At 48.5% G+C, this 121,896-nt stretch overlaps 1 protein-coding gene across 3 annotated transcripts; it reads left to right on the forward strand.

Moving 5' to 3' along the window:
* Window positions 1-22,833: 22,833 nt before the first annotated feature.
* On the forward strand, window positions 22,834-116,887 carry CNTFR (ciliary neurotrophic factor receptor). Of its 3 annotated transcripts, XM_036738060.1 has the most exons (11): window positions 32,178-32,246; window positions 32,963-33,125; window positions 37,947-38,070; window positions 65,973-66,054; window positions 81,289-81,519; window positions 100,702-100,819; window positions 101,069-101,235; window positions 103,643-103,806; window positions 114,124-114,304; window positions 115,154-115,322; window positions 115,860-116,887. In XM_036738060.1, coding segments are annotated over exons 2-11 (1,278 nt in total). In that variant the 5' UTR covers window positions 32,178-32,246; window positions 32,963-33,084; the 3' UTR covers window positions 115,861-116,887. The 3 variants fall into 3 exon arrangements, with proteins under 3 accessions (XP_036593957.1, XP_036593956.1, XP_036593955.1); XM_036738061.1 differs by lacking the exons at window positions 32,178-32,246; window positions 32,963-33,125 and adding an exon at window positions 22,889-23,094; XM_036738062.1 differs by lacking the exons at window positions 32,178-32,246; window positions 32,963-33,125; window positions 37,947-38,070 and adding an exon at window positions 22,834-23,094.
* Window positions 116,888-121,896: the final 5,009 nt, after the last annotated feature.

Here is a 121,896-nt window from a genome sequence, read left to right on the forward strand (position 1 = left end):
TCCCCCATTCTTCCCTGCAGTCAGGGACACCCCTCCCTCGCCCCCCCATCCCCTAAACCTTGCTTGGCTCTGCCCCAGGAGCAGTGTCAGGCAGAGCTGAGGGTCCCAGATTGAGATGGAAGTAGAGACAGAGACAGAGAGACAAAAAGAAACAGACTGAAACAGGAAAAGTATGTTGGTTGGTGGAAAGGGGAAAACTTGGTGCATCGAGGAGGTACCTTCCTCTCTCCCAGGGACCCTAAGTACATCACGTTCACTCTCCTGTTCTGGAATGACCAGCTGTGTGTCGTGCGCGCGCGAGCGCACACACACACACACACCCCATCCCTCCACACACTATTGTATGCTTTGAGATCCTCGGGAAAGGCAATTTCCTAGCCTCCATCACTATCCTAGTTCTAGTGTCTCCTCTTGGTCCTGTCAGGAAGACTTTCCTCCTTTCTAATCTTGAGGCCAAGCTCACAGTACAACAATTTAGATTTTAGGAGCAAATTCCCAGCCATTAGTTTGGGGGGGAGGGAGGAATGGTGCAGAGAAATGGGGGGAAGAGGTTGAGAGGAAGTAGTTTGCTTCTCTGAGGATCTCAAAGCACAGGAGGGACAGTTTTGGGGAGGAAGAAGAGTGGGGAACTGTTGGTTTTTAGCCCCTGGGGGGGGGAAGAAAGGGGGTATCTGGAGGGGCAAGCAAGCTTGGACTGATGAGGGATGGGGGGGGGTAACAGAGCTGTCAGCAATGGAGAGGATGGAAGGGAGAGGAAAACCAGGAGCCAGTCCCTTGAGGACAGGGGGAGTGAGGGGGGCCGGCCAGGAGCCAGGGTTATGGTTTCTAATGTCTCAGTCCTGGTTTCAATTATTCCCCCCCCAAATCTCCCCCTGGGTCCCCCCCCCCATCTAGCCCCTCCCTCATCTCAGGCAGATGGAGGCTCTTTCTCCGGTGCTTTGAGATCCCCAAGAAGAGGAGGCTCCCTCAGTCTCCTTCAGTTTTTCCTTGTCTTCTCTTTCCTCCTGTATTTCCTATAGTCTAACCTTCATCTTCTCTACTACAGCATGTGGAAGTTAGGATGGAGTGAGGGGGGAATTGGAAGAAGGCAGAGAGGAGGAGGGGTAGGAGAATGAAGGGAAGGAAAAAGGGGATTGAGGAAAGGGTGGGGAGTTGTTGTGCAATGAAAGACTAATTTGGCTACTAATCTCATATAGTTGATTTCACAGGGCCCTCTATGAGCCTTGTCAGATGGGGGTGGGGGGAACAGGGCTCATTGGGAATCTGGGGAAATTTCAAGAATTATGCAGGAAGTGGAGAAATTCTTCCAGAAAAGAGTCCAGTGCATACTGAAAGTTCTCGGCCCTGCCCTATGCCCTTCCTTACTTCTCCAGGTCCCCAGGCTACCAGAACATTGTCCCTTTCACTCCTCACCTCCCTGGCCCAGGTACATGGCCCCTTGGACTCTCTCATCTCCTGAGCAAGTGTGCTGGGAGTGGGGAAGGAGTGGTGACATTGTACTGACTGCTTGGTTTCCAATAAGCCTGTCACAGCCTGAGGTTTTTTTAGGAGGAGAGAACTAACAACCTTCAGGGCTGGTATTGCTGATTTTTAGACTTCCTCGTTATAGAGACAGGGTGAGATGATGTCTTCCATCTTCTTTAAGATGCAGCAAGAAGGATTTAGATCAGTAACAAGAAAGGATAATTTTGGAGGAAGGGAATGCTACGAATGGAGATTAGGTGCATCCCCTTTCTTTCTCTGGATTGTAAGGGTAGAGTGGAGAAGAGATACTGAATCCATGAGAGACCCCTATCTATGGGAGGGCCCAGTCTGCCTGCAAGACATCCTCCACTACCTCTTTTCTAGGATGATACAGAGTCCTAAATGTCGAGCTGGGAGGGCCCTGCAGATAAACCACAGAGTGAACAGCAATGGAGAGAGGTTCAGCACCTTAAGAGCAAGGTCGCCCTGGACTGAGGAGAAAGAAGGGCAGGAAGGTGGGAAGATGTTGGCCTTACCATTAGGGGTCAATTCAGCACTGTCTGGAAATGAGTTCAGAGCTGAATAATTGGGCAGGGTAGACCCCAGTGTGCCCCACCCTCTGATCAGCAATCAACACGCATTTATTAATCACCTTCTGTATTCCAGGCCTGGTGCTAGGTCTTGGGCATAAAAGACAAAAATGAAATGATACATGACTTCAAGGAGTTTACATTCTAATGAGGAAAAATGATGTCTACATCAGTAAGTTATATACAAAATAAACAAGGCACTTGGTGACACAGAGGACAGAGCACTGGACCTGGAGTCAGGAAGACCTGAGTTCAAATTACATCTCAAAAACTTAATAGCTGTGTGATCCTGGGCAAGACACTTAACCTCTGTCCGCCTCAGTTTTGTCACCTGTAAAGTACAAATGATAATAGCACCTACTTCCCAGAGTTGTTGAGAGGATCGAATGCGATGACATATAAAGAAGTTTGCAAAATCTTAAGGCACTATATAAATGCTACCTATTATTATTAAGTACATGAAATAATAGACACAGTGACTATACCGATGGAAGTGCAATGAACACCACCAACATTGAAACAATGCATTGAAATTATAATAGTTGAACTTGGCGCCAAAGAAGGGATGTGTGAATTCACGTCCCTACCCTTCTTTGTAGAGGGAGGAGAATGCTAGACATGGCACAGCTTTGAGAACGTTCTAGGTAGGTCCATTTTTCATCAGCAGCTTTGCTTGGTTTTGCCACCTAGTGAACCCTGCCCCTTTTTTCAGTTTCCTTTTGTGGGTTGTCTTCCCCCATTGGATGGTAAACTCCTTGAGAGCAGGGATGGTCAATCTTTTTCTTATTTGTATCTCCAGTGCTTAGCGTAGTGGCTGGCACAAAGTAGGCATTTAATAAATGTGTATTGAATTCAATTGGTTTATGTGTTTTGCTGAATTGGGGTTTTCCTTCTTTGCTTTTTTATAAATAATGACTACATGGCGTGGAGGGGATATACTGAGAAATGAAAGTGATTTAAAAAATTTAAAATGCCAATAACAAACTAAAAAATCAAAATAATTTAAGGTGATTTTGGGAGGGAGACAGGAAGAGCTGGTAGGGGCAGGAAAGGCCTCATGTAGAACTTGTCACTTGAGATATACTTTGAAGGAAAATAGGGTTTCTGAAAGGCGGAGGTGAGAAAGGAGTGGATCCCAGGCTCTCCTGCACAAGGGCATGGACTGCAGAGATAAAGTTTAGTGTGTGAATAACAATATCACCAGTCAGACTGGACTAAAGAGTTCACGGAAGGAAACGATGTATAATAAGGCTGAAAAGATAGGTTGGAACAAGGTCACGAAGAGATTTATACGCCAAACAGAAAGGTCTGTACTGGATTCTGGAGATAATAGGGAACCACTGGAGTTTATCGTAAAGGGGAATGACATGGTCAGAGCTGTGCTTTAGGCACATCACGTGTGCGGCAGTGTGGAGCATGGAATGGAGAAGAGGAAGACTTGAGGCAGAGAAACTAATTAGGAAGCTATTGCAACAATCCAGGCTAGTTCAGGCAAGATGTGAGGAGGATCTAAACCAGGCCATGAGAGCAGAGAAAAGGTGATAGATGTGGGATGTTTTAGAGACTGAACTGATGAGACTTGGCAACTGAGTGAATATGAGGGGTGAGTGAGAGTGAGGAGCAGTGGATGAGACCGAGATTTGGAACTAGGGGGACTGGAGGGATTGTTGTACCTGCAACAGATAAGAGGAAAATTTGGAGAGGATTAGAAAATGGGTTCTGTTTTGGATTTGTTGCATCAGAGATGCTAACAGAGCACACAGTTCAAAATGTCCAATTGTTTAAAAAAAGTTAGAAATTGCTTTAGCATGTGATTGGGGAAAAAATAAAATATTATTTAAAAAATGTCCAACTGGCAGTTGGTATTTCCAGATCAAAATTCAGGAGAGAAACTAGATATATATATAGACCTGGGCACCATTTGTGTAAGAGGTGACGATTATACATACATGTATGATGTCACCAAGACAGTATCGAGAGAAAAGATAAGAGGTCCAGGACAATCTTTTAGCATATTCACAGTTAGGAAACAAAATACGAATGAAGAGTCATCACAGTAGCTGGCACATAAAACACACATGAGAAATTCTTGTTGATTGAACGGGACTAAGATGAAGCAGTCTGGCAGGTAGAGTAGTAGCTAGATGGTAGGTGGATAGAGCTTTGGGCCTATAGTTAGGAAAATCTGAATTGAAATCTAGCCCTGATACTAGCTGCATGACCCTAGGCAAGTCCTTAACCTCTGCCTCAGTTTCCTCTACTGTAAAATGTAGATAATAATAGTACCTACCTTGATGTGATGTGAAGTAAGATAATATCTATGAAGTGCTTAGCTCAGTGCCTGGCATGTAGTAGGTACTGTATAAGTGCTTATTAACCCTTCCCTTCCCCCAGGAGGAGAACCAAGAGGAGAAGATGGCTCACCAGTTTCAAATGCTGCAGAGAGTTCAAGAGGGATGGGTATTGAGAAAATTCCATTGAATTTGGCAATCATTGATAACTTTGGAGAATGTAGGTTCAGCTAAGTGCTAAATGTGAAAGATAGTTTTTAAAAGGATCATAGGGTCCTAGGATCATAGCTCTAGGGACAGAAGGGAACTCAGAGACCCTTTAGTCCTTTGCCCTCAGAGAAGGGAAAGGAAGCAAAAGCAAGAAGATTGGACTTTTCTCTGGGCCTGACTGTGAAAGGGAAGACAGTGTCTTGAGGGGATGGCAGGGTCAAGTGAAGACTCTTTTTTTAAGGATGGGAATTTTCTGGATGCGTTTTTTAGTAGCAGGGAAGGAGCCACTAGAAAATGAAAAATGAAAGATTAGAGAAAGGGGAGGAATGATTTTGGGGGCAATCTGCTGGAGGAGACTTGAAAGGAATAGGATCAAGGATACAAGTAGAGGTACTGGGCTTATTGAAAAGGGCCACCTCTTCATCAGATCCCTGAGTAAATCAAAAGGGAATGGGGGGATGGTATCAAAGGGTTTTGAGATACAGAGGAAGGGAGAAGAGGGAGTTTACAGCAGTTAACTTCTTTTTGTTTTCAGTAGAGATCCTCTGCTGAGAGGGTAGAATGAGAAGGTTTGGAGTAGAAGTAGGGCTGTGGGCAATGAGAAAACCATTTAGGGAGGAATAAAAAGATTGCCTTGTTGAAGTGAGGGCTATGTTAAGATTAAGAGAACAAATTTGTAGGGAACTTAGTTAATATAGTTTGGGTTATTTGACTTCTTTTTAACATAGTTCATTAGGACAAGGTAAGAGGTAGAGAAGGAAAAGGAAAAGACAGGAAGGGGGAAGAGGAAAGGGAAAGAACAGGAAAGAGCAGGGACAGTGTCTCCTTTGGGGCCTCCAAAGCTCTCAGAAGTTTTCATTAGATGCCTCTGCTTTCTCATTACTACTCACCCCCCAAACCTTTACAATCTGACCTCTACTGAAATTGTCATCTAGGGTCAGCAATGATCTCCTAATGGTCCATGCCAGGTACTTCGTCTTCATACTCCTTTAATATTGACACTTTTATCCATCTTCTCCTTCTGGATACTATCTTTTATTCCTCCAATTCCATGACACCTAACTTACCTGGTTCTCTTCTTTCTCCTCATTCTAATCCATTCTCCACTCAGCAGCAGAATGATTTACCTAAAGGACTCATTTGACTTTGTCACCCCCCCCCAAACTCTAATGGCTCCCTATTACATCTAAATGGGATAGAAAATCTGTATGGCATTTAAAGTCCTTCAGAATGTGAATCCCTTTTGTCTTTCCAGTTTTCTTAATACTCCATTCTCCTCCATGCACTTTGCAATCCATCAGCACTGTCTTGTTCTTCACCCATGACACCCCATCTCCTACTTGCCCAGTCTGTGTTTCCCATTCCTGGAAGGTTCTCCCTTCTCCTCTCCAAGTCCTCATCTTGATGGCTTCCTTCAAGACTCAGTTCAGATCCTAGCCTCTGCAGGAGATCTTTCCTAGGCCCCCCTGCTCCTAGCACGTTCCCTCTGAGGTTACCTTCTATTTATACTGTGTATATCTTGTATGGTCATAGTTATTTGCAGATTATCTCCCTCATTATAATGTGTGCTCCTTGAGAGCCGGCAACATGTTTTTGCCCATTTATTATAAATGCTTGTGGACTGACTGCTTACTTCTCTTACCACTATTTGCTGTCTTCCACTAGGTTCTCTTTTGCTCATCTCCACTCTTGTTCCCATACCAAACCATAGGCATCCCCCAAGACCATGCCCTGCGCTCTTTTCTCTCCTCTCTCTACACTCTCTCCTAAGTAGGGGGAGGACTCTGCCTTCTCTTGGAAGACCCTAAATGGGTCTTTCCTGCTGGCCTCTGCCCCTACCCCATTGCCTTCTACTGTGTAAAGTCTACACCATCCTTTCCCCACCCCCAACTGTTCTTGCCCCAGTAGAAAACATTCCTCATTACTTCTGCCCTGAACTATGACTGTATTCTCCTAATTGGTGCCCCTGACTCCACACTGGAAGAGTCTCCCCTCCTACACACTGATGCCAAGATGCAAAACATTTGGCACTGAGGGAGCATAGGGGGCCTAGTTATCTTTTCCTTCACTGGAGTCTTGTCTGCCCAGCCAGATTGTGATCTGCCTGAGGGTAGGGACAGGGGTTGCTTCTCAGCCTCTTCCATGACTGGCCCATACAGGCCTTGGAACACTACAGGAGGTCCAAAAAAACAAACCAAACCAACAAACAACAAAAACCTAGTGAGGAAAGTGTAAAACAGTAGAAGGAGTTGGCCTGGAGTCTGGAGACATGAGTTCAAGGCCCAGTTCACTTATCCTCATCCATAAAATGACAGGGTAGGATTAAGGTTTCCTCCCAGCTCTCATGTTCTATGATTCTTGAGAAGAAGGTAGAGGAGGGGGATGGGGCAGAAGAAAAAGAAAACAGGAACAGAAGGAATAAGAACCTTATTAAGCTCTTGTTATAAGGAGAAGGTAGAGAACTTATTACAGTATGGCATTAAGTGGCAAGCGCATTGGGCTTCTTTCTAGGCAAGGAGACCTCGGTTTGAGCTCATGCTTTTGCCACTTGCATGAAGTTATAACCTCTCTGGCTTCAGTTTCTTAATCTGTTAAATGAGAGGGTTGGATTATATGATGCTAAAATCCCTTCCTGTTCTGAAATTCTATAGATATGATTTTAGTAATTTGTTACTGTATTTGATAGGGGGCTGGCCTTGGAGTCAGGAAGATCTGGGTTCAGTTCTTGCCTTTAACACATTCTAGCTGTGTGACCATGGGCAGCTTACTATGTCCTTGGCAACTGGCTAAGACTTCGAGTTCTAAGGGAGCTTTTTGCATTGGTGGAAGGAGTTTTCTATGGCCAGTATTCCCTACAGTGACAAAACCCGAGGTCTAGATTCAATCAGTCAATAAACATTTCATAAGCCCCCCACAGTGTGCTAGGCACCGTGCTAAGCCCTAGAGAAGGAGGGGGAAAGGGGATGGGGAGCAGGGGTGGGGTGATGGGAGAAGGTAAAAGACAGGTCCTGCTCCCAAGAAGCTCTAATGGGGGAGACAACATGCAAACAACTACGTAGGAACAGGCTACATACAGGATAAATTGGAGATAGTCAACAAAGGGAAGGTACTAGAATTAAGGGGCATGGGGAAAGATTTCTTGTAGAGGACTTTTAGTTGGAGTAGATTTTTTTTGTCTATATAAAAGATTAAATATCTACCTGTGGCTATTCCTCCCTTTCCTAGTCTTTCTTTGCTTCTTTCAGCTGCAGTCCCTTCCTTTTCCTTCCTTTCCTCCCTTTCCTCCCTCCCTCCCTCCCTCCTTCCTCTTTTCTCACTCTCTCCCTCCTTTCCTCTCCCCCTCCCTCTTCCCCTCCTTCCTTCCCTCCCTCTCCCCACTTTTCCCCCCTCCCTCTCTCTTCTTCCCTCTCTCCCTCCCTCCCTCCCTCCTTCTTTTGGATAGGTGGGTGGTTCTGCCTGCCTGTTCTGTATTCCCCTCAGCCCCCTTCCCCCTCCCCTGTGTCGGTGACGGTGACGAGGCTGCTCCCTGGAGAATCCCGGCTAGGCGATGGGGAAGGAGCGCTGGGCCAATCGTTCACGTGCTAATCTGCGCCTGGATCGCCAAACAACCTCAGCTTTCTTTGTCCAGGCCCGAGGCCGGCTCCCGCTCTCCGACTTCCCCCTCACCACCCTCCCCCCATCACAGTCCCCCTCTGCCTCCCTGGAGGAGGCGTCACCATGAGACTGACTGACTTTGGGAGCACGGGAGCCGCTTCGGGTGAAGGGCGAGGGAAGGTCGGATCTTCGATTCCCGGGAAGCTCGAGTGCTGGCACTGAAGAGATGTGGTGGGGAGGGGTGAGGAAACCTCCTCCTCTCCCCCCACCCCAGCTCTCAAGGCCTCAGTCCTGGAGGTAGGTCCCTTTCTTTGTCTGTTAAAGACTCATAGAGTCACAGAGGAACTTGGAGATCACATAGTCGGGCCCCTTTTCTTGACATATGAGGATATTCAGGCACAGGGGGTGATTTGCCCAAGGTCACAGAGCTAGTGTCAACCCGGTTTCAATCCTAGGTTTTCTGACTCCAGGCCACTTTAGCACCAGCCCATGACACCTCTTTCACTCTACTACCAATTGAATTGCTTCTCCTGGGCTCTGGGTCTTCTCTACCTGCAGTGGAAATACAGAATCGGAGCCCTGGGGATTCGGGCCATTCTTGCTTTACCCCTTCTCTTCCCCTTGCCCCAGCCTCCCACCTCAAACACATCCTGGTAGGGAAAGGAGGGTAAGAAGCAGCAGAAGGGATGGAGGTTAGACATAAGTGAGAACTTCCTGCCCACGTAGAGGAGGAGGGGAGCATCCTTCCTGGATGGCCCTTGACCCAGTCATGACCTATTTCTATTAGGATCTGAGAGTGTCTAATTGGGAGAAAGGAGCATAAAGATTATATAATCCTGACCCTTCATTTACCAAATGAGGAAATGGAGACTCCTATAGACAAAATGATTTACCCACTTTCTACAGGAAATCTTTCTTGTCTTCCTGGTTAGTAGCATTGTCTCCCTCTTCAAATTATCTTATGTTTATATATTTACTTCTTTGTATTTTCCCCCTCCAATAAAATATAAATTCCCTGAGGTTCATTTCTGACTTTGTGTTTCAGGTACCCAGCACAGTGCTTTTTATCAAATTAAACTGAATTGAATTGTCCTCAATTGTATAGGAAGTGAGACCTGAACCCATAATCTGTCATTTAGTCCTGTTTCTAATTCTATCCCAGCCATTGTGTGACCTTGGCCTAGCCACTAAAGTACCCTCCAGCTCTTGTTTTCCTCATCTCATGCTGCCTTTTAAAAATGCTTCACATCTGTATCATTTATAAGGTTTACAAAAGCCAGTATACAGCATTCATTAGATTTGCACACAATCTTGTTCAAGTATAACCTTTTTTTTAACAGATGAAGAAACTGAGGCCCAGAGAAGAAAAGTGAGTTTCCCAAGGTCACAGACTAGTGAGTGGGAGAGCTAAGTCTCAATCTGGACTCTCTGATTCTAGGGCTCTTTAAACTCTGAGAATCTCTGGGAAGAGGACCTGAAGATTAGGGGCATCCCAGACAGTTAAGGCAGAAGGTGACAGGCAGGGCCAAACAATTTCCCCTCCCCTCCCCTCCCCTCCTCCTCTTTCCTTCCCTCTCCTCCCCTCCTCTCCCCTCCCCTCCTGTCCTCTCCTCTCCTCCCCTCCCCTCCCAATCTCCTACAATATTTATATACCACATTATGAAATTTGCTTCTGTGATTTTTGAAACAAACACTAGCCTCTTGGGGATCCCAATTGGATACCCTAGAAGACTGCCCACATCCATATCCTTTGTGATGACCTTTGTGTTGAGGCCACCCTATTCTACAAAGGTAAGTAGGTGGTCCAGTAGATAGAGTCCTGGAGTCAGAAAGATTCATCTTCCTGAATTCAAACCTGGCCTCAGACATTTACTAGCTGCGTGACCCTGGGCAAGTCACTTAATCCTGTTTGCCTCAGTTTCCTCACTAAAATGAGCTGGAGAAGGAAGTGGCAAGCTATTGCATATCTTTGTCGAGAAAACCCCAAATGAGATCACAAAGAGTTGATGAAGGACAACTACAGCAACGAACCGCACAAAGAGAGGAGAAATGAGAAATGCCCGGGATGTGGGCATGGGGAATTTGTGTCCCAGAATCCCCATAACCCCCCCCTTTTATGAATGATGAATGTGACAGACTTCAATGGGGTTTTTCCATGGTGGAACAGATCGAATTCCAGTTCAGCTGCTGAGTAATAACTGACATTAAAGTACTTTAAGGCTGGTGAGTTACTTTGTATGGATTATTTTATCTGAGCCTTATGATAATCCTGTGAGGTAGGTATTACAGTTTTCAACCCATTTTCTAAATAAAGAAATGGATGCAGAAGTTGTTTGGCTTGGCCATGGTCACACGTCTAGTAAGGATCAGAGGTAAGGTTTGAACCTACATTTTTTCTTATTTCAGGTTTAGTGCTCTCTCCCCAGTACCATATTGTCTCAATACTGGTGTGAACATGGACTGCAGTTGCCATCCAATCCAATCTGCAGTTATTAAATGTCTATGCAAAACTTAGTGCTAGGCACTGGCGATAAAAGAGATTAAAAAAAAAAACCCTGTCTCTGTCCTCAAGTAGGTGCTTCCATTATCTGGGAGGAATACAAAATGACCCTAGTATATTTGGGTACATGAGATCATTTGGGGAGGGAGAGAGTACTGTCACCTAGTCGCATCAGGAAAGGCTTCATGTAGGAGCTGCACCTTGAAGGAAGCGAGAGATTTTCACAGGTTGGGATGTGGAAGAACGTGTTCTAGGCACAGGGGCAGCCTGTGCAAAAACACAGAGATGAAAAGTGGATTGCCAAGTCCAGGGAGAAGCAAGCAGACCAGCGTGGCTGGAACACAGCTTGAGTTAAGGATAATGATGTTGAAGTAAACCTGGAAAGTTAGGTTTGAGCCAGCTTGTAAAGGGCTTTCAATGCCAATCTGAACTCACTTCCCCTGGAGTTGGTTTCCTCATCTGGAAAAAGAGGGAGTTGGACTAGATGATCTCCAAGGTCCATCCCTGTTGTCCAAGCCAGGAAGTCCTTGGCTGATGCAGGCTCACTGTTCATTAAATTATTTTAGTTATTTTAGTGTGAGTCCACAACTTGAGGCCTCAAGGAAAAAGACTTCAACCCAGGGCTCTCATGGGCGATATCTGGATCTGAAGGGATGGCCATGGGGGAAGGCTTTTGAGCCATCAGAACAGAGTCTGGAGGAGATATTGATGTTGTACATACACCCTTGTTTGAACAGTGAGTGACCACTGACCTTACTTAGTGACTGAGATGTTGGCCCATGGCAGAGTACCTTCAGCCACATCCATTCATTCCTTTCTTGGGGCATGAGACCTTGAGGTCAGCTCCCCCTCTGCCATCTCAAAATCCTTCTCTGACTAGTCCAGCACTCACAGGGTTAATTGTGCCTTCCTTGAGGGCTCACAGGATACTGGATTTAGAGTTGCAAGGCACCTTCAAGATCATGTCATCCAACCCTCTTACTTTAGCGATGAGGAAACTGAGGCCCAGGGAAGTTCTAGGGTAGGTTCAGCTCTGCTACTTTTATCACCCTGGTTACCTAAGTAACCTTATTTAGGTAACTAACCTAAGTTACCTAAATCCTCTGGATCTTGGTTTCCTCATATGAAAAATGAAGGGACCGGAACATGATCTCTAAGGCTCTTTTTAGGTCTATGATCTTAACTGCTACCAAATCCTTGCATGATCTTGGGCAAGTGACGTTTGCCCCCTCTGAGCCTCAGTTGCCTCATCTGAAAACCAGAGGATTAGGTTAGATGATCTCTCAGGTCCCTTCCAGCTCAAAGAGTTTGAGTTCCATGTCCCTGATCCCCAGCCCTAGGGTGGGGTCGGGGGAGGGGTGGGGAGAGAAGGTATGGGGGAGGGTCAAGGCTTGGCCAGAGAATGTGGAAAATGTGATTAATAATTAAAACAACATCCAGGGGGAAAAATCAGGAAAACAACAACAAGGAGATGGGATCCTTGTCTGGAGAGGAGAGTGTGTGCCCAGAGCCAGGGCTTCTCTGGCCCTTTCTGGGAATCGGCCACACCAGTGGGTATTTTTAGCCAAAAGCAAAAAACAAAACAAAAAAAAAGTAAAAAAAAAAAAACCAACCAAAAAACAAACACACCCCCAACCTCAAATAATCAAATGTAGAAAAAGAAAAAAATATCCCCAATCATATTTATTTCCTCTGATTGGAAGGGGAGGAGGACAGAAAGGGAGGGTGTTCCCTTAGCTGCCCCCCAACAACTCCATAGCCTTCAGGGAGTAGAAGGGCCTGGAGAGTAGATGGGATAGGGGTGGGGATAGAGAAGGATTAGGTTCAAATTGAAATGTTTTGTTCATTAAAAGAAAAAGCACGGGAAAGAAATTTCCCTTCTCTCTGGCCCAGGGACAGCTTCAACCCAGAGCATTGAAGTTTGTTGTAAAAAAAATTGAACTTCGGTTAGGGCAGTGCAAGTGAAGAGAGAAGGCCAAGGGGTGTGGGGCCAGAGAGTCAAGAAGCTAACTTCAGGAACCAGGGAACTAGTTATCCCAGGACTATCTTCCCTCCCCCTGGATTTGGAGTCAGGAGGACCTAAGAGTCCTTTCTTCACTATTACTACCTCTGTAACCTTGGGAAAGTCACAGCCTTTCTGGGCATCAGTTTTCACTTCTGTAAAATGAGGGGGTTAGACTCATGGCTTCCAAGGTCCCTTCCACATCTAACTTCATGATCCTATGTCTAAAGTTCCTTCCAGCTAAAAGCCTTTTTTTGATCCCCATTCTCCCACTCCCCACATAAGAACCATCTTGGTCTGTTAGTCAATTGACTTGGTAAGGGACCTGATGTGCCTTCCAACCCCCCAGTCCCAAAGGACCCAGCCTATGATCAGATTGATGGCAACAAATCCCTGAGAACTACCTTAGCACCTAACTGTCAGGGAAGAGAAGGGAAATGATTCCTGTTCACCCCCTCCCCCAGAACTCCCCTCTTGAACTGCCCATGAGACTTCAATGGCACTGAGTGGTTGGACTGAGGCAGAGGAATGTGAAATGCCACCAGGATGTTGTTATTATTATTAGAAAGGTAAGTGATGATCCTCCCAAATCTGTAATGACAGGCACCTTCACAGGTTTCCAGTTTTCCCCTAATCTTTGTACCTCTCCTAGCACAGTGCCCTAAACATAGTTGGCACTTAAACATTTGTTGAATTGCATTTGATTTTGCCATGTGGCTTCAGTGAGTGGAGGAAATAGGGCAAAGGTTGGATGAAGGGGGGAAGGTGTAAAATATTGGGGTGGTCTTGATCAGAAAATGTCCTGGGTAAAGAGGCCTAGAGTAGGAAGGAAATATCCTGGGGTGGGTGAGGAGGGCCCCAGAGTTTTGGAGAAAGGTTAATCTGGTATTAGGGGCAGGGAGTTGGAAAGCTGTAGAAAGAAGTCCCAGTTGAAGTTAGGGGTCAAAGCCAGGGACAGGGGGACCCTGGACAGGGGAGAATCCTAAAGGGGTGGGACATCCACTTTTGGCTTGGGCACTGGGGCTGAGTCGGATCGAGTTTCTCGGCGCCTGGAGGCTCGACGAGGCCATCCTGTTCCCTGATGGAGTCCAAGCTGCCCCAGGCCCTGGCACTGAAAAGAGGCCGTTTATGTAACTAGCTGAGCTCCAGGCGCCTGCCCGCCGGCCTGGACCCTGCAGTATATGTGTGTGACTGCTGGTGTGTGAATGTGTGAATATGCATGTGTGAGATTGCCTGTAGGCTGCAATGTATACAGTGTGTCAGTGAATGTGAGAGTAGCTTTTTGTGGGTGCTGTGCTACTGTGCTTTTTTCACTTTTGCCCCTTGTGAGGTTCACCTTTATGTCTTTGTATCTGTCTGTGTTAACTATGTTACTGTGTTCGTTGGCTAGGTTTTTAACTTGTGTTTGTTGTGAAGTTACTCAGCATGTATTTGTGTATCTGTGAAAGTGTTTACCCTGTATATGTGTGTGTAAGTCTGGAAACAGTTTTCATTATTGAGAAATTTCATTATATGAGAAATCAAGGCCCCAACTCTGACCAAGGCTCAGCACCTGATGTCAAAGTTTGAATCAGAGAAAGAACGAAAGAGAATTGTGACTGATACATCCATCCACTTTCCCTCTTCCCCCTTCTACCAAGAGAGAAGACTGAATCGATGGGGGGAAGGTTGCCCTCTGAAAATTTCTGGGAAGACCCTGGGGATAAGGATCAGCTAGACCAACATAGGACAGAATGGGAGGGAAATGGGCTGACATTTGAGCAGGAGAGGCTGAGGTTAGACTTCATGACAGTGAGGGATAGAACAGGCCCAGCAAGGGAGGCTAGCAGGCCTTATGACATATGACAGATACTTGGAAAGAACCTCAGAAATCATTTAGTTCAGCTCACAATTTTACAGCTGAGGAAACTGAGGCCTAGAATATTGAGATGACTTCCTCAAGGCTTCAGCAGGTCTGGGCCTAGAAGCTGGCCAGGCACATAGTAGTCAATAAATGTTTGTGTTTGCTTGCTTGATTTGGCAGTCCTCTTTGCACTACACAATGGAATTTGTCATCATCGGGGTCTCTCTAGAAAGGAAAGGGACTCTTCCTGTGTGTGGCCCTGGGAAAGGTCTATGCTACCCAGAGGCAGAGGCCTGGATGTGATTTACTTTATAATCTATAGCTCTGAGGGGTCAAGGTCCTCGAATCATATGTTAGTGGAGCTTTTACCCTTTCCTATCTCTTTCCATGAGTGCTTACAGGCACAGTTTCAGGGAAATCTCTGTATTTCCATCCAAGAATATACCCTGCCAGTACTGGTAGCTGGGAATTAGGCCCAGAGGGTGGGAAGCAGGCCTGCAAGGGTAGGTGAAAGGAGAAGGGTGGAATGAGTCCTGCTTCTGCCCCCTTCATCACTCTAGCCAGATTTCCTGTGTTTGGTTCACCTGGACCATGGGAAAGGTTGCAATGGCGGCAGTTCCAGTGGCACTTTCAGCCAGAGGATTCAAGGTTGTCTATTAATACCTCTCTTTGCACTCTTTAATTCATAAGGTTTAAAGCTCACCCAGGGAAATTAAATGTAAAATAATTCCTTCTGAACCCTGCAGGGCTTCTCTTCTCACCAAAGGCCTGGCTGGTCCCCCCAAACATACACACACACACACAGAGCTAAGTCACTCATTCTCAGCGTCTATTCTGACTTGGGCAATTTGGAAGACTCAGAGGAAATGGTTGTCCTTGTTCTCGTCCTTGGAGAGATTGGAGAGGGAGACATAACCCAGTCCTTGGGGAGCTCCAGTCTCATGGGGAAAAAAAAAGCTCCGAGTCTGGGGATCGTCTGTCTGAGGGAGGAGACACAACCTATTCTTTGGGCAGCCACCAGAACAAAAGCACAGAAAGAGGTGAACTGAGTACAAGGGTGCTTAAGTCCCTGTGACTATTTCTGTCTTTATGTCTGATTATGTGATTTCTAGGTCTGCCTAATTTTATCCCTTCTTCTGTGAGAGACAACCTTAACCCTCCCCCTCCCCCCCCCCTATTTTCCCAATGGAGCTCCAGAGATAGAACCCTTCAAAAGGGCCTCTCCAGTTCGGACTCCCACCCTCCCCTTCCCATCTCCCTCCCCTCCAACCAGCAGCCCTCCCCAACACCAGCCCTGCCTAGACGCTGCCCCAGCACAGGCCAGCAGGTGTCGCTGTGGCCCGGAGAATGCCCATCCAGGACCCAGCTGGAGGGAGGGAATGGGGTCGCGCGGACTGGAGGTCTGGCTCCGCCCTCTTGGCTGGGCTGGGCTGGGCCGGACCCGAGCCCAGGCTGGAGATTCGGGATTTCTGACCCCCAACTTCCTAGTCTAGACCATCCCGAAGACTGAGATTGGGGCCGGGCTTCCATGATGCCCCCAGGTCTACTCGCTTCTGCCCCTTCCACTGGGGACCTTCCTGGACGCATGGACATGTGTGCGTGTGCGTGCGCTTGTGTGTGTGTGTGTGTGTGTGTGTGTGTGTATGGGGGGGTGGGGCGCCGGGGTGTGGGTACAGGGGTTCGACAGGAGAAGAGTGGGGCCGATAGGGAGAGGAGTTGGGGAAAGGAAAGGGACCGATGTCTCCCTTCCGAGAGACTCGAGACTCCCTCCGGGTTAATTGGTCTCCATCCAGGTGGAGTATCCCGGGGCCGTGAAGGACACGAGAGAGACTGACACAGAGGCACTTCCTCCGCCTTCCACCCCCTCCCAGGGAATCACACGAACAGACTCAGACACTTCCAGTGATGCATTCAGACAGATACTGACCCCACCCCCACCCCCACCTCCAATATCCTGTATCAGTCGATCCCACCACAGACACGGGCAGAAAGACACACAGTCACGGACACACGTTCACAGGCAGCAGCCCTTTTCCTCATAGGCTCACATGGACACACTGACTACACTGTACACTCTCCCGGTTCGGTCTCTATGGCAACCCCCCTCCTCTGCCACACGCAGACCGGGGCTCAGCATCGCGTCCCCCCTCTATGACTCTACATAAAGAGGACGGGCAGGAGGTGGGTGTTGGGAAGGACAACGGGACATAAGGTGGCCAGAGTCTTTCCAGGCAGCAGCCGCCAGCGTCTTTCCTCTTAGTGGTGGAAAAAGAAAAGGTGTGATTGATTTTCCGGTAGGAAATTGGAGATGGAAATGGAGCCCTTTTCTTCCTCCCCGACCCCCACCTTGTGAAAGTGAAGAGACTTCTAGGTTCCCAGACTGAGACCCCAATCTGATGACTTCATAAGACACAACCCAGAAAGCAGATACTCCACCCATGGGTACTGGAGAGTGGACTGCACCTGAAAGGTACTTTGAGCTCCTCAGGAAAGAAAGGAAAAAGAGGGAGGACACTCACTACTAGGCTGTAAACTCCATGAAGATAGTGTTTTCTGTAAACTTACCTCTTCCAGTGCCTAGCATAGTGTTCTGCACACAGAAGGGGTTTAATAAATCTTGTTGATTGAACACACATTTTCCGCTCTGTGCATTTCTCTCTCACTTCCATAGGAATATTCATGGATGCTCCTTCTGGCCCATAGATATAGACTGACCTATGCTTCCTGGAATGTCTTACAAATGAATATACTCCTAAATCCACAACCATGGCCCATTTATCCCTAAGGATGCCCTAAAGCTAACTAAACATATATGAACACCCATGACACAAAGCTAATACACATGTACATGGAAAGTTTGGGGATCTCTGCCTTGGTCTGCAGCCTGAGAAACACACCCAAGAGCCCTTCAAGTTAGTGCTTCTTGACAGAGACTATGTACACACACATAACACTCAGACTTGATGCAATGAGACACACGTGCACACAATCACAGAAACACACTCAGACACATACACACTCCCCCCTCCCTTGGAATCCCTCAGAAGCTGTGTGTGGGGCCAGCTCTAGTGCAAATTCCTACCCCTCAGACCCTTTCATGTCCACCCACCCCCCTTCCTCCCACATTTCCTGTGCTGAGAAACCCTTCTCTGGAATGTCTGTGAGCAGCATCCCCCCATAGTCCCTCTTTTCTCCTCCTTCCTCAATCCATCCCTCTTTCCTTTTTTACCCCCACCTTGTTCTTCCCTTATCTTAGAGTGAGGACATCTGAGTTCTAGTCTAGCTCTGCCAAGGAAACCTTGAATCACCTTGGCCAAGCCGGTGAGGCAATCATATGGCATTTGCCAAGGTCCCTTAGGTTCTTTTCTCTGTGCTTAAGATCTAGTTAAGGAGACCCAATTTCTGCACAGGAGGCAATTAAAGGGAAATTATGTGTTAAGCTGTATGTGGTAATAGTAGTAATGCTAATGATAATAATAATGATGATAATAGCTAAGATGCCAGGCACCGTGATGAGTGCTTTATGAGTATTACGTCACTGGATCCTCACAGCAACCCTGGGAGACAGGTGCTATTATTATCTCTATGTTATAGATGAGGAAACTGAGGCAAACAGAGGCAAGTCATTTATCCTGGGTCACACAGCTAGCAAGTGGCTAAGGCTAGATTTGCCACCTAACTGCTGCTACTAACTCTAAGCTTAACAGTCAGTTCATAGGTAATGTGGGAAAGCTTCTTGGAGGAGGTACAACGAGCTAGGCCTTGAAGGATGCTAGGATCTGATGAGGGCAAAAAGAAGGACCTGTGGAAGGAGTAAGCTTGGACCCTTCTGGATACATTTCCGTGCCTGGTCCAGTGAAGGGTTTGTGTTGGATGGCAGTGGTTGGATGTACTTGGAATGTTCGTGGAGAGTTTGTAATGCTCGGCAAAGGAGTTTGGACGTAAGCAAATATAAAGGCAAAGAATGGTTGGGAATTTTTGAGCATGGAATTTCTGAACCTTAGAAATCAGTCTGTTCTCTTCAACTTACAGAGAGACAGACTTGCCCAAAGTTACAAAGCTAGCTACTGGAACAAATAGGACTAGAACCCAGGTCTCTTGGCTCCAAGTGCAATTCTCTTTCTGTGGCACTATAGTCTTTTCCAACAGATTAAAGGTTAGGTTGGTTCAGTTATACAACTGTTTATTAAGTGTCTATTGTGCCTGATTGACAGTATTCACAGTCAAAATGGAAAGGGTGAACCTAAGAGATGTTTTGACAGGCTTTCTGGACAGCCAGCTTCCTCATCTGCAGAAGGGGACAATTCTTTTTCCCACCTTCCCACTACCCAGATTAGTGGGGAGGAGGGGCTCAGGAGAATCAAGGGCTCATCCAAACCACTATGACCCTTTATGCTTGTTTTCCTATTTTCTATTTTCTGCCCACATTCTTGTATGATCCAGGGTTTTACCAACATTTTGCTGCCAGAGACCTGGAGACCTTAGCTGGTCTGGAGGTGAATGGTGTTGGAAATTTTTGTAGGGGAGAGGAGGATACAAGTTAGCTAGCTGTCTAGCACCTGATTTCTGGTACCATCTGTTAAACTACTGCTGACCTCTGGGCTTTATGCCCTTACCATCCTTCTGGGTTGTACTTGGGGGAATGTCAAGAGAAAATAGAGAAATATCCATGAAAGTTTCTCCCCTCAGACTAGGTAGGGGCTTCCTAAGGCTAACACTAAATCTGTTTCTTTTTTCCCTTCCTTTCTTTCTTTCTTCCTTTCTTCCTTCCTTTTTCCTTCCTTCTTTCTTCATTCCCTCCCTCTCTCCCTCTCCTTTCCTCTTACCCTTCCTCCTTCCATCTCTCTCTCTCTCTCTCTCTCTCTCTCTCTCTCTCTCTCTCTCTCTCTCTCTCTCTTTCCCCCTCTCCCTTTCCCTCTCCCTCTCTCTCTCCCTCTCCCTTTCTCTCCCTCCATCCCCTTACCTTGCTCAAAATTCAGGTTCCTAGTACAGTAGAGGTTTGGGAAGAAAGTATTGTGGAGGAACCACTAAATTTATAGCTCCTGCAAGAAGAGGGGGTCCAACAACTCTTGTCCAAGTCCTCAAGGAAATACTCTACCAGGTGCTCCATACAATATGCTGAGGGTTTTTCTCTAGACTTATTGAAATTGTGAAGGTAATGATAGAACTCAGAGACTGCTCATCAGTACATGACCAGCCTACCTTTTTTCCTGGTCATACATTTCTTTGCTAATATGCTATTTTAGGCTATTTCTCGGGTGCAATTCTTTGTTGATAAATATACTATAACTTTCTCACATGCACTATGCATTTTCTTATTGCCCTCTGGATAACTCTGCCTAGGATACAGGAGAAACTGAGGTCAGGAGCTGTGTCAAAGCATTGGCTGAAGGTCATTGCTTTCAGCAGGATGGGAGTCAAGTCTGGCACATGGAACACAGAGAAAGTTAAAAACAGCCTCATGTCCTGGAATTTTGTTCCCAGAAATATGGGTGAGGACATGGAGTCCCCATCCCTGCTGCAACTTCTTCCAAACCACTGGGGAAGGAGGAGGAGCAACTCATTGGATGAGGTTGGGAAACCCCCAAGTCCTCTGAGGCTGTTTCTTTCTCATCCTTACTTGGCAGGTAAGTATATAATTGTGAGGAGGAAGGGAGAAAGGGGAGATTAGAGGTGGATATGGAATAATGCAGGCATGGGTTTTGGGAAAGATGGAATAGGGAATTGAGGGAGAGAATGGAAAGATTTGAAAATGGGAATGGACGAGGAGATGGAGAAATGGAGATCTGGAGGATGGAGACTTGCAAAGATGGGGATATGAAAGAAAATAGGTATGGGGAAAGAGAAATGGGAGGGACCAGGTCCGGACAAGCAAGATTTTTCTCCACTAAAATTCAGATCCCATGCTTCATCGTGTAGTGGTCCTCAAAGGTTTTGCCAGCAGAGTGTGACCCTCTTGATGGACATGAAGGTTGCATTTATGGACTGTGTATCTATTATGTGTATACTAGTCTACCTGAATCTGGAGAAACTACTCACCAGGTTTCCCAAAAGGGGGTGAATTTTTCAGTCATAGCAAATTAGGGAGAATAGCTAATCAGTTGTAGAAGGGTTGCCTTCTGCATAAGTGTAAGAAATAATCACAGCAGAGGAAGTTACAGGTCCTGAAGCAAGATAATGTTTTACACTCTCCCTCGTGTGTATTGCCCGCAGATGGGGATGAAGCTTCTTTAGAATGCATGTAACTTGACTTATCAGGCAGAATTTTCTGGCTTTAAAATTCGTGCTTAAAAAAAATATATATGCTAAACGTGTCCCTCATTGCACTCTAGGAGGTTGTCTACTCTGCCAGAGTTCTAGCACTTTTGGGGACACATGAGGTATGTAGGAGATGGAGACAAGGAAGTGGGGGAGGGGGCTGTGGAAAGGAATCTTGGAATATGGAGGTGGGAAAATGGGAGCTATGAGGAGATGAGGGAGGGGATGGAGACTTGAGAGGTGAAGTGACTAGGGTCTTTTCCTTCGAAGTTTCCCTTTGGCCATGGGGGTGGGGGTGGGGTGTATGGTGAAGGAAGAAGGAGAAAGGGAAGAAGGAGATGGAGACCAGAGGAGGGGGTGGGAGCTCGGATTTGCTTTAGGCGTCCTCAGCCCTCCTCTAGCCCCAATCTAGTCCAAAAAGGTGCTCCCCTGCTCCCCCTTCTTCTGGCATTGACATGCTAATGTTTGGTCTCCAGCTTTGAATCTAGCGCTTGGCAGGCGCGTTTGAATAAGAAAAGAAGCTCTCTGGAAGCTCGGTCCTGACCCGAGAGGCCTCTCCGCCAGCCCGAACACCGCACCCTAGCACTCCCAAGTCCACTCTCAACCCAGGTCCGGGGACCTAGCCAATCCCTGCTCCGATCCCTTCTCCCTAGACAGTCCCGTGAGCCGGTAGCAAACAGTGCGAAAACCTCATTTCCTTTTTCCAGATTCTGTCCTGTGGCTCCAGACCCACGACCAGCAGGGCGGGGACCCGGGGACCCGGGAACCCGGGACAAGGGAAAGAAACGTGAACCACAGTGCGAGCACGTGGTCCAGGTGTCCCGACGCCGTGCCAGCCTAGTGCTTGGAGAGGGCGCCTGGGAGCGCAACAGAATGGGAGGGCTGGAAAGGCTGCGAGAAGCCTCCGAGTTCTGCTTCAAGTGTCTGTTTTTCACAGGAGGCAGCGAAGGCCCGGAGAGAGCCGGAGATCTGCCCCCGCCGTTGGCATCTGTGTGTGTGGCATGGGAGTTCCTGTTAGAAAGGGACATGTGAATGTGAGACTGTGTGTGTGTGTGTGTAAGGGAGGGAGCTATGTGTGCACAGAAAGGAGTCTCATTTCAGACTCAATGAGTGTGAGCAAAGGTTTTTGTGCGCCCCTATGCAAGGTTTGAAATTTGAGGGACCTTTATATGTTAGTTTCCCTCCCCTATCGTCTTCACTGTAACAAATGTAATGACAAATTACTTTCCATAGAGAATGCTATTTTATAACATTAAAATGTGCTTTTATTGAAAAAAAAGCTATTAAAATGACCCCCTTTTCCATCTTTTGCGTCTTGTGTCCTAGGTGTCTGCCCTATATTACCTAGTCCTCCTCTTCTGAGTGTGTAGGTGTGAGAGGCTTGATGAGGGTGCTTGTAAGAGAGAGAGAAAGTGTGTATGAGACGGTGAGGGAGGGCTAAGGAGGGTGAGGAATAGAGAGGATGTGTGTGAGAGCAAGCCAGGAAGCTGGTAAGCTTGCACATAGTAGGTGCTTAATACATGTATTGAGTGTGTGCTAGAGACAGGGAGCATGAGTGCTGACAGTGAGACAGAACAGGAGAGAGGAGCCAGAGAGAGTGTGTGAGTGTGTGCGAGAGCCAGGGAGCCTGTGTGAGTGTATGAGAGAGCGCGCCAGGGAGAGCATGTGTGAGTGTGTGTCGGAGAGAGCCAGGGAGCGTGTGTGAGTGTGTGTGTATGTGTGTGTGTATGAGAGACAGCGCGAGAGCACTAGAAGGGGCCAGGGAGTGTATGTGTGCGTGTGTGTGTTAGGGAGAGCAGGCAAACGGGACAGAGAAATCACGAGCCAGTCTGGGAGTGCGCGAGTGTGCGTGACCGTGTGTGCCCGCGCGCTTGGGGCCTGAGCCCCAGCAGCTCCGGCTGCAGCGGCGGCGGCGGCGACGGCGGTCCCGGAGCCGCATTTCTGGAAACACTTGCAGGGGGGGCCCGGCGCGCGGCCGGCTGAGCTAATAGCTGGCGCGCGGGCCCTGGCGGAGCGGGCGGGCGGGCGGGCGGCGAGCGCTCCCTGGTCACATGGGCGAGGGGAGGGAGGGGGGCCGGGCGGGGGGAGTTTAAAGAAGCTTAAAACCCGAGGAGCCGGTGCAGAGCGGGCGGGAGGGCGGCGGCAGTGCTGGCAGCAGCGGCGGCAGCAGCCCCAGTGGCGGCGCGCGAGGAGCCGGGCTCCGGGGAGCGGGATCCAGAGAGGAGCGCGCTCGGGAGCGGGCGGCGAGGGCAGCCCCAGTGCCCGGCGCTGGGGCGGAGAGCGGCCAAGGGAGGCGGCGGCTGCAGCGGCGGCGGCCGCGGCGACGCAGAGCTCCGAGCGCGGTGAGTGTCGGACAGTGTGGCCCCCGCCCGGCCCGGGCCCCTGGCTCGGGGGTGGCTGGGATTCGCGGGCGGCCGGGCGGCTGGCGACCAGACTGGCTGACGGCTGGCAGCCCTTCTTCGTAGAGCTGGTTGGGTGCGGCCCGGGGCGCCGGGGGCCGTCGGGCACGCGTGGGGTTCCGGGCCCCCCGAGGGGGGCTCTGAGCCCCTCAGCCTGGCGAGGGAGGGAGGGGCGAGGAAAGTTCAAGGGAAACTTTGCCCGAAAACTCCGACGGGGGCCGAGTCGACGGGGTGGGGGGGCTCAAGAGGAGAAACCCCTCCTGTGCCCCCCAAACCATGGCCCCCGGAGCTGGAGCGGGAGGGAAAGGGAGGGGGAAAGAGAGCGAGCTAGCGAGCTAGCCAGGGTGTGGTGGCCGGGCCGAGCAGCGCCGGACAATTGGCCTGGGGGTTTGGGATGGGAGGGGGGGGACGGGGATGGGACGGGACCAGCGATCGGAGCTGTTCTGGCATCCTCCCTTCCCCCCTTCGCTCCCTTCCCCCCCACCCCATTCAGGCGCTAGACTTGTAGGATACCCACGGGTACCTACCCTCCCCTCTGCTTTCCCTCTCTCCCAACCCCGCGCCTTCTCTTCTCTCCGCTGCTCCCCACCCCTACCCCCCCTCCAGTTAGCTGAGCCCTAGGATTTGGGAAAACCTCTGAGGATGGGGCGGGGGGGGGAATGTGTGCTGGGGGGTCAAGAAGTGAAGCGGGCAGAGAGGCGCTGTGACCCCGGCCCTGGGCGGGGGGAGGGGCAGGGGGAAGGTTAGTGGGCATGGGGAGGGCTAAATCCGGACATCAAAGTCCCTGGGGGGTGAGAGGGGTCTCGTTTTTGTGTTTTTGTGTTGCCTATGTCTGTATCTCCTTGTGTGTATTTGCGTGTGTGTGTGTGTGTGTGTGTGTGTGTGTGTGTGTGTGTGGCAGAGGGGAGGTCAGAGGACGGACAGCTCTCTCTGTGTCTCGCTCTTCTTAGCTCCCTCAGTCTCTCCCCCCAGTAGCTCCGGGCGGGCTGTTTCACGCCTTGTTGAAGATTCAGGATTTCTTTCTCTTTCTGTTTCCGTCTCTGTCTCGGTCTCTTTCTCTCCCATTTTATAAGAGAATGTTGTCTGTGTGAGGGGGGGATGGGGCTTAATATTGCAATCGACCCCTCCCTCCTTGCAGATCCTATACTTTATCCTCAGAGAAGGCCAAGGTAGAGGATGAGAAATTCAGCAATCTTCTGCTCTGTCTAGAATTGTGGATAGGAAATGATTACCCCGCCTCGCTCCCCCACCCCAGACTCCCACACCCCATGCCTAGGGATCCTGGCAGTGGTCGGAACTTCTTCCACCCACCATGAAATCAGTGGGGAGCGGGGGGCTTACCCTAACACGACTGGACGATAGCACTCACACTTGGAAACACTCAAACATTAGAGCTTGGATGCTGGAGCTCACACTTGGATACATTCATGTATTTGGATACTTGAGCTCACACTTACAGTTGGACACTTAGATACTCACTTTCCTGCTGTTGAGATTCAGGGCCCAGTTCCTTCCAGGGGAAGGTGGGAGTGGGAATAGGGATATTTATTGAGAGCCCCACCACCACTTTCCTTCTAGCTTGGTAATTCAGTTTTCAGCAACTTCTCATTTGGAATCTAAGCTTAATCTCCAAGAGAGAACACTGAAGGATCTCTGACCTTTTTGTTTTTTTCCCTTTGGAGAAGTTTCTGGGCTCCTGGGAAAGCAAACACTTAGATTTGTACATCCATGTGTGGTTTTCCCCCAGTTCTTCTGACTCTTCTCTCGTTTGGGGAGGGTGTCAGACTGAGAATGGGGAAATGGCTATATGGCCTGGGAAGTTTTAACACGTTTGAGTCTTGGGAGGAGTGACCTCATATACATTAACTTCTGTTACTCAGAGTTTCTTTTCCAAAAAACATTTCTCATGATGGAGGTGGGGAGCAGACTGTGATAGACCCAGGGAGAGGTGTTGGGGGGAATTGAAACCAGAGGATTTAAGCTTATTTGGGAAATACAATCAGATTTCCTACAAGCTTGTCAAGAGCGATTTGGTCTGTGGGCTGCTGTACTCTTGACTAGAAGCCAGAATTCCTGGGTCCCAACTCTCTCAGGAGAGGAGGCATTTAGGATATCTTTAACCCCAACTTTTCTTCTGCCGCTGGAAATGAAAGGGAAATATGCTCGTCTTTCATACTACTTCTCCAGGGAGAGACTTCTTCATCTTTCTTTGGTTCTGGTCAGTGTGTCTGTCCCCATTGCCCAGAATCTCTTCTTGAAGATAAGCCTTATTTTCCCCTGCAAAGGAAAAGATTTGTTACTCACCACCACTGCATTTGTTCTAGCCTCTATACGTCCTTAAAGAATACCCCCACTCCCCAGTTGTGGGGACCCTGGTATTGGGATTGGTAACATGGTTTGGGCTCCAGCAGATGATGCATTGGTAGACATTGTGTCTAAGTTGACCATTATTTTCATTGTGATACATTTTCTATGTGATAGTTCTGTTATTGATTAGAATAAAATATCGGTCTCCTTGATATAACAAATATTCATTGGTCATAGGGTGAAATATGGTCTCTTGCCCATGGGACCTTTCTCACCACTTCCACTTATCTACCCCTTCCTAGGAACAAGGGCTGGGGGCCAGGGAAGGGAAAGAAACCCAGGTCTCTGCCCATCTCCCAGTCCATCTCAACTGTTATGTCGTCCCAGTTCCCAGTCCCCCCCCCCCCCACATTGAGAGTTGAAGTGTAAATGAATCGGAAACATATGGATCATATTTTCTTTGAAATGCAGATGGGGCTGGGGAAGGATGGGGATGGACCATGTGTGCCTGGTTGGGGGGAATCCTGGAGGAGGGGGCTAACATTGCCCCCTCCAGCTGAAGGGCTTGAAGGGGGGAGGGGAAACTGAATGAATTTCACCTTCTCTAACTCTTAGATTTCTTTGCCTCTGACCTTTCCAGTTTCTGTGTCTCATCTCTGTGTCTCACTCTGTGTTTGTGTGTGTTTGTGTGTGTGTGTGTGTGTGTGTGTGTTGGGTGAGTGGGTATGTTAGTTGTGTAAATATTATACTTATAGTCCCAGTGCATACCCCTCAACCCCCTAGCCTCCCACCTTCCAGTGAGTAGGTGTTGAACCTCTTTTAGGTGGGGGAGTTTAGAAAGAGAGTAGATTAGACATATGGGCAGGGTAGGTCAGCTCACTTGCTTGGGTACAAATGTCAGGAATCAGGGCACCATGGAACCTTAGAACCAGGATTAGTTCTAGAGTGACCATGACTTTAGAGAGAAGCTAGTTCTCAAGGGATGAGTCATTATTAAGGACCATGACAGAATGTGGGAAGGGGATGCTGAAGCCCGCCCAGTGGTGGTGCTGCTGGGGAAGAATGCTGTGTTTCTGGATTCAGTCTTGTCTAGCAAATTTACAGTATTTGTGAGGTGAGGGACAATAGTCTGTAGAGAGACAGGCATGGAGTCGTATAGTTGTACTTTTAGGAGAGAATGGGGTCATATAGTTGTACTTTTAGGAGAGAAGAATATGTATATATGTGTGTGTATTATGTGTTTATAAGCATGTATGGGTTGCTATATGGAGTGGGCCATACTTTGGGGAAGAAGTGGGATATATCAGAGTTTCACAGATAGAGGACGTATTATATGAGGTAACTTACCTGTGTATGTGTATGTGTTTGGGGGGGTGGGGAATAAAAAGGGGCCATTATATGATGATGTTGAACCCATGTGGGATAAAGAGGAAAAAATATGAGTTCAAACAGTGTCTGATTTTCCTGGGAGTTGGAATTTTCCCAAAGTCAGGAACAGGGAGAAAGAGCAGAGTCCAGACCCCAGGAACTCTCCTAACTAACTCAGGTCTGCACTAGTAAACTTGTTGGGGCTTTAGGCTGGAGGCTTTGAGCGTAGATTTCTTTGCAGAGTGTATGTATGTGGGGCTGAATCTGAGGAGGGCTGGGAGGGGGAACATACTTTCTTCTGCTCTTTCCAGCCTCAGGTAACCTTAGAAGGGAAGAGATGGCCAGGGGCTAGAGATGCCAGGAAACTCACTTGGAGTGGTGGTGAGTACATTGGTGAGGGAGATCTTTTACCTCAGGAAGATGTTGGGGGAGTGGCACCCTGGAAAAGCAGGGTAGTTCAGGGAAAAAGTGCTAGCTTTGGAGTCAGAGGCCCCAGGTCTGTTATCCCGACTGTACCATTTACTACCTATGTGGCCTTGCTTATGCCACTTATCTTATCTGGGCCTTAGTTTCTTCAGTCTGAAGGAAATTGGACTAGGTTCCTTCTTACTCTAAATCTGTGATTCTATGATCTCCAGACTATTTTTGGATGGATGGAGGGGTCTGAATTTACATTATGAGGCAAGGGAAATGCTGGAACCTTCTCGTGGTGTAGAAAGAACACACGATTTAGGTTAGAAAACCTGGACTGAATTTTAGTTCTGTCACTTATTAGCTATGTGACCTTCCAGATTCCTGGTTTTCTCATCTGTAAAATGGGGATAACAGTTCTGGTATCTCCCTGACAAGGCTGTCGTAAGGATCAAATGAAATTATGTCAATCACTGGATAAAGTGCTATATGACTGTAAGTTGTTTTTTCTTATTAATATAGAAAAAAATACTTCTCATCTTTTTGATGAAGTACAGTAAAAAATGGCCTTGAGACAAGTCCCTATCTTGCTATCACTCTTTTATATTTAATGTTTTGAAGACTAATGCATGGTGACTAAAATAGTTGCTTCTTTGCAACTAAATGGGCAGCTAGTGGTACTGTGGATAGAGTACTCAGCTTGGAGTTAGGAAGACTCATCTCCCTTAGTTCAAATCTGGCCTTAGACCCTTATTAGCTATGTGACCCTGGACAAGTCACTTAACCCTGTTTGCCTCACCTTCCTCATCTGTAAGGTGTGACGGAGAAGGAAATGGCAAACCACTCCAGACACAACTGAAAAGACCAAACAACAACAAATTGTAACTAAATATCTTCTGTAGGCATCTTCAGGCCAAGTTCAGGTGGAAACTGTGATATAGGCATGATGTGTGCCTCATCCCTTTCCCTGCGTGATTTTAATGCCTTTGGCTAGGTCTCGGCATTTTGGTTTCACATAGCTTGGAGAATATGCATTTTTGGTATGGGAACATCTATTAAAGACATTCTTAAATTTTTATGGGTCACTATCCCTGGGCATTTTTTGGGCAAAAGTATTATTGTTATCAGACATGATCATCATCATTACCCATAGAAAAATTAGGAGGTCTCGGGGAAAGGACTCAGCTTCCGAGGCTGTCCTAGCCTAGATGAGATGGGGGTTGAAGGCTTGCATTCTTAGCGACAAGGTGCAGGAAACAGGGGTGGGAGAATGTAAAGAAGCTTAGCCCTGGCTTGACCTCGTTCAGTCTGGAGGAGATGGCTACTGTCAGGCCTGGTCCTATTTCTTAGTGGTCATTCAAAGATCAACGAACACCTGTCCCATTTCTTCCATACCCTTTTTTTGTGTTTCTCTCTCTTTCAGAACCTCAGTGAGGCTCTCTGTACTTCTTTTGGTCCTTGTGTTTCTGTCTCTGGATCTTTCTGGAGTTTGGTCTATATGGCCTCTCCCAGTCTCTCTTTTCTCAGTATGTGCCTGTGTTTGTCTCTATGTTCCTGTGAGGCCATAAGCTCCTTGAGGGCAGAGGTTGTTATATCTATATCTTATATCTATTTGTATTCACTTCTTTGTCTCTGTTTTTCTATCTCTTTGTGGCTCTCCATCTATATCAATTCTTGTGTCAGTGGGGTGGCGGTGGGAAAGAAAGGAATAAGTATTTATATAGCGCCTACTATGTGCCAGGCACTGTGCCAAGCCTTCTACAAATATTATCTTATTTAATAAATATAATTATGTCTATGTTGGTCTATTATTCTGTGGCTGTGTTAATCTATTGGTAAGTCTGTGTCTATGTGTATGTCTATGCCTGACTCTATGTCTTTCTCTAGCTCTGTGTGTGTGTGTGTGTGTATGTGTATCTATATCTTTGGCTGTTTGTCAGTATCTATATGTCCGTCTATGCTTGTCTTTGTTTGTTTTGGTCTATATTGTCTTTGTGTCTGTGTTTCTGTCTATCTGCTTATGTCTCTCTGTGTCTACGCACATCCCTGTGACTGTTAATGTTTGTGATTCTACATCAGCATCTGCCTGTGTTTCTCTCTGTGTCTGTCTATCTTTGGGTTTGTCTCTTTGTTGCTTTTTCTCTGTGATCTTATCTTTGACTGTTTCTATGTTTTTCTTTGCGTCGGTGTCTATGTGTATCTCCATCTGACTGTATGTCTATGTATCTTTTTCTGTCACTATCTTTGTGGCTGCCTCTGTCTGTTTCTTTGCCTATGTCTGTATGTATATATCTCTCTCTGACTCTGTCCCTTTGTCTATGTCTGGATTTCTGGGGCTGTCTGTCTTTCTCTGTGTCTCTCTGTCTGTGCCTGTCTCTATCTCTGTGTGACTGTGTCTGCGTCAGCCTGATTCTGTCTATCAGTCTCCCGGTCTTTGTGTTTGTTTCTGTCTGTCTGTGTCTGTGTCCCCGCTCTGGTTTTGTCTGTGGGTCTTTCTGTCTCTATTTCTGTCTGTCAGTGTGTCCTTGTATAGACCAGTGTCTGGTTCTGTTTGTAACTATTTCTGGCTGTCTTATCGATATATGTCTCTGTCTGTGTTTTGTCTGTCTGTCTGTGTCTGTGTCTTCATCTGGTTCTGTCTGGGTGATAATGTGGATATTTATATCTGTGAGTGCCTCAATCTCTGCCTCTTCCTGTGGGTCCTGTGTCTATGAGTGGCTGTACATATGTGTCTCTGGATCTTTCTGTGTGTCTGGGTCTCTGTCTTTTCTGTGTTTTTGTTTCCCTTTTTCTGTCTGTCTGTCTAGCCATATCTACCTATGGCTCTGCCTGTGTTCCTGCTTGTGTTTTTCAATGTGTCTGCCTTTCTCTGTGATTGTTTGGATCTTTGTGTCTGTGTCTGTGTCTGGCTCTTTTTCTGTCTAGGTATCTGTTTATCTGTCTGTGTCTGTTCAGGTCTCCGTTTTTCTCTGTGCCTGTCTCTTGGTCTGTGTGTGTGTGTGTGTGTGTGTACCTCTGTAGTTGCATGCGTGTCTGGCTGTATCTAACTCTCTAAGACCCAGTTTATCTTTCTCTGTGCTTGTCTGTGTCTTTTTCTCTGTCTGCGTCTATGTCTGTGTCTCTTTAGTTCTGTTTTCTGTGTATTTCTGTGTGCCCCCATCTGTACCTTTGTGTTTATCTGGCTCTGTGTGTCTTTGTGTCTGTGTCCGTGTCTGTCTCCCTGTCTTTGCTCTTTTCCTCTATATCCAGTTACGTATGTGCAACTGTGTCCATTTCTCTGTTTTTCGTTCTGTTTCTCTGCTGCTGTATCTGTTTCTCTGTCTCTGTCTGTGTCACATTCATATGCCTACATCTCTTTGCCTCCTGTGTCTGCCTGCATCTCACTCATAGGTCTATATTCTCTGTGCGTCCCTTTTTCCCTGGCCCTTTCTAGGAGCCAGCTGAATGTGACCTATGTCTCCATTTCCCCATATTTTTGTTTCCCACTGTCTCTTAGGAGCTTCCCATTGGTCGGTTGCTCTGTGTGTATGTGTCGTGGTTATTAATATCTGACTGAGAAAAATGGTTTTTTTTAATCCTAAAATACCCTGTTTGGTCTGGCCCCCTAGGGCCATGAGGCTGCCCAAGTTCCCTGGCCCTAAGGTCCTGTGTTTGATAGGAAGAGAGTATATCCTCACAAGAGAGCCCATGGATGGATGGAACATTTTCTAATCTCCTTCCACCCTGACCCTTCCAACCCCCTTCTCCTATACCCCACCTCCATGTATAACTATACAACTGCTATCTGAGGCTCCTTTCTCAAGTTCCCATAGATGTTCCCATTACTACTCACGTCCTTTTTGCCCATACCCTCCTCCCCAGTCTAGGCTCCCTTGTAACGCACCTCTGGCTCCTGCCTCTTGTCTCTACTGGGGTAATACTGTCCATTTCCCTATTTACCCCAGCCCCAGCAGATTGCTCATCTCTGCCTTGAGCTACAGTTGAGATAAACTGCTTAGTGGGATGTATTTGTGCCCTCTGCCTTCCTCTCTGTCCTCAGATACCCTTCATCGTTTTCTACCATCCTGTGTCCCTCACCTCATGCATGACTTGGCTTCACTCCTCCCCCACTCTCTAACTCCAGGAAATCTTCCCTGCTTGACCCCAGTACAGCCTGGTCACTCACTCAGATGCCAAGCATCTCTTCTGAAACTTTCAAACTGTAACTGGATTATATTCTTTCGACCATCCCTGGGGATGGAGGAGGGCTACATGCCTTTAAAAATAACACACACAACTCCACTCCCAATGGGCTGAGGTGGTTATGGGGCCACCCAGCCTGGAGGAATGAGGCTGCATAGGATGACCCATGGAAAAAGCGGAGATCTCTATAGGGATTGCAAATCATTCCCTCTGTGACCTTGAGGGAATAGTACTTGACAATAACACTCATAATTCATATTTATACAATGCTTTAAGTTTTGATAAGTGCTTTCTTGACAACAAAAACCTTGTGAGGTATGGATAGTGAGAATATTATCTTTGTGCTATGATGAAGAAACCGAGGCTTAGAGAGATTAAAGGGAGTGTCTGAATTCTAACCCATGCTTCCTGATCACAAGGTATAAGAAGAGCTTCCCCTGTCTGAGCCCTGTCTATCAAATTGGGAGTGGAGTAGGATGTAGGAAAAAGATGGGAATGGGGAAGGTGGGAGACATGACCTAGACTAGAACTAGAACTGCCCCAGAGGGCTGAGGAAAAAGTTGGGGTTGAGTATTGAGAGTGGGGGGTTGGGACTGGGGAGGGATGTGGGGCCAGGAGTTTGGGAAAAGACTTCCTGGCATTGCTCCCCTGGCTCTGACGTCAATGGTTTTTCCAAATAATGGAATCAATATTGGGGAGGGGAGGTGGGGGGGTGGACCAAGCTGCCAGCCAGGCCACAGCGATTAGAAACAGATCGGGCTGCGGCCCCCACAGCTGATTCTGATAGATTCTCAGCGGACTGGGGAAGCTGTGGCCGTGGTTGAAGGGTAAGGGGGTTGGAGCCGTGGGGGGCTGTTGTGGGGGATGGGGGAAATCCAAAATTTTACTTGCAAAATGGGGGGGAGGGGAGATGGGGAGGGGAGGTGGTTTCTAGAGACAGAGGAGAGGCTGCAGGAATGCAGGGATATCTCTGATTGAATCAGTTAGCCTTCTGTAAGTGTTCCCTTCTGCATGTGTGTAGTCCTCTGCTTCTGAGTATTTGGCACCCTTCTGGGTCCTATAGTGGAAATAGATGGGGACATGAGTGGTCCACTGTCTAGGAGGGGACACGGCTTCCTTTCTTGGAGATCTCCCATCTAATAGAGAAAAAAAAATGATCCTCACTCAAATCTGAGTAAGGGAGAGTTTCCTCCCTTAGGCAACTTTGAGATTGAGTGGGGAGAAGGGAACTGAGTGAGAGATGAGAATTATTAATGATACGGATAGAGAGGCCTTGTGACATTGCACAGGACCTGAGTTCAAATCCTGATTCTGCCACTTACTAACTGTGTGACTTGGGGCAAGTCACTGAATCTCCCCAGGTCTCAGTTTCTTCAACTGTAAAAGGAAGTAGTTGGACTATTTGACCCCTAAACTTCATTCCAGATCCATTCTTGGATCCCAAGCAGAAGAGGCAGAGTAGAGGTGTGATTAGAGGGGTGTGAGGTGCTTAGAAAAGAAGAGTGTGGTGTCCTGTATTTCTCATCTGAATTCTTCTTTTCAGCAGTTCTTTTCCTCATATCCCTGGCCCTGTGGTATTGCTCTTGGGAATTCATGAAGAATGGAACTGAGTAGCTCCAGAATGGAAAAGGATTATCTCGATGCTTCAGATCTAATCTCTCCAGTATGCTGGGTGTCTTTAAGTCAATTGCAGTTCTTCTCTGTGGGTTAGTTTAACTCTCTGTGCAATTGAATTTAAACATAGGGAATATGGGGAATGTCTGTGTGAGACTGGAAAGACTTCTTTGGCTTAGAGTGCTAGCAAACCACTCAGGTATCTTTGCCAAGAAAATCTCCTGAACAAAGTTCATAGGGTCATGGAGAGGCAGACATGACTGAATGGACAACAACGGGTAGTTAGGTGGGTGGAGCGCACTGGCTCTGGAATCAGGAAGATCTGAGTTCAAATCCAGCCTCAGACACTTATCTGTGTGACCATGGGCAAGCCACTTAACCCCTATTTGCCTCAGTTCCTCATCTGTAAAATGGAGACAAACTGGAGAAGGAAACAACAAACCACTCCAGTATCTTTGCCAAGAAGACCCTATGCACAAAGTCACGTACAGTTGGACGTGACTGAACAACACCAACACCAACAAACAACATATGTGAGACTGGAAGGACTTCCCTGAGTTGGGGTGATGGGTTACCAGAGATTATTAGGTGAAGATATCTTTAAGGGTCCCAGATCCTTAGGGCTGATAAAATCATCCAGGAACCCAGGTGCAAGGGTTGGGGTAGAGAGGGATGCTGTGAAGCAGTTTTCTGTTTTCCTTTAGTCACACAGACCAGGGTTTGAATCCTACTTCCGACACTTAGCTGCTGTGTTACTTTTTTCAAGTGGAACTTTGTCTCTCCTGTTTCTTTTAAATGGGCAACTTGAGAGTAGACAGCAGAACATCTCAGCAGTATTGGGAGCAGGCAGGAGAGACATAGGGTAGAAACGGGTTGGGGCCTGGCTCCAGTGGTCCTTGTTTCTCAGAGTTGTGTAAAATAGACAGTCTCCTGTAGTCCTTCCTAAGGGAGCTTAGCCTTGTTAGCCAGAGATAAATGGCCAATATGGTGTGAATTACTCCTCAGACTCTCCAGGGAATCCCCTAGACTCTCCATCTCCCTCCATTTAACAAGGGAAGGAGTTGTAGGGCAAGACAGTAGTGTGGGCAGGTTGACTTCTAAAGGGCCTTTTCTTTTATTCTTTTGAGGAGTGTGACTGAGGGGATAGAGCAGTTCATCAGAAGAGCTACCGAATCTTTCTTTGGATTCAGGGCCCTTGCTGTCCCACCAGATCTCTAGCTCCTTCTCTCTTAACTCAACCCTCTGTCCCCATTCTGTCCCCAGTGGTCAGTAGCAGAGCTGCCTGTGACTGCAGGGGCCTGATCTCTAGAGGGTTGACTTCAAAGTTTATAGGACTAAAGATATGAGAATGGATAAGGGCTGCAATCTCCCCCCCCACCCCGCATTGCTAACAGGTAGGACTACATTTAGACAGAATATGGTGGTCATGTCTCCTTTCTCTCCCTTTAGGCTTCTCTAGGCTTTCCCAAGGATGGAGTCTCTGCCTCTGTTTCCTCAACACAGGAGGTGGGCTTGGAAGCATTGTCTTGGGAGCCCAGGATCCAGGGCCATATCTCTTCCCTAAAACTGATAGGGACCCAGTGGATCCTAATGATTGTAGGTGTTGGAAGAGAGGTTTACTGAGGACACTTGGCAGAGGCTTATTCTGGAGGTTTGGGGCATCCAAGGGGGGATAGGGGGTATGGTTAGGCAGTGGCTGACAGCAAACAGGAAGGAGGGCTGTGGAAGCTGCCTGTAATTATGGAACATTTATTATTAATCAGATGAAATTGCTGGAAGCAGCTGGTGTAATGTGCATACTGATGGAGGCTCCTGTGGGCTCTAGGCCCTAGCCCCCTTCCTCATACTCTTTCCCCTCCCTGTCCTCTTCTCCTTAGCTATTCTACTCCACTTCTCCATCCTGTGCTTCCTAATCCCCCACTCTTGCCCTCCCCAGAACACTGTTGAACCTCTCTTTTGTTCTTTTTTCCCCTGTAAATGACGGAGCCAGGTCTGTGTATGTTAGGTGTGTGAATCTCCACCTGACCATACATATACCTTGACTTCTTTGTTTCTCTTTGAGGCCATGTGCTCTTCTGAATGTGTCTTACTGTTTGTATGTCAATATTGAGGCTGATTACTATCAGTCTGTCCCTACCTTTGTCTCTGTTCTGTCTCCGAGTTTGTCTCTCTGTGTGTGGGTCTCTCTCTGAGTATCCCCCTCCAGAGCCTTATGACTGACTCAGGGCTGAGGCAGGCGCTCTTATCCCTTCCCCAGTTCTCAGGGTCACATCTGGATTTGAGCTGTAGCTAGGGCTCTGGCATCAGATTAGGTCTCAGGCTGTGCTGGCATGAGTCCAGGACAAATGGGCCGTGATGGACTGACTGACAGACTGAAAGGGACACCCAATCTGAGTTAGGGGAGACACCCTTCCTCTTTTAATGGGGAAGGGGAGAGGTGGCTCTGGCCCTCAGGGATGCCCTGGGCTCTGGGGGTGCCCCGATCTGAAGGAGGGGGAAAATGTGGCACGAGACTTTAGGCTCTGGAGAAGGACTGAGATAACTGCAAGCGTTGACTCACGCTCAGTGTTCATGAAATCAATATGCCCAGACTGAGAACCTAAATTTACCCAATCGCTGCGTTCCTGAAAAGTGTGTGTCCCTGGAATCCAGTGGTTGGTGGCCTCATGGGAGCTACTATTTAAAAGTGAGGCTTCATTTAGTGGGAGCTGACCTGCCCTCCCTCCCCCCTCAGAGAGGTCTACACAGGTTTTTCTCAGGATGGAAACATATCATTCATTCACTCTGCCAATTAACAGATCTGTTTTGAGAGTTACAGATTACTCAGTTTGGGATGAACTGTGGGAGAGACATAGGAGAAGGTCTGCTTAGGAAGACAAACCCCACCTCTACCCAGATAGCAGAAGCAATAGAGAATGGTGGAGAGAGCCCTGGATTGGGAAGTCAGGAACCTCGAATCCCTGTTTCTGTTATTTGCTAGGTCTGTGAACTTAAGCATGCTGCTTTAACTGATGGCCTCAGTTTTCTCTTCTGAAGAATGGGGATAAAAAGGCTTATTTGTTGTTAAGATGGAATGAGGCAGTGGAGGTTAAAAAAAAAAAGCCTGAAGAGCTGGAGAGCTCTACAAGAGTACAAGGGGGATATTGTAGTATGTAAAACACTCCAAGGTCTCATGTGGTAAATGCCCAGTGAGTGGTTTCTATATCTGGAGGTGTAGATACCTTATAATAACACTGGATAACACTAAACCCACTCCTGATTGGCCTAGAGCCCTCGAGGAGGAGTGAGCTGAGGCCCGGACCGGAGGGGATGACCTTCTCTAGGCCAACCCCTGATTCACATTCACTGGCTGCTCCTTCTCCCACCTCTGCAGGGAAGGGAGGGGAAGGAGTCCTTTTGTTAAATCTGCCAAACAATCACTTAGACCTAGAAATCAATCCAAGGGAGTGTAGCAGGACCTGGGAAGTGTGAATGAGCAGCTCTTGGCTAATCAGGTAATGGAGGCCAGGCTCCCCATCCCCCCTCTCCTCAGCAAATAGCTCCAGGGGCTCCAAGCCCCTTCCCATCCTACTTTCTTATGCTCGCTCCCCTCTCTGATGTTCTCTATCTCCTCGTCTTTTCCATATAGCCTATCCTTAGGCACCGGGTATAGGCAGAATTTTCTCCCCTCCTCCATGCACAAATACCTCCTGGCTGCCCCGCCCCCCATGCCCCATGACTAGTGAATTTTTACCATTGGGAATTCACCTTTTGCCAGGCTAGATTTGAAGGTGATTGGTGGCTATTCTTCTTTAAGTCTAGAAGAACTTACAGAAAAGCCACATTCTCCAATGGTCTTAGAAGGAAGGGGATCCAGGGGCAAGGAATGGACAGTCACCAACAGACAGAAGTGGTTTGAGGAGTCCCCTAGTCCTCTTTCCCTTTTAGGTGCAGTAGGAGGAGAGGATCTTTGGCAGGGGCGGGGGAGAGTGACAGACAGCCCCCATAGGCCTGGTCCCATATTTCAGGCTCTGACACCTGCCACTGGGATAGATGGGTCCTTCCTACTGCTCCAGTTCTATCATGTTCCCCATCACTTTGCAAATGAAAGAGAGAGAGAGAGAGAGAGAGAGAGGGAGGGAGGGAGGGAGGAAGAGAATAAGAGACTAGAAGGACAGGGAGACAAACAAATACAGAGCTACACAGACAGACACAGAAATCACTAGAAAGCTCTCAATACAGGCATGACAGATGTAGAGAACTGTCCCATACTTTTCTTTGCCTTGTCCTGACCCTCCTTTTTCCTCCAGTCTTGCCTCATGCCCTCCTCTTTCAGGCAGCCTTCCATACTGATCCCTTCCCCTCTCCCTTACCCTAATTCCCACTCCCATCATTAACTTCTACAATTCTCTCAATTCTTCGGATGTTCTGATTGCCAACATGGACCAAGCTCTTCTCAAGGATGCTGTCCCCTAAGGGCTCTTCATATGTATATGTCTTGTGTGTGATTTTGTGTTGGGGAGAGATTGGACTGATTGACTTTCATCCCTGCCTACACCTCTGTACAGCTTGGGAGAAGCTAGAGTGTGAGCCCTGGAAATCCACATTGCAGTCCCTGTTCTGCTCCAGGCCTCAGTCTATCTCCTTACATGTCAAAGAAGTGTTGAGTCTCCTGAGCTGGATGAGTGGATGTAAAAATCTCTTGAGGTGTTACCTCCTGCTGATAGCCCTCAGGAGTGGAAGGTGCACCTAATTTAGAGTCCTCAGACCTGGGTTCCAGTCCTAGCTAAGGTACGGACAAAATCCCTTCCATTCTTCAAGCCTCAGTTCCCCCATATCTATGACGGGAATAGTACTATTCCTATTACCTACTTCAAAGGACCACTGTGAGGAGAGCGCCCTGCTGTGATAACCTGTGCCCTCTGCACTTTCAGAATCCATCACCATTTTTCCTCGGTCTTGAGGATCCTGGAGGTGGGAAGAGAGAAGTTTGGAGTTCAGAGGTGCAGGGATCCCCAGGAAGTTGATGACCCTCCGTGCATTGGCAGTGGCAGAGAGGTAGGGGGAGCACCTGGCCTGGGGACCAGGGTGGGCACCCACAGCAGGGTAGGTAAAGAACAGAGAATCTTTTCTCAGGGACACAGTCCCTTCTTTTGTGGAGTAGACACTGTGAAGAGGCGGGCTGCTCGGAGGTCTGGGCTGTACGGGCGGGGGTTGAGGGTCTGCTGGGGTCGGCCCTGGCTCTGCTCCTTCTTAGCTGGGTCGCCTTGGGTAAGTCAATTAGATTCTGAGCCTCTGTTTCTTTATCAGTAAAATGAGAACTATAACGCTTGTACTGTGTATCTCCCCGGAGAGTCAATGAGGATAAATGAAAAAATGTATGCGATGGATTTACTTTGTAACCTTAAAACACTGTAGAAATGCCAGCTATTGTTATCTTCTCAGTGACCCTGAGAAATAGGTGTCATTATTACTCCTATTTTTTTAAATGGGGAAACTGAGTCATACAAGCACCTTGCCCAGGGTCACATAGCTTTTGCGTGTCTGAGATAGGATTTGAACTTAGTTCTTCATGACTCCAGGTCCAGAGTTCTAGCTGCTGCGCCACCTAGCTGCCTGTATGGGTGGTTGTTGGTTAAGCGACTTGCCAAAGGTATCAGAGAGGATGGGAGGTATGGACACTGTCTGTTTGGAATGTTGAGGTTGGTGGGGCTGAGGCAGTAGCTGGCTGCCATGTTTTGGGTAAATGACTTCTGACAATGAAATTTAGAAAGTCTTCCTGGAGGAGGGGGAAGGCAGATAGATGCCTGGGTGTAGTTTGGGCAGAAAGTGAATCAAGGGTTGTGTGTGTGTGTGTGTGTGTGTGTGTGTGTGTGTGTGTGTGTGTGATGTGGAGAGGAAGGTTGGTATGTAAAATCTTCCATGCTGTAATCATGTTTGACTTCCTGGAGGAGGAAGGACAACAGTAGCTATCTCTGACAAATTATCTCCATCTCTGTATTGCCTCCCTCTTCCCTCACCCTCTGGTAAACACCTAGGAAGGGGTGGGGCTTGCTATCTTGATTGACACACGCCCCCTCCCTGGTCCTGGGAGACTGTGGGAGCTTGTCTCATTTCGGAGTCCTGAGCTGATGGAGCGTAACAGCCTATTGTCCAGGGAATCCAGTCTCCACTTGGTCTTTTTTTCTTGGCTCCCACAAAGGACTGGGGGCCAGGCCAGGGCGGGGGCCTGGGGGCCAGGCCAGGGGCCAGGTCCAGTGCTTTTCATCTCAAATCCCAAACAGACTTGGCATTTTCTTTTACTCAGGGGGTGGAGGTTGGATGGGGTGAGCTGCAGGGTCTCCTACCCTTTAGTGGAGGGGTTAACTGTCAGGGATGGGGGTAGAGGGGGGAGTGATGGTAGTCCTTCTCAGTCTGTGAGGCCTCAGGGCTGAAGGTGCCTGGGAGAATGAAAACAGTGAAGGCTGCGTATGTGTGGATGTGTGTGTGTGTGGGGGGGGCGTTGTTGAGCATGGAAGTAGAGAGACCTCTAAGGGGGAGGCACTCAGGGAATGTCTGTAGAGATGAACTGGTTGGGGGCCAGGGTCAGGGCTTGTGGATGGAAATTTCTGGGACCTAAAAGGCTGAGAGGGGCAATGTCACCATCTAAAAATCTTTGAAAGCTCACTGGAGGTGTTGGCAAAAGTCTTCTACCCCCAAAATAATACTAGAGGGAGCTAGCTGGCATTGTAGCAAGATGGACTGAGTTTAGACAACCAACAGGGTAGGGGAAGATCTTCCTTAGAGAGCTTGGAATACAAGAGCAAATACATTTTAAAACATTTAGTTGATGACCTGAAGCTAGAGGGCTTGGGATGACTTCAGATTTCCCAGAGGGTCAGCAGGTGGTCCCCACTGTTCTCTAGGGACAGAGTAAGCATAGGAAGAGACTAATACTATGGGCTAGCTGGATTTTGGGGAATTCTTTTTGAATTTTAATAAGGAAAATCTCCTCTCCTCTCCTTTCTGTACGCCACCCCCATTTCTATACCCATTGCTTCCTTTGTCCTTCTTCCCACTTATGACATACTCACTGCCCAAACTAGTTTGAAAAATGTTGGGACAATGGATGATGTGTATGATGAGATCCTTTGGTCTCTGTGTTCATGCCATGTTGAATTTAGGGGGGCTTTCTGGTGGAGGATGCTCCTGGCGATTTTTTTGGTTTAAGTAAGAGTAAATTGGGCAAGCAGAATATGAGAATTCATTGTGGACTTGTGCAATGGATCTTGGGGTAGGTGGAAGAATTGGGGTGGGGTGGAGACTCAGGATTATAATTCTACATGATAGACAGTCGGCACAACCCTGGTGCTAACTATGCCTCTGCTCAGTCCCCTAGTTGGACCGTGTCTTCTGGACTGGGCACTACCTCAGGCCCAGGGGAGGGGGAGGTGGCATGGGAGGGGAGAGGAGGTCCAATCCCTTGTTTCCAAATGCATTAGCTGAAATAACCAGAGGGACAGACAGATGGAAGGGATGTGGAGAGACAGAGAGAGGCACGGGAGGAAGATTTACAAGGAGTGAGTGTGGGTATCATATTTTTCTTCTGCCTGGACACTTTAATGCCACAAAGTATCATAAATGACAGGATATTGAGCTCAGGAGTGTGAGGGATGGAAGCCTGGAGTGACAGAAAGGGGAACCTGGGGGTAGAGCAGCCAGGGTATGATGAGGGGCTAAGAGAAGGGGGGGCAAGTTAGGGCTCTGGGAACCCCAGGTCTGAAGAGGGAGACAGGGCCTCTGCCCTGGGGGTGTTCTCACTGAGACAGACACGCTGATGGAAGGGGAGAGGACATATAAGACAGCTGAGGAATGACCCTAAAACAAATACTGGACATAAAAGAATAAATATTTACATTGTCTAGGGGGGAGAGGGAAGTGCATTTGTGGGTTAGTGGGTGGGAGGGGTGAAGAATGAAAAAGGAGGGGGAGTTAGAGGAGTTAACTGTTTAGACTGGACAATAAATCTTTGCCTCTATTTTGAATAATACAGTAAGCCTAGATAGTGAATGTGAGTTAGATGACATGTGGACCTGGGCAGAAGAGCTCTGGGTGTGGGTGGGTTTGTGAGCCGGCCAGGCCTTTGAAGTGGAAGGGAAACTAACCCAGGAAAGAAGGAGGAAGCTCGTCCAAGGCTTGGTATCCCCTTCTTCCACTCCTGGCCCTATTCCTCCCCCAGGGGTGAGGGACTTCTGTTGTCAGAGGGAAGGTAGAGGGACTAGGAGGTGGTCTAGAGAAGAGTGGAAAGCCAAGGTGGAGAAAAGAGATTGGGCTTTACAATAGGAAAGGAGTAAAGAGTAGGGGAGGGAAGTCTTTTTCCCTGGGAAAAAAGCTTGGCTGTAGGGGCGGCCTGAAGGCAGGGACATGGGGGAGCTTGGCTGACCTAAACCATACCCACTCTTTAGCGCTCCCCCCCCCCCAGTCATGAACTTCAAACTAGATGGGGGAATGGGGGCGGGAGACTCTTTGCAGATCAGTTCCAGGGAGCCAACAAATGAAGCAGCTTCTGTTCATTCCTTCTGGGAGGGGGATGAGGGGACATGAGATCTGATTTCTCCTCTCAGTCTTGGCCATCTCTTGGCCATTCTGCCAAGAGGGAGTGGGGGGTGGGGGGGGAAGCAGAGGAACCTCTGTCCGGGAGCAAGAGACTTGGCTACAGCCCACTACCTCCTCCGCTTTTTTTTTTAATCTTTTTAATTTAACAAAGTGGATGAAAAACTGTTTTTGGAAATAAAAGATTTCTTGTCTCTGCTTCTGGCTTTCTTGCTGAACCTCTCTCTGTCTTTCCTTTGGTCTCTGTGTTTGTGTCTCTTCCTAAATCTTTCTGTCCCTCCCTTTCCCTGATTCTCCCCTGCCCCTCACTGTCAGCCCCCTGTCTCTGTTGGGCTTTGTGTCTTTCTCTTTCTGTGTCCCTCTGTCCTGTCTCTGTCTCCTTGCATCTCTGTTGCTCTCCCTGTGTCTCTGTTTCTTTTTCCCTTTCCTATGTACTCCCCTAGTCATCCCCCCCCCAAACTCCTGCACTAAATGGGTCTATTTAAAACGCCTGTCGTGGCTGCCAAGTCAGAAAAGCGTCTCCTGATAGAGAGCATTAAACCTTCAGCGGGAGCGGGAGCAGGATTGATCGGAGCCGCAAATGGGAGCGTCTTAACCCCATTAATCAGGCAGGGCTTAACTCCCCCCCCCCCCCTCCGCCAGCCCCTTCTCAGAACTAAAAGCCCCTGAAATATTTATCACCCCCCTCCCTCTCAGTCCTCTCCCCCCTCAGCTCCTTCCACAACAGCCCCTTCCCCTTCAACCCCCCTCACCCCCAGGGATAGGGGAAGGGGGAGGAGGCAGGGTGGAAGGGGGGATGGCTGGGCCCCTTTGCTGCTCCACTGTTGGTCTTTGCCCATGTGTGTACCCTTGTGTGTTTGCACACATGTGTGAGTGCACATGTGTAAGTGTCTCTGACTTCCCACGCCCTCTGTGCTGGCCCACTTGGGCAGCGCTGATAGAAACCAGGCCTGCCTCCTGTCCCCTTCCTACTCCCCCCGCCCCAAATCTCTGCTGCTCCAGACAGCTTAAAAAAAAAAAAACTATGCAGAATGGAGTGGAGAGAACCTGGACCTGGAGCCAGGTGATGTGGGTTCTAGTCTTGGCTCAGCCACAAATTGGCTGTGACCTTGGACTAATTACTTCATCACTCCAGGCCTCAGTTTCCTTTCTTGTAAAATGAGAAGGTTGAACAATTTCACCCTTAAGGTCCTTTCCAGCTCTAATATTCTTTGGTTCTATGATATGAGGAGATCAGTTGTGGTGTATGGCAGAGGTGGGGGGGAGATACTGCTGTTTTCTTCTACTATATTCTTCCCCTCCCCCCACCCCAGTCCTTAGCCCACCAAGAGACCATAAGAGAGCTCACTTGTTACAAGCTAGGAGCTCAGATGTGTCAAATTGTCTCCTCACTTCCCTCTAAGCAGGAATGTGACTGGGGGAGGGGACCAGGGCAAGCAAAGATTCTGATCCTCTGTGTGGTGGCTTCAGGGGACAGCAACAGAAGAGGCAGGGAGCTGCACACAACCATTTTAGGAGTCACATCCCTGTATAAGATTGTTAGTTTGGTCTGGAGTTGAATGTCACCTCATTCTCTCCGCACCCCACCTCTTCAACACCAGGGTGGTAGGAGATCCACAGGGTCTCCCTATGCCTCCTCCTCCCACCTCCCCCACCATCCTCTTTCTCTCCCTCCCCCCCGGCATCAAGTGCCACATCTCCTCCTGACTCAGACAATTAGATTCAAATGATGACCTCACTGCACAGCGTCTCTCCCCAGCCCGCTCCTCTGTCTCTCGCCTCCTCTCTGTCTCTCTCCTTCCCTATCTCTCTGTACCTCTCCCTGTCTCTCTGTCTCCCTGTCCCTATCCCCTTCCCCTCCCCCGCTTCCCCAAGTGTCAGAGGGGGCAGATATACTGGGGAGGCCAGGCCGACAGACGGGGGAATCTACTCAGGGACCCAGGTCAGTGGCTTAAGCAGGGGGATGAGGAATGGTGGTCTGGGGATGTGAGGTTTGGGGGTGGGATGGGGAAAGGCCTCAGCCTCTGGGTCCTGAGTCTCTGCTTTCCTGATGTGGGGGCTGCTTTGGAGCTACTGATCTAGGACCTGTCAGACCCACGTGTGTCTGTCGGGGCTCCCCCCAAGGGGCCCCCTCCATTCCATTCACCACCTCCCCTGCTACTTCTCCTCCCACTCCTCTCCACTGTCTTCCCAGCTATCAGACCGGCTCCTTTGCCTTCATCCTCTTTCTGCTCTTTTCTCTGCCCATCTCCTTCCTTCTAAGGTCCTTCTCTCCTTCCTGTTCCAAGCTGTCTCTGCCTCTGTCTCTGTGTGTGACTTTGAAGCTCTCTCCTCCTCCACTGTGTGTTCCCAGCCTTATGTTGGGGGAACACCCAAGGTTCTGATCATTCCCTGGGCCCATTGGTTCCCCATTGATGGGGTGTGTCTATTTCCCTGAAGAGAGGGGGTTTCTCTTTCTCTCTGTTAAGAAACAGAGAGGTTGGGGGTGGGGAGAGAGGCTCTGTCCTGATGAGGGTAGAGTATCTCAGAGAAGAGCAGATGCCTGTGTCTCTGAGCAGTCAGGTGGGCTTCTCTGCCCTTCTAATTGGGGTTGGTGGGTGTCTCTGCCCCTGTCTGAGGGGAAGGTCATCTATCTGATGAGAAGAGGATATCTCTATTCCTTTGAAGGAAAGGGTGTGTCTTTGTGAAGAGATGGTGGTATCTCTGTTTCTGTGTGTTTTAGAGGGATTGGAGCTGGAGGCCGTTTTTGGGAATGATGGGTGAGGGAAAGGCTCTGTTTTTTGGGGAGGGGTGAAGTTTCAGGCAGAGAAAGTGATGTTCTGAAAGCTGTTTCTGTCTCTGTTTGCCTTGGTTCTTGATACCCAGTATCTAGTGGGTCTTGCTTCCCAGCTTCCCTTGGCCCCCATTGCCTAGTTTCCTTTGGATCCCTGATGATTAATTGTTTGTTTGTTTTTTCAGTCCCCAATACCTAGTTTTCACTGGCCAATGACAGCTAGGGTCAGCTCCCAGTCAGGTAAACTCAGCCCTTTGAGCATCAAGGAATTCCCACTTGCAGCACTGGCGTTGACACCTGGAAGGAGATAGTGATTCTGGGGGTGCTAACAGTGTTGCTGATTGTTCTTTGAGCTTTTAGAATGTTCCTCTTGGACCCCGAACCAGGATTCCAGTCTTGTCTAGATGGAGACACACATCCCTAGATCCCCAAGAGAGGGGGGATGCCTCACTGTGCAGATGATTAGGACTTGTATCTCTTACTGATGAGTCACTCCTGGAGGCCTTCCTGGAGGAGCTGGCCCCACACTGGCTCTAGGAGAGCCCTTCCAAGTGCTCTGGGGTTATCATCTTTTCCCTCACCTTCCACCCTAATCAGTAATTCCTCATTAGCCAGCAAATTAATTAGGAGAAACAGAGGTACTCTCCTCCCTCCCAACCACCCCCAGCTTGTCTCTAGGCTTCCCGCCCAAATGGGCTCTGCCCAGCGGCTCCTTGGGGCCCCTGAGGCTCAGGCTGACGTTGGTGGGGGCCTCTCCCCCAGTCGGCTTTTCTCTGACAGGCGATGACAATGCTTTGGCACCACCTCAGCTCTTCCTTCCAGGAGCAGGGCAGGCTCTGAGGCTTGTCTTCCCCCTTCTTTCCCTCCTCCCCCTCTTCTACTTCTTCCTTCTCACCCCCTCCTTAATCTTTGACTACCTCTTCACCCTCATCCTCCTCTTCCCCTGTGGCCTTCCTCCTGGCTCCTCTCCTTCCACCTCCTTTTCCCTTTCCTTCTAGCTCCTCTACCCTCTCTTCTATTCTTTTCCTCCTTTCTTCTTTCCTTTCACTTCTTTCTTCTCTATTCTTTTCCCTTCTATGTTCTCTCCCACCCCTCCCTTCCCATGGACTAATCTGTTCTTCTTGGGCACCCTTCTGGAAACCGTGGGCACAGAGAGGTTCAGCACCTCTCCTGAGGTCACACAGCAGACAGAGCTAGGAGCAGCTCATTGATCACCCTGTTATCCCTGGGGTGTAATGTGTGAGTTTTTTTTTTGTGAGTAGTGGTGTCATGAGTGAGTTTTTGCAGGAAGAAGTATGGAAGACTCTAGCCCTCCCATTGCTGATTGAGTGTGTGTGTGTGTGTGTGTGTGTGTGTGTGTGTGTGTGTGTGAGAGAGAGAGAGAGAGAGAGAGAGAGAGAGAGAGAGAGAGAGAGAGAAGGAAGGAGGGAAGGAGGGAGGGGGGTCGATGGGGGTGGGGTTGGTTGGAGAGTATGTGGATGTGGTTAGTGAAGGGGGATAGGGGGAGATGGTTTTGTCGTTTCACAGCTCCTGCTGCTCTCAGATCCTAGAGCCTGGAGTAGTCAGCATCATCTCCCGGTTCCCCTCACAGCAAGAGTCCTTCCCTCCCCCCCTACCATGTTCTCTGTGGTTCCCTCCTATTATTGCTTGGATCTCAGTGACAAGCATCTCGGTGGGAGATACTCTCACCACAGACCAGCTGGGGAGGTCCTCTACCCCCCTTCTCTGCTGCAGAAACTGTGTGCATGGGGGTGGCTATCACAGCTCTGACTGGCAAATTGGGTTGTTTGCCCACACTCCTTCTACGGCAGTTCACAGTGGCAGACCCCCTTAGCTGAGGGCTAAGATAGAGGACTTGGGAGCTGGAGTAGGGACTGTCTGTTGAGTTTGGAGAATGGTCATTGTTTTTCAAACTGCATCTCTTCTACCTCTGCTCCACCCCGTAGTGACTCTGGTACCATGCCTCCTTCTCTGACACGCCCCCTCTCTAGCCCTTGTCTGATGTGCCAGGCCAGGAGGCCCCCAGTGCTTCTCAATGTTTTACCCCCATATTCTACTCCACCCCTGTCTTCTAGCTGTCACAAACCAGGAGCTTAAACACACACATGCACTTAAGGATACCCACTGGATGAACAGGCCTCCTCACCAGGGACATCCCCTTGCTCTCTCATCAACCCCTCCCAAGTCAGAAGCCTCATTTTAAGGCTTCATACCTTCAGATCCCCTCCCCTACCCACTATGTCCATGTACCGCACTGAGAACTCCCTGGCTTAAATTGAGCAATTTTTGTGGCAACAAAGGTTCTCCCCAACCATCATTGTGGTGACCCTTCCCTTTGGATCTGGGAATCACCAGTGCTGTGCATCTTTCCCCGACAGTGAAACCAGAACTAGATTTAGTCAGAGGACCCTAGTTCAAACAATGGCTTTGCTACTTCCTACCTGTGTGACCTTGGGCAAGTGATGCAACCTCTCTGAGTCTCAGTTTATTCGTCTGTGAAAGGGCTGGACTCGATAGCCTCTGAGGTCCCTTTCAGATCTAAATTTTGCTCTCTATGCCTCAACAGGAGGAGGAATGAAGGTATCTGGGTTGGTGGCGGCACAGGCAGTGATAAGTTTCTTTCCATCTCCTCAATCCCTGAGGCACCAGGAAGAAACCAAGATGACCTGGATTTGTGAATGAAAGAGACTATACCAGAGATTGTGTGACAGTGTTTGAGAGACTGTGCATCTTTGTGGGACTGACTGTGTTTGTATTTGTGATACTGTGTGTATGCCTGTGTGTCAGGCTATTACTTTGTGACTGTTCTGTGTGCACACTTGGGCCAGCTTGTGCATTTGTGTGAACGTGGTGTTTACCCAACAGGAACAGATTGCTCCGTCTCCCCTGCTGTTTTTAGAGGAAGAATGGAGGAGAATAGGGATGATTCTCTCTTTCAAAGATACTCTAGCCCAGCTCCAGCTTTTACTGGAGATGTGTATATGCATAAGCACTGCTAGTCATGTATGCGTGTTAAGGGATGGGCATCAGGACAGGTGGTCTATTCTGACCCAATCTCCCCTCTCCTTGCACTCTGTTAATAAGATCATTCCATCTCCTGGGGCCTTGTAGTCTTGTCACTCGTTGCAGAAAGTTCTTCTTTGTGTCTAACTCTAGCCTTTCTCACTGTAGATACAATCACTTTCCAACCCCCACCCCCCGATTCCCTGAGGTTAGATATTGTGGATGGTGAGGCAGGGGAGGAAGCATACCAATATCATTTTTACCTGTGTTTGTATTTATTAGAGGTGATGTCAAGCATAGTGGTATTGTAACCTAGGTGGCTAGTCTCTGACTAGGGAATCCTCCAAGGATAATACGGGGATGGATGACAGGAGCACCATCATGAGGGTGGGGAAAGGGGCAGGGGCAGGGGCAGGGCTTGCTGCATATATTTTCTGTTGCTTGGTACAGGAAGGACAGATGAGGTGTTGATACCACCTACCTGTCTGCAGGAGGCTCCCCTCCCTGAGAATCTGTGAGCCCAGGCCAAAGGAACCTCACCAGGGGTGGGGGAAGCAGAAGCAAGTCTGCCTGATAGTTAGACATGATCTCGGAAGCTCTGGGGGTGGAGGCTAGGGTGCTGTTGAAAGAGGATGAGGGGTCAAGACCCTAGTGGTCAGTGTGAACCAACCTTACAGGGAGGGAGCCCAGTCCTAAGCAAAAATGAGTGAGCTACATTTGGGGCATGTATGGCATGCATGGAGTGGGACAGGGCATGGGTACACATGTAAAATACATATGTGACCATACTCATACAAGATCTACATGCAGTCTTTAAGGAGCTGGGACTACAAACATAGGAAACAGGAAGTAAAATCTGTATGGTAGCTCACATGTATAGATAAGCACAGATTAGCAAGAGACTTGGACCCAAACTCCTCTCATGTTCCTCCGTGTGCAGATAGTGGGACTGCTTATGTGTATTTCACACATGCACCCTGCCTCCCATATCTCTTCCCCCCCTCTCCCCCCCCATGCTTGGCCATGTGAGGCCCCCCCACCACCACTATATACATACAGAGAACACGCCCGCACACACGTGCACTAGGGCATGAATACACTGATCTCATGCTCCCACAGTGCAGGGAGACTTGGTGGGGGGGAGGAGAGCCGTTGAGCCCTCAGAGCCCCAGCTACTGCCAAAATCCAGAGGAATCTTTTCTCCCCCCCCCCCAACTCCTCCTTCTACTTGCTCCAGCCGGAGGTCACAGCAGCAGGTGCTGATATCTCCCCCCACCGGCCTCTTTTTCCACAGCTTCATCCAAAGACCTTCGGCCTGGGACCTGCTCTTTCTCTTCCCTCCCTTTCTCACTTGTTCCCTAACCCAGGAACCCCATCGGTCCTTTTCTCTCACACTCTCTCCCCTTTTCCTTCTCCTCTTTTCTCCTCCTCTCATTTATCTCCTTTTCTCTTCTGGGTTCCCCTCTCATTCCTCTCTCTTGCTTAGCTCTAGGGAGAATGAAAGACTGAGGAATGGTGGGGGGTGGAAGGGAAGGGGAAGGAGAGAGGAAATAGACCTAACTTGGACCACTGGATGCTGCCCTTGGGCCTGACCTGGGGGCTGGAGGGGAGTTTAATGAATTTATTTACCTTGCTGTGTGAGAGATGGAATAAAAAACCCTTCTGGGGTACTAGAAGGGCAATACCTTAATCAAAAAGAAATTAGAAAAAATTCTAATAGTAGAATTTTGGGGGCATCGTAATAGGCTAATGGGAATGTTATTTCTGGGTAGGGGACTCCTGTATGTTCTGTACTTCATACTAGGTGCTCTGCTTGCCCTATTAAAGCATTTATGGAGAGGCTGGAGGGAAGGGGAGAGGTTAAAAATCCAGAAAGACCCAGCAGGTTAGGATCCCAAACTGGCTTTTAGGGGTTCTAAAGATATGGAGAGAGACAGAGACCAAGAGGCTAAAGATAGGGACTGAGAGGCAGAGATGAAGAAAGGAAGTTATACAGAGAGGGAAAGACACACACACACACACACACACACACACACACACACACACACACACATATCTACATTCACAGGGAAAAAGACAGAGACCTGGATAGGAATTGGACCACTGACCCGTGTCCGCCCCCCTTTCCCCTGTGGGGGGCCGGACTGGGGCCAGCTGCCAGCCAGGCCAAGTCTCCTTCCCCTTTGCTGGACCCCTCCCCTCCACCCCCCCCAACTGACCTGCTTTGCTCCCCTCCCCCCACCGCCCACGCTGTCCAGAGCCAGTGGGCGGGATCTGGGGGGCCTCCCTGGGCCCCCCTCTCCCTCCTCCTTGATCCCATCCTTGTCCTCCTGCTGCCTTCCCTCTCTACCGCCTCCACCACCTCCCTGCCTTCCTTCCTTCCTTCCCTCCTTCCAGCTGTCTCCGCCTCTGTTTCTCTTTCTCACTTTTTCTATTTTTCCACCTCTATTTCAGATTTTCTCTGTCTCCATCTTGGAGTGTTTGCTGTTTTTCTCTGTCCATGTCCCTCTACTTCGGCCTCTCTGGGTCCCTGTCCCTTTTATCTCTTTGCTTCTTTGTCTTGTCATTCTTCCAGTCTCATTCTCTTGGTCCCTGTCTTTCTTTTCTCTCTCTCTCTCTGTAGGCCCATGGACCTGTTTTCATGCCTGGGACAAGCTATGCTATGTTCTCTGTCTTGTTGTCTAGTTATGTTTGTCTTGAATGTTACCTCCAAGGCCAGGGGCCAGGGGCCACCATCAGACGTGGGGGTAATTTTTCTCAAACAAAGGGAGTCTTTCCTAGAATCCTGTCCTGGCCTCTCTACCCTTTTCCAGCCTGGGAAGGGATTGAAGGAGGTGACAGGGCCAGGCTGTGGAGAGGTCATTTTGTGCATCTTCTTGGCCCTGGGAACAGGCCTTTCTTCAATCAGTTCCTTGGCACTGAATAATGGGTAAGAAGAGTCCATGGTGGCTCCCTCCTTCCCTCCCCCTCCCTCACCTTCACCCAGCCACAGGCTGTATGTCTTCCATGTATCTTAACCATATATAGTATATAGGGTTGCTTTGGCTTCAGTATTGCTGAATAAACATGGACCTTCTCTCCCTCCAAGGCAGTTGCAGTCCTTCCCTAAGGAGACTGGTCAGCGTGGCTATGAAACAAGAACCCAGCTACCTGAGGCAGGCAGGGGACCCCCTCTCCTCCACTAAGTTTGAGCAGGCTTCTTGGAGAAGGAGATGCCTCCTGAGATTCCAGAATGGAGTCAGGAACATAGCAGGGGTAGATGGAGTTCCATCCTGAAGAAAAACCCTTTGTAATTTTGACCTGTTTGTCCTGAGATCAAGAGGCGTGATGAGGTCTTTGTGTACCATATGAAAGATTTGGAAATGATGCCTTCCCTTTTAACCTGTGTGACTTGACTTAATCATCAAACAACACCCAAAAAAAAATCTAAGAGAATTTATTAAGCATCTACTTTGTGCAGGGCACAGTGCTAGGACTAGAGGAGATACGAAGTTCAGAGAAGGCACAGTCCCTTCCTTCCTGGAGCTTACAGTCTGGTGGCCTGGCTGGACGAGGAGGAAGAGATGAACACAGATAACAACAGTGTACATTACATGATAGGTGAGGTATGATGGGTGATCGTTCTGTGATGAGGAAAACAGGAAAGACTGTTTGGAGGAGTAGGGACTCAGGCAGAGAAACTCAAGGTTAAAGGGTATGTTAGGAGTAGAGTCAAAGGACAGACAAGATAAAGGAGAGGCAGAATGTTGTAATGAAGAGATGTGGGTTCAAATGCTGGCTCTATTATTTGCATCCTGTATCACCTCAACTTCTCTGGGCCTCAGAGAATGAATGTTGGGCTGGGTGGTCTCCCAACTCTGAATCTATGATATGATTTGAAACCACAGCCTCTATAAATCTCAGTTTTTCATTTGTAAAATGAGGGGGTTATAGGCATCTTTCTGATCCCAAACCATACTCCTATGATCCTAAATCCCAATGTGCTGTGGAAAATTTGGGGTATTAAAAAAAGAAAGTCCCTCAGTCGTGACTCTCTGAATATTGTACATCAGCTAGATGTATACCTTGCCTACACCTGGTTCTGGCTCTGTTTCTTTGCAGAAGGAAAGCAGATGACACAGAAAGTGAGGGGAAGTGAGAACTCAAGAATAGAAAGAATGGCAGGAAGATAAATGATGGAGGAAAGCAGGAGATTGACAGAAAGACACAGAAAGGTGAGGAGGGAGACGGAGAGAGATTTCTAGGGAGCAGGAGGTCAGAAAGGGAGATTAGGAGAGAGGGAAAGACAGAGACACAAGGGAGAGGCTGGGATTCTCAAAGTATGTCCATGTCAGACAGAATATAGCTATAATGACACACAGAGGTGAACACATACATGCACATGTCAAAAACACATACTTTCAGAAACACACTCAGGCCACCATCCCCTTTTACTAATCAAAGGAAGTAAAACTCCCTGCTTCTCTGTGTCAGTGCTCTCCCATCTTCAAACTGCTTCTCTGGGCAGAATGATTGCAGCCCCAGGCAAGGGACAGTGGGAGCCAAGAGACATTAGACACACTTTCACCATCTGTCAAAGCTCTTGCCTCCTGTGAACAAGCCTGAAGTGCTGGCAGCCACTAGCTCCATTGTAGTCTTTTAGGAAGGGGACAACTTTCCTGCCCCTTCTCTCTCTCTAATTCTCTCTCTCTCTCTGTCACACACACACACACACACACACACACACACACACACACACACACCATCCCACCCCCACCCCCCAAAGGCTTTTCAAAATCTTCTTCCTCTAGGAAGGCTCTCCAGACTGACCCCTGTGCTTGTTCCTTGACCCTGAGCATCATAACACCATTGGCTTTTATTACTATGTCTATTGTGCTGATCCCTCCATGTGTCCTGTTTCTCTTCTGAGAAACATGGTCCTGGCACCTAGGAGTCCTGTGTCACTTCCCAGCTTAGCCTGCCTATAGTCTCTTCTTCCTGGTCTCCTTTTTCCTTCTGCCTCTGGAGAGGGGAATAGGGCCTACCCTGGGTAGCATCAACTCTGCCTGGCTGTGCTGGGGGCCAGGCAGTCACAGGGACAGCTGTGCTGTCCCTCTCTCCATCTGTCTTTCTGCCCATTTTTCTGAGAGAGGGAGAGACAGAAAGAGAGAGAGAGACAGAGAGAGACAGAGACAGAGAGAGACAGAAACAGAGACAGAGAGACGAACAGACACAGACACAGAGAGACAGAGACAATCAAATTGTGGTGTGCTGAGCTACAGGGGTGGTGAGGGGGGAGATAGGTTGAGAATTTACCCAGATCTTTGACCCTAACCTAGACCCCTGGAATGAAGATATCCAATAATTTTTTTTTTGTGTGTGTGTGTGTGTGTGTGTGTGTGTGTGTGTGTGTGTGTGACAGAGACGGTCTGGATCTGTTAGCACCAGTATGCATGTATATGTGAAGGTTCTGATCACAATTTTATTTCTAGTATTTCATACTAACAGACACTCTTCCCATCTGTAACTATCATGGCTCATTTCCACCTTACCTGTACCCCTCCCCTGGTCAGAAGTGGGCACCCTCAGTCCTGGGATGGGCCAGAGAAGGAGATAGCATGATCCAGGGGAAAGACCACTGTTACTGGAATTGCAGAACTGGGATTCAGATCTTTTCACTTTGTAACTACAGGCAAGTCACAACTTCTTTGAGTTTCCTCATATTTAAGATGACAGGGTACCAGATGACCTCTCAAGTTTCTTTCAGCTTTAATTCTTATGGACTAAGCCACTCTCCTTCTGGGACCTGGGAAGGCTATGTGTTGGGGTCAGCCCCTGGGAAAAGAAGTAGGTTCTCAATTCTTTGCTTCTGGGTGTGTCTAGTCTGGGTGGCCAAGCCCAGCCCTGCTTAGTGGAGAATCTTCTCCCCTTATCATAGAGTGGGTGGAGTATGGGTTTGGAAAATTCCTGGAAAAGTGCTTCCTCAATGGTTAGCCTGTGGGTTGAGTAGGAGGGGTCTGTAGACCTGGCCAGAAGCAGAAAGGGCAGGATCTGGGTTCAGATTCGGTGTTCACTGAGAACCTGTGGGTTCAAGGACAAGTGGAATAGGGTGGCACTAGTTACAGGAGGGCTCTGGAAGGAAGATTTGACAGAAAGAGGCCCAGGAATTATTTCTAAGAGCAGGAGAAAACTGAGGACTTTCTTTCTCTCCTTTTCCTCTCCTCTCTTTCCTTTTTCTCTCCTCCTCCCTCTCTTCCTCTCTGTCTCTCCCTCTCCCTCCCCTTCACTCTCTTCTCTCTTCTCTTCTCTTCTCTTCTCTTCTCTTCTCTTCTCTTCTCTTCTCTTCTCTTCTCTTCTCTTCTCTTCTCTTCTCTTCTCTTCTTTGTCTCTCTCTGTGTCTCTGTCTCTGTGTCTCTCTCTGTCTCTGTGTCTCTCTCTGTCTCTGTGTCTCTCTGTCTCTGTCTCTCTCTGTCTCTCTGTCTCTGTCTCTCTCTCTCTCTCTCTCTCCAGTCAATCAAGCATTTCTTTAATGCCTCCTATAAGCCTAGACTGTGGAGATATAAAAGGAATAGAGATGAGGACCAAACCTGGAATTTCATTGGCATGAAGACACTCCCTTTCCCAATGCAGGTGGCACCTCCTCTTCAAGTTAGTTTTAGAAAGTTGATGAAAGTGTTGTGAGGCCAATTGACCTTCCCAGGATCACACAGTCTGTATTTGTCACAGGTGGGACTTGAACCCAGGCCTTCCTAGCTTCATAGGCAGCTAGGTTACATAGTGGATAGAGTGCTGGACTTGGACTCAGGAAGGCCTAAGTTCAAATCCAGCCTCAGATGCTTAGTAGGTTCATGCTCACAGCAAGTCACTTAACCTATGTTTCCTGATTTCTAAAATAGGGATAAGACTAGCACTTACTTTCCAGGGTTCTTCTGAGGATTGAATGAGGAAACACAAACCTAAAGTCCTATGTAACTGCTAGATATTAGCATTCTTAATTATTATTGGCTCAGAGGTTAGCTCTTTATTCACAGGCCACTGCCACAAAGACAAACTAAAAACAGTCTGTGCCTTCATGTGACAGCATATAGATATGTATGAAATAGATAGCCAAGTAACTTGGGGGTGGTGGGAGAAACTTAGAAGTGGGGGGCCCAGGAAAGACTTATTCAGAAGGTGGCACTTGGACCGAGTCTTGAGGAAGACCAGGATTCCCAGTGGCCAAGATGAGGAGGGGGAGCCTCTCATCCGTGGGAGCATAGGCAGCTTGGTCAAGGAGGCTGGACCATAGGTAATAAAGTTGAAAAGGTAGGATGAGGCCAGCATATGAAGAGCTATAAATGCCAAACAAAAGAGTTTATATTTAACTAGAGTCTTGTTTCTAAAGAGGAGAAGACCTGAAAGGCTTTCTGGAGGATGAAGCTTGGTGTGTCTTTGGGGATGGTTTCTGGGTTGGGGAATTCCTCTAGTAGTCGGTGGCCAGGCTAGAGCCCAGAGAGATGGGGACAACGGCTAGTAATGTCTTCTTTTTCCTGAAGGGCACGGGGACTCTCATGCTGTCATCTTCCTCTTCTCCTCCTCCCCCTTGCCTCCCAACCCCCATCCCTTTAAACTCTGGAAAAATATACCAGTTTTGCTGGGTGGGTCTCCACCTCCCCTCTAGGCCAGATGAAACTTTTCCCCCACCCCACCACAAATGGTAGGATTATTGGCTCCTACACAGCCAATCATGACCTTCTTCCGTGGCTACCATCCTGGGTGGAGCAGTGTGGCTTCTCTGGACCTCCTAGAATGTGGTACAACATGATGTTTCAGGCCTCAGTTTCTCTGAGATTTCCACCATGGAGATTTTCTATTTTTAGCTACCCAAGTTCACAAATAGCACCAAGGGCAGGGAAGTTCGGCCTGGAGGTGGACTTAAAGGAAGGGAGAGGGTATTGACTGTTTAGTTCCAGTTCTCCTGTGACTTCTGTCTGGAGTAGCTAGAAGAACCTTGAGAAACCACTGAGCCCATCCTCCTGCCTCCTGGCAGGACTGTTCTCTGAGCATCCCATGGGAAGGAAAAGCACAAGGCGAGGAGCAGGGCCCCACAGAAAGTGCCCCTTTCTCCTCCTTCTTTCCCTCCCTCCTATTAGACCTGGCTCTGGGCTGGAGCAGCCATCGATATTCCCTCAGCTCCCTCCTGAGGAGGGAGGGGGTAGTCTGGGCTCCTGGAATATGACAGCTTCAGCCTGAGCCTGAGATGGATTGCATGGGGGAGGGAGCCAGGGCATTGCATCATTCCCCTCTTTTCCATGGGGCAGAGAGGGGGGTGGGTGGACAATGACATGATGGTAGAGGTGCGCATTGAGGTTCCATTGGAAGCAGTAGAGACCTCTCCCTCTGTGTTCCTCTGCCCCATCTCTTACCACCGTATTCTGGACAAGGAAGGGGACCTGACTCCCTTTTGGGTATGGGCAGGTAAGAACTGCTGTGGTCTTCACTGCACCAACTATCCTCTGCAACGTAGCCATGTATGACTATTTCTACGGAAGGGGTCTGTGTGTTCATTTGAATTATACCTATATCTATGTGCATTTTACTTCACGTGCATACATCTGTCCCCTCTCTGATATACCCTGATCAGAGTGGAGGAAAAAATGGGGGTGGGAAAGTTGATGCCCTTAGAGTGTGTTGTTGCTGCTGTTCGATCATTTCAGTCATGTCTGACTCTTCGTGACCCCATTGATATTGAAGTGATTTGCCGTTAAATTCTCCAGCTCATTTCACAGAGGAGAAAACTGAGGCAAACAGGGTTAAGTGACTTTCCCAGGGTCACACAGCTAGTAAATGTCTGAGGCTGGATTTGAACTCAGGTCTTCCTGACTCCAGGCCCTAGGGCAGCTAGAATATTTTGGGGGATGTTTCTGGAGCACCAGAAGATGAGACTTCCTGGATCTATGCCTGGTACTCTATTCACTGCACCACCTAGCTGCCTTAGGGAAAACCACTGTACTATCTTTGCCAAGAAAACCCCAAAGTAGGGTCACAAAGAGTCAGACATGACTGAAACAACTGAACCACAACAGAAAGTGTGCAGACCCCAGATTTTCATGCTACCCTGGATGGTGATTTGTGTCCAGCCTTGGTTTGGAGGTAGGTGATGTCCCTATGTCATTGATAGAAATCTGAATGTGGGACCTGGGTCTGGTGAAGGGAGAAGGAGCTGCACTGCCCTTCAGGGCACAGCTACAGGGTTTCTGTGTTTCTTTTCCTGCTAATGCACAGACTCTTCCCCAGTGTATCTACTCCCAATTCTTCACTCTTGGGGATTATCCCCATCCCCTGGGAATTATAGCCTTCCCACATTTTGACCTTCCATGGCACCCACTGCCTTCCTGAAACCTAGATTCCAGCCAAAAAAGAATTACCAGCATTGGGGGGAGAGAGGAAGTGCTCCCAAAACACCCCCAGAAATATCCTAGGGCCAGGGAAAAACCATGGACTCACAGGATTTATCACTGGAAGGGACCATATTTAGGGATCACAGAGGAGGAAACTGAAGGCCGGAGATGGAGTGTCACCGGCCCTAGATCAGGGGAGGCCTGAGATCCGAACCCTGATTATCTGACTCACAGTTTGGGATTCTTTCTACACCGCCAGATCGCTCTTTAGAGATGAGGGAGGGTCTTACCCTTAGCTGCTTTCTGAACTCAGCCTTGGGGAGCACCTTCTGTTTTAGGACTCGGCAGTGGCTGTCAGATAGCCAAGAAGTTTGGATTAAGCACTAGTTTGAATTATCCCCCACTTCTAATAGCCAGCCTGTTTTTTTCCAGCCCTGTTATAGATTATTCCCTTTCTCAAGCCAGCCTGATTGCCTTTCTTGCTGTTCCTCACACAGGACATCTCTATTCCTCTTCCCACATACCTGGGATACACTCTCTTCTCACCTCTGCCTTTATTCTTCAAGTCTCATCTCCAATTGCACCTCCTCCATGAAGCCTTCCCTGATTCTCCCCAGCTGCTACAGTCTCCTTCCCTCATATTACCTTGTATTTATTTTGTATAGATTTCTTTGTGTAACTGTTGTTTCTCTTGTTCGAATTTAAATGCCTCCAGGGCAGGGACCTTTTCATTTTTGTGTCTCTGGGGCCTAGCACAGCACCTGGCTTATAGTAGATATTTGGGAAATGTTTATGTATTGATTGATTGATTGATTGACTATCCACTGTGTTATCAACTCTTGGAGCGTTTTCTCTTTGGCTTATCTGTTGTTTGAGAGAATTGCTGAGTTTTTGTTTTTTGTAATTTTGTATTATCTGTTGTTCTAAATCATCCCCTGTGTGGTTAATTCTCTGCTATACCTGGATCATCTGGTTTTCCGCCACTTGGGCTTGCATAGCTATTAGGACTCTCTTTTAGGTTTCCTCTTCAGTCTGTAATGATTGCCCAGGCCCATCATGCTGCCCAAAGGGCTTGAAGTTCCAGGATACTGTTGCTGGGGGTAGGTGGAAAGAACTAAGGAACCAGATAAGAGGGGTTCTGGGAAGAATGGGCAAAGAGCAAAGCTTGAAAGGAAGCACTTGATGTGAGACTCATCTAACTGGGACGGTATGGGGTGGAGGGGAAGTGTAGATAGTGCCTAACTCTGGGGATGCTGTCTACCTAGTGGAGATATTAGATGGGGAAGGGAGAGAAAGGAGGATGCAAAGAGATAGGCAGAGACAAACCCAGGCAAATATGAGGGGGGGGAGAGACAGAGACAGAGAGAGACGGAGACAGACAGACACAGACGGACACAGAGAGAGACAGACAGACAGAGAGACGGACAGAGACAGAGACACAGAGAGAGAGAAACAAGGAGAAAGCTAGAGACACCAACAGACAGTGAAAGAGGATTGTGTCAGGCTTTTGGAGGGTGCAGGTATCCTCTGTGTGTGTCCCCTCTTTAAGGCTAGGAACATCTGAAGTTAGGGATAATGGAGCATGGAAGGGGAGGTTTAGGGGAGGGAGGTGGGGATGGAGTTTTAAGGTACTGATCCACGTTCAGTAGCTGCGGGAGGGCAGCCCTCCCCAGTTCTTAGCCTTCCTATCCTTCAGTCAAGCAGTAGGGAAGAGAGACAGTGTGACAGAGTAGCAGGAAGCCTACTTCCTGGCCCGGGAAATCTCTTTCTGTAAAATGTGGGGGCTGGACCAGATAATATGCCTTCATTGGCCCTCCTACCTGGATTCCCTTTCCTGGAAGTTCTCAGAAGGGATGGGAGATTTGGAGTGAGTATTTACGGAGCAGGAATGAGACTGAGGACTGGCCTGAAATGTCTGTGGAGCTATCGCCCCATCCCCCAGGGGCAGTGAAGAAGGGGTGTCTGAGGTGAACAAGGGGTAAGTAGAGGCCAAACCTTGGTCTCCTTCTACCTGCCTTAGCTCCCCTGCCCTGAGAGGCTGGGGAATGAGCCAGAGGACCGACCCAGCCTATGAAGCAAGTGACTTGCTTTTTGCCTTCCTTCCCCTGTCTTCACCTCCATCTCTTTTTTTGTATTTGGTCTTTCTCCTCTATTTCTCTGCCATTTTGACTCTCCCCATATACCTCCTTTTGGAATTTGTTTAATTTTCTTTCTCAGATTCCCCATCTACTCAGTATCTCTTTGTCTTTTTTATCTCTCTTTTCATGCCCTCTGTGTGTCTGCTTCTCTCCTTCTTAGCCTCCATCTTTTTCTGTTTGGCTATTTTTTAAATATCTTTACTTATTTCTATTAATAGTCATACTCTGTGTCTCTTTTCCTCTTCAGGATCCCTATCTCAGTCTCTGAGATTTCTGGTTGTCTCTGCCTTTCTGTCTGTCTCTGTCTCTCTGTCTCTGTATGTCTCTGTCTGTCTTTCTTTTTCTGTCTCTGTCTGTCTCTCTCTCTCACCTGGCCCTTTGGGCTAGTGATCCTCTGACCCATCAAAAATTAATGACCTCCCTCTATACTCCTTCTTCCTTCCATTTTCCCTAGACTGGCGGTTCATGCGCCTGTCTGACCCCTATTCCTTATGCTGTAGCATCACTTCTCCTTATGGTTAGGCTTCTTAGATGGAGCTATGTTGGGAAGGGATGACTAGGAAGCTTATTACAGGTCTTCTGAGCCAGGATCTCAAAGCACTTGGTCAGTCTCAGTGAACCTCTCACCTTCCTAACCTGCTGCACCGAAGGGGCAAGTGTCAGTGACTCTGTGTGTGTGTGTGTGTGTGTGTGTGTGTGTGTGTGTGTGTGTGTGTGTTGGGCGGGGCAGTGTGCCTGGGAAGATGTGGTGAGACTGGGGTAGACAGAGATCTCATGTTGGCCACCTAGTCCCAGGCTTGGCAGAAGGTCTCTGTTTTTGGAGGGGGAGAATTGTAGCTTCTGACATGAATTGGGATAGGGGAAGGGAGAGGAGGGAGACAGTGTTTCTGTGTCTCTGTCTCAGCCTGTACCTGTGGTTCCCCACCCCCACCTCCAAACTGGGGGGGTGCTGTTATAGTAACTCATCAGGGTGATGGAGGCGACTTTGACGGAAACACCACCCCTCCCCCAAGCCCCCCTTAACTTGTGTGTGCGTGCGTGAATGCGTGCCAGGGCTACACTAATGGATGGTCTGACTGATCCTGATGGAGGGAGGGAGGGTGAAGGAGGGGGATACTTCTCCCCTCCCCGAGGTTTTTAATGGGGTTGTCAGAAAGAGACAAATACATGGAGAGAGGGAGAGTAAGAGGAGAAATGGGGGGGATGGGAAGAGAGAGACAGAGAGAGAGATGAAGTGAGAGACAGATACATAGAGAAGAAGAAGCTAGATGGGCAGGGGAGGGGCAGGGGAGGCTTTCATGTCCAGACAGGGCTTCTTTCCATTCTTCCTCTATCCATCCCTCCCAATGAAGATCAGCTTAGTTCCTGTAGATCTACCCTGAGGGCATCGTAGCCACATTCCCCCCTCCCCATCCAGTGACCCCCACAGAGAATTTCAGACAGTGACGCTGTCCCCCTCAGCCTTCTCCTCCTCAGGCCCTACCACCCCCTCTCACCCTTTTGGGCTGCATGCCAGGCTGGGGAACATGCCAAGTGGCTGGCACTGGGACAGATCATCTCTCTGGCAGTGGGAATGGCAGTGGAGGGGGGGTTGGATGAAGGGGGAAGGGCCCAAGACTAAGTTCCCCTCCCAGAGACCACCTCATCAGTCCCTTTGACCTTGTTGGGGTCTCGATACCTCTGCATGGGCAGAACCTGGTTGGACTGTGCAGGGTTGGGGGGAGGTGGGAGTGAAGAGGATGGAACATATGTATCTCTTTGTGTATCTCTGTCTCCCTCCTCTCCCAATCTCAGTATCCTCGGTCCTTCTCTTCCTGTGTTATGGGCCTTTCTCTGTTGATGAGTATGTTCCTTAAGGGAGAATGGGAAATCAGCTTATTCAGATTATTCTCTGCTCTCTCCTCACTGTGAATAATGAGGAGGTGGCCTTCATATCACAGGCAAGGGTAGAACATTCTAACTCTGTGAGACCACCCTTTCCTCCCATGGCAAAAAGCCAAGCCCATATGAAAACTTGAATAAATAGGGCTGGGCCACTGGGAGTGGGGAGGGGAGGTACCATAGTCTTTCCAGACTTCATATCCTGAGCCCTTGATCACAGAGCATGTCTCGCCCTCAAAGCAGTTGCCAATGCATACCCATTTGGGCTGGGGCATGGTTTTACTTGTAGCCTCCCAGGAAAGTTGGGTTTTTGGCTCTGAGTTTCAATCCTATCTTCCCTCTTTCCTTTGGGCTCTGCTTCTTGGACTGTGAAATGGGTGAGCAACTCAGGGATGTAGAGATTTTCCAAGTATCACATGCCTATATTGCTATCTCTCCCCCGCCCCCCACCCCGCCAACTCTTCCCCTCTTCCTCTGGGACTCTATCTTGGATTAACCCTACTCCATCCCTGAAGTTTTCCTTCTTCTTAGTCAACTCATGACCCTGGATTTACCTGTTCTAGAAAGTTCTTTCATATTGATCCTGCCCATTTATGTCACTACACTGATCTGGGTCCCATCAGTACTAAAGGGTGGGGGGAGAGGGAACAAGTATTTACTAAAGAGCCTACTATGTCTCAGGTACTAGTAAAGGGCTGTGCCCCTTACAGATATTATCTCATTTGATCCCCACAACAGCCCTAGGAGGTAGGTGATATTAGGATCCCGATTTTACAGTTGAGGAGGCAGGCAGAGAAATGAAGTGACTTACCCAGGAACACACAGCTATTCAGTGTCTGAGGCTGGATCTGAACTCAGCCCAGCACTCTATCTACCTCGCTTTCTGAAGGCCTAAGCTGAGACCAGAGTAATTTGGGCTTGTTTTCATGAGTATGACCTTTTCTGAGTTGCCTCCAGTCTGGGATCTCCTCAAAGGTAAGGGCCTTTTCCTTTAGAATGGAGACTCTCTGAGACGGAGGAAGGAAAGGTGTCCCAGAATTTGGAGAGGTATAGGCATGCTAGTGAATAAAGTTGGAGGCAGGGGAATGCTGTCATGACCTGGTGGCTGATATTCCTAGAAAGAGGGACAGGTGATTGGTATTTTCTGACATATTTTGGTGCCAGAGCTAAGTTGCTATTCCTGCCTCCTTGCACCAAACTCGGTCAACAAGGACCCTCCCCCTTCTCCTTCTCCTCCAGCTCCCCATTCAGTGCCATTAGCATGCAGACCCCACCTCAGCCCTATCATTCCTGGAACAGATGGCTTTGCTTGGCTGAGTGCCCTAGACTTGGGAGATGGCTCTGGGCTTTGGAGATGGTTGGGAGGGGGAGGTGATCTGTGCCCCCCCACCCCCATCCAACTATGGTGGGGGAGGGACCGAAGGGGTGGAAGCATCACCAGATGGCCCTGGCCACAGGAACTCAGCTAGAGAAGCTCCCAGTTAGCCAGATTCATGGGGAAGTGTAGTGGTATGGATAATAAAAAATGGAATAATCCATTCAGGGACTATATCTTTTAAATAATATGTGCACCTTTACTGAGACTGAGACCGAGACTGAAATAAGGAGATGACGGTGGAGACATAGATTGATGACTGAAAGTAAATGGAGATTCCCAAGGGGAACACTTAGAACAGAAGAGTAGCTGAGGGCCAAGGAATAGCAGAATCAGGAGGAGCAGTCGAAGGTATTGGAGAGAAATGGCAAGGCCTAGCAAACAGCTTATGTTGGAGTAGCTGAGGCCAGAGGAATAGCTAAGACCAGAGGAGCATCTGATCCTGTGTTGCCTCCCTTGGGAGTTGGGGTAATGGATTGAATCGGGACCGAGTGGAGAAAGGAGAGCGCTGAGGAGCCTCTAAATGAAATTTGTCCGGAGGATCCTTCAAGGACAGAACTTGAGCCTGGAAAATGGCCAGGAGGGGAAAGATGGGGAGAAGCACAGAGAGGAACTAGGAGACAAATGCATAGGGAGCACAGTGACCTGGAGAGGTCACAAAACTGAGAGTTAGAATGTCTCCGGGGTTCTAGTTCCAATTATCAGCAGCTAACTATATGATCTTGGGAAAGTAATTTACCTTCTTCTAGTCCTGAGGTTGAAGAAGACTATCTCTAGGGTGTCTAGGCCTTAGCCCATTTCTAAAGCTCCTTCCAGCTCTGACTCTAGTTTTTACTTCCACTTCTGTGATTGAGGTGGGGGTGGGGGGAGGAGAGACTGACAGTGGGAGAAAAAGAGAGAGACACAGAGAGAGAGAGAGAAAGAGAGAGAGAGAGACAGACAGACAGAGACAGAGACAGACAGAGACAGAGGGAGAGGAGAGACAGAGAGAAAAGAGAAGAGAAGAGAAGGGGAAGGGGAGGGAGAGAGACAGAAAGAAGAGAGAAAGGAAGGAGAGAAACAGAGAAAGAGATGGCAGAGAGAGAAGGAAGGGGAGGGGGAGAGTAAAAAGAATAGAAAGGAGAGGGAGAAGAGAGAAGAGAAGAGAGGAAAGAAAGAGAAAAGAGAGAGGAGCGACCTAGAGATAGAGGGAAAGATAAGCAAGTTAAGAGGCTGAGATAGAGACACCCCATCACATTGAGACCATGGCCTGTCTGGTGTCATCTTACCCTATTTCCCTCCTCCCCAAATTCCCCCTTAGGGGATGCTATGATCAGGCTGACAGGGTGTTTAAAAGAGATTAAAGGTATTTGTCTTGACGGGTTAGAATGAGTGATTAGGAAGAGGGTGGTGGAGGGGTAACTAAGGCTGAGGGGATGGAACTTATGAAGAGGTTAGGGAGGAATAGAAGAGCCAGAGTCTGTTTCCTTCTGTGTTGTCAGCTGGCTCACTACTTCTTCAGACTGTCTCTTCCTACCCTGAGACACCCCCTTGCCCACACTCCCCCCATCCCCTCTGCACTCCTCCATTCTCCAATTCCTGATAACTCTAGTTCCCTCCTTTTGTGTATCAATGTCCTGTACATTCAGCACCTCACTCTCAGGGGTCCCTGAGCATGGGGCCATGCCTTCTTCACATTCAGCAGGATACTTTTCTAGAAGACTTACATGTTTCCTTCTTCCCCTCTGCTTACAGATGAGCTTCATAGATAGGGGTGTGTATGTGTGAATTGGTTGCTATAAGGGAGCAGGAAGAGAGATGGGAAAGTATAGTTAGATTGAAGAGGAAGCAGAAGCAGGCATAGAATTCTCCTGGCCCCTGGGCCTTTACTTTTCACTCCCCCTCCCCCCCTGCCCAAGCACCTAGGACTGAGGGTTGTTTTTTTTTTTTTGTTTTGTTTTTTTTTTTGGTGAGGGAGGTTTGGTTGCTGCCCTTGGCACTATTAGCTAGACAGAAGCTTGGGCCTGAGGTCTGGACCTGGAACTGAATCCTAGCATTGGAATGAACTGCTTTGGGATCCCCCACCCTCCAGTTCAGAGGACACCCTTTCTCCAGCATCTTCGATTTTTGGAGACAGCCAGGCCGTTGCAGCTAAGAATAGCAACAGATTCGTCTAAACAAACACGGCCATCTCCAAGTGATATCATGGCTGGGGGGAGGCGCCCAGTCTGATGATGGGGGGTGTTGGTCATTTTGGCCAACACACCCCACCCCCCCACCCCCGTTTTCCCCTAAGCTCTGTCTTCCTGATGAGATAGCAGGGTTGGGAAGGAGCCTGGCTGGATGGGGATCAGACAAGGGATGGATCTGGTCAGTGATGGGGGTGGGGCTATTTTTCCATCCCTGGGCCCAGCCCGATCATCCCGCCTGCCATCTCCAGCCTAGCCCATGCCAGGTCTTTGTACCTCTATGAAAAGAAAGTAAGGAGATTTCATTTGGAGCTGGGGTAAGAAGCTGGAGCCCAGGGAGGGTAGCAAGTGAGGGAGCTGGAGTGTGGAAAGGCAAACCTTGGGGGGAAATAGGACTGTACCTATAAAGACCAAGATGGGGTAAAACTGAGGCTGGGGAGAGCTAGAGGAAGTTTGAGGAACTGAGTAAGGTTGTATTCATGGAGGGATTTAGGAATCTTGGAAGTTTGGGAAGGGGATTTGTGTTTTTGGAGAGCCCTAAGAAGAGTTTGGGGCCAGAGAGGACTCTCTGGTGGCATTGAAGGGCTGATGCAGAGGGTATAAAGGGACCGTGGAAGCCTTGAGGAGGGGAAAAACTGGCTTTGGGGGGGTGTAGTTATCTGTTCGGGGCTAGGGCCAAGGCTAGCACATGGATCTCTTCAGCTGCAGCTTGTAAAAGTTTCCCTCGTAGGACACGGCACGCTCCGGCCAGGCGGAGTGGGGGTGTGGGGGGGAAGACAGGAACTGTTTTGTTGAGGGGGGGCGGCACTAAGCTGGAAGGGAGAGAAAGCAACTCCACACCCCAGAGGTCATCCTACCAAAGAGCTCTGTGTGTGTGTGTGTGTGTGTGTGTGTGTGTGTGTCACTGGAGCTGTGTTTGTCTGTGTGTATCTGTGTATATCTGTGTGTGAATGCCAGGTTGTGGCCATTTGCCAGGCTGGGTAGGAGAGGCCAAGACAGCTCTTCAAGTGAGGTTGGTGGATGTCATGGGTCATGGAGTTTGATGCAGAGAAAAGAAGCTAGAATCCTATTCTAGGGAGGGGATGTAAGTACCATGTAGTCAAAAAAGAAAAGACAAGCATCCAGGGCATCAGCCAAACCAAGAAGGGACAGCTGGAAAATGGATTTCTTTAGGTCAGCTGGGACCAAGTGACACAACAGGGTTGTGGCCACAGTTCCACAAACAGAGACTAGTCGCCCTCCATCCTAGTCCGCTCTTGCATGTTCTGTTGAGTGTGGGTGAGCACGGTTCTTGTTGGTATGTGGAAAGACTTAAGGCTCACCTTCCAAAAGCCTCAGAATTGGTTATCATCTAATAGCAGTAGGCTGGCCTGAAAATGCATGTTGTCTGTTTCCTTGTATTTGACCTAAAGAGTTATTGGTATTGATGGGGTAAGTGTTGAGGATGATGGGGAGTGAGGGTCAGGGTTGGAGTTATTGGGAATCATGATTGGGGGGTGGGTGGTTTGGAATCAGTGAGGGGAGTATTGTTGGGAATAGTTGGATTGTGGGTGTGGGCAGTTAATGGGGGGACTGGGCTGGGGGGGGTCTTCTCATGAGTTCTCTGGGATTGATGATCCCCCTTTCCTGGTCTCCCCTCCCTCCCCCCCACTATTCCCTGTCTCCTGCCAGATGGCCACTCCTGTTCTGTGGGCCTGCTTCGTGGTTCTTGCTGCAGGGGTCGTGGCGTATGCCCAGAGACACAGCCAGCAAGGTGAGTGACTCTCAGCTCCCCAGAGCCCCATACCCGTCATAAACTGATACACACTGACATGCCACACCGACAGAAACACACACTTATAACATTTACATGTAATCAACCATGAAGAACACATTATGCCTCTTTTTTCTAGTACATCCCTGGTTCTGGTTTTCCATAGATCTATGTTGGGACAGCATGGCTTTGGCTTGGAGATCCTGAGCCTGAGCTGGGAGGCAGGACACTATAGCTGGAGTGACTGAGGTCAGACAGCGAGAAGGACTTTGCCCCAGTTCCCCCAATCCTGTGCTTTCAGGTATCGAGTGGGAGACAGAATCATTTCAAGAAAACTACTTTATGGCCCATCCAACATTTTGCATATTCCAGACTCCTTGTTTGACATTGTCCATTCAGGAATCATTGACTAAATATGTGTCCAGCTCCATCCTAGGCACTCTTCGAGTACATCAAAAAAATTAGAAAACAGGCTCTGTGCCCTTAGGGACCTGGATATGTGGAGGAGGCATGGCCTTCAAGCTCTTTCACAGAATCTATATTCTTAATTTTGGGAAGGAGTTGGTGGCTCGTTGCCATGGTGACACTGGCTTCACCTGTCATCACAGCAAATAGATAAACAAACAAATGAATAAATGCCATTTGATTCTGGTGTCCTTGAAGCTGCCTCCTCTCTCCCCAGCTCCCCCAAATCTCTCTCCCCTCATGGCTCTGGTCTGCATCCATGCCTCCCCTCCCCAATACCTCCTGTTCTCCTAACACCTGTTCCCAATTTCTCTCTTTTGTGTCCTCCTTGATTCTATTCTAATTGCTAATTCACAAAGCCCCCCACCCTTAGCCCCTCCATCTCTTTCACTCCTCCAGCTGCTACTGAGGAAAGAAAGGGAAAAGGAAACTGCTCCAGCAGGAAGGAGTGAGACTAGATTATCAAAAGGCCTGCCTGGTAGTGAGGATCAGGACAGCTGACATGTTTTCTCCTTACTGCTGGGTGTCTTTTTACCTTTTTCCAACTAGTTTCCCTCTAGTGCCCACTTCCCCCACTGCCTGGCTTCCCTTGTCCTTGATGCCTAGTTTTCTTTCTCACAGAGAAACTCATTATCTTTCCCTCTAAACCATTTCTCCCTCCTAATTTCCCTGTTACTCTAGAGGGCACCACTATCCTCCTAGTCCCCCAGGCTCGAATCTGAAGTGTCGCCTTCGACTCACCACCCCTGCCATATGCAACGCCTGTGGATTTCACCTTTGCAGCATCTCTCTAATGTGCCCCCTTCTCTCCTCTGACACGGCCGCCAACCTTGTGCAGGCCCTCCTCACCTCATGCTTGGACTACTGCAGTATCCTGCTGGTGAGCCTGCTTGCCTCCAATCTCTTCTCACTCTCATCCATCCTCCGTTCAGTCACAAAGCGATTTCCCTAAAGCACAGGCCAGACCGTGTTACCCCCCCCTACTCAATACATTCCATTGATTCCTTATCGCTTCCAGCATCAAATGCAAAATTCTCTGTTTGGTGTTCAAAGCTCTTCATAGCTTAGCTCTCCCTTCCTACCTTTCCAGTCTTCTTACACCTCAGACCACCCCATAGTCTCTGTGATCTCATGACACCAGCCTCTTTGCTCTTCCTCACACAAGATATTCCATCTCCTAACTCCTGGCAGAGAGGAGACTGAGAATTCATCTTAGAGGAGTGTAGCAATCTCTGCTTCTCATCAGGTTATGGATAAGCCATGGGCAAGCTCAGCCTCTAAGATTAGATGTCCTTAGGGGTCAGGGGAGCGCTGGGAAAGGTCCTAGAGCAGGAGGAGGGGCCAGGAAGGGAAGGCCCTAGGCCAGGAATGTGCTGGCTTCAGGGAAAATACAGAGGCCTCCTGGCCCATGGAGTCTCCCAGGGAAAATTATCTTCTCAGCTAGACTCTTTTTTTTCCTGTTTCTGTTCCTTTCATGACCTTCAGCAGCTGAGTCTGAACATGATGCTCTATTATACCACATACCATTTACCTGGGGATATGAGTTCGAAACCCTTGTGGGAGAGGGGGGAGGTTGTCAAAGATAAAGGTGTATCAAAGTCTGAGGGCTCAGGCAGTGGAAGCCCTGCTTCATGTCATATAGGAAGTTAGTTTAACATCTCCTCCTTCTGTTTTACAGGTGAGGAAACTGACGCCTAGAATGTAAAAGTGACTTTTTTTTTTGGAGGGGTGAGGCGAGGCAATCAGGATTAAGTGGCTTGCCTAAGGTCACACAGCTAGTAAATGTCAAGTGTCTGATTTGAACTCAGGTCCTCCTGACTCCAGGGCTGGTGCTCTACTCACTGTGCCACCTAACTACCCCTTAAAAGTGACTTTCTAGGGGGTTTAGTACCAAACCTGGGACCCTAAATAAAGTCTAAGCCTTCTGACTTCATTTTAATCCAGTTTTCTTTTCACAATACCAAACTGTCTCATATCATTCTCTACTTGGCTTATATAATATATAATCTATAATCTCTACTTGGAGATGAGAAGATAGAAGTTTGGGCCTACGGAAGAGGTGTTTGGAGGATCTCTTGGTCCATGGGAGGTTCCTGCTACAGTGGCTGCTGTGGAGGGAACATGAGTGTTAATTAGATTTTTCAGGCTGAGCAGCATTGGCTTCATTTTCTGCTCAATAAACTTGTTCCTGGGATCACACTGACAAGGGAGGTTTGATGATTGAAGCTTGATCTGGCCATGGCTCCTTACACCCCACTAATTGCCCCTCTGGCAGAGACAGAGTCCCTTGTGGGACAACGGAAAGGAAAAGCTATCTCCCTAGAAAGAGAAGTGGAGATTTGGGGAGGGCTTCAAATACCTGAAGGCCCTTAAATACCTTGTCATGTGAGATAGGCAAGGCAAGAAGCGTTCATTAAGTGCTTACTGTGTGCCAGTCATAGTGCTAAGGGGTGGGAATGTAAGTACAAGCAAGAAGAAGGTTCCTGCCCTCACAGGAGTTTACATTCAAATGGGTGAAGACAATCCATCACAGGAACTGAAGAGGCGGGAGTGGGTCATAGTGGCAAAGTCCAGAGAGTAATTAGAATGAAGCATGGCCAGCCTGAGTCCGTTCCTAGGGAAGTTCCAGGGTAAGATGGCAGCTGAGGCTGATTAGCAGAGTCCAGAAAGTCAGACACAGAGCCAGGAGGGGGATGAAGGTTTGCCATTCTGGGCCCCTCACCAAGATGGAAACCCTGGGAGGAATTCACCAGTGGGCGAAGGGAGCCAGCTTGGCAGAAGGATGTTCTAGGGCAGGGGTGGAGAACCTGCGGCCTTGAGGCCATATGTGGCTCTCTAGGTCCTCAAGTGCAGCCCAAACTTGGATTCAGTCAAGAGGCTGAACTCAAGGACTTAGGAGGCCACATGTGGCCTCGAGGTTGCAGGTTTCCCACCTCTGTTGGGGGAGGAGGCCCCAGGTGCTGAAGGAAGTTTCAAGGATGAGAAGGAAGGAAGAGAGAAGAGACCTGCTCTCTTTGGTCCTGGAGAGCAGAACTAGGGACTTGTAGGCAGATGTTCCCAGGATGCAAATTTGGGCTCAAAATAAGGAAAACCTTTCCTAACAATTAGAACTATCCCAAAGTAGGACAGCAGAAAAGTCAAGGTATGACCATCTATCTGAGGAGGTAGGGAATTCTCTGTGCCACAGTCGCACCATCATAGATTTGAACTGGGACTTCAGAGACCATCTAGGGCACCTACCCCCCCCTCCATTTGGCAGATGAGGAAATTGAGGCCCAGGTAAGCTAAGCAACTTGCCCAAGGTTACTCAGGTGGTGAGTGATAGAGGTGGTATTTGAACCCAGGTCCTCTGACTCCAGAGCTGTGGCTCAGAGGGCACCGCCATCTTTGTAGACCCCCAGGCTCCCAACCTAGGTGTCATCCTTGATTCCTCAATATCTCTCACTTCCCTTCCCATATCCAATCCGTTGCCAAGGCCTATAAATATCACCTTTGCAACATCTCTCTAAAACACCCCCTTCCCTCCTCTGACACGGCTGCCGCTCTGGTGCAGCCCCTCATCACCTTACACCTGGACTGTTGTAATAGCCGCTGGTGGGTCTGCCTGCCTTAATCCAACCTGCATTCAACTGCTAAAGTGTTTTTCCTAAAGCTCAGGTCTGACTTAGCCACCTCAACCCCCACCTCCCTCCCCATTCAGTAAACTCCAGTGGCTTCTTAGCACTTCGAGGATCAAATACAAAAGCCTCCAGTGTTCAAAGCCCTTCAGAACCTAGTTCCTCCCCCCACCTCCACCTTTCCAGTCTTGTTACACCTTACTCCCTTCCACATGTTCTTTGATCTAGTGACACTGGTTTCCTTGCCGTGTCACGGACAAGATACTCTATCTCTGTATCTGGGCATTTTCTCTGGCTGTCCCCTATGCCTGGAATGCTTGCCCTCCTCAACTCTGCCTCCTAGCTTTCCTGGCTTCCTTCAAGTCCCACCTAAAATCCCATGTCCAATAGGAAATTTTTCCCAACCCTCTCTTATTTCCTATATATCCTATATATAGCATGTTTGTATATATTTGCTCGTTGCCTCCATTATTCTGTGAGCTCCTTGAGGACAGGGACTGTCTTTTGTCTCGTTTTGTATCCGCAGTGCTTAGCACAGTGCGTGGCACATAGTAGGTCCTTAGTAAGTGTTTACTGACTGAGTTACTATTTCTATTTTATCACAGGCTGATAAGCACATGATTAGAATGCATTAGAGCAGGGGTTCTGAACCTGTTGTGTGTCATGGACCCCTCTAGCAGTCTGAGGAAGCCTAGAGACCCCCTCTCAGAATAATTTTTTTAAATGTATAAAGTAAAATACGTAGGTTTTCAAAGAGAACCAGTTACATTGAAATACTTATCAAAATGTTTAAAAAACAAAAACATGTTCACAAATCCCGGGTTAAGAATGGAGGGAATTTATGGTTAAGATAAAGCATAGCTGAGGCAGCTAGCTAGGTGACATAGTATACAGAACCCTGGATTTGAATCCTTCAGTGACACTGTTGCTGAACTTGCCCCGACTCAGTTTCCTCTTTGACTAAATGGAGCTGTAGCACTTACCTCATAGGGTCGTTGTGAGACTCAGAAGAGATAACACATGCCAAGTACTTTGCAAACCTTAAAGTATTATGTAAATATTAGTTATTATGAAGTCCGATATTAGTGGGAAAAACAAAATGGTCTCCTAAGGTTCTTTCCAGGTCAAATTCTTTGGAGCTTTCCAAGATTGTGTGCTTTGATGCTAGGATTTAGGAAGGGAAGAAACCTTGGAGATCATGTAGTCCAGTCCCCCTTACTTTAGAGGTGATGCTTGAAGTGTAATTGGCAGAGCCACGGTTCCTATTCAGGCTGTCGCTCTTGAAATCTAGGGCTCTTTTCCCTGGGGCTCTAGACTCTGCTGTCTCTCAGGAGGAGTCTCTAACTGAGTGGGAGAAGGGAGAGGGGCCATACCTGGGAAAGAAAGACTTAGGAATGGTTACGGACCCAGGTGCAGCTGAACAGAACTTTGGCCGCCTGTCCTAGAGACACAACCCAGAGAGGGGATGTCAGGCTGGGAAGACTTTCTTGGGGGTGGGGGTGGGGATCCTGGGAGGAGCAGCAGCCTGGGTGAAGCAGGCAGAAGGAGACGAAGATGACTGTGCTCAGTTTCCTGGAGCTTTTCCTTCACTCAGCTCTTGCCTCCTGCCCTCCCCAGGGACCTCAGTCTCAGTGTGCCCTTACTCTGCCCTCTTTGCTTCCCCTCCTGGCTGCTTGACGGTGCTCAGCACTGATGACGTGAGTCACTGTCCCCGAGGTAATGGGCTTTCTTTTCTCTGGCTTCTGGCCCTGCTGCCAGGGGCATCCTCAGGGATGCTTTCTGTACCAAAGCAGGTGCAAGGAGGAGTGGGGGAGAGAGCTCTGAAAACAGAGAGCCAGGGACAAAGGAGGGGCAAAGGGCTGGTTGGAGAGAGTTGACTGTGGGTGATAGGCTAGAGCAGAAAGAGGAGAGAGACAAGCATAATGGCATACCAGAAAAAGCATGAAGTTTGGAGTCATTTCCCAGAGGGAAATGCAAAGAGAACCTTAGCTTTTCATCTGTAAAATGAAGGGTTTGGAGTAAATGAACTCTAATATACATATTGTGACCTGGGGTTCAATTCTGACTTTGTACTGGCTCTGTGTGACCTTGACTAAGTCACTTAACTTTTCTAAGTCTTGGTTTCCTCATATGTAAAAGGAAGGGGTTGAATTAAATGATCTCAGGAATTCCATTTCTTAATCTTATGAGCCTATGAATTGAGAGACTTGTAGAAGGGAGACGGAAGGAGGGAGAGAGACAGAGAGCAGGGACACAGGAGAGAGCTTTCAGTAAGGGGGGGGAGAGAGAGAAAGAGACAGAGAGAGAGATGAAGAGGGAGCTAGAGAGGTTCTTACCCCCTGCTAGGGGGGCACAGGTCTGCTTTGCTCTTCTCCACTTCCTCCTTCTGGGCTCCAGCTGATTTACCAAAAATATCCTGTGATTCTGGGCTGAATGGGAGCTATGTAAATATATTTGTGGCTGCGTTGGTCTGAGTGTAGATATGACTGTGGGTGTAAGTGTATGTATTTCTGAGGATAGATGATGGGGGAGATTTCAGAGGAAGGAATTGGCAGGTAATTGTGTGTGCTACAGGGGAGTGTGTGAACCTGGGTCTGTTGGTTTTTGTGTTTGCATTTCTTTGTATCTGAGGGCAAGGATCTTTTGTTCTTATGATTGAGGACTTCTTTGAGACTGTCACTCCCTTCTGATCAGGGAGGGTTTGCTTCTTGGGTTGTGGCCAGCTTTCCCTAGTCCAGGGTTTTTCTCAGAGATTGTGTCTAGGAACCCCTTACACTAGGGGGTTCTCCAAGTCGTTGCCCCAGACCCTTTTTCCCACAGCATGGACCCCCGAGGAGGGGGTGGCAGGTGGTGCTGAGAGTCAGGTGAGATGGATGGGCTGTTGCTGAGATGTGATGACAGCCAGTGGCTGGGGAGGCCCATGGAGGCCTCAGTTCATTTCCTCAGGCAGCCCAGGGGATGGATCAGAAATCCAGCTTGAACCCTGAGCCCCCTAACCCTCTGTTCCTCTACCATGCTTTAGAGTCCTTGACATGCCTATCCAGCTTCCTCCCCCATTCCTTGGGCCTCAGTCATCCAAGCTCTCCCTCTGCTACCTCCTCCACAAGCTCCCTGATCCCATCACAGTTTTCCTCACTTTCTTCCTCACTCAACCCCAGGGTCTTGAGTTTGGGGGGGTGTAGCTGTAGACAGAAGAATTAGAACTAGCGAGGGCTGATCTCTCCATCTCCCCTGTAGGCACAAGGGCAGCTTTGGACATAAAACCTTAGGGCTACAGGGCATCTACCTTAGAGTTCTACCCTCATTTAACAGAGGAGGAAACTGAGGTGGTAGACTTTTCCAAGGTGGCAGTAAATCAGGTAAAAGCAGAACTTATAATCTCCAGATTTGCAATCTAATGCTCTTTCTGGGAAAAGTTTGGAATAGGGTCAAAGGCAAATGGAGTCTCTAGAATTCCATCTCCCTGCACCTAGGCCCATAAGCCACATAGTTGGGAGAGTCTGTCTTTGGGGCTGAACTTCTTCTCCTAGGACCTGAACTACTCTGAGGTTATCTCTTCCCCACCTTTCCCCATTGGTGTGGGGTACAGCCTCTCCCCACCTGGAATATTCTAAAGGATGCTTGCTTCCCTACATGGGTTGAGGGGTAGAAAAGTGGATGGGGATAGAGCTGGAAATGGGACAGAGTAGGAGGGTGATTCTGATTGGAACTGTGTGTTCTTTGAAGGACCCACTTGTCTGAATTGGCATTGGTAGGATTATCCTAAGAGGTGGTATGGGGTATCTACAGGGCAGATCTCCTTAAGTGCTGGTCTCAGGAGCTACAGAAGCCATAGTTCCTGACTCTGAGCCTTAAGGGCTGACCCCACAGAAGGGGCCAAAAGTTGTTCTTTGATTAACAATGGGACCAAGTCACCAAGGAGTTCTCTCCTTGAAGCAACTTCTTGTCCTGACATCCCCCTTCAGACTGGGGCTATTCAAAAATGGGCCATGTCCCCTTCCCTGTCCCCCTCAGTAGACTGGGGGCTCCTTGTAGGTAGGAGTGTGGTTTTTTTCCCCCTTCAAAAGAAACAGAAGACAAAGGGAGGGACTTCTCCTTGGACCGGAAGGTCAAAAGAGTGGTTCCTACTTTCTTCCTTCTCCTCCCCTCCAACCCCCTCCCCACATACACACGTAACACATACACAGAGCTACACGGATTAGGAACCAAGAGTGTTCATTCCAGCTTAGCTGTTTTGGATATGTTCTCCTCTACCTTGGATGGGGTTGGATTCTGAGTCTCTGTATTCCATATTCACACGCTGAATTCGAGGACCACCTTGGCTACTAGTGTCCGTGTGCAATATAGTGATGTATAAGCTAATCTTCATGGTGAGACTCACTGTAGTTCCCCCTGTATGGAGACTCTAGTGTAACTGTGTGAATAGTATGACTATTAACGGGGCTGTGACTACATGTGTGTGTGACTGCATGTGTAATTGTGGGTGCCACCGTTGTTTTGGACGAAATCGTGTGTGGTATCCTCCCAGACCCTTTCTCTCCTTGTTCCCTTTGTTTTTATGACCTCATCTTTTCTGTCCCTCCCTCCTCCTCCCCATCTATCAATCTTTTCACAGCTGATTCTTTTAAAGGCTTTGTCACAGTGTTGAGGCCAAGAACTCTGTACCCTTTCTAATCCACTGTGCCCCGAATTGTCTCCCCTACCAATGTCAATTTCACTGATTCCTACGCTCACTCTCCCCCGCCTCACTAGCCCCCACCCCACCCCCTTCCAAGGTCAATTTCAGATTCCCTACTGTCACCACCCTCCTTACTTCCTTGCTATGTCCTGAGCCTCAGTGTCCCCCGACGTTGATCTCACTGACTCCCTCCTGTACCCTCAACCTCTATCCCCAGACTCCCTCCTTCATATTTAACTTCGTAGCACCCCCCCCCCCCACATACCTATGCACGCGCACACACACACATACTGCATCGTGTGCTTTCCCCCTTGTTAATTTGATTTTAAGAATGGACAAGAATGTGCAAGGGCTATAGGAGATGTGGGGACAGGACAAGGCTGGATGGAAATACTGAAGAACTGGATAAAGAAGATGTCTCTCCTCCCAACTATAACCTTGAGATGACTTTTACTTTATTTTTGTATCATTTTCATTCTAATGGTTACTGTGTAACCTTACTACCATTGTGGTGTCAGTATTCCTTGTTACAGTTACTCCTTTGTCTTTGTCTCACTGAGTTGTCCTTGTCATTGCCTCTCTGTTGCTGTTCTGTTGGGTCATTGTTGGACTGGGCTGTTTTCATGTTATGGCATTGTTTCACTGTGATTTTCTTTTAATGACTTACCGACTCAGTGGTCTCACTAGACGGTCAGTTCTTACGTCTCCTTCTCATGCAGCTGGATGGACCGGAGATGCTGCCTGGGCCTCCAGAGGTCTCTGGGGGGGCAGGGAAGGGGGGGCCCTTTGGAACGTTTCCTTAAAGTTCCAGATTCTGGAAACAGGATTCCAGAGAGCTGGAGTTGGGTCTCCTGCCCAGCCCTGATGGAGGGTGAGAATCCGAGGTGGGGCCAGCATTCAGGGCTGGGGAGGGAGAAGCAGAGATCATAGCCTCTGGTCATTGGATCTCTTAGGAGGAGAAGAGAGATGGTGGGGGCGAGTTTCACATCTGTGTTTCAGGCTGGCTTCCTGGGGCCTATTCCACTTCATCCATCCTGTCCCTGCCATTCGGCTGTCTGTTTACCTCCCAGGGAAATGGGTCAAAGGGGGATGGGAGAAGTAGAATGATTGGACCTTGGGTATAAAGTCTGATAGGCAGTGGGGGAGACTCCCCTTTCCCAATGGCCATACCTCCTCCCCCCTCCCTAAACTCTTTCTTTCCCTGGCTGCATAGACAGGAACTTAATCTCGGAAAATCAGAGAATGTGGTGCTAGAAGGAATTTTAAAGTTACTCTAGCTTCACTCCTGATTTTTACAGATAAGGACACTGAGGCTCAGACATACAAAGTTTTTTTTTCCCCTAAGGTCACACAAAAATGTGTCAGTGCTGGGATTTGAATAAGAGGTTCTCAGTCCCAATTTCATTGCTCTTTCCTGCCCTACCTTCCTTGCAGTTAAACCAAAGTGTCTAATTCATCCAAGGACATGGGAAGAGGGGAAGAGAAGGGAACAAGCATTTATTAAATGCCTACTGTGTGCCAAGTACCATGCTAAGCACTTCATACATTTTATCTCATTTGAACGTCACTACAACTCTGGGAGGTAGGTGCTATGATCCCATTTTATAGTTGAGGAAACTGAGGCAGAGGTTAAGTGACTTGCCCAGGGCCACATAGCTAGTAAGTCTCTAAGTCCAGATTTGAATTCAGGTTTTTCTGATCAGGCCCAGTGCTCACTCCATCCACTTTGCACCAGCTGTATAGGTCTGACATGAAAAGTCAGACCAGTCAATGACAGGGACAGGGGTGACCTACACCCTCTAGAGATTCTCATTTCTCCACATTGAGGTTCTGAGGATGTTACAGGGGAATTTTTTGGAATCTGGTAAGCCAGAATTTCCCCAGAGGTTGGATGGACGTGTCTCTTCTAAGACCAAGGTATGGGAACCATATCCCCTATCCTCTTTGACTTAGAGCTCTGAATGGGTGGAACTGAGGGGGAAGTGGGTAATAATTGGGGAGAGGATCCATTAAATGACCAAGTCCAGATACAAGGTCCTGTGACCTGACTGAGGGGGTGGGGTTTCCGGCCCTCCTATCCTCTGAAAGATTGGAGGCCCTTCGTTAACAAGTGTAATTAAGACTCTTTGAGGATAGACTGGGCCTGGCCTTAATTGGCTTGTTAACAGGAATCCCCCTCCCCACCAGACTCAGCAGGTCTGCTCTCCTGACGGAGAAATAATTAGCAGGAATGTTAATAAGAAATCTTCAGAGGCTCAGGCTTTAGGTACAGCCCCCTAATCACCCAACAGCTATTGATTGGAGTCATTTTGCTATTTTTCCATCTGTCTCACTGAATGAGGTGTCCATCTGCCTGTCACTCCACTCTTTGGGTAGGAGAGGTGAGCCATCCATTCATTCATCTATTTATCTGTCCTGCTTATTGGGCAGAATCTCTGGGAGTGGGTGAAACTTTTGGCGGGGTGAGGTTTTTGTTACCTTCCCTGATCAAATCACTCTGTTGTCTTCTTTTCTGTCCTCTGTATTCACTCCTCTGTGCTGGAGGCAGATATAACCCTCTGTGTAGGAAGGAGCAGTTGAGAGTTCAGGCCTATACTCTGGAGAGACTATTTCAAATAGATATAATTACAACCACCCCTATCTAGCCTGCTGTCCCCTTTGAGACCAGAAAAGCTTTCTCAGTCTAACTTCCATCTTTCCTGCTATGACCTGAGATTATTTCTTTGGAAAAGGGGTACATATAGGCATCCTTGTGCAGGTGGTAGGAGATAGCTGATCTTGGTGAGAGTTATTGCCACAGAGCACACAAATATGTGAGGAAGTGTGACACATGAATGTTGTTATGGTTTGGGGTGCTGGGAATCCCAAAATGCAAGGGGACGGGGTGGGTCTGCCTCAAAAGAATTAAATCACTCAAATCTTCTTTCAGTCAGACTAGTGAGTTAGGTTTGAGTGGTCGAATTCTTTTGAGGCAGACCCCCCTGTACCCTTGCGTTTCAGTATTTCCAGCACCCCAAACCACAACAAATGTGAGGGGATGAGATACATTAAGAACTTCATTAAATGTTGGAAAGCACGTTGAGCAGAGTTGCATGTACCAGGGTTTTTTTATACTGGCTAGCAGAGGACTAGAGGGAAGGATGTTGGCTTGATCAGCTAGTGCCTCCATACCCAACCCTTCCCCTCCCCCATTCCCAGAAAGAGGAGAAGCTAGCCTTAGGGCAGGGTGATAGAGGCAGGAGGAGAGCCAAACAAACAGGCTGAAGTGTCTATCCATTTATCAGTACTCCTGACCCTTTCCAGTGGGTAGAACACTGGACTTTGGTTTCTGTGGAGAGAGACAGAAGAACAAGAAGGCAGCACCCTTACCTTTTTCTACTCTCACCTTACCTCAACCATCTAACTTTTCTCCTTCCTCCCCTATATAAATGCTTGTTGCAGTCAAACTAAGCTCCTCAATATTCTGTGAATGTCTCGGCTTTGCTCCTGCCTTCAGCTACGAGTGTATATTCTCCCTCTTCTGTGACAGTCCACCTCCCAGACATCTTTAAACCTCACCTGTTCCAATGCCTCCTCCTCCAGAGGTGCTATCTCCGACCACTCTAGCCCATGCTGATCTTCCCCATATCTGATTTCCCTCCACTTGGAATTCTATCCACATATTTATCTGTGAGCACATCCTCTTCTTTATTCTTTCAGATCTCCATGCATATATGTCTCTTCTCCTAACCAGGTTCTGAGCTCTCCAAGGGCATGACCCATGTTGTCTTCTTCTCTGGCACCTGTCCCCACAGTGTAGCCAGCACAGGATTAGACACACAAGGTGTCTTAGTAGACACCTAATGACTTTCATTCTATTCTCCTAATGCAGGGAGAGCCATTTGGAAGCTTGTGGTGTGATGACAGAAAGCACCTTTGGGCTGAGGGAATTTAGAGTTGTTCACTTTACCAAATATCTATTGTTGAAGTATTAGATCAGGGGAACTATGAAACAGTGGATAGAAGTTAGGCCTTGGAATCTGGAAGATATAGGCTCAAGTACTGTCTCTGACACATGTTAGCAATGTGACCATGTATGAGTCACCCAATCTCTCATTAATCCCAGGTACATCTCTGAGACAAGGCCTCTCAACCTGGGGTTAAGAGCTCTTAAAATTTTCTGATAGCTATTTTTCAATATAATTAGTTTCTTTATAATAGCATATATTTTATTTTACTTATTTCAAACCATTACTCTGAGAAAGGGTCCATAGGCTTCACCAGACTGCCGGAGGGATCCAGGATACAAAAATGGTTAAGCACCCCTCCTGTAAGACTATAAATTATAGCCAAGTTGCAGATTTGCAATGGTGCAAGGAGTTTCCACACCAGGAATTCCTCCCACCAATGAAATCACAGGTCCAGTTCATCCCTTCCTCCCAACACCTAAGCCTTCCAATGTGCCATATATAGAGTTGGTCCATGATGATACAAAGGTGAAAAACAACATATTTTCTGTCCTCAGGGAACTTACATTCTAGTAAAGGATTGACATAGATGCATAAATTATGATAGTGCAAGTTAGAATAAGATCAGGGGTCACAGGAGAGGTCTCACACTGAGAGATTTAGAGGAGCCGTGGCTTCTCTCCAGGGGGAAGGATGTGGGGACATGATTCAGAATGATCAGGGAAATCTTCATGGAGGAAGCGGCACTTAAACTGGACCTTGCAAAGGGAAGATCTTCACAGATAAGGTGGGAATCTATTCCAGGCACAGAGACTCCCTGCCCCAAATTTGGAGAGTTAGATCTGTGCCTCTGCTTTTAGCTGAGCTTGTTCCTCAACCATTCCAAACACAGGAGAGTCTTTCCTAGGTCTGATGTCACAGAGGGAAAGAGATAAGGACACGAAGGAATGGTGTGGTCTGATAGACAATGCCCTGGCCTGGAACTTGGGGAGACCCTTAAGAGGAGGTTGTCACTCTGTGACCTTGGGCAGATGGCTCGAGACCTCCCCATCCCTATTCTCCCCTTTACCCTCTCTCCATATGATGGTATCTGTTTCATTCTCTAACCTTTTCTTCTTTCTGTCTTCCTCCCACCTCCCTCTCTGTTCTTCTTCGTCTTGCTGCACCTTTCCCCAGCTCCCCCCAATTCTCCCCTGCTTTCGATCTTTCTATTTCTCTGTCTCCTCTCTCTGTGTCTCCTCCTTCCCTCCCTCCCTCTCTTTTCTTTCTCTCTCTCCCTCCCTCCCTCCCTCTCTCTCTCTCTCTCTCTCTCCCTCTCTCCCTCTCTCCCTCTCTTCCTCTCTCCCTCTCTCCCTCTCCCTCTCTCTGACAGGTGCTCCCTTGTCCTTCAGCTCAGTCACGCCTTGGTTGCTCAGGGCTGGGGGGAGGAGGAAGGTGTTGGTTTTGGCTCTGACAGGGCCCCTCTCCTGGGGCAGGTGAGCTGACAGGCCTGAGTGCCTTCTCTCCCCCTCAACCCTGCCTGGCCAGGGTTCGATTCCCAACACCAGGTGACAGCTGCACAATGATCCGTCTCCAGGCCCCAATTGTTTTGCCCATGTTGTTCTGCCTGCTGCTGCCGCTGTCTGGGCCCCACTCCATGTTCAGGGTTGTGGTGGGCCGGGGCGGGGGAGGGGGGGGAATAGAACATGGAAGAATAGTTTTTAGGCTGATAGGAAAGGGAATGGAGAGTGTACTGAGGACACGGGGATATAGGGACATGGAAGTACTGGAGACATGCGCATGAGGATTACAGGGAATCATTTTCTGGAGATTGTGTCAGAACCAAAACTTGTCTGGGGTCTCCTGTGTCTGAGGCCCCAGAGAGGAGAATAAGAGAGCTTTAGGGGTATGGGGGGGCAGGGCGGGGCAGAGGTGGTCTGAGTCCAAGGATGCGTACAGTAAATTCCTGCTTGCTTATCAGCCTGTGAATTATCTGGAACTTTAGCACTGTTCTGTCCCCACAGACATCCTCTCGAAATAAATGCTATGAAGCAGGATGTTGGAAAATAAAGGGAATTTATCACATTGATTTTGGAGTTGGGATCAGAGTCAGTCACTGTTAACAGCCTAGTTAGAGTCAATGTTAAGTTTGGGGTAAGTCTCAGAGTGCTGTGCGTCTGGGATCAGGACTAGGGACAGCATCTGGGTGGATCAGTGTCACTGTCTGGTTTGGGGTCATTGTTAGGGTCAGGATCAATCAATGGAAGAAAAACTCGAGTTTACATTTCTAGTCTCAGACACCAGGTTCCCTGAGCACATTGGAGGAGGTCCATTGATAAAGGATTTTAAATGAAGAAATTGAGCTATTGGTGTGACAGTCACAAAGCCTTACACACACAACATTTAGACTTTCACAGGCATAGGTTTGGGCAGCAGAGATAATGAAAGATGGGAGGTTCAAGAGGAGTGGGATTCAATTTTTGGTTGGGAAAACTGTCTTTCACAAGGCTGAGATGCCTGGGATGACCTGTCACTTGTTTCTTCCCAGATACTCATGTGCTGTATGAACGCCTGGGCTCGGACGTGACCCTTCCCTGTGGGACAGCAGCCTGGGACACAGCAGTCACCTGGAGGGTCAACGGGACAGACCTGGAGGCTGCTCACCTTAATGGCTCCCAGCTGGTCCTTGAGGGACTGGACCTTAGCCACAGTGGTCACTACGCCTGCTACCAAGGTTCCTCCTGGCACCTGCGATACCAGGCCCTGCTGCACGTGGGCAGTGAGTACATGATCCTTGATCCTGACCCTGACCCAAATGAACAGGATAATGAGTAATGAGATGAGCCTATCTGGCTTGTGGGTGGTGAGAGTGACCTCTGACTCTTGATGGTGTTGTACGTGGGCAGTGACTATGATCTGTGCCTCAATTTGCTCATGTTAAGTGGAGGGGTTGGATTAGGCAGTCTAAAGTCCCTTCCAGCTCTCCACCAGCATCTATAATCCTGTCCTCTTTACCTCAGTTCTGGTTGTTTCTTCATTCACTTTTTGATTTTCTCCTGTAAGAGAGGTCACAATAAGGAACACCCAAAATGTCTTTCTCTGGGATATTTTGGGTACAATCACCAATTCTTCCCTTGAGTTGATATGTCAGTCAGTCATTCCCAAGTAAGTGATCTCTGCCCTCAGATAATTGAGAGTTGACTTTCTGATACTGGGGGGGCAGGAATTTATCTAGATTGCCTATGGTCGTGAGGGCAATAGAATCTTGTGTGAGGGTCTGAGGGAGATGGCAGAAGGAGTGTCAAAGATTTGAGACAGAAATCCTGGCAGCAGCTTCCATAAACAGTAATTAAAGTGAAACCTAGGGAATCTGAGAAATATCCCCTTGGGGTGAGAGTGTGGGAGTACCAAGTGTTCTTCTGTGTGTATGTAGGAGAGGTGGGTTGTATGGGCTTCTGTGTGACTGTGCATGTCTTTGTGTGAAGGTGGCAGTGATTATGTGGCTACATGGTTGTCTGAGTGTGCTTGTGTGTGATCATGTCTGTGGTGGTGATTGTGAGTATGTATGTTATATGCCTTAAGCCTAGGGAGCCCTGGGAGGAGGCTTAAAGGTGGGAGACAGGACTTAGGAAGCCAGCAGGGCCATTGACCACACAGATACACTGATAAAGGCTGAGCTAATGGGACTGGGGCTGCTCAGGCCTAATCAGACAAGGGCATTGGAGCAGAAATAAATGTAATTGCCTGTAGTTAATGTAATTCAGAGTCGAGCTTCCCCTTCACCCCCACCCCTTTTTATAACTGGCTGCAGCTTCCAGGGGAGGAACATGAATCTATATCCTTTCCCTGCTGCCCCATCCTACCCTCTGGGTGTGGGTACTTTTTACCTCTGCAGATACTAGCACAAGTTATTGACTCCAGCCCTGAGTCTACCCCATCTCCCTATCTGGAGAATGGACACATTTCTCACCAGAGTTGGCATTAGGGCGGCTATAAGGGGTGGAATGAGGACTGGACAGCCAAGTGAGGTGTCTGAGAAGCTAGTAGGGCTGGGGTGGAAACTGAGGAAGATTCTGAGGAGGACTTGTGGTAGGTGAATGAATGCCTGATGTCTTAGGAACCATTGATTGAAGGAAAGAAGGGACTTTGAATGAAGAAGAGCGTGAAAATTAGGGCTCTTGCCTTTTGACTCTCTCTTTGTGTCCCTCTTTCTCTCTGTCACACACACACACACACACACACACACACACACACACTCCCAACTGAGAAGATGGAATTCCTCCTCTGGAGGAGAGGGATGGAGTGTGTGTGTGTGTGTGTGTGTGTGTGTGTACATGAGTGAGAACTAGAACAGTTAGCTGGTCCTGCCCCACAATTAAGTAGTGTGGCCTGGAGGATAAAGCTGGGAATAGGAAAACTTTGGTTCAAGTCTCCCCTCTGATACATTGTAACTGTTAAGCTGGACCAGTCACTTAGCTCCAAGCTCAGCTTAGTACCTGGTGCATAGGAATCACTTAATAAATGTTTATTGACCAACAATTTTGTAAGATTGTAAGTTGCTGAAAATGGGCCACCTTCCGATAGGAGGGTTGTTTTTGTTTTGTTTTATTTTTGTTTTTGCTTTCACTGGGAGCTATTAGGTGGTGACTTCCTTGAGGCTGGGGACTATCTTGCTTTCCTTTGCATCTTCAACACTTAGCACAGTGCCTGGCACATAAAACGCACTTAATAAATGTTCATTGACTGACAGCTCTAGTGAGATCCCACATCCAGTCCAAAATAAAAAACCCTACATTGTCACCGATATTGTCACCTACATTGTCTTTGAGGAGCTTGTACAAAGGGGAGAAAGTGAAGAAAGTTACTGGGATGACAGACACCTGGAGACAGGGATATCATTTTTTAAAAAATCCTATTTACAGTGTGTGTGGGAGGTCTTTGATTTCTTCCTGGTAGGGAACTCCCAGTGTGGAAACTCTCTTCACAGCTGTAGTTGTGCACTCATCTGCAACTTCTGGTCTTGTGAATTGCCTGGGGCTCTACTCTCTAGAAGGCTTTGTGCTAGGTAGAATATAGAGACAATAAACGCAGTCTCTGCGCTTGTTAAGCTCACGGGCTAGTTAGAGAATGGCACTTGGTGATCAAAAGTCAGAGTGGGTGGCTTCCATTCTAGTTCTGTAATGAATTGAGAAAGCAGGGAGGTCAGTGCTGAGTGTAATAGTTAGGGAGGACTTTCTGAAAGAGGTTAGACCTGTCCTGGAATGAGGGATGAGTAAGATTTGGACTAGCTGGGAAGTGTGTGTGGCATTCTTAGTGGGGGGAAATAGACTGAGGGAAGGCACAGATGAGAAATGTGCCCATGATAAGGGTGGGGAGGGAAAGGAATCCAGGACACCAAGTAATCCAATTTAACAGCAATGGGAACTAGGTAGATTCAGATCAGTTCACGGAAACCTTGAATGCCCGGTGAAAGAGTCTGTATTTTGTTCATTAGGCAACAGGGAGGTACCCCATGTTTCTGAGCAGGGACCTTAAAGTGATCAGAGAACTACATGAGAAAGCTTGTTGATGTGGCAGTGGTGGTAAACAGGATCTCTGCATTCACTGGTCCCGAGAAATCTCAGTTGAGGAAATTAACTTTACCAATGGAGATTGGCACCTTTTCTTCAACTTATGGCCTTGGAGCATTGCCTGGGACAATAAGAGATTAAGTGAGTTGTCCAGGGTCACACCGTTGGTTTGTTAGAGGCAGGATTTGAACTCAGGTGTTCCTGGCTCCAGGGCCTTTCTGTTCATTATGAAAGAGCTGCCCCTATATGTTGGGGGCCTCTCACCCCTGGTAGTCCTTGACCAGCAAGGACCTGTCTCGGTACGCAATGATTGAGGCGGGAGTCAAGATGAGATGGAAGGAACTCCGTTTATTGTATCAGCAAGCAGGATTTTTATGCAGTACTAGTCTTCGTTACTGGGTGCAAGCAAGCTCGTGCACGATCCTCTAAGCCTATCAGGAGCCCCAGGGCCATGCATCACAGCTCGTGGACAACTCATGTCCAGTGCTTATTTGGAAAGAGGGCATGTGCTGTTCACAGCCTGCCTTATCAGAGGAGGAGGAACTGAGCCGGACTGTGTAGCCCCAGATAATTCCTTTTTTCCACGGGACTGTCCTTGGGCCTCAACTCCCAAGCTCATCAGGCTCTCAAGAGCCCCTTACACCTATATAGGAGTATTAGAGATGGAGAGCATTGTCTGAAACTTGGATTTTTGTAAATCGTTGTTTATTGACTCGTGCAGCACTGAAGGTCTCCAGGCAGAAGTTAGATGGAGCATGCTGTTCCCGGGGATGTCATAGAGAAGATTCCTATTTAAGCATGGCTTGGACTAGGAGACCGCCAAGGTCCCTTCCAATACTAAGGTTCTGTCAGTCTATGAGATCACCAAGGGAGGGAGTAGTTCAGAAGCTGAGGGCCAAACCGAATGAAGATCATTTGGGAGCTGGAGGAGGAAGAGGAGACAGAGAAGACTCTTGGAGAGGCTTCTAGAGACTGGGGCAGGCAAGGAAGTTTGTGCCTTCACCTTGTTCTAAAATGGGGTCCCTGGGGTGCATTCACTTCAGGGGGTGCAGCAGGCAGAGGTAGGAAGAGAGCCAGATGAGTTCATTGTCCCCAAAGTCAAGATGAGGAAGGAACCAAGAGAGGAGTATAGTGGTCAGTGACAGCAGTGCTGCGAGCAGGCCAAATAGACTGGTGGATTTGACAATTAGGCCACTAGGCGTGACCTTGGAAAGAGCAGTTTCAGTAGAGAGTTGGGGACGGGAGCCAGATTGTAGGAGGTTGGGGAGTGAATTATATAGATCTGTGTGGAAACTTGGAAGTGGGTGGATATTATCTTAAAGGAAGGTGCTTCAGACAGGCAAGACCTTGAGCATATATGTATAGATGAGATATTGTGATATATATACATGTATATATATACACACATGCACATACATACATATATACACACATACACATACATACACACAAATGCATACATACACACATATACATAGAGAGAGAGAGAGAGAGTTTGAACAGACTGGGACAGGAACATGGAGATACAAACACAGGTCCCAGTGAAACAGTAGACTGGCTTAGGGTTCTTGGAGCCATGTTGAGAACAACTGGGTGGGGTCAATCAGGGAAGCCCTCTGAGAAGAGAGGTAAAGATCACACTTTGAAGGAGAGTACACCCACATGGTGAATCCAAGAACAAAGATTGGGAGGCAAGTGGTGGAGAGGGAATTGGGGAACTCTGCCTGGATGTGGATGGTGGATATTGGGAAGCAGTGGGAGATAAGGCTGCAGATGGAGTTTGGGGCCAGCTTGTGGAAGGCCTGGAATGCCAGGCTGAAGAGTTTGGCCTCTATCCCCTGGGGCCAGGTCTTTGAGCCAGGGAGGGTAGAGAGGAAGCTTATTTGGGGAAGTGAGGCCTGGGGGGCGGGGGCGGGCACTGTGTTTAGCTGGCAGAGTTGCTCTGCCGGGGGCCAGGCAGGGCCAGGATGGAAGCAGTGGGTGTTTGGAGAATTTTAGTGGCTGTGGGTTTTCCCTCACACACACACACACACACACACTCCCTCCCCTTTCCCCCCAACCCCTGCCCCGTTAGGACATTCGTGCTGTGGGCTCCCATCCCTGGCCTGCTGGCGAGATGAAAGGAAAAAACATGCGGTTTGGTGGGAAAAGACATGGAAAAACAACTGAATTAGGAGCAAAACAAACAAACCCCTCCAGGGAGCTACACACACATACACACACACATGCACACGCACACACGCACACACACGTGTGGACACAGGCAGACGGTTATTTGCTCATAGGTGGGTGCCTTTACTCATGAAAAGAATCCCACACTGACACAGGCAGTCAGACCCATATACGAAGTCTTTCTCTGGACTTAGGCCTATGTATTCACACTTACAAATACACTTGTGGGCACAGACAGATAGGCATGTTAATGGACCCATACAAGTATGCGTGAGTGTGCACATACACACCTTCCCAGACATACTCTTCATGTACTGAGAGACACACTCATTAACACATCTATCTGTGGCTATTCACTATCTCACAACCACACGCTGGCACACACAATCACACACAGTCTTGAATACACAGTCTTGAATACACAGGCACGCCCTATTTTTTTCACACACAGAGGCTTATACCATCACATATACACTACCGCACACAAACCTTCCACACTGACACTCTCAAACTCTCACGCTTGCCTTCTCTCCCTCATCACCCCCTGCCCCCCTTGCCTGGGAGGGGGGCCTCTACTCCTCAGCTGGACTCCAGCTGCACAGAGTGGCTCCTTTTCTTCCTTTTCTTTGTTTTTCTTTCCTCCTTTCCCTCGGAGAAACCTGGTCCCTGTCAGAGAGGAAACCCAAGCCCTGTTCCCAGCCCTGGGGCCCCAGGGCCAGACAGCTATGCTGGCCATCCCCCTCCTCCCTGTAGCAGGCCCACCCTTTCTCTTGACTACCCTCCCCTGCTCAGCCAGTCTTGCCCCCAAATCAGAGACACATGGTCCTTACCCTCAAGAAGCCCCATTTGAGAGGGAAGGTGTGTGACCCCAACCCTGGTCATCCTGGTTTGAGGGCCTGGGTGTCTTGGGTCTCTCTGAGCTGAGCTGCACTAATTGGTGAGTCTCCTCACCCCATGTAATATTGGCCTAGAGTCCTGGGTCAGCCTGGGTCAGCAGAGAACAGATCAGGCTTGTTCTGTTTGACTCCACGGGGCCAATATAAGTGGAATGGGCAGAGATTTCAGAGAAATAGAATTAAGCTCAACATAAAGAAAAACTTCCTAACAGTTCGAGCTGTCCGAAAGTAGAATGAGTTGCCTTATGGAGTGAGTAGGAGGGGCTGGTTCTGAGCTTCCTTCCAATTCTAGCAGGACTTTAAGCAGAGGTTAGGGCAGAGACTGAACTGTCAAATGACCTCTGAAGTTGAGCAGAAAACAGCCATTGCCTGCGGAGGAAGCCCAGATCCTGGCCAGTGTAAGAGGAGAGGAGAGTATTGGTAGGTCTTCAGACTAAGCCTCCTTCTGTTTCCACTCCCCCCAAGGTCTAAGAACCCAGGCCATATTCTAGGCCCCTCCTAATTGAGAGATGGGGAGGGGCTTCTGGGTCTTGATGTTGGAGACCTAGGAGAGACCTAAGGAAGGTTCCATTCCTCTGCCCCATTTCCCCTGGCCCTAGGCTAAATTTCTGGGGAGCCTTGGTGGAGGCAGTTCAAAGGGACCTGCTGGAGGGTGAGAGAGAGAAGTGGAGGGGGGAGGGCAATGAGCGGGGGGAAAGGGTGAGAAGTCAAGTTTTATTTAATACCAAAGGGGTGTTTGGAATCACCTCTGCTATCTGCTTTGTGAATTATGTATGTGGTGAGAGCCTCGAATAAGGGAGTTAAGGATGCCCTCAGGGTGTCTTTCCCTAGAACTTTACCCTCAGTCTAGACTGAACTTGCAGTCTCATAAGCATGTGTTCTAAGGGCCCATTAGCAGCCTGACCTCAGACCTACCCTTCTGAGATTACAATTCCCTCAGAAAACCCTGTTCTTCCTCCCATGTCCAGATGCCAGTGGGTTTTGATTCTCCATGATTTTTTTAAAAAATTGTTGTTATCCTTGACCCTACTTTTCTTTCTCTAGGTGTAGATTAGAGAACTATCAATACCTTCTGGCCGTCTATGCTCCCATTCCTACACAGCTCTTCAACAGGTAGAGAAACTGAGACCTGGGGAAAAGACTCTTCCCACATTTCAGAGCATCTAGTGGTAAAGACTGACACAAATCTGGGAAGAGGAGTCTGGAGGCTCAGCTGACTTAGCTGCCCCAATACTGCCAGAGGAAGATAGGGAATCTCCTGGGTCCCCCTAGGCTTTCAACAGTCCAATCCTTGGGAAGCCTCTGTCTGAGGGAGGAAGACAGCCCCGCTCTGGGGTACAATAGCCCTATCTCTGAGAGAAAGGTAGTGTGGTAGGAGTGGATAAGACCTATAATGGCGGATAGAGTGCTGGGCCTGTGGCAGGGGGAGATCTTTGACTGTTGCAAACTGTGGCCACGTCATTTAACCACTCTGAACCTCAGTTTCCATGTCCTTAAAATGTGGATAATAACACTCGTACCTGCTTCAGTGGGCTGTTATTAAGACTCAAATGAAGTGATCTGTGTAAGAGACTTTAAAGTACTATACAAACATTAGCTATTATTGTATGAGCTACGGACACACTCCCACCCTTGGAGAACCCCTGACATGAGGGTGGACACAGTCTCTCCTTCTGACATAGAGACATTAAATGAAGACAAAATGGCTCCTAGGTAGAGTTGGGGAGAGGCTGAAGGCCTCTCTGGTCCTGATCTGATCCCTCCATGTCCTCTGTTCCATCTGCTCTGCTGCTGCTGCCCCCTTTCCTTCCTGCCTCCCTCCCAGCTCCTGCCGGGATGTACAAAGCAAGGTCCTCATCCCAACCTCCCCGGAAGGAATTTCCTCTCTAACTGGGGCCCCTGCCAGTGCTGGCCACTTTGTCCTCTCCCCCTAGGCCCTCACATGTGGAATCACTCCCTCTGCCCCACCCAAAGCTCTTATAACCGTACTTCCTGTGTCCTCCTCCCTCCCTCCCCCTCTTCCTCACCCCTGATCTCCTTGACCCCATCCCTATGTCCCCCAGAGTCTTCTTGAGATTCCTCCTAATTTATTCTTTCTTTCCCCACTAAGCAAATCTTAGTGCATGAAATCCAGGTTCAGGCAGGAAAGGGTATGGAATGAGGAGCTTCCTAGATTTCCTCTGAAGTCTCTGAGGGCTTCCTGGAGGAGGTAAGAACTGAACTGTGCCTTAACTTTCTCCTAAGACTAATGGCAATGTTGAACTGCTCCATGATTGAGTCACTTCCTCTCCTCTCAGTTCCATAGGACCATAGCCTCAGAGCTGGAAGAAACCTTAGCGATCACTTGGTGTACTGTAGGCGCTTCATTTGACAGCAGAGAAGAGTGAGGCTGAGAGATGAGATTTGTCCCAGGCCACAGCTGGGTTTCAAAGCCAGGTCTTCTGACTCTAAGCCCAGCCCCATTTCCACCATCCAGGATAGCGTCTGCCATTCTTGCTGAGGTTGTTCTTCCCCACCCTTCCTCACCTGCCTGTTTGTGCCTCATTTCACTAGGTGGGGGCCTGGAGTCCCTGTTCATCTTCCTCTCTTACATATGGGACCCAGGTGAGTGAAGGGTGGATAAGTCCACAGCCCATCTCTTTTGGAGAGTTGAAATTATCAGAGTGATTTCCCCTTTCAGGACTCAGGAAGACAGGACAAGGAGTTGTTTGTTGTCCCCAGAGGAACATCTCTGGTGTTTGGGTGCTGTACAGCACAGTTGCCTGCGAACTGCCCATGCTGAATCCCCTCCCCCCTCCACCAGTGCTTGGGTGTCCAGGGCCCAGGCTGCCAACACTTGCCCCCCCCATCCCACCTCCAACCCTCGCCTCCCTGCCATGGGTAACTTGACCCCTGGCACATGGCCTGGCATTCCTTCATCCACATGAAAGGGAAAACTCCCGACCTCACCAGCTCACTCCCATCTCTGAAGTGACACCCCTCCTCCTTCCCCTCCCCCGCCATGCCCTCAGGATCTCAGGGCCTGGAGTAACCTCCATGGGTCATCCTTTTCTGTCCACTGTCCCCGGGAAAATAGACCAGGTGGTTACCCAGAGGGGGGGTCACTCTCCCTCAGGTGATCTAGAACCCCAGATCTCTTATTCCCTGGGAAATCTTTCTTGATTTCTGCTCTGTATTCTTCCTGCTGCAGGGTCAGACCTACACAGCATATGCATGCAGACAGATGCATAGACCTCTACACACACTCGTGCACACAGACACCTCCACCTACCTCCCTTGGACAGACACATGCTTAGACATCTGGATGTGCACACAAGCACACAGACACACATGTACACACGTTTCCTTAGCTCAGAATATTACTTCTCCTTCCCAACTCCTGTTTATTAGGTGGAGGGGGGTGTGGTATAATACTCGCTGGAGATGTTGTGGGATTCAGGTTGCTGGCTGGATAGTCCTCAGAGATCAGAGGAGCCGCCTCCAACCAAGGTACCCAAATAGCCTGGTCTCTGTGAAACTGTCTCTGTGGGGGAGGCAAAGGCCTGGGGAAGATTAATCTGGTGGTGGGGGGGGGGAGGCCCTTCGGGAAGATCTGGAGGGGACCAGAGGACAGGAAGGAAGGAACCAAGATTAGATAGCAGGAAAGAGTTCTTCAGAGATAGTGTGTGGTGTCAGGGAAGGGGGAGAAAGGGGACTGCGATTAGGGAGGCAAGGATGTCCTTCCCCAGGACTCTCAAAGTCAGACTGGTAGGGGAGGGCTGGGGGAGCTGGACAGAATTAACTCCATCTGTCAGCAGTCATTCTCCCCCCCCCCAACTAATCCCTCAATTCTCCGATTCTCCAGTTCACACCCTCAGCTCCTAGAATATTTGTGAGGTATATCACCCTGCCAGGGGGCCCTCTCAGGTCATCTGATATGGCCTCTTGCAACCGTGTGTGTGTGTGTGTGTGTGTGTGTGTGTGTGTGTGTGTGTGTGTGTGTGTTCTCTCCCTCCTCTTCTGTATTCTTTTTACCCTGTTACTTCTTTCAGGGGACTGGTGTCCCTGGGTTCCCTCATGTGCCCCTCTTCTTCCTACCCTCAGTGGTACCAGGAAGTCTCTCTCCTAGCACCTGCCTCCCAGGTTGGTTGTGAGGGTAAAATGAGATAATGTTTGCAAAGTGTTTTGCTGGATGCCCCCACAGCATACCCAGAAACAGGAGAACACTGGGTCCTCATCCTATCTCTGTTAATAACTCCCTGTGGGCCTTTGGTCAAGTCTGGACCTCAGAGGGGACTCTTGGGGATATCTTAGTTCCCTTCCAACTCTGACAGTCTGCAATTCTCTGTCTAACCCAATGCAGTGAAGCTTTAATAGAAGAATTTCAGGCACCTTGACAGGTAGTTAAGGGGAAACATTATTAGGCTGGGAGTAGATCTTTCTGGCGTTCTTCGTGTCATATTTTACAGGTAACTACGTTTTCTGCTGATGCGTAGGACAGCGCTGCATTTTGATATGCATAGACAGAAACACCACTGTGCCGATGCGTGCCCATATACACCCAGCCATGTCACAGTGTAGGCTGCATATTCACACGTGTGTAAGCATGCATATACATGCATGTAGAGGGTATCCAAAGTCTTTGAATAGTTTATTGAAGCTTTAAAATGCTGCCCTCAGACTTTTGGGTCAACCCTTTATTGCATTTGTATGCATATATACTGAGAGAAAGAGGAGGGAGGAAAGGCAAGTAGTAGTGGATAGAGAACATGTCTCTGAAGTAAAGAAGGGCTAGGTTCAAATACTGCCTCGCTCATATGACCATGGGCAAATTATTCACCTTCTCAGTGTCCCAGACAGCTCTAGAAGACAGAACAATTGCCCATCTACATTGGTAGAGGAGCTTCCCGTGACAGGCAACATATGAATGCATGTGTGCACGGTGTTCCATCACGTGTAGACACAACCACACACACAATGCCCAGACAAAGCTGTTAACACATGTGACTACATTCAGACTTACACACAGCGTCTGTTATACGAGGCTCAGAGTACCCAGGAGCAATGTCTCTGTACGGAGGAGGAACACAGACATAAATTTCCAGTCTGAGAGATTTCCTAGGGAATCTGGGGGATGATAGGAGGGTGTGGTCTGTCCTGTTTCCTTTATTCTGAGTTTTTCCAGGAGTGATGATCCCCCTCTGGATCCCTTAACCATAAATCCCTACCAGACCCCCATCCCCCTAGCAGAGCCCCAACGTGTGGTTGGGCTAGGTGATGTTTGTGATGGAGCCAAGGAGAGGAGTTGAGGGGCAGGGGGTCATTTCTCCTCTTTTAGGAAACCCTTGCTGACTGCCCCTACTCCCAGGACCTCTGTCTCAGGCTCCATCCTATGGTCAGCTCTTCTGCCCCTACAACTAACCAATATTATGGGATATGGACACTTGTCCAGGAAGCCCTCTCTCACTGCTGCTGTTCTGCCTTCACCCAAACCCCTCTCAGTTCACTCCTCTGAGTGTGGATGGTAGAAACAGTCTTATAGAACCATCCTTGACCTGTCACCACCCTTGGAGGTCTTTCCCCTGCATTCTTGTGGGCTTTTCTTAAAACACCTTTCACAGAGTGCATCCTCCCTCTTCCCAGCCTCCCCTCCCTCTCTCCCTGCCTCCAGCCCTAGCCCCTTGATTGGGCATTCCTCTTTGCCATCCCATCTGTATCCCTTCTGCTATCTGGTCAGTGTGATTGAAGAGAAAGGAGGATCTTTAAGGATACCTCCCCACCCCTGTCCCCGTAGGTTGTGTTCCTTCCTTCTCTGGCTTCTGATGGGGAGGGGGGCCTGGGCTGAGAGGACTTTGCTTACAGACCTTTTCCATTTAGCCCTAACTTTCCTTTGCTCTGGAAAATGTGGCCGGGCTGCTGACAGACAGAACATGTGGCCGGACGTTTGTAACCAATTCCCGGCCCCAGGGGCTGGACTGGGGGAGGTGGGGAAGGATGGGGGCCAGGGACAGGGGAGGAGAAATGCCCCCTAAAGTTCACAGATTGGGGGCACATATACTTTTCCCTTTCTTTCACCCCATTATTTCTTCCTACTGTAGTCAGGTTAGGAAGAAATAGGTATGAAGGTTTGAGGTTAGGTGTTAGGAAGAACTTTTTGACAGGTGGGAGGAAAGATGATGGTGATCTAGGGAGTTTTGGGGGCCCCGTCTCCTCTTCCTTATTCCCTTCTTTTTAGAGCTACCCTGTGAGGACCTTCAGGACTCAACCCCTCCAAATGGGCAGTCGACCACAGGGACAACTATTAAGTGAAGAACTTGGGAGAGAGTGTATGTGAATGTGTGTGTGTGTATGTATGTATGTATGTATGTCTGTGTATATGTGTATGAGAGGGATGGCAGGGACTGTCTTTCTCCCTGAATCTCCACAGCTCCATGCAAACAGCAGGTGTTTAGTACATTTTGTTGAATGAATGAATGTACAGGATACAGGTGAACTTTGCTGGGCACACTGAAGATATATCTATATGTCATTATATATGATACATGTGAGGTACAGATCACATTCTATATTATATGTGTTATACATATGCACACACAATAAAATCACAAGTTTATAGACTGTAGGTTAAGAATCACTGAACTAGAGGAAATCAAAGCTATGACAACCTGTGATTCTAAGTGGGGCCTCTTGCCCTGTAAGCCCAGAGAGAATGAGGGGGCTATAAGGTGTAGTGGGAGTGAGCAGAGGCCAGTACAGCCTCTCTCTTGGTGCAGACGGGTGGTGGCAGAGGAAATTAAGCCCATCAGGGAAGGAGATGAACAAGGCTTGCCCCCAGCAGCTACTCTGCCTCTGTTTCTCCTTTTGGGCCCTCCTAGAGAAAACCTCTTTAAACTGATGCGCCTGGGTCCCCAAACCTCTTCTATCCTAGCTCATATTCCAACAACTTCTCTGACCATCTCAGACAGTGACCCTGATTTGCATGTGATTTCTCCTTCTAGTGACCAGAACCTATTCTTTTAAACAACCTGAAGTCTACTCTCTGCCCCTGTTTTCTCTCTCTCCCCTGGGGTTTAGCCATGGTGGGCCTCAGGCTTTAGGGGATCTGGGACGCTAGGCCAGATGTTTGCTCTCTGTCCAGGAATCAAAGGCCAGGGGTCACTGGCTCCCTGTGAGGTGGCTAATGAGGTAACAAGGGGGCCCATGTTCCCAGGGGAGGCAGGAGTTAAGTTTATTAGCCCCTGGAATCCAATTAGTCTTGAAGGGTATGAATCTTTTGGAAGGGGTGGAGTGGGGGAGAGGGGTGTGGCTGAGCTGGGTGCAGTAGACTAGCAGATGTTTACAACTGGTCAGACCTACTGCTGCCCTGATTCAGACCCCTTGGTCTGGTCCAGTCACACTTAATCATCTGCTATAGGAGGGATCGTAGTTAGGTAGCTGCAAGTGTCCTCGGAAGGTGAAGGAGGGTGACCTAAAAGATGGAGTTAGGTCAGGAGATAGGGAAAGAGAACCTTTGTTGTTGTTGTTCAGTCATGTCTGACTCCTTGTGACCCCATTTGGGGTTTTCCAGGCAAAGATATTGGGGTGGTTTACTATTTGCTTCTTCATCTCATTTTGCAGACAAGGAAACTAAAGCAAATAGGGTCAAGTGACTTGCCCAGAGTCACACAGCTAGTAAGTGTCTCAGGCCAGATTTGAACTCAGGAAGATAAGTCTTCCTGACTCCAGGCCTGGCACCCTATTCACTGCTCCACCTAGCTGCCCCAAAGAGAACCTAGGGAGGGGTAAATATGGGGTGGATGGACTGGTCTCTGGTGGCCCCCGAGATAATGGATGAGATTGCTAGGGATTGCCACTTCTGATGGGGTCATCATGACTGACATCTGTCTCTTCCCAGGCTGTTAATCTCTAAGATATTTAAAAAACCCCTACAAAATGGGAGGGAAGGTAGAAGTGCAGGGCAGAGTTAGAGACTGAAGGCTGGAAGATCAGGGAGCCCTGGTGGTGGTTGCTATTGAGAGGATTGAGGATTCTCATATTCTCTCTCTCTCTCTCTCTCTCTCTCTCCCTCTTCCTCTCCCTCTCCCCCTCCCTCTCCCCCTCCCTCTCCCCCTCCCTCCCTCTTTCCCTCTCCTCCTCCTCCTCCTCTCTCTCTCTCCCTCTCTCCCTCTCCTATTTCCATCTCTTCTCCTTCTCTGACTCTTCTCTCTTCCTCTGTACCTGACTTTGATTCTTCCCTCCTCCTCTTCCCCCTTCCCTCCCCCTCCCCCACTCTTGGCTCTTTAGTGTGTACATGTCTGTTTCTGCCTATCTCTCTCCTTTGGCCCATGTCTCTCTTCATCACTCTCTGATTGCTTCTTTCTGTCCTTGTTCTCACGTATCTCTGCCCTTGTTTCTGTCCCTTGTGTCTCTATTTGTCCATTTCTAGCTTGTCTCTCCCTGGGTAGCTGCCCATTTCTGTTCGTGAGTCCCTGTCATTTTCCAAGTCCTGGCTGGGTATCTTTCTCACTGCTTACCTCTATTTCTCCATCTCTGTTTTTCCCTTATGATCTTCCCTTCCCCCAGGTGGGATCTGCCCAGGGAAAAGAAGCTTCTTGTATTTCTTTCCATCTTAGGCTTTCCTCTCCCTTTCTTCTAGCCCCCTCTCTTTCTAAATCTTACCTGTCCTTTGAGACCCAGCTTAAATTCCAGCTCCTTCAGGAAGCCTTCCCTGACTGGTGCAGTCACAGGCGCTCTCCCTTCTCTGGCCTCCTCAAGTACTTAGCGTCTGAGCCACACACTGTCTGTCCTTGATCACACACTGTCCTGTTTTATTCTTTAATAGCTTCCTGCACCTGAATCTCCTTCTCTTCAATCAGACTGTAAGCTCCCCAGGGTTAGGGATGGAGGCTGCTCTCTCCTTCTCCCTCTGAGCAAAGCCCAGCCTGAGGGCTTCAGTACAAATCCCTCAAGTAGGAAACTGAGGCCCAGAATGGGGAAAAACTTGCCCGAAGTCACGCAGGGCTAAGGGAAACTGCTGGATTTTGGATGTGCAAGATTGGATTGTGGATGGAATATCTATGTAGAGTGCTGTACGCAGAAGGAGGTGGTGGTAGTCAGATCTGGGGGTGTTATATTGGGGAATCATTCTCACAATTGGGGTGGGCAGGAGCGAACACCCCCAGTTAGCAAGCAGAAAAAAGCCAAAGAGGAGAGTAGTAGGGCTTGTGAGTGAGTGTGTGTGTGTGTGTGTGTGATAGAGAGAGAGAGAGAGAGAGAGAGAGAGAGAGAGAGAGAGAGAGAGAGAGAGAGAGAGAGCGCCAGCCCTTTTCAGGAGACCAAGGCAGACTTAGGATCAACATTCTTGCCTGGACCTGCCTCCCCCAGGAAGCCCTCCTGGGTTGTGTCCAAGGCTCTCCCCTGGCTTCAGGCCCCACTCCCAGCCCCTGATGATTGATTAACTGGTAGGAGGAGCAGAGGGGCCAGGGTATCCACCCCCACCCCCCAGGGACGCACCCCAACCCCTTAGCAGCTGCCGCAGTTGTTTCATTTAGCAGGTGAACAGAGAGGAGCTTCCCCTGTGCCGGTTTGTTGTTTTTCTTTAATTAAACATCTGGAGTTTCTGGCCAGGGTCTGGGATGCTTCATGGACCCTTTGCTGACAGGTTCCCCCTCCCCCTGTACTCCCCTCCTATAGACAGGGGCTCCCTCTCCTCCCTCTCTGCCCTGGGGGAGCCCTTGGTCTGAGGGGAAATATCCAACTTCTGTCTTTGGGGAGTCCCTAGTTTGGGGGGGGGGCTGGGAAACGCAGGCCCCCTATTTCAAGTAGCCTGTGGTCTGGGGTAGAGAAAAGTACTGTTCCTTCTCTTGAAGAGCCCCAGATCCGGGGGTTGGGAGGGAGACATGATTCTTTCCACGGAGAGTTCTCAGCCTGAGGGAGCTGCATGGCCCTAGGGAACCTTAGGTGTTTGGGGAGAGATCTGGTTTCCCCTCTCTTAAGGAGCCCTTAGTTTGAGTGGGGAGGAGATCTGGACAGGGTAACAGGCAAGATATGCATATAAATAACGTCCAGGCCTTCTCTGGGATGAGCTGAGGGGGATGGAGACAGATCTGCCGAGGCACAGCAGAGGTCACCTTCTTCAGCATTTCCTGTGAGGCTAGTGTGGTGTGGTGAGGTGCCAATACCACCGAGTTTGGAGTCAAAGGACCTCTGTTGTAATCTCGGCTTGGCTGCTAACTGCCTCTGTGACCTTGGCAAGCTTTTTTCCCTTCTCTGGGCCTCAGTTTCCTTCTGAGGGGTTGTGCTGGATGTTTCCTAAGATTCCTTCTGACTCAAAATCCTATAATCTTATGATTTAGGGTGAAGAGGTGGTGGGGGCGGGGAAGGGGCTTGCTCTCATCCCCATTCCTCTTCAGGGTAAGCCTTAGCTCCTCTCCGTTTCTGTCCCTCAGAGTCTGTCTTTCTGGCCGTCTCCATCACTGTCTCCTCCCCCACAGCTGGGGGCTTGGCTGAACTCCAGTAACCCCATTAAGGAGGCCTCTGCCCTATTCCCTCCCCCTCTCCCCAATCGATACAGCCGGTTCCCTTTCCGGCTTTACCCATGCATAGTGGAGCTGTCTCTGGGGAAAGGGAGTATGTACGGAACTACAACCGTGGCACAACCAATTGGCCTCAGGGTGGTCACCCCCATGACCTGAGTACTGGGGTCCTTCTGTAAGAATAGTTCCGGTTCCCCTTCCCAGCACAGAACAGTTATGCATCGAGAAGGCTGAGCATTGAAATAACTGTGCATCAGGATTAGCATGGATCTTACTCTCTGTGTAGTTAGTGGGATTGCACTGTGGGATCATAGATCTAGAGCTGAAAGAAGCCTTAGAAACTAGCTGGTTCTACCGCCTTATTTTACAGATGGACCGACTGAGGCCTAAAGAGGTTTGGTTTGCCCAGGGTCACAAAGTTACTAAGTTTCAGAGTTAGGATTTGAACTCAAGTCTTCTCGATTTCATATCCAGTACTCTAGCCCCACCACATACCAGTGCATCATTTTGACTCGTCTAGATTCTTAAGTATGTGGTGGGAATAACTGTATATTGGAACAGGAGTGCATCACTATAGACATGTGCCTCCCTGCAGAGGAGTCAAGTCGACTTATGGGCCTTGCCAGGCCTAGGATCTGCAAAGATTACCTGGTCTATCCCACTGCTCCTGGGCAGTGTAAAGGAGGTTGCTTCTCCTCCCCTTTAGAAACCAGCAACTCGCTTGCTGTTCTCCCCGTGCTCACCCTTATTTGAAGAGCAGTGCCTGGGTTTGAGGGGTTTGGGAATGGCCTTTGGGATGTCAGGGACTGGAGGAGAGAAGCTCTCCCGAGGCGTCCTGCCTTTCTCTCATTTCTGACCCTGAACCAGACATCATCTCCCACCAGTTGTCCCTCATGATTCCTCCAGTTGCTACTGATTCAAAGGATAGACAGGAAGAGAGAAGGTGTCTCCTCCCTCCCCACTCCCTTCTACCTTTGCTCTCTGTTTCGGTTTCCCTCCTTCACTTCCTTCATCTTTATAATGACGGTAGCTGACGTTTACATCGTCATCTTTACATAATTAGCTCACCTGATTCTCAACAGCCCTTTGAGGTAGATATTATAATAGTATTATTAGCCCCATTTTACCGAGGAGAAAAATGAGGCTTAGAGAAATTAAATTCCTTGCCCAGGGCTGTATAACGGGTAAGTTTTGGAGGAGATTCAAACTCAAGGCTCTCCAAATAGTCTCTGTTCACCTCTCTTTTTATCTCCCCCTTTCTCTTCTTTTCTTTTTCCTCTATTTTTGATGTAAAGCACACTAATAAAGGATGAGGGAAATGAGGCTGGACAATGGCACAGAAAAAGATCAGGGGTTCTCAGTGAACTCCAAGCTTGTGATGAGCCAACATTATGACCCAAACATTGCAGCCCCACCGAAAAAAGCTCATTCAGTCTTAGGATGTAGCAATAGACCCATGATGTTTAGTGTAAGGTGACGTTTAGGGTAGGGTCAGACACATCTGGAGTGTTGTGCTCCATTCCAAGAGCCGTTTTAGGAAGGACATTGGGATGCCAGAGTAGGGCAACTGGTGAAAGGAATGATTGAAGAAGGTAGGGGTCTTACTTGGTAGAACAGAAGACTTAAGGTGAGGGGTGGGGGGGGGATGTGGCAGCTGCCTGTTAGTATTTGAAGGATTGTTATGTGAATGAAGGGTTGGATTTATTTTGTCTGGGTAGAACTAGGAGCCATGGAGCCACTGAGAGGCATGTTTCCTCAACCATCCAAGCTATTCCACAGTGTAATAAAGGGCTGCCTCAGTGACAGGGCTAGAGGGTACCACTGTGGAGTGAAAATAGCCTAGATCGGGAGCCACAGGGGCTGGGCTTCTACCTGCTTGGGCGACCTTAGATGAGTCCTCTAACCTCAACTCCTTGGAGCTCAGCTCCCTCATTAGTCAAATCAGGAAGCTGGACTCACTGTCCTCCAAGTTCCCTGACAACAAAGTCTGGAAGTCTGTGTACAATCCTATGATTCAGTGTGTAGTTCAGTGCTTAGCACCTACTAAGAGCTTAATACATGCTTTTTTCATTCATTCATCATCACTAGAGGTTTTCAGGTACAAGTTGGGGGGCCACTTGTCTGGGATTTTGTTAAGGAGACTCCCGTTGGATGCAATGGTCTCTGTGATCACTTCTGACTCTGAACATCTATGATTCTGAGCATTGGACCACAAGTTAGGGGACTGGCTTCTAGTGCCTGGTTCTGTCACTTAACAGCTGTGTGACCTTATTGGGTCTCTGGAAAAGGGGGATAATGATCATGCTTGCTTTGTTTACCTGCCAGGGCTGTTGTTAGGGTCAAAGGAGAAAATGTATTTGATGGTGCATCATAATGTATAAAAAGTACAGTGCAAATGCAGGGCTGTGGTTGTTTATTTCTGTCTCTGTTTTTCCTTTCCTGCTGAAGGCAAGGCAAGACCATTAACAATGCAGCAGGGAGGAATCGAGGAAGGGGAGGAAGGTATGGGTGGAGGCTGCAGAGACCAAAAAGCTGGATGAAATGGGGTCTTCTTTGGGGCTGCTCAGCTTCTCCCTCTTCTCCTCCCCCCATTTTATTGTGGGTCCAGACACTGCTGCCACCTTGTGGCCACTAGAGTATGGTCACTGTAGTGAAATGGGTGCTGGGTGGGGGGAGAGCTGTGAACTTCCATAGAGGAAGAGGTGTGCCAACAAACTATTAGGCATCCTTAACCCAGGGGATAGCTAGATGAGTGGTTGCCTTGGGTTGATCCTGAAGGTGCTAAACCAAGGCGTCTCCCCCTTCCTCCTTCTCCCTTTCTTCCTATCAGTGCCACCTCGAGAGCCTGTCCTCACCTGCCGCTCCAACAGCTACCCCAAGGGATTCTACTGCAGCTGGCACTTGCCTGCACCCACATTCATACCCAACACCTTCAATGTGACAGTTCTGTAAGTGACTCTGCCTCCAATTCCTAGGGCCATCCTATGAGTCTGAGGAGGGCAAGGGTGGTATTGGTGGGTTGGGAGCTGGCTTGGGGTTCATCTGGGAAGGCTTCCTGGAGGAGAAAGCCTAGGGTTTCTTCCTAAAAAGAAGGGAGGGGTGAGGTAGGAGGGTCCCAGAGTAACAGATTACCTCTTTGTCTTCCTTGATCTCTGTCCCCGCCTCTCTTTTTTCTTCTTCCCCTTCTCCTTGAGTAGGCATGGCTCCAAACTGTTAGGCTGTGAGAAGGACCCAGCCCCCAAGAACCGGTGTCACATCCGATATACACACCTCTTCTCTACAGTCAAATACAAGGTCACGCTGACGGTCACCAATGCCCTGGGGCAAAACTCCACAGCCATCACCTTTGATGAATTCACTATAGGTAAGGTGTGGGCATGAAGACAAAGACAACCTGGAGAATTAATCTGCTACAAACCTCCAAGAGCACAGAGTGACTACGTAGTCAGAGTAGCTATAGGATCAATCAATTCTGGCTCCTTGGTGGAGGAGTCTTGAACTGGGTTCTGAAAGTGACAGACACAGACCGCTCGACAGGCCAGAGGAACGTGTTGCTTTGAGTTTGAGGCATAAGCGCATGCCTTACTGTGGTCAGACTCCACTGGTGGTGATACTGGTGTCTTCTTCAGCTATCCCCAGTTTGGGTTGCCCCTTCCTTAATTTCCCAGAGGCAGGTAATTAACTGCCCATTATCTCCTTTAGCTGGGGAAATCATTACCTCCATCATTAACAGCCTACTGCTCCAACACACTCGATAAACACTGGTGCCCTCTGGAGCAGCCACCTGCCAGGTTTTCCCTGAGAACTGAGAGAACCAGTGTTGAGCTCGCTCTCTGAAAGCACCAGTTCAACAAAGCCTGGAAATCAGGCTATCTGGGTCCTGTCATAGAGTGTTCCCCACTCTGTCTGTACCTCATATATCACATACAGGAAGGGACTAAGGCTGCATCCAGGGGAACCTCCCAGGATCCACTTCAGGGAGTCCTCATTGTGAGGAACACAGCCTGGCCACCAAGACTTGTAGCCTTCCAGGATCCCCCTCAATGTTCCTTTGATCACTTTGGGGATTCACGAAGCCTAAGGGATCCTGGACCTGTCCTCATCTTAGGGAGTGTCCAGATCATGCCCCTTCATTGCCCCTATATTTTTGTCCTCACTTGGCTCCACCAGAGTTTTCTCAGGACTGTCCCCCATTCTCGGACCTAAGGGTATCCCCCAGAGTGATGTTTTACAGGTCTGCCCCTGTACTCCTTGGCAAAGGAATCTGAGAAATGACTGGGAGGGGTGGGGGTGATGAGCTCTGCCTTCATTTACCTTCTTGAGATCTGGACACCTCAGTGTCTCCAGTGGGAACCAGACTTGCCACGGATAGCGGTCACGTCCCCTATCAGACTGGGTGGGGGTGCTCCCTGAGGAAAGAAGCCATGTCCCCCTCAATTTGGAGGATGGTTGAAGGTCTTCCTTCAGATAACCCATCAGTGTTTTCTGGTGTGTTGCTGATGAACTGCCCTGGTAAAGACGTCCAGTTCTCAAATTTTCCCTTGTTGGGATATTGCTCCACTTGTGTCTCTGCCGACCGCAAAGACCCACTGATATTTCCTTTTTGTGTGGGCAGGGGAGTGGATGAACTGGCCCTGGGAATCTTGAACCTGACTGTATTCTGGGTGGGAGGAAGAGTGGAGGTGCTGGATGAAGGCAGAGAGGAGGGCTATTATGTAGAACAGCTGCAGCCCCCGCCCCCAACCCCAGCCCCTTCCACCCAACTTAATGGCTTCCTTAAGTTTCGGGTGATGAATGAGGTGTCAGAGCAAGAGACAGGGCTGGGATAGGCGCCTCTCCTACCCCTCCCTGGCCTCCTCACTCCAGACCTCCTCTGTCTCCCCTGGGTTCCCCTCCCCCATCCTGTCCTGTCCCTCCCAGATCCCCCCTCCCCTAGTCTCCTCCTATCCTGACCCTAATGCACCCCCACCTCCTTCCATCCTGTCCTATTCCTCCCATAGATCTTCCCTTCCTATCCTCACCCTATCCCTCCAAACCCAGTCCCCTTTCTTCTACACTCAGACCTATCTCTTCCAGCCTTCTATTTCCTTCCTCGTCTATGCTAGGGCTTTCACTTTTGCCTTAGCCTCCTCCCAGTTTGTATATCTTCTCCCTAGGCCTTACCGGGCTCACTTCTCCCTGTCTTCTCCAAACCCTCTTACCACTTCTAGTCTTCTTCTGGCCTGGCCTGTCCTCTTCAGACCTTCTCTCCTTCCAACCTTCCTTAGTCTTCACTCTTTTCTCTTTCCAAATCTGCTCTCAACCTCTTCCCATCCAGTTCCCATCCCCCATAGACGGGAGACCCCTCTGATAACTTGGCATCAGTCCCATCCGAAGACAAAATAGACCTCAGTCCTTGACCCCCTGCCTCCTTGATGGTCCAAGGCCAGAGAGACAGTCACCGCAGGGTCTGGGGAGTAGAGTAAAGGCCATAGAGGGAAGGGGATATTCTCTCAGTTTATCTTGAGGGGCAGAGGTCTGATGGGGGTAAAATCCCCATTTTCACCCCCAATCTGACGCAGACTTTATTAGTATATTCCTTAAAGCAGAATATTGTAGGTACAGTGCTGCTTAGCATATAGGCAAGCCCTGTGATGATTGGTGGGGATGAGTAACTTCAGTGGAATGGGTAATGGTGGTGATGATGAGAACGGGGATGGTGGATATGAACACAATGTTAATGACAAAGTTGATGATGATGTTGTTGGCATGTTTGGGTTTTTTTCAATCAGTGAAGCCAGATCCCCCAGAGAACGTTGTGGCCCGGCCTGTACCTAGCAGTCCTCGACGCCTGGAAGTGACCTGGCAGACACCTTCCTCCTGGCCCGATCCCGAGTCTTTCCCTCTCAAGTTCTTCCTTCGATACCGGCCACTGATCCTTGACCAGTGGCAACATGTAAGTCTGGCTCTCCCTTTGGGGGCAGCTCTAGGGGAACTTTGGAAAGGGCAGCTACTTTCAGAGAAAGGCATAGTTGTCCTTTCAAAAGATCCATGGGCTCAGGAGGCTTCTATTTCTTCTTTCCAGGACCCCATATATCAAGGTCATCCCAGGCCCACGATCCCCTCATTGTACTCTTATTGTAATTTCTATCTTCTCCTCTTCCCTAGGAAGGACATGGTGGTAATGAGGAGGAGGAAGGGGCCTTCCTTAAAAGGGAGAGAAACTGAGGTCCTGGGTGGGGAGGTTGGGCCCCTAGCCAGGCTGGGACTCAGATCCCTGATGTCCTTGATACTAGTTTCTTGCTCCCTCCCAGACTGAGTAGTTTACAGAACAAAAGAAGGGAGCTAGGAACAGATTCACCTTCTTTCTCTCCAATATTAGCCTCACTCTAAAAAAAAAAATGGAGAGGAGGCGTTAAGTTGATTCTTTCTTGTTGTCACTGTGGAAGGGAGGGCAGTAGGGTGTAGTGGGAAGCACCCGAGGACTGGGAGCCAAGACACCTGGGTTCTAATCCTGATCCCACCAGTAACTCATCGTGTGATCTTCAACAATGCATTTCCCTTCCCTGGGCCTCTGTTTCTTCATCTGTAAAATGAAGGAGTTGAACTAACTGGTCTCTCAGGTTCCTTCCAGCTCATACACTCAGTGACTCAAACACAATCAACAAATATTTGCGGAGTGCTTCCTGTGTGCCTAGCCCTGGGCCCAGCTGGGCTGTGAGGGAGACAGGAGAAGGAATAGACACAGGCTTTCAAGGGGTCATCGTCTGATTGGGGAGGTGACTCACTCACATGAGACAATCAGAAGACAACACAAGACAGTATGTGGTGACAAAATGGGTGAAGTTATGTAGCTCCGGCTATAGGAAGGGCAGTTGGTTGAGGCCACAGGAGGTGAGACAGGAGCTGGACCCTGAAAAGTTGGCAGAATTCTGATCAGGAGGAAGAGGGGCCGGAAAGATGGGGATAGGGGTCCTAGGTAGGGAGAACTGAGGGGGCAAAGGCAAAAACGATCTGTGTGTGTGTGTGTGTGTGTGTGTGTGTGTGTGTATGTGTGTGTGTGTGTATGTATGTGTGTGGTGTTGGGGATGGGTGAGGAGATGGCCAGGGTGGGGGGGTTCAAATGTATGGTGGGGGCAGGAAGCAGCCCAGGATGGGGGTTGGGGGAGGCAAGACAGCTGTGCTCCGAATTTCCTGGCTACCACCCGGGCCGCTGGGACGTGCGCTCAGCCGTGCCTTGCTGTGTCCAGGCTGAATGCGCCGCCCTCCCCTTTCTCCACAACCCAGGGAATATGGCCTGCAATTCACATCATTTCGGGGCAAATGCACATCTGTATTTCTTTCGACATCATATCCAGTCCTGGGGAAACAGAGAAAACATACATACACACACACACACACACACACACACAATGCAAGAGAGAAGAAAGATGTTCTTCCCTAATCCCCTATTCCTGGGAAAAGGGGAATCGTTTTTCCATATTTTGTCATGGGAAGCACTCAGATGGAAAGAAATTTAAGTGGCTCAGAGTACTGGCTCCTTCACACCCTGAGATCCTGAGTGCAAATCTTGCTCCAGGCATTTCTAGGCTATCCATCTTTCCCTTCCCAGCCCCCACCCTCATAGAACCCTCATCTGAGGGGGAAACATCCCTTTATTTGAAGAGTCCTTAGTTTGAAGAAAAAGCAAAGTTCAGTCTTTGGAGAACCCCTGGTCTGAAGGAGATAGAAGCCTATTCTTGGGGATCCCCTGATGTGAGGGGCAGAAGCCCTTAGGTGGATCCTTGTCTGAAGTGAGGGATAAGAATCTAGCCTTCTGGGAATCTCTTCTTTAAGGGAAAGAATTGGTCCTCCACTTGGGGAAGCTCCTGCCTTGATGTGAGAGAAATAACCCCGCCGCTGTTGCCTTGCAAACCCTGGGTCTGGATGTGGACTTACTTTTCAAGGGCCCCCAGTCTGAGCGAAAAATAGGTACCCATGGGACTAAAGCTGAGGAACACTCATAAAATATGAATGGGGACAAATTTATGGATAGCTGTACAGAGTGTGTGTATAAAGGTGACAGGGGGGGCGGTGATGAATTTGGAAAGTTCTCCTGTAAAAAGGGAATTTCTACCTGGGTTTGGATGGTGGTACCGTACTGGTATAGCGATGAAGGTAGGGTGAGCCTATGAGATGGGTTGGAGGTGGGGATGAGGGCATCTCAAGGTGGTGGAGAGGAAGAAACAAGTGCTTTTGATTTCCACTATAAACTCTCATATTGACCTAGGAAAAATATTCCCACGGAGAACAATGCAGGATTGGTAGAGCTGTTGGGGGTAGAGGGTAGGGGAAGGGATGCTAAATGAAGTTGCCAAGGCTAGGGATTTGGGATCCCCATTGATGTGTTCAAGATACAAGTATGCATAGGTTGTGTGTGTGTGTGTGTGTGTGTGTGTGCGCGCGCGCGCGCGCGCGTGTGTGTGCGTGTGTACACAGAGTTCATAGGACATGATCAAGGCATGTGGATGACATAGGTGGGGAGCATATATGTCATGTATGGTTCATCTAGGAGATAGGCTCAGGATGTGAAAGAGACATTCTGCACATGTATTGTAGAAGGGCTGCAGGTGTGCCATGAGGTATCTGCTGAAAGAGCCTTAGTCACAGTGGGCTCCTGTGAGGGGAATAGGACCATTCGAGTCAATTCAACAAACATCTATTTGTTAAGCAGCTACTACATGTCAACATGCTGTGTTAGGCTGTGGGGATACAAAACCAAAACCCAAATGTGAGCCCTCAGGGGATTTACGTTCTATTGGGTAAAAACAACATATGTACATGTAAGTAAATACAAAATAAAAAAGTAATTTTGGGGGGATGGTGGGGGGTGTGGGGAGCCAGATATTGACTCTTGTAGGAGGTGGCAAATTGAGCTGAGCCTCTAAGGGGACCAGGCTTTCTAAGAGGCCGAGGTGAAGAGGGAAAACATTCCAGGAATGGGAAACAGCTTGTACAAAGATATGAAGGTAGGAGCTTGAATGTCACCCACCATAAAAGTCAAGAAGAGTAGCTTGTCCAAAACATGAATTTTGTGAGGGATGATGGTATGAAAACAGCCTGGAAGGGTAGGCCAGAGGCAGATTGGGAAAGGCTCCCAATGCCTAGGCAGCCGACTTTGTATTCATATCCTGGAGACCAGAGGGCATTGCTGAAATTCCTTGAGGGGGAGAGTGGCGTGGTCACACCTATGTTTTAGGCACATCCAACTGGCTGCTGTGTGGTGATGGAGGGACTGGAGCCAGGGAAAATAGTCAGGAGGATAGTGCAGTAGTCTAGGTAACTAGGTTAACTGTTGTGTGAGTGGAGGAAGGGGGTGCCGATAAAAGAGATAGTCCTGACCTCTCAGCCCCAAGCCTTGGTTTCTGAATTGTATCCATCAGTAGGGATAAACTGCCCTGAGATACCCACATTATTTTCCAGTTCCCTCTTAGACTTATGGCACAAGCTTATGTGATGACTAGAGGTTACATGGGACAATCTATGGTCAGAGTCTGTGGCCAGAGTTGCGAGGGAGGGGAAGGGGGGAGGGGCAGGGTGTCAATCCATATCCAGGCTTGATGATCTGTTTGTGGCCAGTGTTTGGTCTCAGTCTGTAGCTATGGCTTGAGGTCAATCAGTGGCCAGGATTAAGGATAAATCTATGACTGGGATTAGAAGCTAGTCTGGGATCAGAGTTAGGGGATGGTCATCTTGAATGGGCCAGTTATGCTCATTCAAAGTCCTGGCTACAGTCTGAGTACAGGGATACTAGAGTCCCTACCCACTGGAGATTGCAGTTTAATTTATCATGTGCTGTCTCTGAGTCTCATCTAGTCCCACCTCTATTCTATAGATGAAGAAACCAAGGCTTGGAGAGGTTGGTGCTAGAAGCATTTAATCATGGCAGGCTGATATTCAACAAGCATTTATTTATAAAGCACCTACTGTGTGCCAGGCATTATACTAGGTTCTAATCCTTTGCGCTCAAGGGGTTTACATTCTGTTCATTATAAACAACATGTTCACAAATAAAACAAAATGAATACAAAGTAGTTTGGGGGTAGAGACTTTTTGAGTATCAACTCCCTCCCTCTCCTTTTATAATGATGTCCCTGGTTCCTGAAGTTCCTCAGAAAAGGCCAGTCCTGTCAAGCTCTGGTCCCCCTGGCCTCCTGGCACCTGGGTGTTCAGACCTGGGCCCCTGTCCCGGCTGGGCCCTTTCCTTCCTAACTCTTTGGCTGGGGCCTGTGCTCTGTCTCCTCAGCAGAGAGCACCGCCCGCCGGCTATCCCCCTTGCTCCTCTGGCTTTTAAGTATGTAACTCGATCCTGGGGCCCTCCTCAGTCCCCCCACCCCCAGGTTTACGGCCAGTCTGGCTAACTCACTCAGATGTTCCCCTAATGGAGTCCTCGCCTGGCAGGCCGCCGTCCCCTAATGCATCGCTAATAATCTGGTTCTGGTTTCATGAACCGCCCCCCCCCCCATCTTTACCTCCCTACCCGTTAACGAGCTACAGACGGGGCAGCCACCGAGTGCAAGCACATGGAACGGACACGAATACACTCGATGGTGTCCACATGCTCTGCACACACACACACACACAGCAGAAGGGTTCTGGCTTGCACATGTGTTACACATACCTGTATTCATGTGGTGACATCCATGAGCTCTGTATATAGCCCATGAGCAGACACACCAGGGCATGTGCAGACACATGTTCAGCGGTCTACGTGTGCACATGAAACAAAATAGTGTGTGGTAACACTGTATGAAGTGTTAAATACTGTATGTGTGCAGACATCCACGTATGAACACATGGATCAGCCACATTAATGCTTGTACTCATGCCCAAATTTATTGGACAGAAGGGCCTCTCCAAAGGGATGAGTGTTCTGTTGTCTTCCAGAACAGAGAAGGTGGATTCGAGATGCCAGATCTATGTTGTCCCCAAATGAATAGAACTCTTGCCCTAGAAGAGGTCTGGCCTTCCACCTCCCGCCCCAGACAAAATGGCACTTCTCCAAATAGAATCCCATGGGCCAGCCTTTCCACCGAGCCCTGGCCTTCAATAGCTCCTTTCCCCAGACTTGAGATGTTTCCGTTTCTTTTCCTTTGCTTCTCTTCAATCTATGTACCCACCCCCATCCTCACCCCACCTCTGTCACTCCCTTTGGTGTCTCCCCCTGACTTCATGCCACTCTTTCCTAAGTTGCCTGGGATGAGAAGGAGAGATTGAGAGCCTTGTGGGGTGGCTACAGCGAAGCTGCCTGCCTGTCCTGAGGCTGCCCACAACCCCTACTGCAGAGGCCAGTTTTCTATCACATTGGGTTCTGTCCAAGATAGTTTTCATCTCTTTCCCCTGGAGTTAGGTCTTCTTCCGTTCTCACTTAGGACCATAGGGAAGGAAAGGAAGGATGGAGAGAGGTAAGGAAGAAGGGAGGAAGGAAGGAAACATTTATTAAGGGTTTAAATGTGCCATACACTGTGCTAATTGCTTTATAAATATTATCTCATTCAATCCTCTGGGAGGAAGGTGCTATTATTATCCTTGCAGATAAAGGTTAAGTGACTCACCCAGGGTCACGTAGCTATAGTGTCTGAAGCTGCATTTGAACTCATCTTCCCAATTCCACTGTGCCACTTAGTTGCCTCTGTAGGCAGGATAGCATGTGCACATGCTCCCATGGGCTGGTCACTGGTCCATTTCTGCTTGGCCTATGGGAAAGCATCAAGTGTGATTGAGGTGTGAAGAGGAAGGGTAGATGAAGCAGGGGGATACAGAGTCTTTCGGGATAGATACAGCCTCTGGACTGAAAATAAAACTCAGTCCTATTCTTGGGAAGGTCCCTTGGATTGTGGGAGGAGGTAAGAACTGAACCAGAGCTCTACCTTCCCATCTCCTATGTCCCCATTCCTATTCCCAAGGCTCTCCAGAACAACGATGCGCCATCTGCTTCCCCCAAGCCAAGGGAAGGGGAGTGAGGGCTCATGTTGCTTACAGGCCTGAGACCCTGTCTGACTTGCATCCTTGAGAGCAGGGAAAGATGAGGCTTTAAAGGGGGAGTACCTCTCTGAAGAGGGAGCATTTAAAGAGGGAGGGAGAATGGAGGTTTCTGGATTGTTTCCTAGCTCAGCCTTCCATACTTACCCAACACACTAATCTTTTGGAGCCCAGTTATATTCTTGTTCTAGGTGCAAGGAGCCAGGAGCACTTAGAGCCAGGGAAACTGTACATGAGAGCCGTCTTCTGTAACATGGATTTTTGTAAAGCATATTGCAAAATGTATTCCTGAGGTTGATAGGGGGAGATTTTGGGAGATGGAATATAGTGAATTCCACTCAGGTGTGGCTTGGACCAGAGGACCTCCAATTCCGCGTCCCCTTATATTTCTGAGATTTTATGATTCTGTGAGATCAGAGGAAATCCCTGACTCAAAATGGGGAGCTTTTTTTGTTACACTGTCTCAGGAGTGGCTCTGATCCTGCCCACCTTAACTCAGGGGGTTATGACTTGCTCCCAGGAACCAGAAACATGGTCCTCATGAGCCCCCAAATGGGAGGGATTCCTAACTTAGGCTCCTGACAAAAAGGAGAGAAATGTCTTGCTATCGGCACCGTTCCACCCCACCCCCCCACCCCACGCACACATTAGAAACTCTCACACATTTACTACAAATGAGTACACGGAGATATATGCCCCATGCATGCTTGAGCGCACAAAACACACACAAACACCCCTCAATGTTAACATGAAATTCACTGAATCATGCTTTGACTCCAGATCATGTTGTATGAGGAATCGCCGAGGACACTTGAGATCTTTAGCCTGGAGAGGTAAAGTTTAAGACTCGGGAGGGGAATAAAATTATGTTCAAGTATTTGAAGGGCTGACCATTTGAAAGAACAAATCCTCTTTTCTTTTTTTGCTTGGTCCTAGAAAGCAAAATTATCACCAATGAGTGAATAGTGGCAAGATTCATCTCAATATAACAATCAGAGTGGCTTTTAAAAAATGGCTACATCAAAATGCCATCTCCCTGCCCCAGAGTGACTAAAACATTTCATTTCAGTTGTGTTAGCACAGGGTGCTGGCCAGACAAAGATAAAAATGAAACAGCCTCTCCTCTCAAGGGAGCTTTTGTTCTACTGAGGCAGCTAGGTGGTACCCTGGATAGAGTATCAGAGCTGGAGTCAGGAAGACCTGAGTTCAAACCCAGCCTCAGTCATTCACTAACTGTGTGATCCCAGGCAAGTCACTTAATCTTTGTTTGCCTCTATTTCCTCAGCTGTAAATGAGGAAAATAATTAGTTCCTACCTCCCTGAATTGTTGTGAGGACCAAGTGAATATTTGTAAAGTGCCTGGCACAGAGTAGATGCCATAAAATGCTTATTCTCACTTACCCCTGTGGGATGGGGAGGAAGTGGTTAAAATGGGCACAGACCGGCAAAAAAAAACAAAATAAAAAATGAATAACAAGTGATTTTAAGGTGAGGTAAGATAGAGTGCAGCACTGACGAGTGAGGGAAACAGAAAATGCACCTAAGGTGAGCCTTGAAGGAGGACTAGGAGTTCCAAGGTGGGGAAAAGAGACTGTTCCACACCTGGGGCACAGTCTGTGCAAAGACCACACATGGGGGGAGTGTATGAGATAGATTGGAGCAAGACTGGCATGGGTTTTAAATGATGTAAGTCACTGGGATATGCTAAAGGACATTCCTCCTTAGGGGGCACTGAAGACTGGACTCGGTGACCACTAACTTGGAGCCTTTGGTATTCTGTACAAATCCTTAAAATTCTTCACCTTGACTATGTGGTCAAGACTGGAGAAGGGGGTCAGGCATGGTCAGAGGGAGGGACCTTGCAATTCTTTACCTTGACTATGTGGTCAAGACTGGAGAAGGCAGTCGACCATGGTCAGAGGGAAGGACCAAGGCTCCATGCCTAACCCTGGGTGCCTTGTCAAAGTCTCCCCTCCGCCCTAGTCCATCTTCCACTATGCTGCTGGAGACTTCTCTAAAGTAGAGGTCTATTGTCACATCAATCACACACACCCTCCCCAGTTCAATTTGCTCCCAATTGCCTTCAGGATCAAATATATAAACCTCTATTTGCACTTTAACATCCTTACAATCTGGTCCCTTCCTATCGTTATAGCTGCCTTACACTTTACACCCCTCCCCATAATCTATGATCCTATGACATTGGTGATTTTTTTTAACATGCCACACTCCATCTCCTGACTTTGGGTGTTTTCCCTGGCTGTCCCCCATGCGTAGCATGCTTTCCCTCCTTACCTCTTGACTTCCCCGGCTTCCTTCAAGATTCAGCTCAAATCCCAACTTTTTATTAGGCATTTTCCACTTCTCCCACTGCTAGTGCCTCTGAGATTGCCTTCTATCTACTCTGTATAAATCGTTTGTGTACATAGTTGTTTCTGTGTTGTCTCCCCTATTAGACGGTGAGCTTCTTGAGGTCAGGGACTGTTCTTTGTATCCCCATTGTTTAGCCTAGTGCCTGGCACATAGTAGGTGCTTAATTAAATACTTGTTGATGGGGATGATTCTGATGAAGGTCACAGAAGGGGACCAATAACAATAGGGAGTCACTCCCGAGCCCTGAACCTATCCCTCCAAAGATCTTGCCTAATTTCCCATGGGATACAAAGAAAGATTCATAGCCTTTCCCTCCCTGGTGAAAAACTAGCATGCACGGAGATTAAAATACTGGGCCGAGTTTGCAGCTTGAGGTAGGGCAGAGGAAGGAATCCCAGGCATCTCCTTCTCTTCCTTTTTCTCTTTCCTGTCTCCTGAACACCACTGTAGTAAGATCATTCTGAAGACTCCTTGGCCAGTGTAGTCGGAGCCCTCTGGGGCTACAGCCAGAGGAAGGGGAGGGAAGGCAGTGGCTGGCTCAGTGCAGGGACTTGAGCCCAGCTTCCTCTGTCCCTTCTCCTTTATGAGCCTCTTTATAGCCATCCCATCGGCAGGTTAATGAGGAAGTAAGTGACGCTGAGATGAAGCAGAAAGGGGCCTGGAACGGGTTGGGGCTGGGTAGGCGGGATGGTGCAGTGGGGTTAGTGGGTGGTGGTAGCCCAACCCTCCCCCCTGCAAAGCAGCCAGATTCTGCTCCCGCCAAAGGCTCCCTTGTAAACGCCCCCCTTCGGTGGCGCTAATGGCTGTAAAGGTCTGTAATGAGAGACGATGGGGGCTTTGGGTGGCCAGAGAGGAAACCCTGGTAAGGGCCGGCGTCCGGCGGGGCACGGTAGGCCATAAAATTAACAGGCTGTAAAAAGGGAAAGGGCATGGAGACAGAGGGAGGCAGCTGGTGGCAGGGAGGGGAGTGGATGGAGAGACTATGGAGGGGAACATCTGGGAGGTCTCCTAAGAGGATGACCCAGAGGATCAGTGAGTGCTTGCCTCAGATCCTGAGAGGGTGGTCTTGGGGGCCAACCAGAACAGGGGGTCTGAGTCCTGTCCCTTCAGTAGTGGGAATGAGGTATATATGATGACAGTCATTCATCCACTCTCCTTTGGGAGAGATCAGGTGGGGGTTTAGAGTTAGGGTTTAGGGGTATGATTATCATTGGGATTAGGTGAAGGCATAACTTTACTGGGAGATGGTTCCAATTCCTTTCCATGAAGCCAGGATAAAAAGATTGGGGGCACAGTCAGAGGTTGGGATTGAGAGTTTATTGTGGGGAAATGGGGAGAGAACCAGCTGGGGCTCTGGTATGGAAGGAGATTGTGTGTGGGGGGGGAAGGTGGCTCTGGGAAGAAAATATAAAGAACTGGGAAGTGTTGGGAAACAGAAAAGAGATCTGTGGCTGGGGACAGGAGTCGGAGAGATATTTTTAAATCTAGAAAAGTCAGACACAAAGGCAAGGAAAGTGTCACCAAGTGTGCTGGATCTGAACTTAGGAGGACCTGGGTTAGAATCCCACCTCAAACCTATGCTAACTCCAAGCCCAGTTTCCACATCTGCAAAATGAAGTTGTTGGATGGGATGTAAATCTAAGATCCTATGGCTAGAGCATACACCTGACCTCAAAATATTCTTGCCCTCCATTCATCTGATCTCTTGGACCTCCCCTTTCCCCACCCCATCCCCTTACATATGTGTATTTTTCTTTCTTCTTCTCCAATAGAATGTTAGCTCCTTGAGAGTGGGGATTATTCCATTTATGAGTCTATGGTCTCAGGGTACAAAACAGTACCTGCAACATAGTAGGCATGTCCTAAATGCTCTCCTCAGGTTGAGCTGTCCGATGGCACTACGCACACCATCACCGATGCATATGCCGGGAAGGAGTACATCATTCAGGTGGCTGCTAAGGACAATGAGATTGGGACTTGGAGTGACTGGAGTGTGGCCGCCCACGCCACTCCTTGGACCGAGGAGCCCAGATACCTTACAACAGAGGCTCAGGCTCCAGGTTAGAATCCTGGGTCATTCCCCACCCCCGCCCCATTCTCAGCATCCACTGTACTCAGTTTGGGCCTTTCTCACATCTCTATCTCTGTCCTGCCTCCTTTTGTCCATCTTCCAGCCTTTCTCCTTAACAATAAACTCTCCCCTCTCTTCTGCTCCAGATACCTCCAACTATGTACCACCCATCCCCGACTTCTTTGTCCTTTCATTATTCTCTTAGGCACTCTTAGTATCTGTTATTTCTTTGTATCTGCCCGCTTGTCGGTCTGTCTAGCTAGCCAGCTTTCTACTTATCTACAGGGCAGTATACACTGCTCTTGGAATCAGAATTCTGCATTTGAAGTCCAGTTCTACCACTTACCATCTGGGCAACCCTGGTCAAGTCATTTAACAGGTCTGAGTCTCAGTTTCCTCACCTGTAAAATGGGATGATAATACACCACTTACCTTACTGAGTTTTTATGAAGAAAGCGCTTTGTAAATTTTGAAGCACCATGTAAATGCATGCTATTATCACTTTCTGTTCTCTCTCCCTGTCTGTCCCCGTGTTCCTCTGTACACATTTCTGTTGTAAAAAACTCTATTTTCTCCTAATAGTTTTTATCTCTTTCAGCACACTTTTGTCAGAGAACGGCCCTTCCTCTTCCCTTTCCCTTGAACCCCCATTGTCTGTGTCTGGGAGGGAGGCGCAGTCCTGGAGCGGGGTGAGGAGAGAATGTCTTCACTATAAAAACGGATAATTTTTCCCATGTCTGGGAACTTTTCCCACTCTGGTTAGGGTGAAGAATTCATGGGGATCCCCATCCCAGCCTCATAAGCCCCAGACCCTCTGAGTTTTTTCCCTTCCCCCCAGAGACCACCACCACCACCACCACATCCTTCATCCCCCCTCCCACCACGAAGATCTGTGATCCTGGAGAGGTTGGGGATGGTGTGGAATCCTCAACCAGCCTCCTGCTGACTGTGACCGTGACCGTGACTGTGACAGTGACCACCATAGCAGCCACTGGCCTCTTTATTTAGTGAGTGTGGGTTGGTGAAGAGCATGGGGGACTGGAGGGAAATGAGCAGGGCCAATGTGAGAGAGGGGAAGCAGGTTGTGTAGAACCAGGCCTGGGGGCTACAGGGGGAGTGGTGGGGAAAATATTGGTAGAGAGATAAATTGGGACCCTGAGCAGGGGCCAGGTCAGGACACTGGGGAATTGGAGGACTTTCAGCTTATTTCCATGCTTTTCATAATGAAATATATTACATGCAGATCATATGCAAATAAGCTTTATTCTTTTTAATTAACAGCTGGGTCCTTTTGCTGAGCACCCAAAGGAACAGTCCTGGGTGGGGGGAGGAGGCTGTGGGAAAGACAGAAGATACACCCACATCACAGGGAAGGGGAAACTGAAGATCTGGACAGCCTGAAGAGCTGGGCAGAGAGCCTGACGTTTAGCCCCTAGAAGGACCACAGGCCCTTGGGGCTGGGGCAGGGCAGGGCAGAGAGTAAGTTGGGATCTGAGAAGCTGAACTAAGCCAGGCTAACCACCTCCCTTCTCTTCTTTTCCCAGAGTCCCTCTTTGCATTCCTGTGGAAGAAAATGTTGAAAACAGAAATGAACAACAACAAAGGCTCACACACACACACACACACACACCCCAAAAAAAAACCAGGAAAAAAAACCAAAACAAAAAAAAAAGATACCATTGGGATTCTCGTTTTTCTATTTTGCACACGGTCAGGAGGACGTTTCACATTGTCTCCAGCTTCACTTTCTAGAGACAACCCTGGCCCCTGACTCCCCTCCTCCAGCCTCCTGTCCCCAATCTATACCCTTACTCCCAGCCAGCAGACACCTTCCTCCCCTCCTGTGGCCCTGCAGCCTGTAGCTCCCCGGCTCTTTGGTTTTCTGCCTCCTCTCCAGCCCTCAGGTTGCGTGTCCAATGTCCTGGACACTCAAACCCCTCACTCCCTGACCTCTCAACCTCCACCCCCCTCAATCCTCACCTTTCCCCCTTTCCCTGTTGGAGTCCCCCATATCCTTGACAGTGGACAAGCTACTTAAGAGGGACCTCCACCCCTTCCCCTGTAGGCAAGAGAGAGAACCATACAGCTAACCCACCCACCAAAGACATAGCCCTTCTCCCTCATCTGGGCCACCTCCCCCAGCCCCCTCCTCATAGGGGGCCCCAGAGGACTTGGGTAGGGGGTAAGGGGGCCTCACACACCCCCTAATGCCAGCAACTTTCCCCATACCTCTGGCCCAAGTGCCCTCCTCTGGCTCTAATTCCTCCTGCTATCTCCTGCCAGGCCTTTGCCTAGGTTGGATTAGAAGTTCATAAGAACTCACCCATTCTCCTCCAGTCACAAATTCCCATACCACATGCTTTTTCAGTCTCCCCAGGCCCCAGGGCTTCCCAACTCCCATTTTGTATGGCCCTCCCTCACCTTGCCCCTCCCAAAAGTATTTAATGCCCCATTCATCCTAGTCAAACCCAGTGGTAACTTGCTGTATTTGAATTTTTTATAGATGTATATATACAGGGGAGGGGGGTGGGGAAGGGAAGAAGGGTTCTCATTAAACGTCACCATTTCATGAGTTACTGAGAGCAGACCAGTTATTGGGGGGTGGGGGAGGGTAGGGGGGTTTAATCAGAGAGTGCAGCTAGAAGCAGTTTGGGTTTTTTTGTCACAGGAAAATGGCTTCTAGAGAGGAAACAAGGCTAGGAATAATTTCTCAGTAGCATTTCTCTGGATAGGCAACTGTAAACAACATTTTCCCTCTGGGACTCGTGATGAGAGTGGCCATATTTAACTTATTTATCAGCAGGCTGAAAGAAGAGGGGCTACAAATTCCAACTCAATATGGATTAAGTCTCTACTCTGTGTGAAGCACTGTACTAGGCCCTGGGCAGGTACAGTGATAAAAATGATAGTCTCTGTCCTCAAGAAGCTTAAGACATTCCACTAGGGCAAAATGACAGGTATACAGAAGACTCTAGTACAAGGTAATTAGTGATAAGGGCAAAGGAGAGATCCCACTAGTCCTCTGGTAATATCTGATGGAGAGAACACTCAAAGCTGGGGGAATGGGTATAGGCTTCCTCAAGGAGTTGGCATCTGAGCTGGGCCAGGAAGGAAGAAGATTCTAAATGGCTGAGGTTAGAAGGGAATGCTTTGTAGGGATCGCTGGTAGGAATGAGCTGGGGCAGGAGGGATGGCTTTTGGAGGGAGGTTGGCAACAGTACATTTTGGCTAGAACTGAGATAGTGGGAGGGAGTAAGGCTCCCCTTGTGACCAGTGAAATAAGGCAGGAATGGTAGGTGGAAACGAGTCTGTAAAGGACCTTTTTTGTCCCAGGGGCAGTAGAGAACCATTGAAGCTTTTTGAGCAAGGGAGTGATGCGGACAGACTTGTGCCTTGAGAAAATTATTTTTATAGCTGTTTGTGAAGAGATGGGATTGAAGGCCAATTAAACTGTCAAGACCAGAGGTGGCAGAGGCCTGAACAAGGGTGAGAGATGAAATTCAATGGGAGAAATGTGGACAGACCTTAGCAACCAAATGGATGTAGGAAATGAGGAAGAGAGGAGTCTGAGGTGATTCCAGATTTTCTAATCTTGGTGACAAGATAATGATGTCCCCAACAAGAATAAGGAAGTTTGGTGGAGGGACGAGTTCAGGGAAAAAGATGATGAACAGTTTTGTATATGTTGAATTTGAGGTGCCTTTGGGATTATTGTTGTTCAGCCTTCATTCTTGAAGAGGACCAGTGTTGTCAAGAAGGTGATGTCTTGACTTGCAAGTGAATTGGATTTAAGTGAGACAGAGCTGTGCACAGTCATCAGCCTCACTCTCTCCTCCAGAGTCATTGGAGTCCAGTGGCAAGACATAGGTCAGGATGACTGGCAATGGCCCAGCCTTTGGGATATCAAGATGGAGATGTCCAGCAGGTAGTTGGTGATGGAGGACTAGATTTGTATCACAAGATAAGACCTGTATATATAGATTTGGGAGTCCTCTGTGTAGAATGAATTGAACCTTGGTGGTAGCTGATGAGATTACCAAGGGAGAAAGTAGAGAAAGAAGAGGGTCTAGGATAGAGCCTTGGGGGATACCTGTGATTGGGGGGGGGATAGCAAGGGATTCAAGGGTAGGGAAAAAGTGCCTTGTTCAATTGCTTCACTTCAGAGTTAAGACTGAAGGAAGGAAAGTAGGGACAGATGTCTCCATGTCTGTACATGGCATGAAGCTTTTTCAGGGTGCAAAATACCCAGGGAATGGAGTAAGCTGCAGGAAGAGCTTGGCCAACACTAGGAGACATATGGCAGATTTTGTCGGTCAACAAGGATTTATTAAGCATTTACTACATGCCAGGCTCTGTGCTAAGTGACTGGGACACAAAGAAAGGCAAAAGTCAATCAACTCAAGTGTGGAGAAAAATGAATACAAACTTCTCTTAGAGGAGGATGGGCGCTCAGTTATGGTCCAGAATCTAGGCTCATATAAGGAAGGGCTTCCTAATAATTAGCACTGTCCCAAAGTGGAGCAGACCAATGGTGTTGAGGAATGGGTTTCCATTCCCTGGAGGTCTCCAGGTAGAAGCTGGATGACTAAGCTGTTGGGCATGTAGAGGGAGATTAGAGGTGTCAAATAAGTCACCCACAAGGCTCCTGAGTGTGGCCCAAACCAGATTAAAATGTAATTGGGGAATGTTTAACAAAATAAATAAGAATACAGTAAGACATAGATAACATTACATTTTAAGACTAAGTCAATATGTAGGCTGCCGGAATCCATCTGTACAGACGAGTGGCCCTTGTTTCTATTGGCCTAGATGATTCTTGAGATCCCTTCCAACTCTTAAGAGGCTATGTAATCCAGGACAAGGCCTTGGATGGTTGTGGGAGTGGGATGGGTTGGGGAGGGGCAGCATACATAGACTGTTCTCTGGAGAAATTGGCTCCATGAGTTGCTGTGGCCAGAACGCTAATAAAAATCCTGGGTATTGTCATGAATCTATAAAAATGACTTACATTTATATAGTTCTCTAACATTTACAAAACCCTTCACAAACATTATCTCATTTGAAATTCAAAACAATCTCATGAAGAAAGTAGTACAACAACCATTATGATCTCAGAGGTCACAGGTTCAAATCCTACCCCTGATGGCTTTGGGAAAGTCTCCTAAACCTCTGTGCTTTAGTTTCCTTGATTGTAAAATGAGAGAGCTGGTCTACATGAGATCCCCTTTCAGCTCTAAATTTATGATCATAGGATCCATTTAACAGACAAGGAAGCCAAGACTCAAGAGAGGTAGAGCGATTTGTCTAAGTAGTTGATCCTGGGCCTTTTCACTCAATACTCTACATGAAGGAACACCAATCACCCAGGTTATTTCCAGAGATTTCCTGCGTGCTTGTGTCCAGCTGAACTATAAGAGGTGGCAGGGAGAAAAGGAAAATGCACCAACCAGCCTTGCTGTTGGAGCCTAGTTGGGGAAACACACATGCAAGCACACATATGAGGAATTCCTAGAATAAGGCCAGGACATTGGGTGATCAAGGCCAAGAGCGTGTGGCTAGTACTTTAAGGGCTAGAAGAGATCAGAGAACAGGGAAAAGTCAGGGGAAGTTTCCGAGATAGGACTTGGATAGGTTGGGGGTTAAGGAGTGGGGCAGAGAACTAAGCCAAGGTACTGAGGCAAAAATGCTCATGTTAAAGTGTGAATGTAAAGTATAGGCTTTGTTTGGGAGACAATGAGCAGTCCGGTCTGACTGTATGAATGGATGACTAGTGTAAGTTGGAACAGATTGTTGAGAATTTAATGAATTGGTGGTCAAAGGTAAGAAGGAGACTGAGGCTGTTGTAATAGTCCTGGTAGGAAGAAATGAGAGCCTATCCTGGAGTATGAGTAGTGGGAGTAGAGAACAAGGGAGGTAGATCTTGAGAAAAGACTTAGTACCTGATGAGACTAAGGGGTAAAGGAGAGGGAAAAGTCAAGGATGAAGGAAGAATGAAATATGATGCCAAGGTGTTGGCTGACAGGTGTTACCATAGACAGAAATAGAGAACTCAGTAGAAGGAGGAAGTTGGGTACGAGAGTTGGGTCAATAATCAACTTGGTTTCAGACATGCTGTGTCTCTGGTACTATTTTATTTTTTACTATTGCCTAAAGAGAATCTGCCTGATTATAGGTGACATTAGACCTGATGACAGTTTAGGATACAGGGGTGAGAGGGGGAATTCTGAAGGGTTTGGACACCTTGACTTCGGGCCCGGGTACCTCATAACTGGCCAGTTCAGTGATTCAATGGCCTCTCCCCCCAACCCCCCCCCCCCCCCACTGTTGGCTTAAAAGAAAGGTAAGGAGCTTTGAGAAGACTGGATCAAGGTCAGACAGCAAGGAGAACTGCCCAACAGCAAGGTGAGTGGGGAACAGGGGGAAACACAGATCAATGATGAGCCCAAGGTAGTCTAAATAGGGCGGAGGAAGCACAGATAATTCAATCTAGCAGATTATTTCCAAGCTAACCTTGGGCTTTCGATTCAGTCCATAGGCCCATGTGCTTCCAATTGCTTTGTGCCATTGTAAGGCTTTTACTTATTTAAATATTGATGTATTTTAAATGCAGAAGAGACACAGACTTAGATGCACATACATATATGCCTACATACACAGAATGAATGAACGAACATGCAACTATTAAGTGCCTACCATATGCCAAATACTATGCTAAGTGCCGGGGATACAAAAAAAACAAAAATAAACATAGTCCCTTCCCTTAATGAGTTTACATTCTAGTGGGAGAAATAATAGAAAAGGGAAAGGGGCCCACGTAGGACATGGCCCAGAAAGTTACAGGAATGGTGAGGAGGGCCATGGGGGATTTAGATTGACATACTCCATCTAGGAACAGCGGCAGGATAGATTTGGTCATAGGTCAGAACTGGAGAGTCGTTAAGGGAAGAGCGTGTATGCTATACCAAGGCTGTTGGCAAGGCTATAAAGAAAATGGTTGTAAAGTAGGGGGTGAAGTGAAAAGTGATGGAGGTAGTTTTCTGGGAAATATGGTCCAGGAGAAGCAGTCACCAATCAGAACAGCCTGGTGGCCTCGGGGCAGACACCTGCACTCACATATAAACTTGTGCTCTGCTGAGCAGCAGTGGCCACAATTGCACACTGGAGCCGATCGGGTATACCACAAATGTAGGTTATGGAATCTCAACTGAGCCCTCGCTACTGAACCCCAAACTGTTTTAGCTTCCCCTGATGGATTCTATCCCACTCTCCACAGCGGCTGTTCCAAACTTTCTCTTTTTTCAGATGGTCATTTATTATTATTATGTATGATATAATTATTAAGCATTTATTAAGTGCCTATTATGTGCCAGGTTACTGTGTTAAATGCTTACAAATTAAGAAAAAAAAGACAAAAACCAACTCCCCAATACCTATCAGCAGGATTTCACCTCGTCCTTCATTGAAAAAACTTGAAAGCCCTACATCACCTTTAACTCTTCCCTCTTTTGCTCCAGTTTCGGAGGATAAAGTAGCCCTTTTTGGCCTACTCCTCTTCCTGGGCTCTTGACCCTATCCCTCCTG

The sequence above is a fragment of the Trichosurus vulpecula genome, chromosome 9, assembly GCF_011100635.1.
Source record: "Trichosurus vulpecula isolate mTriVul1 chromosome 9, mTriVul1.pri, whole genome shotgun sequence".
NCBI lineage: Eukaryota > Metazoa > Chordata > Mammalia > Diprotodontia > Phalangeridae > Trichosurus > Trichosurus vulpecula.

What these genes read in the sequence shown, in the direction of transcription:
- CNTFR (XM_036738060.1), top strand. Translation starts at nt 33,085, where the DNA reads ATGCTGGGTGTCTTTAAGTCAATTGCAGTTCTTCTCTGTGG. An exon ending in GGCCCTGCTGCACGTGGGCA is followed by an intron (nt 81,520 to 100,701) that starts GTGAGTACATGA and finishes TCTTCCTATCAG; the next exon opens with TGCCACCTCGAGAGCCTGTC. An exon ending in CTTTGATGAATTCACTATAG is followed by an intron (nt 101,236 to 103,642) that starts GTAAGGTGTGGG and finishes TTTTTCAATCAG; the next exon opens with TGAAGCCAGATCCCCCAGAG.